The sequence below is a fragment of the Urocampus carinirostris genome, chromosome 1 (assembly GCF_059441175.1).
Source record: "Urocampus carinirostris isolate Australia breed hairy pipefish chromosome 1, RoL_Ucar_1.0, whole genome shotgun sequence".
In the NCBI taxonomy this organism is placed as follows: Eukaryota; Metazoa; Chordata; class Actinopteri; order Syngnathiformes; family Syngnathidae; genus Urocampus; species Urocampus carinirostris.
Genome location: NC_142349.1, coordinates 34,026,996 through 34,171,174, shown reverse-complemented (window position 1 = coordinate 34,171,174; position 144,179 = coordinate 34,026,996). Strand labels below are relative to the sequence as shown.

Below are 144,179 nucleotides of genomic sequence, written 5' to 3'. Positions count from 1 at the left end.
AATAAAAAAAATTCAAGCATTTTTGAAGGGGCGTCGCTACTTCGTGGTTCCACGTTCGCGGGTTCAGAGCTTCGCAGGTCTAAAAATTAATGATAATAGAATAAAATCATTTAAAAAAATAAATAAATATATATATATATATATATATATATATATATAAGTATTTTTGAAGGGGCGGCGCTACTTCATAGATTTTCACTTTTCGCGGGTGGTTTTGGTCCCCATTAACCGCGATAACCGAGGTCCCACTGTACTGCAGTAGGAGAAGGATTCGTCAGCTAGAGCAATGTGGCCCGTTTGGCTGTCCGGATCTTTCTGACCACTTTCGGTTCAGTAGCGCGTATTGTTTGAAAAGTCACGCTTGCGCATTACATACAATGGAGAAATACTGAAATGTGTGTATCTTTGAGTGAGTCTATATTTGTGTGTGTGTGTGTGTGAAGAAAACAAGTATTTGAAAACCCTGCTATTTTGCCATTTTCCCCACTTAGACATCATGGAAGATTCTAAAATTTTCATTGTAGGTGCATGTCCACTGTAAGAGAGATAAACTAAAAAAAGAATCCAGAAATCATAATGCATGATTTTTTTACGATTTTTAACGAGTTTGTTAAAAACTCCTTGTGTATTATCTTTGAAAAGTCTGTACAAGTACCATATTTTTCAGATGTTACCAATACATTTCAACACATGTCAAACGTAAACTAAATACACAATTCAGGATCTTCTCCGAATGAGTAATATATGTTTCTTGTAAAAATATGAAGTGCACTTTAAGTCATGAATTTAGGTGGCATCCTATGCTTTGTGACACACAATTGTACATATTCATTTTTGATCACAATATCAGAGGTGGAACAGTGACAATTAAGAGACAATTCTTCAGAGCCTGAATGGAAATCAAGGAGACAAATCTAGTTCCGTAGCTGCGTAGCACATCAAGAACAATGTGCCACCGTGACCTTGTCAAGGTTGTGTCACTCACCATCTCTTCTGTTCAGCTTGGCAAACATGGGAGCGTGACTAGCTGACAGCTGCGAGGAGCTTCGGAAGGCCGATGGCCGCAAGCCGGAAACCAGAGCGCTGTCACATGCATCTGTGGATAAAAAACAGTCACATTTGCAATCATTCAAACAGTAGTGACAGGGTTCAGATGAAGCTTCATCTTGGGGAATGTCAGACAACAGCGATAGGGCCTACCAGGGGTGTCCAAGTCAAAAAATTTGCTAATGTTGAATGTTAAGAATGTCTCAAATGGTGCATGTAGTCTAGTGCAACGTAGTGCCCGCTAAGGACAGCTGAGCAGCCCTCGAACCGGTTCTGGAAATAGCTCACACGTGGTTTTCTAGTAAAACGATTATTTTAGGGCGGGACGACGGGTAAGTGGTTAGTTCTTAAACCCCACAGTAAGGACGTCAAGAGTTCAATTCCAGCTACCCGCCTCCCCGCGAGGAGTTTGCGGGTTCTCCCCATGCCTGTGTGGGGTACCTCCTGGGCACTCCGGTTTCGTCCCATATTACAGAAAACATGCATGCCAGGTTGCTATGCGAGTCCAAATTGTCCCTAGGTATGAGTGAGAGAGCAGTTGGCTGTCTGTCTGTGTGTTAACCATACTATTACTGTGTCAACCAGTTAAGAGTGTCCCCTTGCCCATCGCCCGAAAACAACAGGGATGGGGCTACAGCATCCCTGTGACCCTGGTGAGATTAAGTGCTGCAGAGAGTGAACGAAAGTGGTTATTTTAGAAATTGATAAGTTTAACATCGTTTTTAATGTTGAACACCTGAAAAGGAGATACATTGGATGTCAGTTCCTTATTGTGACTATGATTGCACACTGTTGTTCTTTGTTTTGACCATTACATCATTGTTGCTATATGCCAATCATGTTGCTGCTCTTGATTTCCACACCCTTTAGGGCTGATCTGTATTTGTAACCTTGAAGATTGAATAAAAAGAGGGGGATCTGTGGAGAATGGGAAGGGATTCTCTTATCTGAAGGCCCCTCTCCCGATCCTCCTTGCTAGTTCAAAATCCATTGAGGTCATTGTGAGTGTCTACTGAAGTTTAAACTTAGCTTTTGGTCGTACAAGTTGACATCCAACTATCTCCTTAGCCAGGGCAATGGTTTTCCCTGGGCTTCTGCCCTGTGTCTGGGTGACGAAGGCTTTGCAATACCAGACTTAATCTTCATGTTATGTGATTGATGGTGCATGGCACTTAGAACCATGAGTATGCTAATGTCTGTCAGGTGGTAGCAGAGGTGGTGGCGGAGGTGGGAGCGGAGGTGGTAGCGGAGGTGGCTTCTGCGGCGTTATTTTACGCTGTCGAGTTTTTATTCTTAAATAGAAATTCATATCAAACTGCCAGGCCTTTGCACTAATTAGTAACAAAAAAATATCTCTAAGATTGAAGACCCCTGGCAGAGGTGGGTAGTAACGGAGTACATCTACTCCGTTACATTTACCTGAGTACGTTTTGGGAAATTTTGTACTTCTAGGCGTATTTTTAAATCCCTATACTTTTACTTTTACTCGAGTAAATTTGTGAAGAAAAATACAGTACTTTAGGCAACACTGAGGTCGCTTAATAAATTACACAGTGTCCCTTTACTGAGAAATTACTTGTGAATAAGAGGAAGAAAAGAGGTTTTGGAGAGCTTTTTTCATTGTGTGTTTGAGTGTAGGGTTTGTTTGGTACTTCTAAAACTCTCTGAAGAGTTTCCATGGAAGTGTGAAAAAAATGAGATCTACACTCTCGCCAGAATGTTCAGACAGCCAACACAGACATGACCCTGATTACTACTCGTGCAAAGTTAAGCAAGTCCAACCTGCTCCCGTCACAGCATATTTTTTTGCCACACTTGTACAAGAAGCTGAAGAAACTCATCTCTTTTCCTCATGTTTAAAATTCAGGACATGTACACAACAACACTGACAGGAATGACAACTTTCCTTTCTTTGGGACTTGGTCAGGGATAAAATTTGGATGCATTGAAGGTGTCGAACTTGGGTGAGAAGCATCATAAGGGGCAGGGGTGGGCAAACTTTTTGAGTCGTGGACTGCATTGCTTTGAAAAACTTTGCCTAGGGGCCGCTGTTTGATGTAATTGATTTGTTAGTATATGCCAATAGTCTTAAATCCAATACCTTGGCTTTACATGAGAAAAATCTATTTTTTCTTTCTTGCCTTTACCTGCACAAATTGTGTTTCATTATGCATTTGTCTATGAAGGGAGTATTTCATCCAATTAGGTTTGAAACAAACAAAATTTGCAAACACATACATGAATTTACAGATAAAAACTTAAATTAAAACTACTATCAGAGTAATATCTCCCTTTTTTAGCACCAAATTGTTCATTGGCATTGAAAACCTCAATGCAATAGGGCTACTGAAGAAGTGTTTTTGCATTACATTTAATATCTTTATAAATAAAATAGATTTTGAGAATAAAAGCAGGTACAGAAAAATGTGGCCAGCTACTTGAATATTGGCCATGAGCGCAAAGAAAAATATAGGTTTTACGGGGTACACTGAAGGGCACAGGTTAGGAAATCCAGGGGAGTGGAGCCGTATTGACTTAAACAAAAACTTATATTTTGAATAAAGTAAAATTAGGTTGGGCGTTTCCACAAATGTTCTCTGTAAGTTAAATGGTAGTCAGCATATACAGCTGGTGGTCCAATATGGCTCCTTCAACATTTCGGGTTGCCAACCGGGACTAGGTGAAGCCTACACTGTGGGACTCTCTTATCTGTTATCAAGACCAGGAATAACTAAAGCTCACCACTAACACAGTCATGACATTTAAAAACTATATTCCAAAGATGGAGACTTCATTCCTTTAATAGTAATAATCATAATACATATATTTTGCAAAGGTCAACCATTTTAATTGTGTGCAATTCAAATGAATGATTATAAAATAAATCTTGAATTTGCTGCAAGTGCTCCAGTAAAATACATCATCCCTAGTAAAGGCCAAAGAGATACAACTCATTTACTGGAATTCATGGTTCACAGATCCCTTAACCGCATGGTGTGTCGGGGCACCAATGAGGACGTAACTCTAGACAGCCTTCCCCACTGTTGACGGTCCCTGGCCGGTTGTTGGGTCGTGGCGAAGTTGGCACCAGTCCATTCCTTAATGTTGATGGCCCATTTCTTTTTCTGTCTTGCTCTCTTCCTGCCACGCTGGACTGTGCCCTGGAGAATTATCTTGATCAGTCCTGATGGATCTTGTGACGTGACCATACTAATGGAGTTTCCGTCTGCGCACAGTTGACCACAGTTCTTCGTAGGGTCCAATGTGCCCTCTCATGGTGTTGCGCACCGTTTAGTTTGTCACAGTAGCTGATACCTAGAAGTTTCCTGTAGCATCGCATCTCCATGGACGAGATTTGCTTTTCCTGTGAGAGTCCATGTCTCGCAAGCATAGAAGAAGATGGAAGCAGCCAGTGCTTGCATGAGCCTGATCTTTGATTTCACTAATATGTTCTTGTCCCTCTAGATGACTTTAAGTCGGGCAAATGCAGCTTTGGTTGGAGCTTTCCTGGCCATAATTTCTGGTTCTGACCCCTCTTCTGATACGACAGCTCCAAGATATTTAAATTTTGTGACAGGTTTTTGCTCCTTGTGGTTGATGGTGATGTTTGTGGTGATACCGTGAGGATTGTTGGTCATTACTGGAATTACGGTATCAATTTTGTATAAGTAAAGTCCAATAAGTACCGTAAATTCCGGACTATAGAGCGCACCTGATTATAAGCCGCACCCTCCACATTTTAAGAGGAAAATCGATTTTGTACTTACACAAGCCGCACCTGTATATAAGACGCATGCGCCCACATTAAAAAATGTAACACAAACACAAAATTAACCCAGACCCGACTTTAAGTCCCGCGATTGTAACTGAATATCCTTTATTAAAGTACACAGTCCAAAAATCACAGCCGGCAAAATGAACGGAAAATGATACCGGTACTTAAGGTTTGATGCAGACCGGCAGAGTCCGGGTCCCGTTGAAAGTAATCCAAAGAAAAAAGTGTATATTTCCAAAGGTAAAGGTGGGAAAAATATATATCCAATATTGTCCGCCGTGTCCACAAACACTCACCTTTACCGGTCCCCACTTCCCGTCAGCCCGCGTTTGTTACGCCCCTTCTTTTTAATTCGCCCGTCCAAAACATATCAGAATAAGTGTCTGAAATAAATACATTACAAAAATTTACAGTTGCAAATACATATTATTCATGGTTACACATATTTACAAAGAAAGACGATACACCGAGAGTGTCATGGAACAGAACAAGGACTCGGATCCAATAGCGTCAGTTAAAGGCTTTATTGTGACAAGATTCGGTGGAGCAGGCTTGGGACGTCGAGCCTTGGCAGTGGAAAGCCTCTTGGGACGATATGGCAACTCCGTGGTGATAACGCGTGGCGAAACGTAGCAGGTAAGTCGGTGGCCGGGACGGAAGAGTAGATCGTAAACTTTTAACAGACAGGGGTCAGGCAACGAGAATCAGACTTGGAATATACATGGACTTGTGGTACCTTGAATGTTGGAGGTTAACTCAGGAAATGAGGAAGACACTCGAACGTCCATCTCTGGACGCTGACAGCTTATGTAGTAGACTTCCACCAATCAAGAGATCGCGTTCCAGCACACCAGCTGATTACCTCAGGTGACTCCGGTTAGGTAATCACGACAGAACCCCCCCCTCAAGGGACGGCTCCAGAAGTCCCCCAGGGAAAAAATAAAAATAAATCCAAACACGTCACATGGCAACACCGGTAATCCAAGGGAAAAAAAATCACAGGCCAGTTACAAATAATTCCCCAAAACCCAAAATACATCACCAATAATCCAAAAATCGAGGGCCCAGAGGTCGTCCGATGAACCCTCAGAATTCTTCCGAGTGGATAGAGGCCCCTTCGTCCGCATCTGAAGGGGTGGTAGCGGGTGGGTCTGCCGGTGGAAGAGCAGCAGCGTCGGACCTACGACGACGACCACGGCGTGGTGCTGGTTGGTCAGGATGCAGTTGATGGAATTCTGCCACAAGAGATCGGTCCAGGATCTGCCTGCTGGGAATCCATGATCTCTCCTCCGGACCATATCCCTCCCAATCGACCAAGTACTGGAAGCCCCGACCCCTGCGTCGGGAGCGGAGCAGGCGGCGCACTGTATAGATAGGCTCCCCGTCCAAGGAGCGTGGAGCTGGGGGAGGAGGTGGAATGGGTGCCAACGGACTCTGGCTGACGGGCTTGATTCGGGAAACATGAAACGTGGGGTGCACTCTCATAGATCTTGGTAGACGGAGACGGACTGCTGAGGAGTTGATAATTTTTACTATAGGAAATGGGCCAAGATACCGAGGAGCCAGTTTCCTCGACTCAACCTTCAGTGGAAGATCAGCTGATGCGAGCCACACCTTCTGGCCCACCTGGTACTTCGGAGCAGGACTCCTCCGTCGGTTAGCCCCAACGGCATGAGTCTTGCTTGCCCGAAGGAGTGTGGCCCGAGCACGAGCCCAAGTTCGCCGACAGCGACGTGCATTCGCCGTAGCTGACGGGCAGTTTACTTCCTCTTCTTGACTAGGGAACATAGGGGGTTGGTACCCATACACACACTGGAAGGGGGACATTCCAGTGGATGAGCTAACCAAGGAATTGTGAGCATATTCCACCCATGCCAATTGCCGAGCCCAGGACAACGGTTCACTAGAGACCATGCAGCGAAGTGCCGTTTCCAAATCTTGGTTCACTCGTTCAGACTGACCATTGGATTGAGGGTGGAACCCTGATGAGAGGCTGACAGAGGCACCCAACAGACGACAGAACTCCTTCCAAAACGCGGATGAGAACTGGGGACCACGGTCAGAAACAATGTCCAGAGGGATGCCATGGAGGCGGAACACATGCTGCTGGACTATCAATGCAGTTTCCTTGGCGGAGGGGAGCTTCGGTAGTGCCACGAAATGGACCATCTTACTGAACCGGTCCACGATAGTTAGTACAGTCGTCATCCCCTCGGATACTGGTAACCCCGTCACAAAGTCCAAGGAGATGTGGGACCATGGGCGGCGGGGAACCGGAAGTGGATGTAACAGACCGGCCGGACGTTGGTGGGATGTTTTGTTCTGGGCGCACACTTGACAGGCGGAGACGTATTCCCTAACGTCCTTGGCCATGGTAGGCCACCAGAAGCGTCGGGACAAGAAACTGTGAGTCCGAGCCGACCCCGGATGGCAAGAAAAGTGAGAATTGTGCCCCCATTGGAGGACCTCGGACCGTAAGGGTTCGGAGACGAATAGTCGACCCTCGGGACAGGAGCTGGGACCCGCCTGATCGGGTATCGCCTCTCTGACTCGGGACTCGATATCCCAGGAGACTGCTGCCACCATACAGGAAGCTGGAAGGACCGTTGCGGGACCCTGAGGTGTGTCATTGGAACTCTGGAATTGTCGGGACAGCGCGTCGGGTTTCACATTCCGAGATCCGGGTCTGTAGGACAGAGTGAAGTTAAAGCGGGTGAAAAACAGGGCCCAACGTGACTGGCGAGGATTGAGCCGCTTGGCCGATCTAATATATTCTAAGTTCTTGTGGTCAGTCCAAACTATGAACGGCACCGTTACCCCCTCCAACCAATGCCGCCATTCCTCCAGGGCTAGCTTGACGGCCAACAACTCACGATCCCCCACGTCGTAGTTGCGTTCGGCCGGGGACAACCGCCGGGAAAAGAAGGCGCACGGGTGCATTTTCTGGTCCTTGTCCGACCGCTGGGACAGGACAGCACCCACTCCCACATCTGAGGCGTCCACCTCCACTACCAGTTGGCGTGCAGGGTCCGGTACCTGGAGTATGGGGGCCGTAGAGAAATGGGTTTTTAGACGGTTGAAAGCTGCATTAGCCTCGGAAGACCACCGAAATGGCTCTCTAGGACTGGTAAGAAGCGTGAGGGGAGCTGCCACCGAACTGTAGTTCCTGATGAACCTCCGGTAGAAATTGGCAAAACCAAGGAATTGTTGGAGTTTTTTCCGAGACTCAGGGACAGGCCAAGAGGTGACTGCTGATACCTTGGCAGGATCCATCTGAAGGGTCCCCTCCGCCACGATGTAGCCCAGGAACGAGACTGTCTTGGCGTGAAACTCGCACTTCTCTGCCTTAACAAATAAAGAGTTCTCTAGGAGACGACGGAGAACCAGCTGGACATGTTTTCGGTGTTCATCGAGGGACTTTGAGAAAATCAAGATATCGTCCAGATACACAAAAACAAAACGATTAAGCACATCTCGTAAAATGTCATTTACCAAAGATTGGAAAACAGCTGGAGCATTGGTTAATCCGAACGGCATTACCAGATACTCGTAGTGACCGTTGGGTGTGTTGAATGCCGTCTTCCATTCATCACCCTCCCGGATTCGGACTAAGTGGTAGGCGTTGCGCAGATCAAGTTTAGTGAAGACCGTGGCCCCCTGTAGAAGCTCAAATGCAGAGGCAAGCAGAGGCAAGGGATAGCGATTTTTAACCGTGATTTCATTAAGGCCCCGATAATCTATACAGGGCCGGAGTGACCCGTCCTTTTTTCCCACAAAGAAGAACCCCGCCCCAGCAGGAGAAGAGGAGGGTCGAATGATACCAGCCGCCAAGGCATCGGAAATGTACTCCTCCATGGCCTTCCTCTCGGGAATGGACAAGGAGTAGAGGCGGCCCCGAGGAGGAGCAGACCCCGGCAGGAGATCAATTGCGCAGTCATAAGGTCTATGAGGGGGCAAGGAAGAGGCCTTAGCTTTACTGAAGACCTCCCGTAGGTGGTGGTAACAGGCTGGGACCTTGGACAGATTGGGTGGAGCCCTCGTGGAAACAGGATGATTTGGGTAAGGAGCGGCTTGCAGACAGGTTTGGTGACAGTCCATGCCCCATTCAAGTATCGACCCAGTGCGCCAGTCGAAATGGGGGTTGTGTTGCACCAACCAAGGATGACCCAGGACAAGGGGTTGGTTAGGGGAGTGAAGTAAGTGAAATCGGATCTTCTCTCTGTGATTTCCAGACAACTGTAGTTCAATGGGTTCCGTTATTTGAGATACGGTGCCTAATAGGTGGCCATCCAAAGCCCGAGCTGATACCGGGTTAGGAAGGGTTTCAACAGGTATCCCCATCTTGTGTGCGAGTGACAAATCCAGGATATTTGTTTCGGCGCCAGAATCGATGAGGGCATGGAAGGGTTGAGATGTACCGGAAATAATGAGATTTGCCCGGAGAACAGGTCTATCAGTCTTGGGGGACGATAATAAAGCTGAGCTCAATCGGATGTCCCCTATATCCGACGAGCGTTGGCTTTTAACGGGCAATTGACCACCCTATGTCCCTGGCCGCCGCAGTAATAACATAGCCGTTCGGTACGCCTTCGCTGGCGTTCTTCGACGGAGAGAAAGGTGCGGTCCACCTCCATCATCTCATGAGGTGCGGTAGAATTGGTTGGGGGGTTCGGTATCTTACTAATGTCTTGACTTTGCCGGGTGATGGGTTGTCTGGGATCTTCTCTCTCTCTGCGTCTTGCCTGAACCCTACGGTCGATCCGGGCGGTCAGTTCGATAGCATTGTCAAGAGTTACCGGAGGAGCGTGGGAAACCAATTCGTCTTTGATATAACCGGACAAGCTATGGAGGTAGGCGTCGACCAGCGCCTCTTCGTTCCAGTGACTCTGGGCTGCTAGTGTGCGAAAGTCAATGGCATAGTCGGCAATGGAGCGTCTCCCCTGGCGAATGTTCAAGATTGAACGAGCAGCATCGACTGATGAGGCTCCAGAATCAAAAACTTTAATCATTTCCTGGCTAAGCAAATTAAAAGAGGTGCATGCTGTCGCCCCTCGTTCGTATTCTGCCGTTCCCCAAAGGCGGGCTCTGCCAGTCAGATGATTTATCACAAAAGCCACCTTCGCCTTTTCGTTCACAAAGGCTCGCGGTTGTAGATCAAAAATTAGTCGGCAATTTATAAGAAAGGGGCGGATCTGGGCGGGCTCTCCACTGAATCTCTCTGGCGAACCTACTCGTGGTTCAACACTGCCGACCTGATCAGAAAGGGGCGGAACTGGATCTCGTGCTCGTGTTGCCGGGGAAGCTTCGTACTGTTCAAAAAAATCTTGGTGACGTTGTACTTGCCGGACTAGTGTGGATACGTCGTGGACGATTTGTTGTATTGCGCCTTCGGTGTGTTGTAGGCGCTGTAGCGCGGATTCCTGTTCGGCATTTCCGCATCTCTCAGAGGTGGGACGAACTGTCGCTGGATCCATGCTTTGGTTCGAGTGTTCTGTCATGGAACAGAACAAGGACTCGGATCCAATAGCGTCAGTTAAAGGCTTTATTGTGACAAGATTCGGTGGAGCAGGCTTGGGACGTCGAGCCTTGGCAGTGGAAAGCCTCTTGGGACGATATGGCAACTCCGTGGTGATAACGCGTGGCGAAACGTAGCAGGTAAGTCGGTGGCCGGGACGGAAGAGTAGATCGTAAACTTTTAACAGACAGGGGTCAGGCAACGAGAATCAGACTTGGAATATACATGGACTTGTGGTACCTTGAATGTTGGAGGTTAACTCAGGAAATGAGGAAGACACTCGAACGTCCATCTCTGGACGCTGACAGCTTATGTAGTAGACTTCCACCAATCAAGAGATCGCGTTCCAGCACACCAGCTGATTACCTCAGGTGACTCCGGTTAGGTAATCACGACAGAGAGAGTTTTCAAAGCTTTAATAATAATAATAATAATATAACTTTCATCCCAAACGGTGCCTAACAGGGCAGTTAATGGTAGCAACACGCTAGCAATACGCTCGCAACACAGTAAACGGGTCTGTTAAAAAAACATACCGTACTTGTAAAAATCACGGTAAACCGTCCTCATCTTCCTCCTTACAACTGAAGCCATCAAAGTCGTCTTCCTCAGTGTCGGGAAGAAACAGTGTCATATAGACGTCGTCCCACGCTCCCGCAGCCTCACTCGCGCTGTCACTGTCACTGGTGTGCCCTCCTCTCCGTCACGCAGCTGACCGGCTTTTCGGAACCCGTTGGTGATGGTGGATTTTTTAATGCTGCCCCACGCTGTCAGGATCCACTGGCAGGCTTGCGAAAAAGTTGCCTTTCGCATGCGGCCAGTTTTAGTGAAGTTGCAGTCTTCCTCTGCGCATATATTCCAGCGGTCTAAATCTTACTTTTTGTACTCGAGTGCCGCTGGCGGCCGTTAGAAAAATTACATAAATTGGCCGCATCACTGAATAAGCCGCTGGGTTGAAAGTTTGGGGAAAAAGTAGCGGCTTATAGTCCGGAATATACGGTAAACGTTTATTTTGCTTAGATGTACTTGTCCTTAGCTATCTGTATATTAGCTACATGCATCCAAACAAGTCACTCATCCATATCCAGATGCAGTGGTGGGCCATGCATTTCAGACCTAGGCCTTCAGTGATGGCCTTTAATGATGTGTTGTTTGTGAACAAACGGGCTCTTGGTAGTGAATGACAGGAGTCGGCTCTCTTCCGAACAAGTGCCGGTTCCATTTTAGAAGCCCTTTTTCATTGTGAGTGGTCAATATGCGTGCTTTCTCTTCCAGGGATTCTCTGTTGTTGATTTAATTTTTTCGGAGTGTGAAAAGGTTAAAGTTGTTCTGTATGTTAACTTTTTTTGTAAATCTGTAAATATTTGAATTTACGTTCCCTGTGTTTTCAGGGATAATGTATTTTATGTAATAAATTTAAAGTTTATTTTATGTTTCATAGTACATTTGTTATTGCACTGAAAATTCAACGTTTCTAGTCAATATTTTCTTGTGTGTTTTTTTTTCAGAGATTTTGAGTTGCTAGACATTAAAGTGGCATGGCATAAAAAAGTTCAAAGTGTTAATGACTCAAGAATTCATTGTCGTGTGAAAATAGAAATGCTATTATAATTTAGTAGAATAATAGCTTTTAGACTTTGGTTTTTACCGGACCCTAGCTGAAGTTTCCTTACGTCTGCAAGAAGGCCATGATATCTTTTAGGCCAGCAGAGAAGCATTGGAGGCCATGATGACCCACCATCATCCAGAATGCTACATTTTTGTTCAGTTCCATTTACTTCAAAGTTGGTAAAAGTCACGAAGCAGTTGAGGTAAATTTGAGTAATGAATAAAATAAATACGCATTCAAGCTAAATGAATCTGCCTAGAACCTGAGACTTCTACAGGCACAATTAAACTACCCCAACACACACAATTTAGGCAAGCGAGAGGGAGGGAGAGCTCAACTCATTGTCCACTTTACAATTTTTGAATAACAAAGAGCCCGGAGAGTCCAGGACGGAGGCGGGGACCCTGAATACAGATGAGCTCCATCCATCTCACCAACAAACACACACTCACAAGTTCTTGCACTTTAGCGCTCTTTAGCGCCTAAAAGAAAAGTCCCACAGTGCTTTGCTCCTCTTTTGGGTTCATTCCAATCACGTCGGAATGTTGTTGTGGTGATCGCACTCAGGCAGAAAACATCAATGCACAGCTTCTAACATAAATACAGAACACACTTTAATCTTTGCGTGAAAAAAAATAAAAAGTATATAGTTTTATACAAGAATAACGCTAGGAAAAAAAACTGGGTGATGTGCATCATTTGAGGCTTCCTTAAAAACTTGTTGAATATTTTCTCTATTAAGTATGTGTTAACGATGCCTAACCGAATTATTTTTCACGGTGTTAATCTGCTTTTATCTTACTTATATCAGAGTGGTCCGGGGTGGAACACATGACTTTTGAGGAATGGGGGCGCCCTAGAGAGTGAAGTCATGATCGTCCCTGCAGCTTTCTTTTTCATGTTTGTCAGTTAAGCATGAAAATGGCAAAAGTAAGAAAAGGCCTGCTCTCGTAGAAGCCAAACGCCAAACCAAACCCCAGACCCCCAAACGATGAAAGAAGATTTTATCAGAGCATGTGTAAGAAAAACACGTACTTGCACGAATAACATGAATGAACACATTTCTATTCTATAGCACATGAATAACCTATATTTTATGTTGACAATATCTGTGTATCATTTGCCCTCATGTAGGTTTTAGATCAGGGGATGATGACTTTACTTGACCAACCGAACCTGCAATGACGACACAAGCCAGGAGATGGCGGCAGAGAGTAACAAAGTTCCAAATTCCATACAGCTCTTAATGTGATTAGAGGTCAAGCTTCTCTCGCGTTTTTCTTTTTTTTTTTTAATTCGTGGTGAATCTACACAACATTCACTTACTTTTACTTCAGTAATTGTTTAAATAAAGATAATACTTGCTAAACAATTTAACTCAAAATCACTAAATCTGAAGAAATCTTCCTTCTCGATGTTAGGGCAAAAGACACTCGGCTTCCTCCTCCCTCACATCAAACTTCCTTTCTGCATCTTGCCAATAGCTTACAAGCTTTTTAAACTTTTTGTTTTTTTTTGCTTTTTGCCCAAATCTTTGACTATTTGCAGCTTTTGATATGAAAAAAAATTTGCGCCATTTTGTTCAGTTATGCATTCTATCGCTACATGTCGACGAAATGCGCACTTCAGCACCAAACCAGTGCACACTTGATTTGAGGGACTCGGCCATTAATAAACCTGCAAAGTTCAGCCAAAACACATAGTTTGGCACTGAAGTACGCACAGCCGGAGTAAAGCTTCCTGTTTACTTAAAGCTTCGGGTTTATTTCAGGCTTGTTTATCAAATCAAGTTAATCCATTGGGTTTGGGCGGATTCGGGTTTATATACCCGCGACTCAGGTCCGGTCGGGCTAAATTTTTTAGGCCCAATCTTACCTCCAATACAGATAAAGTGTCATGATGTCGAAGATGGATCCATATGTAGAGAAGCCAGAGACAGGTGTGCTCAACAAGGAATTATATTTATTGACAAAAACCAGGAACAGCAAACAGTAACAAGCACAACTAGAAAACTGTCAAAACCATAAACAAAAAAACAAACGTGACCAGATAGTCTGCTGTTTCCATGTCAGGTTTTCTTTTTCAGGTAGTGTGAAATGGCAATGTCACCTGATCGTGACGTAAAGCTATTATTCTTAAATCTTCAATTTGCATGAATATAATTATTTTTGAAAAAAGGAAAATGGGCTCATCATTTATGTTTAAATGAATAATAAAGACTATTTTCCAAAGAGTAATCTGAAATGACGAAACCAAGAAAATGTCAACTACGTGGCCTTAGCATCTTCTTTTTTTTGCAGGGGCGGGTGAATTTGCAAATCTTTTCCATTGCTCGTGTTCCGGCTCCCAGTTTCCTTTGAGTGCGGTTAAGAAGGGTTAATACATCACCACGGCAACATGAAACAACCCCAATCGCCATTAGCGCCAAGAGCTAATCTAGCTCTTAGCTTCGGATTCTTCCTCACATCATTTACATTCCCTGAGTGTAGATGGAACAAGCTGATTAAGACTGTTGCATTATTCAACCGTAGCCTTGGTGTGTGCATGTCCATGTGTGTGTTTTTGTACGTTCATGTGTCTGTATGTGTATATGTGTGTGGCCGATGCGTTAATTGATTAATTAAAATTCAGAGGCGCTAACAAACAGCCCGAAGGTGAAGACACGGTGTGGGACTGCTCGCCTTCTCGTTTCATTAGCACCGCGTTAGCGCAAAATTAGCGAGCGGGGAGGCAGGGGCAAAAAAAAGAGAGTGGGAGGAAAAAAATATGCAATTACTGCCACAAGCTACTCACTCCAAACGCTCACATAGTAGTTCAACAAGCTTTTCACCTCAACAAAGGTCTTTCATTTATTATTTTTCTTTGGCAACCTTGGTTTGGCTGAACCCTTTCCCAGAATGCTCCGTTACAACATGACGTGAGTAAAAATAGTGTGATGATGAGTTAAAATGTAATGCCTTTACCTTTATTGTATACAATTGTAATGGCATACTTGTTAAGATCTGGCGCTCTCATAGCTGCAGTCTCTGTTCTATTCCCGTTGCATCCATTCATCCATTATCTGCACCGATTTTCCTCAGTCGGCTCGCGGGAGTGCTAAAGCCCATCCCAGCTATCGTCGGACAGTGGGCAGGGGACCTCCTGGACTGGCTGGCAACCAGTTCAGAGACATACAACTCACTCGCTCATTTTCACCTAGGGAAACTTTAACCTGACAAGCATGGTTTTTTTGGAACGTGGGAGGGAACCAGAGCGCTCAGAAGAAAACCCACGCAAGTACGGGGAGGACATGCAAACTCCACACAGGAAGGCTGGCAGCTGACCTCAGAACTCTGCTAACCACTTATCCACCGTGCCGCCCCCTTTTTATCTAATGCTGAGCTAATGATGTCAGCTTTATTTGTCGACCCATCAATCCTCGCTCACTTATAGTAATATATTACCGTAAAACCTTGGGTTTTTTGTGGTGAATAAAATGTGTGTGTAAGCAGAAAATAAGGCACCTTTTGTCTCTGTGCGGCCCACAGCCTGATGATTGCTGACCATCGCTATATACAATACTTATCTATCTATCTATCTACTGTGCTGTACATTCAATGCCAAGTATGTTATGTTGACAAGCTTATTTTACTGTTTAATACATTTGTTATTATCCACATACTGTGGACTGAGTAGTCTCCAATGAGAGTGTTATTACAGTAGGAACTACACCTAACATCTGAACTACAAAGTAGCTTATTTAAGGTTGGTTGCTTCTAGTGATACTTCGACATCATTTGTCTTTTGAAGAGCAATGTAAATAAACAATTAAATATGGCTTGAAAAGGCATTGAATTCTATTAAGATGTGTCATTATGCACTGGGTGCTATTTACTTTCTGTGTGTATGTTATTATAGTGAAAAGCAAGGAGTAATTATCTCACAAATGCCTTTAATGAACATCATTAGAAAAGAATGGTTGCTACAATGGTTCTCAGTTATCCATTTGTTTTCCTATTAGCATTCCACATGATGTGTTTCTTAAATGTAATTTATCTTTCACCATTTGCCAGCATGTTTAAAAACGAGCTTAACGAGAAAAACAACGCATTTGTATTTGTCTTACAATACCATCAGTGTGCGGAAGCACTGTCAACAATTGCACACTGTCTGAGAATAATGAGATTTGTCAAAATAGCAAATAACCCGCCAAAAAGCCCTACTGCTTTTCCTGGCAGAGAGGAAATTGTTTATAACACTGATGAAACAAGACAAACTGGTATGTGAAATTTTCCTATCATATTATATAATTTGTTTTTTATGGTTTTTGGTCTGCACTAAAGCTATAGGAAAACACTTCAGAGGGTCATCAACACAGCCCAGAGAATCGTTGGTTGCTTTCTACCCAGTCTGGAGGACATTGCCTGCTCTCGCTACCTCAGCAGAGCAAAAAAGATCATCAAGGACTTTTCTCACCCCGGCCACCACCTCTTTGACCTGCTGCCTTATTACACTTATTACACTGAAGAAATTACCAATTTTTTGTTGATTTGCACCTAATACCAACTGTTTTTTCAGAGGCATACTTCTCTTTCACTCGACAACCGCCACAACTCGTTTGCCGAGATTGGTGCGAGAGAGAGAGAGAGAGAGAGAGAGAGAGAGAGAGAGAGAGAGATCATACTTTTAAAAAAAGCAAGTGAAAAGACAAGTTAAGGTAAAACTGAGGAGAGAAAAAAGGAGATAGAGGTGAAGAGACAAACTAGTAAAAAAGTATAAGGAAAATAACATTCAGAGCTAGAGAACATAAAGAGAGGAATTCACAGATGGAGAAAGGGAGAGAAAGACAGAGAATGAGAGATAGCAAGAGAGAGAGAGAGAGAGAGAGAGAGAGAGAGAGAGAGTCACGAAACGGAACGGGAAGCAGGAAGTAGGAACTCATTTGCGTAGACGTCCTCACACTTTAATTGAGAAAGAAAAGTCCAAAACACAAACGGACTAGACCAAAAAACAAAATGGGTCAAACGCAGGCAAAACTACAAACTAGGCATTTCTAGAATTAAACAGAACTTGCAGGAATCTTTCAGAATGTTACACCGAAGTGAAACAAAGTCCAACAAGCACAACAAGTATAACCAAGCATAAACCATTTTTCAACAACGATCTGGGAAAGCGCAGTTCAAAAGGGAACGTTTAAGTAACCACAGGAGTAATCAGAAAATGCGAGTCAGCCGGTGTCAATGAGCGGTGCCAGCGGGGCGCCATGGCAACCGTGCAGAACCTGACATTTTGTATGTTTTAGAATCTGAGTAGCCCTTTAAGCCAGGTGAAATAACACATAGAAGTTAGTGGATTATACCATTATACCAAAATCTAAGTCATTATTTATGTGTTTCTTATTGTGTGGGGGATGATTCTATATTTATAAATTGGCAACAAGAAACCAATCATGCAAATGTCCATTTTTTATCACCACGAGTGTACAAAATTGTTTAAAGAATTAAACAGTCTCTTTCCAGTAGACTTGCACTTAGTACCAAATAGTACCCCCTGTTTTTATGCGCATTGAAAAGCTCTCAATTATTACATCGGAGCAACACTTCATTTTTGTGTCTTCTCTGTTGATTTAAATGATTGATTTGATACATTTTTGCTAGTTACCTGATATAATCATTTATCTCATTTCCTTGAGTAACGATGTGTACCGTACATGACTGGCTCATTATCGTCTTGTGTCATGCAGCAATCCGTTAATGCAATCACGTGGTAAGAAAATTGGCTTAGCATCGGGAAAGCCAACACACACAAAAGGGGGAAAATACTGTCAACATGTATTTGTGACACAAACTACGGCTATGAAATGGCTTAAAATCCATGTAATATAATTCTGCTGAAAAAAACAGATGGAAGCCCCCAATACAAGCCTCTGTGCCCCAACTTCCACACACATAAACACTCAAGCGCATTCAGTGGAGTGAGTCGGTGACTGAGGTAGAAGGAAAAATAATAGAAACTGTCACTAGGGCTATGAGGAACAACTGTGGGAATTCCATCGGGTCCCAAAAATGTGCGGGGAAAAATATTGGGGCAGTTGCAATTTCAGTAGTAAACAGACTCCCACCAAGGTCATATAAATAAAGTCGAATAGTAGGTAATGCATTTGATACGAGTAACTATTTCTGGAAAATAGTTGTCTTCTTTTAGGTAGGAGAATTTTCAGAACTAAAATGTGGTTGACACACAAGCCAATCTTGGCTACCTCGAGTTGACAGCAGTTAAAACAGAAACCTTGAAGGGTCGAATCTAGACAATATATTATTTTTGAAACAAATGTCAGCTCTCATAAAAACCTAAATCGGGGGTCTTAAACTCAATTGACTTGGGTGCTACATGAGCTTGGTGAGGTTGGGCAAAATCAGGTTTTCACAACTATTAAGAATTTGTCCTCAAATATCTTTTTGAAAAATGGTACACGGAAAAAAAATCCAAAACATTTTAAAAACACCAAGAATTAATATAATGATCAATCCATTCATAATAAATGAATCCGTAATTTGTGTGTGTTACGTTAAAGAGACAGTGTGCATTATTTGACCATCATACTGTAAGTCGCTGTATTGTGTCATGCAAGAACGGAAAAAAAAACTGCAACGTTTTCTCATTTTTTGCCCAGCCTATTGCAAAGACAGAAAAAATAGCGAAGGAAAAGGTAATGAAAAAAAAGTAAAAAACGAAATGTTTAAAAAAGTGGAAAAATAAAAAGAGAAAATGCATTAAAAAAAGAGGGAAAAGAGAAAAAGTCAAAGAAAACGAAGATTGGAAAAAATAGATAAAGAAAAGAAAAAGGAAACAATAGTGAGAAAATAAAAAATAGCAAGAAAAAAATAAAATAGAATTAAAAAGACTGAATTTCTTGTTTTGGGGAGGTGCCTGTAAAAGCAAGATGGCTGGCATTAATGTCAGCTCCCTTTAGGTTAGGCTGATATGTAAATAAATGCGAATTTTAAAACGATTCGAATTTAAAAACATGTGAGTTTAAATGGTAGTTAGTACATTTAAACATTGAATTCTAAAAAAGGACAATTCTTCTGAGCCAAAGAGAAAAAAAATTCTGAATGAATTATGCTGGCGTATGACAGCATTCAAATGGCCCGGCCACAATTACCCAATAGCCACATTTGCTGACTCATAACTACAAATGAATCGGCAACCGCCTTTAGAATCAAGAGGGGCTGTTGTTAAGTTCTCAAGCCCTTTGTGGGCCAATGAAAATGGCATTTCCAAGGGAAAAAGAGCATAAAATAGTTTGTGGTTTTTACCAATGAAGACATGATGAATAGCCGACGGCTGTCTTAGAGGTCGTTCTTCTTATCTGGATCATGTCCTGGTCCGGAGCAAACGTTTCCTTCGCCATCTCACCCTGACTGATAAAATAATCTAAGCCTTTGCTGACTTAATAAATCCACATTCATCCCTCTTGACCTTGACTCACGCTTTTCATGGCCGCACTTATTTCCATAAGTGAATCTGAAGAGAAAGTATGAGCACAAAGCAAACAGGCTCCAGTGCCTCTCTGTTGTTTTGTCCAACTGAAGGACGCTTGATGATGAGCTGCAAGGTTTAATGGAGGGAAGCTAATGTTCCCCTCAAGCTTCCTCGGTTTAAACAAGCGACTTTAAGAGGAGCTTGACTTTCTGCCTTGAGCGTGCTGGTAATTACTCTCAAGTGCAGGGGAGGAAAACATGGCTGGAGGATGCCGTCGTTCTTTGTCCCAAGAGACAGTCTAAGGCTTACATTGGTGGCACCTTCCGAGCTGATCCTTTAGATCTCCATCCTTCTACAAAACCGCAATCGGAAGCCTTCTGCCATACGGCGTTACACTATGGTGTGCTTGAGTGTAATCAACACAGCCCAGAAGATCATTGCCTGCTCTCTGCCTAGTCTGGAGGGCATTGCCAACTTGCAATAAAGCAGCAGAGCCACCAACATCATGAGGGATTCTTCCCACCCACGCCACCACTACTTTGACTGGCTTGGTAGGTGCTACAGGTTCCTTAAAACAAGGACAAACAGGCTCACAGAGAGTTTCTTGAATTTAAATGATCTGCATTTATATAGCGCTTTTCAAGTCAATGAAGACTTCCCAAGGCGCTTTACAATGTGCTTCACATTTACCCATTCACACACACTCACACACCAATAGCGGCCGTGCAGCCATGCAAGGCGCCAACCTGCTTATTGGGGGCATTAGGGGTTCAGTGTCTTACCCAAGGACACAGCGAACATGTAAGACGGAGGAGCCGGGATTCGAACCTGTGATCTCTTGATCCCAAGACGAGCGCTCTTCCTCCTGAGCTAATGCCGCCCCTAGTGCCGTGACCACCCTAAACAAGTGCGCAAAACTGTGAAAATATATTTCTTGCGACTTATTTGGGAAATGTTCTTACTGCTAATGTTATTGCACTACTTTTCCTTACACTATTGTTAGCATGCACTATTCTTTCCATGCACTTTAATCATAACTTGGGCCAATCTCTGAGCTTTAGTGTGAGGCTCCTGTGCACCGTGGCACTGTTGACTGATTGGGCACACTTGGATTTAATAGATTTCTAGTGAGTGTGTGTGTGTATTTAAGGAAAGCTTTGATTGACTTTCCTTATGGGTTTTTTGAATGACCATGCCGAACCGCACTGCTCACAAAAAGCCCTTCAGGTCTCTTTGCTTTAGTAAGACTTTATGTTTAATCCAGTCTTGCCTTTTTATGGACTGTGATTTTGTTAAAAGTTGTTCTATTCCCTTCCTCTTCTGAATGCTTTTTGTCACTTCCCCGATCCTTATTAAAGACTGCCACCTGACGCATGTGTCCGCACATGAATCTTTACAACTACCTTGTAAATATTTTTACCTATTTTTTTCTGACAGTCTTTTATCTTATTTTTTTAAGACTTTATTACATGTTTACTCTAGTGTGCTATGTCCAAACTCTCTCATTAATTGGCTCACACACCACTAAATGGGAAGCTAAATAACCTAAATGCCCAAACAATTCACCCTCCAAGTCCATTTTTACATCAAATTACAGTATTTTTTCCCAGAGTCAATCACAACATCCATCTGGCTATTGCCATGTCAAAGGGTTTATTGTTCACGGATCCCCTGACTGCCAGGGTCGCCGAAGCACCAATTCCTGTGGTGTGTACTGGTACAGCCTGGCAGTGCCCATTCCTCTCCAGGTCGTTTTTGACATAGTGGTTTGCTCCCCCACATGGTATACATGGTTACCAGCAACAGGAGAACCCTCTGATCTGACTCAGATACAGCACCTTCATCATTTGGTTGCTGTTTTTATTCCGTGTCAGATGAACCGGACCTCAGCATGGGCAGCAGCATGAGATTGAATACTGATACTAAAGAAAACGACAATACGCAATATTTGACCGATGGACTTTGCTGTATTGTGTGGTGCGACTGAAAATGAGTGCTACAAAGCACAAAGAAGAATACAAACTATGGAGACTGAAAGTGACCAAATTGCAGCACTTTTTTTTTTCAACAGCGTTTTTCAAGGTGTCTGGGTAACCGTAGCAGCAAGATGGTGGACAATCATGTCAGCTCCCTTTCTGTGAGGCCCATTTTATCTCAAATAATTGCTAATTTCTTGACCAACGGGTATTTTGTAAAATGCGTATTATTCAAATCAAAACTGTTCTTTTTTCAGTTGAAAAGGTTTTTTTTACTACTATGAGGCTCTAAAATAATACACACCGTCCCTTTAGGTTTACCATAGATTTGCAAAATTTGTGGATATATTTACTGTATTTTCACACCCATAAGACGGACATAAAAGCCTCAGATTTTCTTCAAGCTGTCTCTCATGCAGAGCGGCGGACGGAGATCAGCTCGGTGCCCCTAATGTTGGGCGCCCGCTCCTGAGATCGGGAGGTCACAGGACGTTTTCGGGTGAAATCCAATGTTTTTGTCAGATCGTTTACATTTCCAAGTAAATGCAACTTTCATGCGTTTCCTGTGACTTTTAATCGCCTTTTGTTTGATTGCCATCATATCCCGCTTGCGCGAAAGAGGATGCATGCTCAGTAGCCTAGATGGTAAGGCGCCCGCTTTGAGACTGGGAGGTTCGGGTTCGCGCCCCGGCCGAGTCATTCCTAAGACTTAAAAAGTGGTCGGCGGCGCCCTCTCTTGGCTGCGGCTGCATCGGGTCAGATGCAATCGACATTTCGTTCTGTGTACATTGTTACACAGAATGACAATACAAGGAAATTATTATTATTATTATTATTATTATGACGTCGCACACAATGCATTGTTAGCAAAAGTGCTCATGGATGCTCATGCCGTAGCCTATATAGCAATTTTAGTTATTTTTCTCCTGAAGGCTGAAGAGAGTTGTTCCCCCAAATATGAATTAAATCCAAAACCTTATTTTTCCTCCATTGAATGTTTTCTGTGTTTCCGTCCGCTGTGGTCTATCGATTTCTATGTTACGTGGAACAACATGGAAACCGAGCAGCGAGAGAATTTAAGATTAATGAATCGGAGGTTCGCAAGTTGAAGGAAGCTGAAAACCCAGACAAGTTTTTATCCGTGTGTTTTACTCTGTAATCATTACTTAAATAAACCACAAACTCAGTTTTGCTACCACTTTATGTTTAAATACGCACACTTGTATACTTGTCAGTGTTCTGCCGAAAAATGACCCAACTTCGTGACTAAAACGTCTTTATATCCAATTTTTACGGGAATGCAATAGAACAGTAAAGCACGTGGCATTTACACCTTGTATGCACGAGGGGAAACATTTCATGCAAACCCAGGATGTGCCTCTCGTAGTGTTAAATCCTGAAAATAGAAATAGAGCCAACTACAGAGACTTTTACACGATGCGCCCTACAATGGCTTAAGTCACACAAAAAAAAACACTACAAAATCCAAAAGAAGCTCTCCTCAATTAGCCCAGTATGGAAATCTCATCATAAAATTATAATAATAACTTAACGCTGGTGAAAATTTAGCTCTTGAAGGTAATTTCACTTGGCAACATGGTAGATGGTGATTATAATAGACCTACCAAAATATCCTCGAGAAGCCCTTTCTGAAAAAACAGGATGTGGTCCATTTCTGTGAGAAGTTAGACTCAAAGATAAAGAGTGGTGATTTTACAGCTTCTGCCTTTTAAACAGAATACAGTGGGCCAATATTTGAAAGCTATCGAATACATTTCTGTTGTCTGCTGTTTCATTACAATGAATTGTTGTGGGCATTTATGATTACCAATCATTTTCGTTTCAATTCTTTGAAAGACAATCAGGCAGACCTTGGCTCTCATTTGGTATTAGGAGAGTGTTCCTGTCCCCATCGTCGGCTTCACGCCTTCGCGTCGTAGGCGATTATTACTTTGACTTGTGCGCCGAGCAAACAGCTTTTAACCTCTACAGCAGGCGGCGGTCATTCTCTATCGTCTGTCACCTCGGGCGGCAGCTTTCTGCTATTAAAATCCCAGATGGAAATAAGAGGGGAACTCCGGAGGAAGGAGCGAGCGATATAGCGAGGCATGCTGGTGACCGTCGGCATGCAAATGAGTGCAGCGTGCGGCGCCATTATCTGTCATTAGGCTGGGATTAAAGTCGTTTGCTCTTGTCAGGCGGGATCTGTCAGTGGGATGGGGTTGAGATGAAATGCAGAGGGAAAAGGAAAATCATACATGATGATGATGACGCTAGGCACGCAAATAGTGTGTGTCTGTGTGTGTGCACAAAAGTGTGAATGGCTCAAGCCTTCAGTTGCAACCTCGCCAATTGATGCTTGATAATCACTCAGCTGTGAGATTGGATCTTCACGCTATCCCACACATAGTCTTTGAGCTTTGTCCAAAACTAGAACTTTGCAGTTTATCGGGTTTTATTGTTTTGTTTTGTTTTTACATTTTATGAATGGATATCAATATGACAATGTTTGCCTACAGAATGCTAAAATCAATTTTGGGTGAGAACTATGAATCATTTCAACAGTCTCTCAGTTCTGAATTTTCATCCCTTTTTGTACTCCCTCATTTGGATCCTGACACAGTTATTCAACTATTCCAGTGTATTTTTTTAAACACAAGTTTTCTGCATTGAGAGGAAGTACAAGTTGCGTCTGATTGGCAGAAAACTTTGCTCATTTGAGATATTATTTTTCTTAAAAGTGGGTGGTTGTAGGGCAGGAGGTGGTGAGTGACTTCATTTTAATCATGGCAGTTTTTTTGTTAGCTTTGCATGAAAATGGTGAAAGTAAGAAAAGGGCTGTGTTAACTGCAGTTCAACTACCAACCCAAAACCCCAAAAAGAAATGCTTATTCGAGCACCTTTAAGAAATGCACATACTTGCATGTGCAACATAAGAAACTTGACAGAGGTTGCAATGATGGCGCAAGCCAGACGACGGCGTCTGCAAATAAAAAAAAGTCCTAAATTCCATTCAGTCCTTTAAATTGACAATGTGTATTTTTTGACTACTATTTGTATTGCAACCGAAAACGAGTGTTCAAAAGCAACCGATAGAGTACAAAGTATGAAGACTCAAAATGACTAAGCAAAACCATTTTTCTTCTTTTTTTGCCAGCCTTTCTTGAGATTTCTTTTAGGGTACACATAGCAGCATGATGGCGGACGATTATGTCAGTTTCCTCAAGGTGATCTTCATGTTATAGAAAGTAAAAACAAATTTCTCAACCCACAAGTGTTTTAAACAACTGCTCCTTTATATGATAGTTCATGATTTTTGCTTACTATTTACATCATTATTGTTTATTTTGATGTTTTAAACCACTAAGAGGTGCTAAAAAATACACATCCTTTCAGTTCACGATATAATAGAAAAAATAATCAAAATTTATTATACAATACAATACATTATTATTCATGTTCTATCAGATTGTCCTCACTAGGGTTTTTCAGGTCCGCTCAAGCCCATCCCAGCTGTCTAGGGTGACCGTCTCAGCCAGTCCAGGGAACCTAGGGCTAACAATTAACACGTTCACTCATACCTAAGGACAATTTGGACCTGCCAATCAACCGGCGTGTTTTGGGGAAGTGGGCGCAAACCGGAGCACCAAGAAGAAGAAAAAAAGTGTTTCCCAACCATTTAAGACAAGGGACACTTTTTTTAATTACAAAATATTTTTAAATCAATTCCTGGCACCATTTTCATGATTTTTTTAAAGGTTAAATTATTATGTTGCCTAAAATGACAATATTAGGTTTTTGTGCTCACTGTGGATCAAAGGGTAATACTTAGGGTTATTCATTTTGGTCAGTCATTTGAGCTGTAATTTTGCATATAAATGTAATTTTACCATCCATCGACGGAAGCACAGGCAGAAGATGCAAACTCCACACAGGAGGTTCGATCTCATGACCTCAAAACTGTGCTGCAGAGGCGCTAACCACTGCGCCGCCGTGCTGCCCGGTAATTTTACGTGTTTTACTAAATTATTATTTTCTTTTTTTTTTAAATAAAAGATAAGATAACAAAAGGATACTGCAAATGGACAAAAAATATTCACTATTCAAACTTTTTGAGATAAAATAGAATAATTACCTTTTATAATAATTTGTAGGATTTTAACTTTATTTGAATTATTTTGCAGTACTTTACTTTCAGTGCAATGTTAAACAACTTCTTGAAACTAAATAAGTCATTAAATATTTTCCCTTGTTCTAACTCAAAATACAGGTAATTAGTGTATAAAAAGAAAAATAGTAATCTGCCGCCACCCACTGATATGGATGAGTTTTAGGTTACCTTGCTGATTACTGGAATAAAGTAGATATACTGAACAATGGCATAAATTTTTTGAAAGATCAAATTGGGCAATATACAGCGACACACTAGACAAGCTGTAACGCACACTTGTGTGCCCGGGTCGCTGGTTGAAGAACGTTGTTCTTGGGATATTTTGGATTAATTAATTAAAATAATTCAAGTCAACGCCATATCTTTTGATATTTAAACTTGAAATTTAGAGTAATTTTCTGTGTCATTTATATGTATTTAAATTGTATCATCAACATTTCCAGGCTGCTTCAGGTTTATTCGCCGTTGAGAGGCCGTAGGTCACAATTTTGTGCGTTTAATTTACGCCTCCGTGTGGTTTATTTTCGTAGTGCCACAATCGTATCCCCGTACATGAAACACGCAAACATATGGAGATGTGACAGGATTATCATCTTCTTCAACATCATCACCACCTAATCTAGTGTATCGGATATCCGTAATCCACATGTTCATACATGCATCAAAGTGTGTTATGATTATAGTCGAACCAAAAAGAGGGAACATCAAACGATGTGACGAATATGAAAAAAATGGTTGTAATCTTTCTTAATTTAGAACAATGTGTCAAACTCATGGCCCGTGGGCCAAATGTGGCCCGCCACATAATTTTATGTGACCCGCGAGACTGCTGAAAGAAGCAGAAACATGAGTGCCGCGTCATGACTTGCAGTTTTAAATATGTCCACTGGATCTTGCCAAACCCATGTGCCACTCGCAAAGCACCTTCTGTCGCTGAATTAGCTGACCACCCGCAAGAATGTCTTTTCTACTATGTGGGCCCCTTGAGCTAAAATCAGTGATGGCTTTGCCCAGTGGTACAACATTTAATCTACTCAACAAACAAAACTGACACCAGCTTCTCAAAAACGAAGATCTATTCTAAGCCCAGTTAAAATATGATTACCAAAATACAGACTTTCAGATTACAACAAATTGCAAGATATTGATACGTTAAAGTGTGTTCTGATAAATAATGTAATGGAGCTCTAAGATTTAAGACCTTTTTCCAAAAACAGACTGTTTAGCATGTCTGCCTCGCTGTTCTTGAGGTCCCGCGTTCAATTCCAGCTGCAGTAATCCCTTGCTATATTGCAGTTTACTTATCAAGGTTTTCCTACTTGACGGATATTCAGGGTGCATTGTGTTCTTCCTTCTGATCGGCTAAACTATCGCCCGCCCTTTTCTGCTTGTGTCTTTCTGTGCGTCAATGCCATCTGGATTGTACACATATGTAAAACACCTTGACAAACATAGATTTTGTTGCTTGTTCTTCTTAATGCGCAAATCTCTTTCAACTTCAAGTTTTTCTAAAAGTCATCATCTCAACAAAATTCCCAGGACCAACAAAAGCACTGGTGGCCGGGTCAAAAAGGCAGAGGAAGATGCTTTCTATCACTAACAAAGTTGAACTTCTCGACCTGCTTAACTTTCTCTGGGACCTTATGAGGCTCTTTAGCACTCCATAGTGACTCTGGAGCTTTTCCAAAAATGTTTGATATGGGAAAAATATATGGTGGCTGTAAAAGGGCAAACAGGACACATTCTTAACATTTTCCAAAGAATATAAATAGATACAGTATGTGTTTCCGTCCTTATAAAGCTTATATAAATTGTTTCCTTTTTTTGCGGCTCCAGACATATTAGGGACGTGGGGTTGTCCTGATATGTTTCTTTTAACATTTTGGGTTGCCGACACGAAAGTAAATGCAGTTTTCTATAAAATCCACATGATAGCGACAAAGTATTGTGTGGAGTAAACTAGATCGTTTCCTTAATGCAGTTGTGCATTAAAAATAGTATTTTTACAATTATAATTTGACTGTACAGAATTTGTTTGTAAAAAAAAAAGTTCATAAAATAGAGTACTTTTATTTGTTAAACAAATGCCCAGTAAATTGTGTTTGCTCTTCGGTTTCAATGCATAATATTTATTAAATAGTATTTCATAAATAAATAAAGGTTTCTACATTACGGGGACCTTTTTGGAATGTAACCCCGTGAAAAACAAGGGACTATGTAGCAGCCTACATGTGAGGAGTTTGCATCACCCCCGTACTACCCTGCCTAAGTAGGTTTTCTTCGGGCACTCGGGTTTTCTCCCACATTCCAAAAACATGCATGGTAGGTCAATTGTCCCCATGTATTGGTGTGCGTGTGAATGGTGGTGTGTCTCAGTGTGTATTGCAATTGGCTGGGATCGGCTCTGGAAGCCCTGCGACCCTGTAGAATAATCAGTGCAGAAAATGGATGGATTGATTTGTCAAAAAATATAGTTGTCCTTACTTGGTTGTTTTTATTTATGTACTTTTTAAAAATATTATATTTGTGTTTATTTGCTAGCTTGCAGGCAGAAGGTAAATCACATTTTTGGGGTCCATTTTCTCACGCGAAGCTTGCCATCTGTGACTAATTTTTTTGCTGTCTATGCTGCCCCTTAGCGGTCACCAAGGCAACACATGAACTCAAACAAAAACAGCCTTTATGTGTTTTGTCTTCCGACAGAGCTCACACACTTAGAAATGATGAACAAGAAGATGAAACAGATGGAGGAGCAAGAGAAGGAGGCTGACGACACATTTTCACACTCAGGAAAAGGAAGAGGAGATATCAAATAAATCCCTTGGGTGCAAAGAAGAAACAGAAGAAGAGAACAAATGACGTCCTAGATGCCTTCAACTTTTTTGTTCATTATTTCTGTTTTGACAAGCCACCTCTTGACCCTCTGGAGGATGACTCACTGCATGGGTGAAGATGACAAGCATTTTATAGCTGAATTAATTCGTCAAATCTTTCTTCAGTTAATTTGGGTACATGACAAACACCTAAAATAAGCAAGTCCAACATTTATAAGATAACTTTCCCCTCAATCAGTTTACACTTTGAAATCCCTTTCATGCTTAGTTGCGCATGCAAGACAGCAAACCGGACGCAAAAACAGGCATGCACAAGTTTGCGCCGCTGAGCAATCACTGTTAAGTGGACTGAGCCTCGAAATCTGCGCACGTTTCCAAGAGCGCTCCGCAGCCCCCAGCTCTCTCTGCAGCCGCAACACCGTTTTCCCCGGAGGGCAAAACAAAAAGAACGGGAATAAGTCAAGAAATCAAAGCATGAACGCTCACCCTGTGCTAGAGTCCTGGCACAAAACAGCAACCGGAGTGCAAACAAACAAATCCACAAGCTTCTGTGTCGAAGTGCAGCCATCCTGATGTCGGGACCACCAGGGTGGTGTGCAACCTTCTATCAGCGCCTTGCGCTCCACCTCTTCTCTTGGTGATGTGAGTGAGCGCTGAATCGCTGAAGAGAGAGATGTGAGGAATAGAGAAGGGAGGGGAGTTAAGAGAGAGAGAGAGAGAGAGAGAGAGAGAGAGAGAGAGAGAGAGAGAGAGCGAGAGAGAGAGAGAGAGAGAGAGAGAGAGAGACAGTGAGAAAGAGGGAGTGAGAGAGAATCAGAGAGAGAGATAGGTAGGGAGTGGGTGATAGATCATACTTTAAAAGGCCAAAGAAAAGACAAGTTAAGGTATGACAGGTGAGAGTAAGAAAAAAAGAGAGGTGAAGAATAGGACAATCGCTCCAGAGTAAAAGGAAACGCATATACAAAGCTAAACAGCCAGAAAAGGTGAGAAGCAGAGAGAGAAAGAGTGGGAAACTAACAGAGAGAGAGGGAGAGATCATACTTTTTAAAAGTAAGAGAAAAGACAAGTTAAGGTAAGATCAGTGAGAAGAAAAGAGGAGAGAGAGGTAAAGCATAGGAGAAACACCCCTGTGAAAACGTAGAATGAAACAGAGATGGACAGTATATAAAGAGAAAATAAGAGGGAAAGACAGACAGACAGCAAGAGACAGCAAGAGAGAGAGGGCAATAAATCACACTATAAAAAGGCCAGAGAAAAGATAAATATGAAGAAATATAAGAAGAGAGAAAGCGAGAGAGGGAGAGATCATACTCTAAAAAAGTAAGTGAAAAGACAAGTTAATGTAAAACTGGCGAGAGAAAGAAGGAGATAGAGTTGAACAATAGGAGTAACAGGAAAAAGTATAAGGAAAATGCACACACACACATACATATATATATATATATATATATATATATATATATATATATATATATATATATATACATCTCATCTCATCTGCTACACCGCTTATCCTCAGTAGGGTCGCGGGGGTGCTGGAGCCCATCCCAGGAATCATCGGGCAGTGGGCAGGGGACACCCTGAACTGGTTGCCAGGCAATCGCAGGGCACACGGGGACAGACAACTCACTCGCTCATTCACACCTAGGGACAATTTGGACCGGCCAATTCACCTGAAATGCATGTTTTTTTTGGGAATGTGGGAGGAAACCGGAGTGCCCGGAGGAAACCCACGCAAGCACGGGGAGAACATACAAACTCCGCACAGGAAGTCCGGAGCTGGATTTGAACCCACGCAGGAGGTTCCCAAGACATGAACTGTGCCGCACATGCGCTAACCACTGTGCTGCCTCTATACAGGGAGTGCAGAATTATTAGGCAAATGAGTATTTTGACCACATCATCCTCTTTATGCATGTTGTCTTACTCCAAGCTGTATAGGCTCGAAAGCCTACTACCAATTAAGCATATCAGGTGATGTGCATCTCTGTAATGAGAAGGGGTGTGGTCGAATGACATCAACACCCTATATCAGGTGTGCATAATTATTAGGCAACTTCCTTTCCTTTGGCAAAATGGGTCAGAAGAGGGACTTGACAGGCTCTGAAAAGTCAAAAATAGTGAGATATCTTGCAGAGGGATGCAGCACTCTTAAAATTGCCAAGCTTCTGAAGCGTGATCATCGAACAATCAAGCGTTACATTCAAAATCGTCAACAGGGTCGCAAGAAGCGTGTAGAAAAACCAAGGCGCAAAATAACTGCCCGTGAACTTAGAAAAGTCAAGCGTACAGCTGCCAAGATGCCACTTGCCACCAGTTTTGCCATATTTCAGAGCTGCAACATCACTGGAGTGCCCAAAAGCACAATGTGTGCAATACTCAGAGACATGGCCAAGGTAAGAAAGGCTGAAAAACGACCACCACTGAACAAGACACACAAGCTGAAACGTCAAGACTGGGCCAAGAAAAATCTCAAGACGGATTTTGCTAAGGTTTTATGGACTGATGAAATGAGAGTGAGTCTTGATGGGCCAGATGGATGGGCCCGTGGCTGGATCGGTAAAGGGCAGAGAGCTCCAGTCCGCCTCAGACGCCAGCAAGGTGGAGGTGGGGTACTGGTATGGGCTGGTATCATCAAAGATGAGCTTGTGGGGCCTTTTCGGGTTGAGGATGGACTCAAGCTCAACTCCCAGTCCTACTGCCAGTTTCTGGAAGACACCTTCTTCAAGCAGTGGTACAGGAAGAAGTCCGCATCCTTCAAGAAAAACATGATTTTCATGCAGGACAACGCTCCATCACACGCATCCAAGTACTCCACAGCGTGGCTGGCAAGAAAGGGTCTAAAAGAAGAAAAACTAATGACATGGCCTCCTTGTTCACCTGATCTGAACCCCATAGAGAACCTGTGGTCCCTCATCAAATGTGAGATTTACAAGGAGGGAAAACAGTACACCTCTCTGAACAGTGTCTGGGAGGCTGTGGTTGCTGCTGCACGCAATGTTGATCGTGAACAGATCAAAGCACTGACAGAATCCATGGATGGCAGGCTTTTGAGTGTCCTTGCAAAGAAAGGTGGCTATATTGGTCACTGATTTGTTTTTGTTTTGTTTTTGAATGTCAGAAATGTATATTTGTGAATGTTGAGCTGTTATATTGGTTTCCCTGATGAAAATAAATAATTGAAATGGGTATACATTTGTTTTTTGTTAAGTTGCCTAATAATTATGCACAGTAATAGTCACCTGCACACACAGATATCCTCCTAAAATAGCTAAAACTAAAAAAGCCCCACTCCAACTTCCAAAATATTCAGCTTTGATATTAATGAGAATTTTGGGTTCATTAAGAACATGGTTGTTGTTGGATAATAAAATTAATCCTCAAAAATACAACTTGTCTAATAATTCTGCACTCCCTGTATATATATATATATATAGAGAGAGAGAGAGAGAGAGAGAGAGAGAGAGAGAGATATCGGGAGTGATCATACTTTTTAAAAAAGCAAGTGAAAAGACACCCAGATCCTATCTCCAGCGCCCCCCCCCAACATTTTTATTTGAGGCCCTTGTAAACAAATTTGATCTATCCAGCCACTTTGAGGTGTCCATGTGTGCTTCAGTGTTTTATGAGCTTTTTTGTAGTTAATGCCCCAGTGTTTTATTTTTCTATTATTATGGTTCACGGATCCCTTAATTGCCTGGGTCGTCGGGGCATCACTGAGGACGTAACTGTGGACAGCTTTTTCTACAGCCTACGGTTCCTTGCCTGATTTCGGGTCACGGCAAAGTTGGCACCAGTCCCTTCCTTGGTGTTTTTCGACCCAGTTCTTTTTCGGTCTTCCTCAACTCCTGCCCGCTTGGACTGTGGCCTGGAGAAGGATTTTAGCCAGTCCTGATGATCTTGTGACGTTACCATACCACTGAAGTTTCTGTCAGCGCCTGGTAGACAACAGTTCTTCGTAGGGTCTAATGTCCCCTCTGATGGGGATGGGCACCGTTTCGTTAGTCATATGGGCTAATTGGCTGATGGCCTGGATATTCTTTTCAGTTTTGTTGTGATCAAAGCGGCGCTGCCACGAGCGGCTGCCTTTTCCAGCAGCTGCCCTATTGTTTTATTGTCTGCTCCTATCTTCGGTGTTTTTTCTTCCCGTTTTGACAACTACACTATAGATTACTTCTATCCTATGGACATGGGTTTTAACGCACAAGAAATGCGTGTATTCAAGGAATTTCAACTCCATGCCCTGAAGAATTCTCGTGCCGGCGTGATGAAGGAGCCTATTGTGGAGGAAAAGCCGGAGCTAGCGAAGCGGCTAGCGGCGTTATAAGTCGTCGGTACCATCCGTAATCATGGTAAATGCAAACTCACGACCAAATAAGATCATCAAGTGCTGGTGGAAAACATCGAAGCGCACAGGGAGCGCAGTTGCTGTGTTTTGCGAAAACGTGGCTCACGTTTAGCATTCCGGACGCTAACGTGTAGCCACCCGGAGCTACCCGGAGCAATCCGGCTTCAACGGGGGGAATCGGAGAGGAGGCGGACTTGCTAACACGAGGTGGTGTATCCCTGGATTTTCACAAAGAAAAGTTTTCCATCTGCCGCAGGGATGTCGAATTTTTGGACTGGCGTGACGTCATCCACTTCGCTACAAGCACCCCTAGGGCATCATGTTCATCTGTTAATAAACAACAGGGTAGACTGCTGGAAGTGTGAATTTCCCTACGGGGATGAATAAAGTATCTATCTATCTATCTATCTATCTATCTATCTATCTATCTATCTATCTATCTATCTATCTATCTATCTATCTATCTATCTATCTATCTATCTATCTATCTATCTATCTATCTATCTATCTATCTATCTATCTATCTATCTATCTATCTATCTATCTATCTATCTATCTATCTATCTATCTATCTATCTATCTATGTCTTGCAAGCGTAGACGAAGATGCAAGTAACCAACGCTTGCATGAGTCTGATCTTTGATACCACTGTCCTTTGTCCCTCTAGATGCATTTAAGTCTGGCAAGTGTTCCTGTGGTTTGAGCTATATGATTTCTTGTTCTGACCCTTCTTCTGATATGACAGCTCCAAGATATTTAATTTGGTGACAGGTACAAGCTCTTTTTTAATTTGTTTGGTTGGTTGATGTGTCATTTTCAAGGAGCTGTTTTCCAGGATTTCTTTCAAATGCTTTCTTCTTAAAATGTTCTTTGCCAGTGAGATGTGTCTCTCACTGTTCTCTTTAGACACCACTGCTGAATATCTTGAAAAGATTTGCGATAGCAAACTTCAAAGAAATCAACAGACAGCTGACGTGGATTTATTCATGATGCTCAGTTTCGCATGCTTCGTTCATTTTTCTTTATTGTCTGCTTGGTCAAATAAGGCACAAAAGTCATTTTTTTTGTCTGTACGGTGTCAAGAAGAGGTGTTCAGGTTGTTTGATTGCAAAAAACGAATTATTTGGCTCTTCCTAGTCAGTCCAAGTGCAAACGTGTCCAAGAAGCCGGATGAAGACGCTGTGCTTTATCGAAGCTGACACGTTAGCAGCCTCCAAAGTGGCTCGAGCGTCTGCGCCGCGATAATCTGTCCGTGTTTTATCCAGGCCGCACTCTTGGCATTTTATCGTGGATCAGACGCCGCTAATGCTGTTTTGGGCCATCCCAAAATCCCTCAAGTCTGCAGATTCTTCTATTTATGTGAGTGCTTTATATGAGTTGCTTTCTGTGTGTGATAATGAATCGGTTGATAAGGAGGTGAGGTTGTATATCCATCTATCTATCTATCTATCTATCTATAAATGTACAAATGAACATATTTATTTACGGATTAAAATTTTGATTAAAAGTAATAGCAAAGTAATATATTCCTATATATTGTTCGAGGCACCTTTCTTTGGCAACATCAAGTTGACATATTTCAACCTGCAGCTTGTTTTTCTCTTATGCTTCTCTGAGTGTTGTCTCGCGGGCCAGATTCAATCCCTATGCGGGCCTGATATGGCCCGCGGGCCGCCTGTTTGACACCTGTGCTTTAAACTGACTTTTTTAAAAATAAAAAAACACAGGAATGGGAATTTCCTAAAATGTTCTCTGTTTGATAAATGGTAGTCAGCATTAGGGCTTCAGTGGTCGGTTTGGAGTGGCCTGTGGCTTTGGCGATATCTTGGGCATAAATAAAACTCCAGGTCATAGCGCTCACATCTGGAGGTTTAACATTTAACATTACTTCCGGGGTGAGAGGACGCTGGCGTGTATGTCGCCGCTTCTCACTCCAAAACTTTTTCGAAGCTCAGATACTTTTTCTGATCTTTCTTTTGCTCTTCTGTTTTGGACTGTGGGTACTTTGGTTGATGTAACCTGAACCAACGTTTCATCTAATCAATCAAACCCTCGTAATTTAGCCCACGGGCTAACGCCGGTAGCTTAAACATACCAGCTGTCACTGCACCGGCCTCTCTCCCTCGTCATGGCGTGCCAAAAGCTCGCCGCCTTTGGATTATTTCTGATACTCCTGACGTTCTCAAGCCTTGTCACATCCCGCCTTGACTACTGCAATGCTCTCCTCTTCGGCCTTCCTCAAAAGTCCCTCCATAAAATTCAGCTGGTTCAAAACGCCTCTGCTCGCATCATCACAAAAACATCTTCCCAGCAGCACATCACCCCCGTTCTCCAACAGCTACACTGGCTTCCTGTTCAGCATCGCATCAGCTACAAACTGATCCTATATACATATATGGCCATTCACAACCTGGCTCCTCCTTACCTGTCCGACCTTCTCCAGGTGCACGTCCCCACTCGCTCCCTCAGATCCTCGTCCTCCCTCCGACTGTCAGTGCCCCCTGCCCATCTGAGCACCATGGGAGCCAGAGCCTTCAGTTGCGCTGCTCCCAAGCTTTGGAACAATCTACCTCCGGACCTCCAAAACTGCACACCTCTCTCCACTTTTAAGTCCCGTCTAAAAAAACACCTGTTCAGGACCGCCTACAACACATAGCTTCTCCATTTCCTATGTTTTTATGATTTTATGTCTTGTTTTTATTTATTATTTCGCTTACAACTTTTTAAATTGTACTTTTTTTTCATTGTCTGTACAGTGTCCTTGGGTGGCCTGAAAGGCGCTTTTAAATAAAATGCATTATTATTATTATTATTATTATAAGAAACAGCTGTTTTTTTTCTTATGCTTCTCTCAGCATTGTCTCAACAGCCGTTTTAAATCAGTGGTGGGCCTGATCTGTCCTGCTGGCTGTAGTTGGCCTACCCCTTCTGCAGATCATCAATACTCTTAAAATTCTTTTAGAAGTTATCATTTTTAAATTACTGTACCATTGTTTTATTTATTTGTAATCTAATTATCTCTTTTATTTTTAGAGCCAATCATGCTGCTGCGAAATAAAGTAAGTGGGCCGTATTAAGTCGTTGCTGAAGCCTCAGCATTTATGATGTTATACTCACTTGACAGCATTCCCAAATTGGTCGCCCTGGTAATGGATGTACTGGGTTAATTTTGTTTTATAACTTATATTCTACAACTGTACTAATAATTCAACTGCATTGTTTGGACTGCTGGGGGCCAATAAACCATTTGGTTGACATCCTTTTGGTTGACTTCCACTGTAACTTTTAACATTATGTGATTTGGTTTGGTCTGCATATAAACATTTTCGGTCCATCTCCCCTCAGCTGGCTTCTTTTGGTGTCCCTTTGCACTTGTCATTCTTCTCCCGGCTGGGTTACTTCCTGACACCGTTGACAAGCGCCTCATCCCCTTTGCAATCTTCAAACATCCATCAGAGAGGGAAAAGAGGAGGTAGCAGGCCGAGGAGTTGATGTTTTTGAGACGGCAATGACAAAACCCAATGCTCTGACCTCAATCTGGCACCATGCCTGCATCATTCTCCTTCCATTAGAAAGCAGCGGGTGAAAAAAAGGCATCACCATGAGGCAGAAAATGATTCCATTTATGTGCGGGCTTGCCTTTATTCTTCTTCATCTATGTTTTCAGGTATCGTTTCAGAATTGGGGATTACAGGATTTGGTCATGTTCTGATGTTAGTTGGAAAAATGTGGTCGGAACAGCTGAGGCCTATTTTCACAGACTCCCCAAAAATCAACAGCAAAAACTTTATCAGACTTCATATCTATGCATATCATGTTCATGTGCCTCAGGCCTCATGTGAGAATTTATTTTTTTGTTGTTATTTTGCAGGATTACGTCACGAATGCTTTCGCAAACACCTATTATTTTTTCTAAAGTTTACCAGGTTTTAAGAGGTTAAATCCTCCCATTGAATGCTGCAAATACAATTCATTATACTAGGATAAACATGGTTCTGACAACAAAGCATTTGAGGAAAACCGGAAAAACATACGTAGTTGTTTGAATTACATTTTTTGCTGTACCGGTTAATTCTGCCTTTTCAAAGCATGTGCCACAAAAACATGTCAAAGTAACAAGACATATTTCAAAATACTAAACACTAGACATTTGATCTGAGCTTAAACAATTTTGAGACACTAGAACAGGGGTGGCTAACCCGGTCTTGGAGAGCCGCACGTCCCTCATATTTTGGAGGTTTCTCTGCTCCAATACAGGTGATTCTAATCACCTGGATCGTTATCAAGCTCTCAAAAAGCCTGCTAACAAGCTGAAAATTGGCGTAACCTGTGTTGGAGAGGAAATGAAATGAAATGAAATAATCTGCATTTATATAGCGCTTTTCAAGTCAAGACTTCCCAAAGCGCTTTACAGTGTGCTTTACGTTTCCCAATAGCGGCCGTGCAGCCATGTAAGGCGCTAACCTGCTATTGGGGGTATTAGGGGTTCAGTGTCTTACCCAAGGACACTTCGACATGTAACACGAAGGAGCCGGGATTCGAACTGACATCTTTTGATCCCAAGACGAGCGCTCTACTTCCTGAGCCACTGCCGCCCCAGAAACCTCCAAAACATGCAGGACATGCGTCTCTCCAGGACCGGGTTAGCCACCCCTACACTAGAAGCTCTTGGATAGCCCAGCCATAACCATTTGGAAAACACTGATGATGTACACCCTTCTGACGATAAGCAGTGCAGATAAGGGATGTATGGATGGATGATGATGCACACTGGGGTAGTGAAAAAAATGTAAGGGAAATTGAACCGTTTAAATGTGATTAACGAGCAAAGGGATGACTCTAATACAGGGGTGGCTAATCCGGTCCTGGAGAGCCGCACGTCCTGCATGTTTTGGAGGTTTCTCTGCTCCAACACAGGTGACGCTAATCACCTGGATCATTATCAAGCTCTCACAAAGCCTGCTAACAAGCTGAAACTTGGCATCATGCAGGACGTGCGGCTCTCCAGGACTGGGTTAGCCACCCCTGCTCCAGTAACTTATTTTATAAACTGTAGCGCATTGCACCACACTCCTAGTTAAGTATAACGGTTTTCCTCTTTTTCCACATAATGCCGAACTGCTCTTTTGTCTGTCTGTCTCCAAATTTTAGGGAACAATTCTCATCTCATCTCATCTCATTAGCCGTACCGCTTATCCTCATTAGGGTCGCGGGGGGGCTGGAGCCCATCCCAGCCATCTCCGGGCAGTGGGCAGGGGACACCCTGAACTGGTTGCCAGCCAATCGCAGGGCACACAGGGACAGACAACTCATTCGCTCATTCACACCTATGGACAATTTGGACCGGCCAATTCACCTGAAATGCATGTTTTTGGAACGTGGGAGGAAACCGGAGTGCCCGGAGGAAACCCACGCAAGCACGGGGAGAACATACAAACTCCGCACAGGAAGTCTGGAGCTGGATTTGAACCCACGACAGGTTCCCATGACATGAACTGTGCCGCACAAGCGCTTCTATTTTCATTTATTTGTGGGGATACCATATTTCCAATTTCCTTGAATGCAGCAAAGGTGGCATGATAGTGCTAAAATGTGTGAATCCATATGGAGTCTTGAATGTACGAGTTGTCAATTGAAACATGTAACCCTCTTATTATTTCTGCAATTGATATCTCCTTAATTTAGTGTTAATGAATCCACCTAATGATTGCTCATATAGAGCTGGGGTCGGGAACCTAAGGCTCGCGAGCCTTATATAGCTCTATATTTTATGTTGATAATATGTGTCCTCATGTAGGTTTTAGATGAGGGGATGATGTCATAATAGTCTGCAGTTTGCAATAGTCTTTGATCTGTGCAGCCCTTTGAGACTCTTTGTGATTAAGGGCTATACAAATAAACATGACTTGACTTGACTCTTTTCATGAGTACATATGGCTCGGAGATATGAATGAATGAACGAAAACTTTATTTCGAACATTAAAATAAAAACAGGACAAAAACAATGAGTCAACAACAAAATAATGTTACATAACATGTTCGAAAAGGAGTAGTCAGAAGCAGATGCTTATTTTCCCTACCCCTTTATCTTCCCTATTAAATACATTTTCCCCTTCTCCTCTTGTCTCTAATATAGCAAAATTTCATGGATGTACTTATTACATAGGTCGGATATCAATAATTATAATAACTACAATAATCACATATTTTATAAACTAATCTTCGTAATACCCATCCCTCAACGTCATAATGCCACTAGTTACCAATTATCGCTGCGGCACCAATGATAATAACAAAAATAAAAATAATCAAAATATTTATAATAACAGTTATGATATAATAATAGCAACAATAACAAGTTAACCATAGTTTTAAACGCAGTATTTCCAATCTCATTCATATCCCATTTTCTTCATCCCTGTATTTTGCCTGTAATGTTTTTTTGAACACATGAATAGTTGAGTATAATAGAATAGTAGAGATAAAATAGAACATGCACAATAAGTTAGTGAAAAGTTACACACAAAGCTAATTGTCCCATGTGCGAAGCTGATACACTTCTAATTTCACCATTGGTTCGGTACCCTATATATAGGACACCATTTTCTCTACAGTTTACAGTCAAGGGTTCAAGCCAACAGAGCTTGATTTGAAGCACTGCCCGACTTAATGATTGACATTTTAAGCCCGGGCCCAAGATCTTATCACACAAATATTCTGGCATAATTTTTATCATAATTCTTGTCAATCCATCAAACATCACATTGTGAAATAAAATGCGCTGAAGCTTTTGTATGTAGAGCAGGTTTGGCAATTGTGTTGAATTCTGTCTTCGAATATATGGTGTAATAAAATAACATATTTAGATCAAAAAGGTTACAACTCCTGATACAGAGTGTAATTATTTTATTTCATGATACAATGACCAGACTCTTTGATATATACATTCATTCTGTTGTTATTCAGTCTCTACAGTGTTTCACTTGGTTATTTCAGTACACAGACATCATCAACATGAAACATAGGAAATAGCATAATGCCCAGAACAGTTTCCGATTCCAATTTCTTGACCAATGTAGCAGGTTTTAGATGATGCTATATACAGTATTAGGTCCAAGTGGCTGTACGATGGTTCAAAATGCATGCAACGTGCAGGAACCAGTCTCATACTTCTCCTCAAGGACAAGAAGACAAGAGTATGAGGTCGACATCACACTTAAGCTATTGAATACAAGTGTGTTTCAAGCAAAGATTCAAACACTTCCACTGATGTTGCAGATCAAATCTCATAGGACATTCTAAAGCATCGGGCCCGAATGGAGCGTGTTTTCGAACCTGCACATACTATCTTGGCTCACTGAACACTCACAAAAAAAAATTGCTGTTTTGGGAAGGTTAAGAACCAAAATGATGCAGGACACGTGGCTATCCATAACTCTGAAAGTTAACAAACGAATCCATGAATGAAATAACAGGGAGCCTGTTTTCAAAAGGAGCATTTTACAAAGCCCATCCCTTCTTATGATCTTACCTCAAAAGAAAGCGCTTGCAAGCCGCTTGTGTGGATGCCTTTGACACAACGTGAAATAGATGGGAGAAGGGGGCTTTTTTCCGAGCCGTGTGAAAGAGGCCAAAGACCAGAGTGCAGGTGAGTGCTGATGTGGAAAAGGCAGTCCCAACGGGACATTTCTTTTTGCCAGCTCTCCCACGTTTATCAGCTCACGTTCAAACTGGTGACCCCCCCTGAGATGTCGCCCTATTTTTCACCATGAAAGTCAGAAAAATTGTTAAGACAAAACCTCTTCTGTGACACTTTCAAAAGTGCAACATGTGTTTTCTGTGAGTGTTTGAAAAGCTGGACAAAGAGAAAATGAGTCTTTTTTTCTGCAGATTAGTAGGAAGGCTTAGTGTCACACTGCAAACAACCTCTGACATCCGAGTTAATTGCTTCTCGTTCTTGTTGAACGTCAGAAAAGCCTTTTGACACACCATGCTTTTTCAATAAAGACTTTAAAAATAGAATACGGCTTACTTTTTTTAACAAAGACTTTTGTAGAAATATAATTTTTAAAAATGATTTTCCCTTGAAACGGTCAATGTCATTCTTCTTGCAATAAGCCCCAAAATCCAACCCCCTGAGACCAAATTGCTTTTAAAATGTAACACCAATTTGATGTGCACATTAGGGGGAGTTTGACTCACTGTCTTGGGAGTCACTAAATCAATTTTAAAAAAACAAATCTTTTTCCAAAATAAACATTTTGATCATTTGAAAATGAATATTCTGAGATATAATAATAATAATAATGATAGTAATAATAATAATTATTATATTTATAGGGCAGCACGGCGGTGCAGTGGTTAGCGCGTGTGCAGGCACAGTTCTGAGGTCTTGGTAAACCTCCTGTGTGGGTTCAAATCCAGCTACCGGACTTCCTGTGCGGAGTTTGTATGTTCTCCCCGTGCTTGCGTGGGTTTCCTACAGGCACTCCGGTTTCCTCCCACATTCCCAAGACATGCATTTCAGGTGGATTTGCCGGTCCAAATTGTCCCTAGGTGTGAACCAGTTCAGGGTGTCCCCTGCCCACGGCCCAATGATTGCTGGGATGGGCTCCAACAACTCGGCGACTCCACTGAAGATAAGCAGTGCAGCTCATGAATGAGATGATTATAATTATAACAGTATTATTAATAATAATTATAACAATAATACCCGTTGTCTGTAATTTTAATTTTCTATATCCATTTTTCCACCATCCAGATCTCTGTAAACTTTGGTTTTGGTTTTTGTTTTCTGGTTCAGGTTGTTTTGTTGATGCTTTTGACCATTTGTTTGTAACTTTGTTAAGTCAAGTCAAATCAAGTCATGTTTATTTGTGACGCCCCTAAGAGTCTCAAAGGGCTGCACAGACCACCACAGATTATTGAAAACTACAGAATATTATTACACCATCCCCTGATCTAAAACCTACATGAGGACAAGGAAAAACTCAAAAACCTCAAAATGAGGAAAATGAAGAAACCTTGAGAAGGGACTATTGTCGACTATTTTGTGATTCTGTCACAATCACCTGGATTGGGAACACCTGTGCTCAGGTTTTGGCGCCAACAGCAATTACAGAAACGGGTCGGCAACAGAGATCAATCAGAAGAACACAGGGAGCAGGCTAAGAGTCAGAGGTACGGGCTTACTGAGCTGAAGGCAACAGGTAGCGTGAGTACAATCAGACAAAGTGTTACCGGAAGCTGGGGATTTAAATGTACAGGGTGCGCCAATCAGCTGTCCTGGCTGTTGGCGCCAAAGCCTGAGCACAGGTGTTCCCAATCCAGGTGATTGTGACAGATTCAATACCCTCATTTTTAAGAAGCTTGCCATGCTTCCTGCGTTCGAGTCCACTGCAAAATCACCCAAAAATCGCTTCTAAAACAATATGTATTGATTTTTTTTTAAATAGGCTTTGATTCTGTTTACTTTCGATTTTTTTCTTATGAAAAGAAACACTCTGCCAGTGTGTTGCAGACCTGCTCTGGAGGTAGAGCACTCGTCTGGGGATCAAGAGATCACTGGATCATCCTCCGTGTTATATGTCGAAGTGTCCTTGGGCAGGACACTGAATCCCTAATACCCCCAATAAGCAGGTTGGCGCCTTGCATGGCTGCACGACTGCTATTGGTGTGTGAGTGTGTGTGTGAGTGTGTGTTAATGGGTAAGTGTGAAGCACATTGTAAAGCGCTTAGGGAAGTCTTCATTGACTTGAAAAGCGCTATATAAATGCAGATCATTTCATTTCTCCCTTTCTCAATTAGAGTGCAAGTCTTGTACTACACCCCACGCACAAAGAGTATAATCTATTATTGGAAGATAACTAAAACATTGTAAATTTGATACACATAGCTATTAAGTGTAATCAAAGATAAAAGACCAAGTGGAGATATCAAAAAAATAGTTTTTTGATTCACAAGAGTGTTATTAAATACAATGTTCATTGATTGATTCATTGACTCATTGATTGATTGATTGATTCATTCATTCATTCATTCATGCATGCATTCATTGATTCATTCATGCATGTATTCATTCATTCATTCATTCATTCATTCATTCATTTAAATTTCCATCCATTCATTATCTTCACCCCTTTTTCCTCAGTAGGGCCGCGGGGTAGCTGGAGCTCATCCCAGCTATCTTCGAGCAGTGGGCAGAGGACACCCTGAACTAGTTGCGAATCAGTCGCAGGGCACACAGAGACAGACAATTTACCCGCCCATTCACACTTGGGGTCAATTTGGACAGGCCAATTAACCTGACATGCATGTCTTTGGAATGTGGGGGAAAAGCGGAGTGCCCGGAGAAACTCCACGCAAGCATGGGGAGAACATGCAAACTCCACACAAGAAAGTTCGATCTCATGACCTCAGAACTGTGCCTCACACGTGCTAACCACTGTGCCGCTGTGCTGCCCCTCATTTAAATTTGAATCAGATAATTATTATCTTTACTAAAATATGAGAGTGCAAAATGAATAATATTGATCTAACTTCAAATGACTAATATGTATAAAAGGGTCAATGGAGAGCAAAATTGTATTGTGAAATTTAAACTTCACTTTAATATTCATTTAAATCAGTGCTTCTCAATTATTTTCTGTCACAGCAACCAAATCAGCGTTTATTCTAGGAAAGTTAAAAAAAAAGGTTCTCTGAGTCAAACCCCCCCCCGCCCGTGCCTCCCTTGAAGGATCCTCGCCCCCCTTTCACCCCAAAGGGGGGCCGACCCCACTAAATTGAGAACCACTGTAATGAATAAACATCTGGTGACAAAAAAGTCATGGTGTTATACCTTTCCCAACTTTGCCGGTTGAATCGAGTCAAGCTGACTCAAAACTCCACAGAGTGAAACTGAGTGAAAATATTTTACTTTCAAATCAAACTACCTTTGTTTCATTTTATGTTTTAAGTACCCAAACCAAATCCTCTCATATGGAGATGAAAACTTTGAATATTTATTGTGCATCACAGACTAAAACTCAACTTTCCTGTATGTTTCACAAAAAATTGCTGACTTTCAGTGAGGTGACAGTTGACTTTCAGATGTTTAAGTCATGAGAGCATGCGCATCACAACGAGGTTGCAAAATGAAGGGTTGAGGGTTTATGGGTCGGGGGTCTGCTTACTGCTGAATTGTAGTTCTATGTAAACACCCTTCACCCTTATAAGTGAGTGGGATATGTTCCAAAGGTTGGATGTCGTACATGATAATATTTGTAGCAGTTGAATAACTAGCAAGGGCAAATGGTACAAGTATGTACTGTGCCCGTCTTCCTTTCACATACATTTGTGCTTGGTCATTTGCAGTGCACACAAGGCTAAATGCTAAAAAATGCTGGTCCGTGTTATGTCGAAGTGTCCTTGGACAAGACACTGAATCCCCAATGCCCCCAATAAGCAGGTAGGCGCCTTGCATGGCTGACTTCCTATTGGTGTGTGAGTGTGTGTGTGAATGGTTAAGTGTGAAGCAAATTGTAAAGCGCTTTGGGAGGTCTTCATTGACTTGAAAAGTGCTATATGAATGCAGACCATTTACTATTTTGCCATTTATTTGTGACTCCAAAAGCCAAGAAGAAATCTGCAGGCTTGAGAGTGTTCTCCATGCAGGCCCCAGTGCTGCCGAATGCTCCACCCCTGAGATAAGATCAGTTGAAATGTTTAAATCTAAACTTAAGACTCACTTCTATTCTATAAATAATTATTGATATCACCTCATACTTTCCTTTTCCTGTCATTTCCTATTGCCTGTCTGGGCAAGCCGGGATGAATCAGCGGACCAGCACCCCAGCCTGAAGCATGTCAACTGCAGCCTAGTCATCTTGGAAGGGGGATTACCTCTTGTGAAATTAGGCCTCGTTTCCGAGGTTTCCTATTTTCCTTATGTTGAGGTTTTTGAATTTTTCCTTGCTTAGACGCCGGGTTTAGATCAGGGGATAGCGTAATTGTGGCTTGTATAGTCCTTTGAGACATTTTGTGATGAAGGGCTAAACAAATAAAAGGGACTTGACTTGACAAGAGACAAAATTATGAGATCAGAACACACCAAAAACGCTTTGGGCAATTATGTAACATGGCAAACAAAATTTAATAATTTCTTTAAAAGGAATAAGTATTTTCTAGGGGAAAAGAATCTGTTTTATTTTGCATGTCAATAATAGGCTGCCAATCAAAGGCAGCAAAATTGGGCAGCGAGATAATTGCTGTTAGTGAGTGGCAGCTTCAGAACATTGATGGACAGTTAGACATTGTCATCATGTCGTCCATCACATGCTGGGTGGGTTTTACCATGAGTATAAATGTTTGAAAGAATGAAGCTAACTAGATCCAAAATGCAAGACATGATATAGTGCAAAGTGCTGTAGTACATAATTCACCGGGGTGTAAAGATAACAACCTATAACATAATTCTTTCATGTCAACGTTGCGGGTGCAGTCATTGTGAATTCAATCATTACACTTGAATATTTATCCGCCTTTTAATCATTATGTATTGCAAGGCACATTTGGAGTCTTGACTTGTTCATTCTGATATATAAAACTAAATTAAGATGTATAATGTTTTGGCCAACAGAGCTGTACAATATTTAATCCAATTGTAATCCAACTCATTCAAAGTAAAACAAATTGTTCATTTTATGCAATTGAAGATTCCTTAAATCCTTTACCACCTATCACATTGAAAAACATAATGAAACATCTTTTGTGGAGAGATTTACACGCCTTACTCAATTAAAATAAATTATATGATACAGTGTCTGAAATTCATGACAAAAAGTTACCGGACACCAGGGCAGACAACTCTGCCCAGCCATAAAGTTCCCTGCCCCATTTTTCACAACTTGAAATACAATAAGACGACTAATCGCAAAAAAAAAAAAAAAAAAAACGCGTTGTTGCAAAGTATTAAGGATTGATAATCAGAATATTTTTTTGGGGTTTGAACAAATTTATTGACACTAATAACAGAAAAACAATCTTGACAATCTCAACAGTAATCAAGCACATTCACAATATTATATTTCAATATGACGTTTAACAGCAAACACATGGCTGGGATGGGCTCCAGTCCCCCCGCGACCCTAATGAGGATAAGCGGTACGGCTGATGAGATGAGATGAGATGACAATGTGAGGTTTGAACAACCCCCCTCGAAAATCTTAATAGCAATCAAGTGTCATGTTCGCCGTGGCGACCGGTCTGCCCCGCCCCCTGGTCACCAGCTGAAGCAGATTAGCTAATTGCATGGCTGCTATTTAATGTTGGGCTGTGGGTTTTGCGGGTGTTGGCTCATTATACCTTTTCTGTTCTGTTATGCCTTGTCCTGTTTAGTTTAAGTCGGAGGAAACCTGTACCTGACCATTCTGAGTGTAAGAATGTTTTTGTTCTGTTTTGTCCCTGAGTTTTTGGACAACTTTTATTTTGGTAAATAAAAGTTTCGATCGTCTCGCACTTGAGTTCTCCCTTCCTGCCTCCGTTCTGGTCCGGTCACCCCTTCCACCTCGTGACATCAAGAATATTCACAATTTCGTTATATAACATCTTTGTTCGTGTCAATAAATCCGTCCAGGCCAAAGTTGATTGTTCTTGGTCTGAACAAATCCACCGACACCAACAGCAGCAAAACAAACACGACAATCTCAACAGCCATCAAGCATATTCACAATCTGACAATATGACGTGACGATATGACGTTTTAACATTTTTTCCTGACATTTTCAACATAAATTAAACAATTTCAGAGTTATTATCTTTTAACAGTTGTTAACCAACGTGTAAAGGGCAATACTATTGTGCAAGGGCTTAGCTCTGCCATCCCACCCTCCCAAGCAGCATCCTCCAGTCCTCTTTGTGGGTCCTCTCCCTTCTTACTTCTACTTTCCACAACCCAGGCCGTTGCTGCCGGGACCCCCACGGTGTAGCCCCGGTTCCCCCCTCCGAACATTAAAATTAAGTTTATTATAAATCTACTTATAACATTTATTGCATATATATATATATATATATATATATATATATATATATATATATATATATATATATATATATATATATATATGACATCGCTGTTTTCCATCTGACATCAGTATGTACCTGTATTTACTCATCTTCATTCATGCAACGTTTGCGTTACGTCGTCTGCTACATGTCACATGAACTCCTCTTTACAGGATGCTTTTAAAGTACGTATACGTTTTGTAGCGTCATCAATTTTGTTAGCTTCTTTTCAATATTTCTTCTGGGGCTGAGGTTTTGGGTTGATTCCTAACCACTTCTCTATTTTCCTTGTGTTCTCTGTGCGTCTACTTTGGAAAATTATATGCAAATGCGCGTCCTTTTAGGGGTTTGGGTTGGCGTTTGGACTGTATTTGAAAAAAGCCTTTTTTTTACTTTTACCTTTTTCAGGAAACACTAACAAAAAACTGCGATTACAAACGTACAGTCTTTCCCCACAATGACCCCCGCATCCAAATGTGTTGCACGTCTCAGTACAGTCAGCCTAAAAGTAAGAAAAAGCAGATAGGCGTAGTGGGACAAAATATACAAATGCTCTTGAAACTCATGAGGGTATTATTAACACATAATTAACAGAAAAAAATAATCTACTTTAACCAAGTCATGTCACGGTTATTTGCACAGCCCTTAATCACAAGAAGTCTCAAAGGGCTGTACAGAAAATCAAACTACTATTATGTACTATTTATAAAACTAAGATTTATAATTTACATATTAAAGGAAGACTACATTGTAGGGCTGCACGATAAACCAAAATCTGATCAATATTGCGATGTGACGTAGTTGTGTAATCGCAACATGCTGCTGTTTGAGCAGACAAAAACCATTATATAGGATTCAAGCATTGTCCCTAAGTGCCAAAACGTAAAAATATGTTTTTGGGGGTTTTATCTAAAACAATAATGCTAGAAAGGCTTTGACACTACTAATGAGTATCAAGCCTCTGGGAATTATTTTATTATAATAAATCATCACAAGATGGCAGCAACAGCTTTGATGAGGATTTCGTCAACACACCTACTGCCTATTTGGACGCCAAATGACAGTGTGTAGGCAGCCGTAATGGCGAGAACGCGCAGTGTGGTGGGGAAAGCGGATATATAGGAACAGACAGTTAACTTTTCAAAGCTTTATTCATATTAAAAATATGGCAAACTCCTGTCGTCATTGTTGGCGAAGAGAGGGATGTAATATCGTGCACTCACTCAATCACTCACTCACTCACTCACTCACCCTTATTTATCAAACCCCAATTTGTTTTTGAATCTGATTAATATGGCATGAGCGTAACAAGTACGTTTTTGAGGGTGCTCAAGCACTCCCAAATTCGACCCGAGCACCCTCAAAATTGATTTCATTTTTAAAACTCTCGTTTCCTTGATAAAAGACAAGGATATGCTTAAATATTATAAAAAACACTAGATAAAACAATCAAAATGGTAAATACACCACTGCCTTGAAATGCTTGACTACATTTGATCCCTCGCACCGCTTCTCAGTTGCCTTGTCACTTGCAGAATAGCAGCAGAGTCTGTGGAGGCTCCTGTGTATTACGTTGGGAGTATGTCATACAGAGGTTGTGTTAAACAACTATTTTACCACCCAATACCATGACTTTGTTGTCATCAACAGATATTAGTCCTCATTTTAGCTGCATTGAATCTGTTGCAACAATGATCACCCAAGCTAGTGTGTGTGTGTACTCTATTACAAATACTGTAAATGAATAAAAACTGGATATTGCGTGGTAATAGTGCTTCTGCTAACCACAAAAGTGTATTTTGATGTTCAAAAATGGGAAGTGATACTCAACAGTGTTAAATGAACCTAAATCACTTGAAGTAAAATGAAAATAAATAAATAAACGAGTCGTTTACTCTGGGTTCTCAGCACCCCCAACGCTCTGAACCTAAAATTATTCCTAAAAAAATACACAATCGATCTACCTCTCTCAGGACCATCTTTAAATTGAAGTTTGGCTACCGCCCATGTGTCAGCCTGACATCATTCAGCGCTTGCAACAGAAAAATGGACACCTCGACGCCTCGTTCCATAATATTTGTTGTCTGACAGAAAAGCAAACCTGACCACAAATCGGCGGCAGCCCCCGTGAAGCTGAAAATTGTGCCAAATGTTGTGGATTTGCACCTCGCACTCCGTCATTATGCCTGTGGCCCCGGCGCATGCCTGCCTGCATTTAAAAGTGTGTTTTAATGATGCAGAAGAGGCTGCTCATCGACACGCAGCAAAACGCGTGTGAAAGCGAGCGTGCGGAAGGCCGGCGTGAAGCCACTTTGGTTTGAAAACCCAGGCTGTTAGCAGCGAGATGGCGTCAACCGCCACTCAAACAAAGAGGACATTGTTTTCTGCCGGCCTTCTCACTTCTCCTTCAATTTGCATTTGCAGAAAAATGAACAAGTTTTGTGTGAATCTCGGGTTTTTGCCAATCATTTTTTGAAAGTCACAGATGGAATGGACTGGAAGCTTCACTGTTTGCTTCACTGAAAGCAATTAATCTACCAAAATTAAATGTATACTTCTATTGTCATAACTTTTGCCTGGTCTTAAAAATGTGTCTAACTGATACTAATCAACATTTTCTCATTTACTCCTGGGTCGGCCTTTTCCAATTCTTTTAAGGAGAAGTCAGACCAAAAAGAATCTCAAGAAAACAGAGTTTTCTCTTCCCCAATCTCAGGCCGTGACCATTTTATAACATGTTGTTTGGATTTAGTAACAGGTAAGCCATAATTAGAGCCTTGAAAAGTTTTGATGTAGGGCTGAAAAAATGAATCGATGAAATCCATCAAAATCAATTTTTACAAGAGTTGGCAACGTATTTCATCATCGATTCGTCGTGTCTACCGATTTATGCGCCACTCGTGCATAAATTTAACGTAAATAAGAGCGCAATGAGGGCAGCACGGCGGGGCAGTGGTTAGCGCGTGTGTGGCACAGTTTTAAGGTCTTGGGAACCTCCTGTGTCGGTTCAAATCCAGCTACCGGACTTACTGTGCGGAGTTTGTATGTTCTCCCTGTGATTGCGTGGGTTTCCTCCGGCCACTCCGGTTTCCTCCCACATTCCAAAGACATGCATTTCAGGTGGATTGGCCGGTCCAAATTGTCCTTAGGTGTAAATGAGCGAGTGAGTTGTCTGTCCCTGTGTGCCCTGCGATTGGCTGGCAACCAGTTCAGGGTGTCCCCTGCCCACTGCCCGATGATTGCTGGGGTGGGCTCCAGCATCCCCGTGACCCTACTGAGGATAAGCCATGCAGCTAATGAGATGAGATGAGATGAGAAGAGCCCAATGAATTTTGCTGTGATGTTGAGGGGGAAGGCTTGGAGTACCACTTTGATCCAGCAGGGGGCAAGTCAAGACCACATTTTGTTGTGTTATGTAATAATAATAATAATAATTTCCTTGTATTGTCATTCTGTGTAACAATGTACACAGAACGAAATGTCGATTGCATCTGACCCGATGCAGCCGCAGCCAAGAGAGGGCGCCGCCGACCACTTTTTAAGTCTTAGGAATGACTCGGCCGGGGCGCGAACCCGAACCTCCCAGTCTCAAAGCGGGCGCCTTACCATCTAGGCTACTGAGCTGGTCCTCTTGATCCAGCAACAAATTTGTAGAAGCACTTTGGCCCGGCAGATGGAACCTCAAGACAAAATCTATGTCCAAAGCACAAATGCGGCTTGTCAGACTTTTTCATCCATCCCGGCCCAAAAAATCGCAAAATTATAACGAAAATGTGAAAAAAAAGTACTACTAATAAAAATCAGTTCATTTGGTGACACTCTAGTCCCCAGTTTACTTACCATTCAAAAAGCTGGCTACTTTAATAATCAAGTTACTTATCAATTTTAATGAAAAATAAGTATATTCACAGATCCCTTAACCACGAGGGTTGTCAGGGATACCACTTCTTGCGGTGTACTAATTAGCGCAACATCTTACCAGTTTGATATACGATTTGCACCAATTGGCGGTGGACCCAACCTCCGAGAAGCAGGAAACACGGCAAGGTGTTCAGAAACTATGTTTAAGGTATTGAATCTAAATCATCAACTAATTAACAAAACAAACTGTAAAAAAACAATAAAACTGTCAAAACAAGAAGAAAAAAAACTCAAAATCAAGTGACTCTAGGAAAGGGTGATGGTGAATCTGGAATGTGGAAAATGAAAATGACAACATGTGCAGATCAAAATGTTCTTTTAAAGGGTGCAGAATAATTGGGCACAGGTGTGTGGTGACACCTGTTCCCATTTCATACCCCGGTGATAGGAAACTCTAACAATAACAACTGAGCATTTTATTACTATGTTGTTACTATGTTTTTAGCAGGTCAATTGTTGGAAGTAGGGTCAAATAGACTCAGTCAACCATCAGAGAAATCATTTTACTAGAAAACCACAATGACCCGGCACTGGTAAGCTATTTTCCAAACCGGTTCACGAAATACTCGGGTGTTTTAGGGGGCTACCTGGTGCCCATGGGCAGCACATTGGCGACCCCTGATCTTTTTGTGAAGTACTTTGTGAAAATAAGGAAATTCTGCCCGAGTGAACTGTGTGATTTTGTATATGTTGAGGTTCAACGTGGCCTTGTGGACATTTTGTGTAAACTGCATTGAAGATATAATTAGTCTGTTAGATTTGAAGGTGAAGCCTTTATTTTCACATGAAATTCTTTGGGTATGATTCATTCCTACAGGAAAGATGTTAGAAAATATATTCTGTTCAACCCCAAAAGTTTAACTCTTATGTTTTTTTATTTGTATAGAGAGCTGTAAAAGGTTTATTTCTTTCTCTAGTAATTGTAAATCTATGCTTTTCCATCAGACAGTCATACATCCTGATTGCCTATAACGATTAAACTTTTCCTTGATGGATTATTTTATGAGAAATGTGTTGGAGTTTGGCAGTAAAAAGCTCGTGTTTAGCAATTGCATTATGCAGCACATTTAAATGCAGCTGTCAACATTTACAATCTCACTGCCTGCAACGATAACACGTTTGTCAGCGCCGAACAGGTATCTGCCTCCCAGACAGATGGAATGAAAACGTTAAATGCGGTTCACTCCACCAGCTATCAACGCCGCACATATTTCCCCTGCACTCTGCTGTTGAAATACTTCAAATCAGCATCCTGATGAGTTTTAGGATTCAAGCTCTTCAAACATATACCAAAGACGAAACATCCTTCCTTAAATCCATATTCCACATGGAAATTCAACACAAGTGAGGTTGGAAGGGTACAGCCGAGGCCAGTTTACAATACATGAATAAAATCATCAATGCTCAGTATGACCAGGTAGATGCTAAAGCTATGCTGGACTAAATCAAAACTTCTCGGAAAATTAAGTGAATTTCACGGCAGAAGTAACATGGAAAACTTTAAAAATGTATTATTAAACATGCATCTATTATTTTGAACGTCTTTTTTGAACAATTTCCTGAAATGCATCTTTGTTAACCTACATTTGTTTGTCAAAGTTTTCTCGAAATCCATGGTACAATGTGCATGACTGCTTTTAGAAATCAACCATACACCTGAGCTTTTACACTCAAAAACAATTCCCAATCCCTACAAATCGTGTTGACAGTGGTTGGATTACAATCATGAATGTAGTACAATATTTGTGTAGTGCTTAAGTGATGATAACAGGTTACTTTATTCAAAAAAGAGACAGAACAAACCTATTTAACCTGTTCTGACTCTAAAAAATTAAATATAAAATTCACAGATTAACAACACTGAGCTGCTTTCAAAAATACATTAAGAATTTAACTACTTGCTATAGTTTTCTTGATATTTAAGAATATATTGATTTTCAAGAATAAGATCAATAATGCTTTATTCAAGCAAAAGGAGGAATTCAGTTTATGGGCTTGGTTTGCAGCGCAGCAGGACAAAAACACCATAAACAGACAGAAAGAAAAACAAAATCATCCACAAAAACGTCACGTCAAGTGATGTTTATTTGTATAGCCCTTGATCACAAGGAGTCTCAGAGGGCGGCACAGATCACAGATTATTGCAAACTACAGATTATTAGTACACCATCCCCTGATTTAAAACCTACATGAGGGCAAGGAAAAACTCAAAACCACAACATGAGGTAAATGAAGAAACCTTGAGAAGGGACCGCACATGTGGTATCCCCCTTCCAGGATTACCAGACAGCAAAGGATGTTGCAATCCCAAATAATACAGAGATATTTTCCACGAAAAGTATAGGTTATTCATTTGCTAAAGAGAAGAAGTGTCTTTTAAACCTAGATATAAACAGTTCCATTGAGGTTGCAGATCGAATCTCAGGGGAAAGAGCATTCGACGACACCATGGCGAATAGAGAACGCTCTCAAACCTGCGGTTCCCTTCTTGGCTCTTGGGATCACTAGTAGACCAGCCTGTTTTAAAGCGAAGGCTCCGGACCGGAACATAGGGCGAAATTAAATATACTGTCGTATGCAAAAGTTTGGGCACCCCTGATCATTTTACAGATTTTCCTTTATAAATCATTGGTTGTTCGGATCAGCAATTTCAGTGAAATATATCATATAGCAGGCAAACACAGTGATATCTGAGAAGTAAAATCAAGTTTATAGGATTTACAGAAAGTGTGCAATAATTACTTAAACAAAAGTAGGCAGGTGCATAAATTTGGGCACACTTGTTGTTTTCTTGATCTGAATACCTTTAGGACTAATTATTGGAACATAAAATTTGTTTGGTAGGCTCATTGACCCTTGACCTACATACATAGGTGAAGCCAATCATGGGAAAGGGTATCTAGTTGCAAGTTGTTCTCCTCTTTGCATCTTCGAAGAGTGGCAACTTGGGAGCCTCAGAGCAACTGTCAAACAACCTGAAAACAAATATTGTTCAACATCATGGTTTAGTTGAAGGATACAAAAAGCTAGCTCAGAGATTTCAGTTGTTTCAGTTTCCACTGTGAGGAACGTAGTGAGGAAATGGAAGCTCACAGGCACATTTCTAGTTAAGGCCCGGAGTGGCAGGCCAGGAAAAATTTCAGATAAGCAGAGGCGAAGGATGGTGAGAACAGTCAAACTAAACGCACAGACCAGCTCCAAAGACCTACAACATGATCTTGCTGCATATGGTGTCACTGTGCATCATTTAACAATACAGCGCACTTGGCACAAGGAGATCCTGTATGGGAGAGTAATGCGGCAGAAGCCTTTTCTGTGCACATGCCACAAACAGAGTCACTTGAGGTATGCTAAAGAACATTTGGACAAGCGAGCTTCATTTTGAAATAAGGAGCTGTGGACTGGTGAAACTAAAATTGAGTTATTTGGCGGTATGCATGGTGGAAGAAGAACACAGCATTTCAAGACAAACACTTGGTACCCACAGTAAAAATTTGTGGTGGTTCCATCATGCTGTGGGGCTGTGTGGCCAGCGCAGGTACTGACAATCTTGTTAAAGACGAGGGTCGCATGGATTCCAGTCAGTATCTGGAGATTCTTGCGAACAACGTTCTGAAATCAGTGACAAAGCTGAAGTTGCGCTGGGGCTGGATACTTCAACAAGATAACGACCCCAAAACACTGTTGAAATTCTGCTACGGCATTCATGCAGAAACAAGTACAATGTTCTGGAATGGCCATCTCAGTCCGCAGACCTGAATATTATTGAAAATCCGTGGTGTGATTTAAAACGGGCTGTCCATACTCGGAAACAATCAAACCTGACTGAAGTTAAGATGTTTTTTAAAGAAGAATGGTCAAAAATGCCTTCAACCAGAATTCAGACCCTCATTGGAAGCTATAGGAAGCGTTTAGAGGCTGTTATTTCAGCAAAAAGAGGATCTACTAAATATTGTTGTAATTTTTCTGTTGGGGTTCCAAAATGTATGCACCTGTTGAGGCAATTACTGTACTTTTTCGGTAAATACTATAAACTTCATTTCACTTCTCAGATGTCGCTGTGTTTGCCATTTGATATATTCAAATATATATATATATATATATATATATATATATATATATATATATATATATATATATATATATATATATATATATATATATATATATATGTATATATATATATATATTATATGCCCACTGCCCGACAATGGTTGGGTTGGGCTCCTAGACCCCCGCGACCTTAGTGTCATGTCCTGCACGGTTGTCATGGCATCCAGCTAGCCCCGCCCCTTGACACCGGCTGAGACGCATTGAACTGATTGCTTGATTGCTTGTGGAGTACTTAAACGCTCCTTTTGGGACTGCCCGTTGCTAGACCATTTCTTTACGATGTTGAAGACCTGTTCGTGCCTGTTTGATCGGTGTAAATGCCTAGTTTGTAATTTCGATTACCTGTGAAACTTTTTTGTTTTGTCTTTGGTCCGTTTGTGGGTTGGACAACTTTTATTCCTCAATTAAAGTGAAAGATCGGCTACGCAAATGAGTTCCGACTTCCTGCTTCCCAGCCCGCTTCCTGACACTTAGTGAGGATAAGTTGTGCAGAAAATGAATGGAAGGATGATCCAATGTGGTCATGGTCCTCATGGTTGCTTCTCTGTCTTGGTTGCTTCTCTGATTATTTTTCTCCTTGTTTGGACCGAAAAATTTGGAGGTATGGCCAGCTCTTGGTAGGTTTATAGTGATTTTATGCTCCCTCCATTTTGATAAAATTGCTCGCATGGTGCTCCAGGAGATGTGTAAAGGTTACGAAATCTTCTATCCCAATTCTGCTTTAAGATTAATGCTGTCTGATCTCCAGTGTTTGCTTTTACAGAGCTTTGAGCCCATTACGGAGCAGGTGCATTTAAACTGAGACTCTGTTTGTCATTGTTTGTCATTTAGGCCGGCATTTGTTCATTCTGAAGTCATTCGGGAAATTCTGGAGTCAGTTGGATTAAGTGAGAAAACAGGGTAGCAATTGTTTTTTAACACATACTCAGTGTTTGTTGTTGTTAATATGATATAACATTTTGAAAGAGTTTGGTTACACTTCATGATTGTGTCTCACGTGTTGTTTATTCTTTTATCCTTTTTAGCTATAAGTTTGAAGCGAGAAATGTGGCAAAATGACAAAAGGTTCCTAGGGCGGGCACTATAAGCAATGTATTATCAGTTATTTTTCATATGGATAAAAATTACATTTTACATGTAACAATATACGGTGAGTTTTGTCAAAACTTCGACAAACAATTCATGTGACCTCCACCTGGAACAAAATGAGGAAATAATTCCTTAACTCCAATGGAACAAATATTCTGTTCTTGTTCTTTCAATCCCCCTCCCATCCCTCCTTTTTAAAGAGGTCGTAAGTGTAATTGTTTGTATAGTTGTTGTAGGTTATTACGAAGCCCCTGCTATTGATTTGTTGGTGCCCCAGAGAGCTGAGTGAGTGGAGGTTGTGTTATTACTGAGGCCACAAATGACACCAAAAAGCTGTTGTGAGGCCTGATGTCCGCTTTGGAGCGATCGATGACGTCGCCCTTGATTGGCTGCAAGTTAAAGTTCATTTCACTGTGAAAAGAACAGCGAGTAATGGAGCCCTTGGAGACGGCTGGACCATTTTTCCGAACCACGGATTAAATGAATGGGGACGGTTGACCTACTGCATTTCAGAGATGTCTTTTGACGTTTCTGGTTAAAGACACGTCCCCAAGTCCCACGCTGTCCAATCACAACACCAAACAGAAGTAGGCCGCCTATGCAGTGGCTCTGATAAAAGTCGGCTTGGAATAGTGCTCTAAGGTCATCGTCATGTGTATGTTTGACCCGCTACAATACAGGATAGGCAATATTGGAAAGTTTTAGTTTTTACTTTCTCTTTCATGTTCCAGTGTTCCTCAAGTGGTGGGTTCCTGACCCAAAAGCGGGTTGCAGATCAGTTTTCTGTAGGTTGAGAGCCTTTGCAAAAAAAATCTTAGAAGACAAAAAAAAACAACTTAGGGTCATTTAAACCCCTTAATGGTACATTATGCAATATTTGACAAATAGGTGACACTCTAACGTATAGTGCAACAAGAAACGAGTCCTACAAAGCAGAAGGAAGAAGAACTAACTACGGAGTGTCCGGTGACCAAACAGTAACTTTCACCCTTAATTTACCAAACTGGCCTTATTAGCCTAGCCTTGTTGGGATGTTTTCCACCACACGAGTCTTATGTCATCGCACACGACTTACAGTATTACCTCAAGTATTGAAGTAAGTTTGTCATATCTGTTCCACATTCATTCAGTACTCACTTTTACCTAGAGAAAGTGAGTGATATACGTTTAGACCAGTTTGATTTTTTTTTTAAGAAAAATACTATTGTTTTTAGCGACCACTCCAGAAAAATGGGTTTTTGGCTACTAATACATTAGAAAGCCTATACTCTGATGCAGATTTTTAAAATGATTTGAAATCATATTGAGCAATTTGGCTTTCAGTTAAAACACCAAGTTTACAACGTTGTCAAATTTGTAAGCAAACATACGTTTGGGTTGAAAATGCAAAAAGGTCATCCAAGATTTATTTGATAGTTTTTACATATGGCGATTAAATGTTTTTTTTTCCCCCTCATTAATAGCTTAGGTTTGTTTGCTATATATTTGTACAATTACATTCACACTCACTGTGGAAATTATATCAATTGAAAACAAGAGCAGCTTATCAGGGAACCTGCATGAGAAATAGACAGATAGACAGATAGATAGATAGATAGATAGATAGATAGATAGATAGATAGATAGATAGATAGATAGATAGATAGATAGATAGATAGATAGATAGATAGATAGATAGATAGATAGATAGATAGATAGATAGATAGATAGATAGATAGATAGATAGATAGATAGATAGATAGATAGATAGATAGATAGATAGATAGATAGATAGATAGATACTTTGTTCATCCCGCAGGGAAATTCACATATAAACACTTATCTAGTTTTCATGGGATCCAATTACCAGGCAACAAGTAAATATATATTATATTAATAGTTGTATGTATTCTGAATAACCTGTCACGGTTGCCATGGTGCCCAATTGGCCCCCGCCTATGGACACCAGCTGAAACTCGTTGACAGATTGCTCCCTGCCACTACTTAAACGCTGTCTGTGAGTCGCCGTTTGACGGAGCAACTGCGAAACTCTGTTTTGACATGTCAAGCCCTGTGTTTTTTGCTCTTGTTTTGCCAAGCCCTGTGAATCTTCACTTTTGCCTGTGTTTTTGCTCCTGTTTTGTTCTTGCCCTGATCTGTTTGATTTTGACCACTCCCGCATTCCGAGCAATCTACTGCCCGCGACCAACAATTTCCGGATCGAGTGTGCACTCTTTTCTCCTCTCCCCAATAAACTATGAGTAACGTTACGCGAGTGGGTTCTGCTTCCTGTTTCCTGTCCTGGTTCCTGACAGAACGCTCCGACCACAAAATGAACCCAGCGAACGCTCACACAAGCGCGGATTGGGGGGAGCTGGAAATGCTCTGTGGACAGAGGGCGCGATCTGGCGATTGTCCAGTGATGTCACCGCCCTTCAACTGCTGTTCCAGCAAAATCTACAAAGCATGCAGCGCCAGCAGGAGCAATTAGTTCAGCTGACTGAGCTACTGTCGTGTCGGCTGTCGGCAACGGCCCCGCCTCCTGGGGGCTCGCATCCTGCCGTGCTGTCGCGTTTCCCGCCCATTCGGCCCACGGATTCGCCTGCCATGGGGATTGCTGTGCCTCGTATGGGGTTTCCGGGAAAATTTGGCGCTGATCTGTCCGAAGTCCCTGTCGGCCTCTCCGCTGCACAGGTCGGCCGCTCTGCCGCGCACGTCGCCCGGCCTACCACACTCGTTTGCTTGCCTGATTCGCCTGTCTGCTTGCCTGATTCACCTGTCTGCTAGCCCGACTCTTCCGTCTGCCAGTCTGACTCTTCCGTCTGCCAGTTCGACTTGTCCGATTCTTCCGTCTGCCAGCTCGACTCGTCCGTCTGCCGGCCCAGCCTCTCCCTGTTCCTGCTTTTGCCACGCCTTTGGAGGCCACCCTCCTCGATGGCATCAGCCCATTTTGGAGAGCAATGTATTTTGTTTTTGTTGGGACTTCTGGAGCCGTCCCTTGAGGGGGGGTTCTGTCACCATGGTTCTGTTGCCATGGCGCCTAATTGGCCCCCGCCGTGTGGCGCCAGCTTCTGTCACGCTTGCCAGGGTGCCCAATTGGCCCCGCCCATGGACACCAGCTGAAATTCGCTGACAGATTGCTCCCTGTCACTACTTAAACGCTGTCTGTGAGTCACCATTCGTCGAAGCGTCTACTCCCCGCGACCAACGATCTCCGGATCGAGTGTGCGCTCCTTTCTCTTCTCCCCAGATTAACTGTGAGTAACGTTACGCAAGTGGGTTCTGCTTCCTGTTTCCTGTCCTGGTTCCAGACATAAACACTATTTATGAGTCAACAAACAAGTGTGTCATTCAATGCCCTCACACTAAGTTACTTGACCAGAAACGTTTGTTAATCTCAACAGACCGTCATAACAAACAAAATTAATGGATGAATGATTAAATGAATGTCCTTTATTGTTATTATACAAGAACAACGAAATTGGAGGGCTTCTCTTTTTAGTTCAAATAAACGAAATTAAAAAACTTAACTTTGACTTAAGTCGCTTCTTAATTAGTAATTTTGAGCCCTCATTTTTGTGCGCTGGCAAGGTTTTCTTGTGCGCTGAGAATGTGCGAGCAGTGCGCAATTGCGCACGCGAGCAGTGCGCAATTGCGCACGCGCGCAGCTTAGAGGGAACACTGCTACTGAGTCACCCTCACTAAAAGATCAATTCAAAATGTATTTCCTTCTAAAGAAACTGTTTTTAGTTGACCTACAGTTGAATGTTTTCTACATAATAGTAACTTGAGACTGGATCAAACTGGGCTGCTATGTCAACTCAACAAATCTCATTTGAGGTAGAATACGGCGACGGCGACAATTTTTCAGCAAAAAAAGTGGAATTCATGATGAAACATGCCCAGGCGGTTTATTTAATTGCGACCCTTTCAATATGGTCATTCATAACTGTTGATAATCTTTACTTTGGGGATTTTCTGGACTTTATTACCTTCATACCAGCATCTCATTTCCTGTCCCTACGCAGTCTAAAAAAATCTCATCATCTTTCTTTGGTGCCATTTTCCCCTTCGCCTCCAATAATACTGTTGAAAAAGCGCGGCGGCGATTCAGAGTGAATAAGTCATGAACGTTAACAAGCGGCCGTGGAAATTGCAATAAAAATACACCCCAAGTCTTCCTTCTCGTCTTTTTTCTCCAAAGGAATCATTTCAAGGTTCACCCGCCTTGTTAATTTGCCGCCGTTGTGTTTTTTTTTGCTCGGCAGACTGCTGTGTTGCGGAAGTAATTGCTGGCGTATGCACTTTACAACAATGTGGAATGAAATTAGCTATTTTCAAAGCCTCTATTAAATAAAAAAGGGGAAATTGTCTCACAGTTATTTTGCTGTAAAACGATGGTGGAATTCACAAGTTTTGTGACAAATTGCCTTTTTCATTGTAGGTGGGGTACATTAAAAGGTGGTGGATTCCATCCCTGAAAGATTAGAAAGTACTGTAGGACTCAACGCTAAAGTACCGGGACCCAAGTTCTTAAATGTACTACGCCTAGTACGGTCCTATTTGGCCACCAAAATTACCCAGGACATACATTACCAATATAGCGGTCTTCTTTTACAGCCCATACAACCGAGGGAAATAATTTTGTTGATATTAGTGTGATCCAGAGACGAACTTCACTACGTTATCTTCAGCCCAGCAACGACTCACTTCCTCAGGGTTCTCAGGAAGAACACCCTGGAACAGAAGTTGCTAGTGTCCTTCTACAAAGCTAGAGTGGAGAGCCTTCTGCATATGGCATCACAGTGTAATATGTTGGTAACACGGCAGGGTACAGGCAAAAGATACAGAAGGTAATCAACACCATAACATACAAACATGAGACACACTGTAAATATTATAATATTGTAATGAAGTTAAACTTGATCAGATATCCTACAAGTAGTAACATGGGACATCATTCTACACAGGGTGCACTGCCATACCCTTTATTCATTTTGATAGCAGGCAAATATAGCTAATATAGATACATAAAGCATGTTTTGCATTCATAATAAGGTTTATATAGATCTTTTACTTTTTCTGCTGCTCCAAACTAATTTGATTTTTTTGAGTAATCAACACAGCCCAAAATATCAATGGCTGCTCTCTGCCCAGTCTGGAGGACATTGCCGGCTTGCGATATTGTAGCAGAGCCATCAACAAAAGACTATTCCCACCTTTTGGACCTGTTGTCCTATGGTGGGCGGTGCAGGTCCCTTTAAACAATGATGAACACGCTCTAAGTCAGCTTCTTCCCGAGGGCCATCACCACGCTAAGCGAGCACGCAAAACTGAAACCATAATTTGTGACCTTTTTTTTTCTTTTTTTGCTGCTTAGTGTTATTGTACAAAACTGCAAAACTCAAATATAACCAGTGACTTATTTAGTGTTGTTGCTGATAATGTTACTGCACTTCTTTTCATTGCACTATTATTACAATGTACTATTCTTTTTCATTCACGAACATTGCACAATAATCATAACTTAAGCCAGTCTCTAAGCCCATGGATCCCTTAACCTCCCAGGTCGTAGGGGCACCACTTCCTGTGGTGTGTCCTGGGCAAGTACATCCTGGTTGCGCAAATCCCTTTCCAGGCTGCTTTTCAGAAAGGGGTTTTCCTGATCGTTAACAAGCGTTTTGGCTTCCATAGTTAACATTAGCGGGAAAAGCCTCCTGATCTGACCCCGATACAGCACCTTCATCATCTGGTCGCTATTGTTGTAGGGTTAAAGGATCCTCTGCTTTGAAAGGCAGCCGTGTGTGACAATAGTGATACTATCTCATCTCATCTCATCTCATTAGCCGTACCGCTTATCCTCATTAGGGTCGCGGGGGGGCTGGAGCCCATCCCAGTCATCTTCGGGCAGTGGGCAGGGGACACCCTGAACTGGTTGCCAGCCAATCGCAGGGCACACAGGGACAGACAACTCATTCGCTCATTCACACCTAGGGACAATTTGGACCGGCCAATTCACCTGAAATGCATGTTTTTGGAACGTGGGAGGAAGCCGGAGTGCCCGGAGGAAACCCACGCAAGCACGGGGAGAACATACAAACTCCGCACAGAAAGTCTGGAGCTGGATTTGAACCCACGACAGGTTCCCATGACATGAACTGTGCCGCACAAGCGCTAACCACTGCGCCGCCGTGCTGCCATAGTGATACTATGTTGTAAATATTTTTTTTTCTTTAAAGTCTTCATTACATGTTGACCCTGGAGTGCCATGTCTCATCTCATTGCATACATTATTTCGTAAGGTTGATATCAATAAATCAATAAAGACATTTCATTGAATTCATCCGAAATTGTACACTAACAGAAATGCTTTAACTCAGGTACTCAACTCAAGGAAAGAGTTGGGAACCTTAAAGTTTCTGGACTTATTGAAGGTAAGAAACAGGAGAAATGCCAGTTACTGATTTTTTTTAATGTTTTTAATTTAAGTAATGGTATTGTATTTGATTACTTGTTAATGGAACTGACACATGCAGAAAATGATAAACAAGCAAAGTAGATCTTGTAAATAATATTAGGAGCTGCTCGGTGAGCTTTTATATATCGGGGAGACAATGAGAATTTATCATGTTTTTTTTACGAGCCGGGTCATTACAATCATTTGCTGTGTGGACAATTTCAGCAAATTAAGTTGTGCTGAAGATGCATTGTTAGATGTCTTGTAAAAGTTTTTATTGTAAGAAAATACATTCATCAATGGAGACTGGTTAGAGAGAGTCCACTTCTTCAAACTCCTGGGCGTGCACATCTTCAACGACTACTCCTGGTCTGCTGACACCGGGGAAGTGGTAGGGATGCCATTGCAGGGAATCATTTTTCTGTAGCGCAATAATCCTACAAAACCACAGTGAAGAGCATCACGGTGTGCTATGCTGAGTGCATGCCAGCAGTCATCAACACAGCCCACAAAATTATTGGCTACACTCTGAAGGACCTTTCTGGCTTACCGCAGAAGAGCCAACCATGTTATAAGGACTCCTCTAGAACTGTTTGACCTGCTGCTCTCTGGTAGGCGCTACAGGTCCCTCAAAACAAGGACTAAGAGAGACAACACACTATACTATGCGTGCTTCAAATCACACTGTTAAAACGTGTTGATACATTGTATTTGTTCACTACTAAATTTTACACAGTACCCTTATAAACTATTTTAGGATTAACATTATTGTTTAGATTTTGCATATTTTATTTCAAAGGTTGGTTTTAATGTTTAATGTACTTTTTATTTCTTGCTTCTAGTATTTTGCCATTTTCGATTTATAAGAACGAGTGTGTAACAACAAAGATAACGAATATGCTACATTTAATGCTAATAAATGTAAAAAGTCAACATAAAAAGCATAAGTACAGAAGAAAAAAAGCATTTCACTATCCAAGTTACCAGTAACGCACAGGGCATTTGCTCATTGCATACAAATGACTTTTGAGCGTGTTAAAAATACTTACTTTCGTGAGATTATGTTTTATCCTCTGAACATTCGTTTCCCGTTTTATCCGTTGATAGTTTGACAGTTCGTTTCGGCGTAGTAAGGTTCATGGTGACACACATAACTGTTTTTAATACATGTGATATTCGGAGGATTACTGTTTTGAATGTCTAGTTATTCTCAATTAAAGAAGCATATTTGCATAGTAAGAAATGGCAACAGTAAAACAGTAACATAGCTAGTTTGCACAAGCTAACTCGTTATATTGAGTGTATTTGACATGACTCTTACCTACTAAACATAAAATTGCTCAAAAATAAATCAAACGTACAGTGTTGTTCAAAATAATAGCTGTGGCAATGTAACTAACTAGAATATCCCTGTTTTTTTGTATATTTTTAATTGTTAAAAGCCAGACAAGTTACAAATTACCAGTAGTTGCAAAAAAAAAAAAACAAGCCCCAGCATTCATAATAGGCATTCTCCGAAAGCTGTGCAATTGGGCAAATAGTTCAAAGCGGTGTGTTAAAAAAATAGAGGTGTGGCATCCAATCTCTGATTTCATCAATTTTGGGGAAGAAAAAAAAGTATGAATCAGGAATGAATCTGTAAGGATGATGAAGCCAGCACTGTTTGAACATGCATTTGAGAAACTGCTGCGAATAACGGCATTCATTGATTAAAAAGTTGATTAGAGAGAGAAGTAATTATGAAGAGGTGCAAATTGTTGTCTGTTCAGCTAACATGATCTCGAATGCCTTGAAATGAGTAGAAAAACCAGAAGGAAACGAAAGACTATTAAAATGGACCCTAGAATAACCAGTATGGCAAAGGCTCAGCCAATGAGGACAATCAAACACAGTCTGCAGTTACCTGTAAGTGCTATGACAGTTAGAAGAAGTGTCTGTGAGGCAAAAAAATGTTTTTTCAAAAATCCCAAGCAAAGTCCCTATGTTAAAAAAAGGGATGTGCAGAAGAGGTTACAGTTTGCCAAAGAACACATCAACTGACTTAAAGAAAAATGGAGGAACATTTTGTGGACATTCACTGCATACGTCAGGCTGTGAAAAGGATAATCAGTTCGATAGAGAATCAATTAATCTTAATTGGAAATGTATTGCTCTTTGTATGACGGCACGGCGGATGGGTGGTTAGCGCGCAGCCCCCCGGTGTTTCGGTTCAGGGTTCAAGTCCAGCTACTGCAGCCTCCCCCTTTGGAGTTTGAATGTTCTCCCCGTGCCTGCATGGTTTTCCTCCGGGCAATCCAGTTTCCTCCCACATTCCCCAAAACATGCATGTCAGGTTAATTGGCCGGTCCAAATTATCCCTAGGTGTGAATGAGCGAGTGAGTTGTCTCTGTGTACCCTGCGACTGGCAGGAAGACGGGTGGGATGGGCCCCAGCACCCCCGCGACCTTAATGAGGATAAGCGGTGCTGATAATGGATGGATGGATGGATGGATGGATGGATGGATGGATGGATGGATGCTCTTAATATTTTAATTACTGTAGTGGAACGTTACCCTGCATTTTGGGGGAAAAAAATTTAGTTGTGGTTGGAAGGGGCACTTTCATCTGGCTAGTCTACTAATGTACAGGTGACAACATCGCTCATGTGGGGTAGTTGTTTGGTGAGGCCATGAGGGCATTGACCTAATAAATAGTCGATATAGAAATTATTATCCTTGGCCCCAAAAAGTTTTTTTTCCAGTTTTTATATTTTTTGTGATAACAAAATCCAGAAAAATGACGAAAAAAATTAACCTGCATGAAGACCGGTTTTGAAATGAGCACGTTGTGATTTATTTTCAACATCTATTGCCTTAACGGGGACATTGACCCGACCAATGTGACCGCTCCGAGAGCACGCCAATTAGCGGGCTGCTAGAGCGCTGACCTATCTCGTGGTCCGTACATGTCTGAGTGCGCGGAAGTTGAAAGAGCGCATGAGTGTCCACGTGACGTTCTTGCAGGAAGTAAATAAAAAAATCTTCCGGCGCCGTCGCGCGTTTTTAAATCAAGTCTTTGCTGTTAATATTTTGCAGAATGGACGAGCTTTATCTCGATAACATCGACGAGTACGTCAATGACCACGACAAAATTGTAAGAATTTTTTTGTGTGCTTTAAAGTCACGTTCCTTTTTAACATTCTTTCTACGTTCAACCAATTACTATCAGCGTGTGTATGTGAATGTTTACAAAACGGAAAAAGTAATACCATTTCGTTTGATTTACAAGCAATGTAGATTTATACTGTATTTTATCCGTGACCGACAACTGGCCTTGTTCGATAGTTTAAGCTTTAAATGTAAAACATGTGTTTTTAAAATGTTCCCATCACATCAACAACACCTTCCTCGTTTGGGATTTTTACATGGTTGTGCCTTTGCTTAATTGTTAACAGGTTACATATAAATGGCTGAGTCTAACACTTGGAGTCCATGTCAACACAGCTAAACAGTGAGTCGTTTTTAAAATCCATCCACAGTATCTAAATACTAATAACCAAAAACGCTATTTTGTTTTGCTTTTTTTTTTTTTTTACATAGAATGCTTTACCATTACCTGGACCACAAGAGGAAAGAGAGCTCAGCCCAGCTCCATGCGACGTACTTGGTGTCTGGAAAGTGTGTTGACAACGGTCTCACGGTGCGTTATAAGTACTATTCTCATTTTTGTATTACTTCTGATTACTTAATAAAGAATGTCTTTATCAACAGAGTCACAAAGTCTCAGTGGTGCGTGAGGAACAGCTTCAAGGTGGGTAATTTAACCTACATTCCATGAATCTGATCCATGAAAAGTAATTGATTGTTATTTTCGTATTGCAGATTTCAAGTCCAAGATGAGTTTGATTGTAAGCGAGCACGTTTACAGCGTCCAGAAAGCCATGCTAAGGGACAGTGGGCCGCTTTACGCAGTCGACTATGATGCCGTCAAAGACAACCTGCTGAGCTGTTGCAAGTAGGTTCAATCCCTACTGATGGAATTTACTAGACTAAAATAGCTAGATTTTCTTCAATGGAGACCAATTTACTTTCCTGTTAATAAACACTTAATCTGATAAAAATAAGAAGTAATTTGTACCAAAATCATTATTGAATCATTATTCAATATGGGGCCAGCACAGAGGCTGGAAGTTAGAGCTTCTGCCTCTACAGTTCAGAGGTCCTGGGTTCAATTCCAACTACCCCACAGTGCAAAGTTTGCTTATTCTCCACGTGCCTCCAATTTCTTCCTGCATTCCAAAAACATGTATGGGATAGATGCTATTGGTGACTCCAAATTGTCCCTAGGTATGAGTGGGTGTGCAAATGGTTGTCTGTCACTGTGTGCCTTGCCACTGGCTGGGAACTACTTCAGGGGGTTCCCTCGCTACTGGACAGAGATGGCCAGGATGGTTTCCAGCGCCTCCGCAACCCTAGATAGATAGATAGATAGATAGATACTTTGTTCATCCCCCAAGGGAAATTCACAGTGAAGATAAGCGGGTCAATAAATGGATGGATGTCTGAATTGATTCATTGGGTCTGCCATTTGTCAGCTTTTGGTCACCTAACTGTTCCTACAAGTTTATTACTTATCAGCTGCTACTTTGGGTCTTAGATATATTTGGGCTTTCTGTTTTTTTGTCCATTCTCCCCCATAAGTCCACTTTGGTTATTCTGTCATTGGTAAAATAATGACAGTCAATTTTAGATTGCTGATTGTGGCAGATTAGAGGACAGTCCGTCAGTACTGAAGAAGCCTTCACTGCAGACGTTAAGCTATTAGAAGGATAATAAGTTTGATAAAGAATGAATTCATTCTAACTAGAACTGTATTTCTCTTTTTATTTTGATAACTGGAATTTTACCCTGGGTTTTTTAGGAGGGAAACAATTTAGTTGTGGTTGGAAGGGGACTCTCATTTGGCTCTAGTCTCGGATTGTACAGGTGATAAAAACAGACAGTAGTTGTTTGGTGAAGTCTAAGGGCATGGAAGTACTTAACAGTTGATTGAAATAATTTTGAAATTATAATCCTTGACTAGAAAAGAATTTCCCCTTACAAAATAATCTGACTCTACAAAAATGTGTTCTTTCAATGTGAAATGCTGCCAATATGACATTTTAATGTAGATAAACCTGATAGAAAATGAACTTTACCTCAAAATATATTTAAGATGAATACGTTTTTGAAGAAGAAAAAAAAATCTTAAATCCAACAGCTAATTTTTGGGCCTGGGAAAGTAGAAATGTGTATATAATGTGTTTAAAATAACTCACAGATGTTTGATTACAAACAGGCAACAACCCTGATAGTTCTTAATTGGTGAATATTACCTGTATGTGTAATGAAATACACTTGGCATTTTGATTGTTTGCAGGTATAGCGCTATCCGATGTCCTGTTGCCGTCCCCATGTCCTTTGTTGAAGGCAACGTAGATCAAGCTACTTCTCCTTTGGTTCCAGAGCCGCCACAGAACAATAGGCCTTCAGCTAATGACAACTCTTTGTCCAAAGTCAAGCCAGCCAAAGGGATTTTAGGAATGTTTGCTGGTAAAGCTGCAGCAGCTAAGAGCCAAGATGATGGCAAAAAGATAAAGTCGGAGCTTCAAGAGGCAGAGGTTCATGCTTGTCCCCTAATGCCCTTATTAAACACTAATATTGAATCTGCACTATTTCCTTTTTTCATAGCTGACCTGTTCATTTTTCATTGAAGGAGGAATATCTTTTTTTAAAAATTCTTACTCAATATAAATACATTTGGTCAAAAAATATTTATAAAGATGCTTTTCTGTTGGAAACGCACCTAAAAAGATATCAACACAATACATAGAACCATATACTGTGTGCTTGCAGAGTAAAATCACATTATCTCTGTTCAATAAATAGGTATGTCTTTCAAATTATGGTCACAAGATTTACAACTGAGTAGGCTTAGCTGCAACTAAGTGCACAGCACTTTCGTTTAACATTCGAAAGTTTCCTAGTTCAAGACCGGGTGGAAACATACGTTTGCCTGGAGAAGGCTGTACTTGCCTAAGATGCACCACAGGAAATGTCGCCCCTACGACCCTAGTGGTGTTCAGTTAAAAAATAATGTTCTATTCAAACTTAGTTGTAGATTTGTAACTAAATTCAAACAAAATAATTATTTTCCTATTTAAATTTTTTTCAGCTGTGAGCAGTGAAATGTTGTTTATTATACTTTTTAGGTGGATGGCCCCAAAAGTAAAGCATCTGTAAGGTCCAATCACATGTTGAACTTCTTTGGCAATCAGAGCACAAGTAAGTGAATGGGGAAATTCTGTTTGGATGATATTTATATAATATATATTAATATAAATGTGTTTTGGATAAAATTAAAATGGGAGTGGAAATTGTGTTTGCTTAGAAAGCCAAGACAAAAAAGTGAAGGAAGAAGTGACAGCAGACTCGACAGCGGAACTGCAACAGCCAGAAAAACAGCATGAAGAAAATGTCGAAACACAACCACAGAAGCATAGCAAGAAAGATTCTAGAAGGTTTGTGACTATGTACGATAATTTGATAATTCATTACATACACTCTTTACATAGAATTCAATAACATTGTATTGCCCGCTTTGAGACTGGGAGGTCGCTGGTTCGCGCCTCGGCCGAGACATACCTAATTGGTATAATGGCGGCGCCCTCTGTTGGCTGCGGCTGCATCGACTCGCTACAACGGGTCAGGTGTATCGACATTTCGTTCTGTGTACATTGTTACAAAGAATGACAATACAAAGGAAATTATTATTATTATTATTATTGTTATTTTGAGTTATTGTTTCGCCTTTAGAGTTTATTGGTATCGCAAATCAGTCATGTCCAAAGTGTGGCCCTGGGGCCAATCATGGCTCGTGATCACATTTTTACTGGCCCACGGCCTCTGTCATAAAATTAATAATATGTGACCCGCCAGTAATGTTGATTGCATTATAAAATGAATTTAACAAAAAACAATAATTCACTATTTCATCAGATGATGGCAGCAACCACCTTGCTCATGGCTTTCCGTGAGAATTTTAGCCCACCCTATTTCCGAGACTGTAAATAAAAAAAGGAAAGTCGACCGTGAAGGCCGCCAGGACAAGTGGAAATTGGATTATGTCTGCCTAATTTTCCAATAGACTGAGGGTGTTTTCAAACAATGTCATATCAAGAGCCACTGTAGGCCGAAACATCCTGATAGCAAAAAGCTAACTAAACAAACCTTGTGAAAAAGTAAAGCAATTGTAATCTGTTTTAACAGCACAGCAGCGCTTTTTCACGAGACCCTGCAAGTCAAATGAAAATGCTGCAAAGGCAAGCTATGAGGTCACGACGTTGATCACCAAGCACTGCAAACCTTTCTCAGAGTGTGAATTCATTAAAGGCTGTTCAAAGAATACCAGCCTGAATAGTCGTCCCTCACACATTTTCAGCTTAGCAAATCTGGCCCATCATCATCATCATCAGCTGCACCGCTTATCCTCAGTAGGGTCGCGGGGGTGCTGGAGCCCATCCCAGCAATCGTCTGGCAGTGGGCAGGGGACACCCTGAATTGGTTGCCAGCCAATCGCAGGCCCACTTTCTGAAAACTTTGGACACCTCTGTTGTAATTACTTGTATTATTAATTTGCTACAAAGTTAAACATTGAACATTCCAGGAACTTTACAATTGTGTCAAGAATTGTTCTTGCTTCAGATGGCTTTATCACCACGAGGGGAAGTGCTCTATTTTGGCCTGCTAACCTTTTCCTTAGAGACTACCTGCACTTCCATTTATGTGGTGCTAGTGTCTCTTGTTGTCTTTGCGTGTACAGTCATTTCTGAATGTGTTCCCATGAATTCTTCGATACCCCTCTCTAGTCTCTTCTTGACAATTTAGAGGGAGGTGTCTAGTGTTTCCCTTGCAATTTTGAGAGACCCCGGTGGGTGGACAGTCTAAACAAGAACGGGGGCGTGTCCAGTTATAGACAATGCCCAAAGTTTTGCTGCGATTAATATAATTTAGATTAGTACAGATTATATCATGTTCTTGCTTTGACCCGTTTTTGTTAGAATTTCATTTTCGTCCCCCGTATTCTAAGCTCTCTTGAACCGTTCCTGTGCTCAATGTGCTGTTGCAGCAGTTAGCCCCTCCACCCCAACCCCTCCTTCATCTGCTCAGCAAACAAAAGCACTAATTTTAATCAAAAATGAGTGAGAGGAAACCTTTTCATTTTCTTTAATACAAATTTAAGACAATCGCAGAGACCAATTAAAACCTGGCTAGCCCACAATGATTTTTATATAGTGTGGGGAACACTGGTGTCAAAAGGCTGGCCAGATGGGGTTCAGAACTTAAGCAGATCACATCTTGTGGATGTAGCCTGTGTGTTTTTTTATTTCAAGAAGTTTGGTGTTGGGATTGAAATGTATCAAGTCTAATGTTAAATCACTGACCAGATCGAGATTATGAAATGTCAGTTTAAGCTAGTCAATACAGTAACCAAGCTTGTTGTCTGCTCATGAACTGCAATCTTACGTTTGGTAAAGTTTCAGAGTTAGTTTCTAGAATTGCAACAGAGCATGGTGCTTGATGTAGACTCCTTGGCTGACATGTTCTCTGCATGAGCTACATACATGTGCACACAAAAATCACTTAATAGTTTTGATATTGTTCATGATTGATTAATTTGAGGTTTTCTTAAAGCAAAGCAAAACGACTGCAGTGTTCTGACAGTGAGGATGAGAAGATGGAGAAGAAGAAGCGGCGAAGGATCAAAAAACCTGTTCCCGATAGCAGTGAAGATGAAGACGGTAGGGATAACATACCCAGGTTTGAATAGCCCCTTATGTCTAGTTTGGCCAAGCTGTCATCCGCGTAATGCGAAATGGATGCCAAATGCATAGAAGAGCCAGTTTTCTGATGGAATGGATTTGTGGCTGCCCCCACTTTTCCCCACAATTGGACCGTGACAGCTGGAAGAAAATAAAACTTGATTGGTGCTTTTTATCTGCAACCATCCTGAAACTTAATTGCCACCGCTTTTATGGTTTTCAAACATATTTAATTTTAAAATGTTTGTTTTTGGAATTGTTTTTCCATTTTCCTTTTGGATCCAATAATTTATCTAATCTCAGCCCTAAGTCCCCTCAATATAAACACCCATTATAGCTGCCATAGCGGGAAATGACAAACTTAAATTTATAAATAGTTTTAAATATTTTTCTTAGTTTTTTTTTAACCAACAGTAAAGAGAAAAAAAGATTTACTCACTGATATAGAGCATGTATGTTAATACAGTGACACCTCAGTGTTCGACAATAATCAGTTAAGGATCGGTTTGGACCACCTAACACATTTTTTCCCATACAAAGTATTTATTTTTATTCGTTCCTTACACATTCTAAATACCCAAAATGGTAATAAAATGTGTGCCCATGAAAAACATATTATTTAAACTGTGTATTAAAGACTGAACATAATAAAGATAAAAAAATACCATGTTTTAAAACATTTAGTCTACCTTTGCGCAGCGGTTCGACGGCAGCCACTTATACACCATTCTCGTATGATAATTTTCCTATTTTGCTTCACTTTATCACCATTGCTTCACTTTATCACCAACCTTCTTGGGACTCATTATTATCATCCAAAAATGGCTGTAAAATGCACTAACTCACACATTTTTAACATATGTTGTTGGACTGACTAGCTCTTTCAAAATAATGCTACCCAACCGGGCAAGATTTACCAAGATGGCAGCTCATCTTATTGGCCACGCATTCAACAGTGTTAAAGTTTTGATTTGTCCTCTGAAAACTGCGGAAAAAAGAACTCCAATTTTTAGGTCAAACATAGATTTGCTCATATATACAGTTGTCCTTAATACCCAGGTATTGATGTACAGATGTACTGCAATTATCCATTGAATATAATGGCCATCTAGTTACATTACATTTTCTAGCACCACCAAAATGATATACGTTTTCTGTGTTATCCCATAACCACAAATATTTAAATGAAACTAACAATTGTCTGCAGTTATTCCAGATTCCCCGCCTGCGATGACCGAGAAAGAAGTGTCTCTGGCAACCATTAAGGATCCTGCTTCAAATGTAATCAAGGCAAAGACTTTCAAGGGTTTCTCGGAATAGTCATAAAAATACTAAAACAATTATTTCATTACAGTCTGGACTCTCTCAGGCTACTCAAATACGGAAGCGCAGACGGGTCCTAAAATCACGAACCTTTGTGGACGATGAAGGTTGCATTGGTAAGTAAATGAGGAATGTCAACTTTCTCCCGCGGATGGTGTTGATCCTGTTCTGTGGTTTCAGTGACAGAGAAAGGCTATGAGAGTGAGTCGTACTCCGAGGATGAAAGCACCACCTCTGCAGCCAAGCAAGCAGCAAAAAAAGTCCTATCCAACGAAAATACGTCAACAAGGAATGAAAAGAAAAGTCAGAACAAATTGATAGAGAGCAAAGGGACAAAGCAACCTTCCATTATGGGATTTTTCCAAAAGAAGTGATGATGGACCAACATACTAGCACAAACACACATATAGTCTTGGAATTTTCAAATACCTTAGTACAAAAGTGATCAAACCGTCAATAAATTGCCCATGAAAACATTGTTTTTGTTCTTGGCATTCTGGGTTTCAATTTTTTTTATGTATTACATAAAAGTATTTTACATCCTTTCAACTGTTGCATTATTTATGTTAAAACAAAATCCTTCATAATATCCATTCACTAACTAGCTATTTCCTGAAGCCCGGTCATTTCACAAGGAGGCTTAGAATTTCCTTTCCCCTGTCACTTATCTTCCCTCTGCTGAAAGGATATCAATGTACTGGTACTCTACATTACCACTACTCTAATTGTGACATGATTTTTTGATTAATACCAAAAGTATAACCATTTAATATTTGGGGGAAGAAGAAAAACAAATTTCACACATTTAAAGGAGTTCCTGGCTTAGAAATGAGCGCAGCCTCAGTATGCTCATTTACGATGCGCGTGAAAGTATTTTCATTTCTTAGACGCACGCAAAAAAAACATTTTTTTTCATCTTTTATGGGGCTTGGGTTGGCGTTTGGACTCTGCTAGAAGTAGGCTGTTTCTTATTCTCACCGTTTTTGCGCTACAACGATGAATAGAATTTTTTTTTTTAAAGGGTCAAGCATGACGTCACACTCTAGCACGCTCCCCAACCCCTTTACTCAAACCTAAGTTTCTCCATCCTGACCAGTCCTGCTAGAAGTAATATTAAAGTAGATAGGCACAGTGGAAAATAAAGCATAAGTCGTCTTTAAACTCAGTTGGGCATTGTTAACATGTACCCAACTGAGAAAATATTTACCTTTCAACTTTTAAGGACACGTCAAACAACGCACCCTATCTATAAGCTGATCTATTTATGTTCACTACCATTTTGAAGTTGCTGTTTATAAAGAAGGCTCATGTGGAGAGTATCCTAAATCAACCTTGTTGGATGTTGGTACCTTAGCAACAACAACACAAAATGAGCTTTCTTTTCACTATTTTTACTTAGTATGTCTCAGAGTGACTAAGAACTGAACGTAATTCATTGCCACCACCGTATGAGAGCATGAATAATGTATCAATTGTAAAGTGAGTATCCAGAAAACATGCTATAAATGTGTATTATTAAATGTGTGTGCAGGGCAAGATGAGGTGGACCATTTTTGTGACATTTTGTTAGATCTGTATTGTGTGCGTCATGGAATCATTTTAGCATTGATTTATTTTTGGAGCGTATGTGTGGATTAAGGCGGTGGCTCATCTATGAGGTTATGGGGCTGAAAAAGGGTGTGTGGGTGGATAATGCTTGGAAAGTGTGGGAATTCTCGATAAAAAAAAGCCTGTGTGAATGTGTCTCACATTACAAGCAAAAGTTTTTTTTTTCCCTTCGTGCTTTTATCGACAACAATGGTTGCATTAGCCGGAAAGCAACTGACACAAATAGTGTAGCAGCTTTCGACACACCCTTGAGCCAAACGCACAAACAAGCCTGGTAGAACTGGTCTTTCCCAATAGGAAAATGAGCTCTCTGGGAGTGGTTTAAGAAAAAACATGACAGGCCTCCCCTTGCTGTCATATGCTGGGTTTTTTGGGGGGGGGTCATGGCTCCCAAAGACAGCTGTGTCACAGCACAGGGAAAAGATCCTGAACTCTTACCCGTAACAATAGCACCAGGATCCATCATCGTATGTCACTATGCTTCCTATATTGGGTGTTTTAAAGTACACTAATACCATGTATTGTTATAGTTTGTGACACCAGTCTTTTTTTAGGGATAGTACGTTTATTTAGTGCCTTCTAATGGTAAAACGTAACATATTTAAAAAATATATTGGTTTAAACAACAAGCAAAAATAAATAAACTATCATTTTAATGTGCCTTTTTATCAAATATTCTTTGGTAAGTTTGAATGTATTTTACATATCATGAAGCTCACCGAGACGGAGCTGATATCATTGTCCGCCGTCTTGTTGCAGGTACCTGAAAACCAAAACCGTTTAAAGGAACAGTGTGTATTATTTGACTACTAGATGTCGCTGCATGGTACTGTGCAACCAAACATGAGTCATAAAAAACACAAGGAAGAATACAAACCACAGTGAATCAAAGTGACCCAATCGCACAAATGTATTTCTCATTTTTTATTAGGCCTTTTTGTGGTTTTTGAGTACCTGTAGCAGCAAAATGGCCTGACAATTATGTCAATTCATTTGAGGTGATTCTCATGCTATTAAAAAAAAATATGAATTTCTGCACCTTTGAGTATTTAGAAAAGCATACTTATATGTATGCAAGTTTATGTATTTTTTTCTTATTACTCTATTTGAATTCAATTTTTTTTATTTCCCTTAGCCACTAGGGTAGTGGGGGCACCAGTTCCTGTGGTGTTTCTTGGGCAAGTACAGCCTGGTGGTGCCCATCCCTCTCTAGGCCAACAAATGTTTCCAGCCAGTCTCGAACTGGGGACCTTTCGTGTCCTTATTTAAATTATTGTATAAAGATTTGAGGAATACATAAAGAGCAATATCGAATTGCTTATTTAATTACTGTACAGAAAAAAGCAATTAGGATTGTACATAAAAAAACTTTTTATAAAGTCCATGATGTTAACATTTTATATTTGAAGATATAGCGAAACTTACATCGCTATTAGTAAGCAAGTAAGCACCAACTTCCCAAAAATATTAAACAGTTGTTTCTCTACAAAGCAGAACCTCATCCTCTGAAGGGGAATCCATAACAATATTGACAATATTCTCGCACATCATTCCAAAGCCTTGGTAAAATCATGACCACAAAATTGTCCCTAATATACATCAATTAAAAAAAATCATATACAATACGTATTTTGGAATAAATTTGTTTTTATTGTAATCGATATTAACGTGGTGAAAAATTGTATGCAACGGGTTTAGATATAGAATTCCAGGGTAAACATGTAAAAAAGAATTTGAAGAGGAAAAAAAAATAGATTAAAAAAACGCCAATAGACATAAAAATATATTGTGCTTGTAGGCTGGCCCAAGTTATAATAATACTGCAATAAAGGAATGGGGCATCGTAACAAAAATGCTCTCTCAACTGTCTCTGAATGAACCTGTTTGTCTATGTTTTTAAGGAGCTACGAAATTTGGAGCTTTGTTATTCTCTGCTGCCATCTCCTGGCTTTAAATAATGATGCCAGCCTTTGTCAACTAATTCATGATGCACGTGCAAGTACGTGTATTTCTTAGACCACCTCAAATAAACTTTAAAAAAATATTTTGGGGGCTTTGGGTTAGCATTTGGACACCATTTTCAAGGTACATTGACGTATACAAACCAAAAAAAAACCTCCGAGGGAAGAGCATGACGACACTCTTAAGCACTCCCTCAACCCAGTGTGTCCCGCCTCAAACGGTTATGATAAAAGTAAGATATAAGCAGATAGGCACAGTAGAAAATAAAGCAGTGCTGTTTGAACTTGGGCATTGTTGACACCTACGTAATGGGTAAAATATTTAATTTACAACTTCTTAATGAGGGCAGCACGGCGGCGCAGTGGTTAGCGCTTGTGCGGCACAGTTCATGTAATGGGAACCTGTCGTGGGTTCAAATCCAGCTCCAGACATCCTGTGCGGAGTTTGTATGTTCTCCCCGTGCTTGCGTGGGTTTCCTCCGGGCACTCCGGTTTCCTCCCATGTTCCAAAAACATGCATTTCAGGTGAATTGGCCGGTCCAGATTGTCCCTAGGTGTGAATGAGCGAATGAGTTGTCTGTCTCTGTGTGCCCTGCGATTGGCTGGCAACCAGTTCAGGGTGTCCCCTGCCCACTGCCTGGAGATGGCTGGGATGGGCTCCAGCCCCCCCGCGACCCCAATGAGGATAAGTGGTACGGCTAATGAGATGAGATGAGAACTTCTTAATGACACCACTTTTGATTTTGTATATGTCTTCACTGCAGAAGAAAAACATGGGATGGGGTAAACACTTAAATGAAATGCCTCGGCTTCAACTTACTCCCTTTGGCCACATATTATTCTATTCTATTCTATATTAATGTATTTCACTTATGTATTGTCCTGCTGTGCTTTTTTTCTCGCAAATCGTTTATTGTTTCCTTTTGTTATTAATCTTTTGTTGGTGGTGTCCCTAGATTTAAAAACACAAACAGACCTTTCCATGATTTGAATTACCATCCGTACTTAGTTTTAAACTAAGACAAAGCATTTCTCCAATGTAATTTCTTTTTATTCTTCAAAACATCGATACAGCTACCATAACCCCGCCGCCGCCGCCACCACCACAATACTGTGCAAGTATTGCCAGGAGGGAGTGACGTCATTTGGATCCACACGGGTGGGGCGGGAGGGAGACGAGGTGGTGGCCAGGCAGCAGCAGTCAGCAGCCAGGACTCATCCACCGGTGTCATGGCTTCCTAACAGTCGGGGGGGACTGAATGATAGCGAAAACAAGACAGCTTGTCTCTCCGGCCCCGACGCCTTATCAACCTAATCCGACCGAAGCGAGGATTGCGGGCTCCCTTGGCCTTGCACAGGATACCATTTTATACTTATTTTTGTTGAATTCCAGCTTTCAATTCCCCCGACGTATAAAGGCAATCGCCGCGGTGGTGGAAGATGGCCGACCCGGCAGAGTGCACCATCAAAGTAATGTGCCGTTTTAGGCCTCTCAACAGCTCCGAGGTGACTAGGGGGGACCGGTACATTCCCAAGTTCCAAGGGGAAGATACCGTTATCATCTCGGTGAGTTAAATGTCATTCAAGGCGTCGCCAGGTTCTTTTATTAATCGGGGCCCCGGGCTGAAGTCAGCGATACGCCATTTTAATTGTCTTGTAGCTTGACGGCAAGTTAGCGCCTTTAGCTTGTTAGCACGAAGGCTTGACCCTCGCCTCCGCCCAATGGAGACGGCTTGTGCCCTCTGCTCCGTCACAGTGATTCATCAGTTAAAGAAGGATACTTATTCCATATTTTGGACTTAGTGTCACGCTAAATGTCAGCTAATTGTACAAAGTTAGCTGCAGCTACTGCTAACCAGCTGTCAGTCAACAAAGCCTCCGAACACTGTGAGTTAGCTACATTAGCCATTTTAGCATACAACATATCTATAATACATGTATTTACGTATTGTAAATATTGCAAGACGGGGGTAACGTTAACCCATTATGAACGGTCAGGGGCTTAGCTTTGATGGTGCTTTACAGATACTGATCTCAATGACCGGTTATAGCCTTAGCTTGATCGGTCTTAGCTGCTATTTGATAATAAAAAAAACATATGTGACACTGAACTGCGCTAATCAAATTCATTTTGGCTTGAACAATTTTATTGACACTTTTAACAGCAATTAAACACATTCACACTTTCATTATATCATATTCTAACAATATGAGGTTTGAACAATTTTTATCGACACTTTTAATAGCAATTAAACACATTCACAATTTCACCATATCATATTCTAACAAATTAATTTAATGCTCGGTGAAATATTAAAACACTTTGCTCGAGGCCAAACATTTAAAGCATATAATGCCCTAAGACTGATCATTACTACCCGATGACGTCTTTGCAATTATTTCGTTTTTGTCGTGTGTCCCATGTCATGTGACGCTGTATCACCTGTACATTGAACGCACCTTTGGGATTTGTTGCGAGTTGCCTCATTGCGTTTTTTCCAAAGTTACAATAACTGCAAATACATTTTTTGATAAACAATATGTCCATTACATTATCAAATAATGGTCACATAAGAAAACAAAATATTGAATCAGTTTGATGAAACAATGGACATGATTTGGTTCCAAAATGGCCATGACCCATTCTTCCATTGTTTCGTTAACAGGCAGCTTCAAGCTCCTGGGTGTGCACAACTCTGGTGACCACCTCTTTGACCTGCTACCCTGCAGAAAACGCTACAGATCTCTTTAACAAGAACTAACAGGCTCAGAGACCGCATCTTCCCCAATGCCATCACCACCCTAAAAAAATCACTTAAAATTGTGCATATCAGGCACCCGTGAATCGGGCCAGAATCGATGTAAATTACGAATTAGTGTTGTTGTTGTCATTGATAAAGCGGTGAACATTGTTAACAAGATTAGACATGGAATTTTATGATAAACCTGTAATAAAATACTTTAAAGAATTTAAAAAAAAAAAAAGATTATTATGAGATAAGCCAGTCTACAAGCATTGCTTTGTAAATACTGCCCAATTGTAAGTGCATAAGAAAATACTGCAATGAACCTCTGCAGCAACTTTTTGGTAAAAAAAAGGGTAAAAAAATGAATATACAGTTTCTTATACATTGGCAAGATATGTACAGTCTCAAGTGATTTAGGGTGGTGATGGCACTGGGGAAGATACTGTCTCTGAGCCTGTTAGTTCTTGTTTTAGGGATCCGTACCATCTTCCGCAGGGTAGCAGGTCTAATTAGGTGGTCACCGGAGATGTGCATACCCAGGAGTTTGAAGGAGTAGACTATACACATTCTCTATTTATAATGAGTGGAGCTGGGTCCATTCTAGTGCTCTTAAAGATGAGTATGCCTTATTGAGATTTTACTGTGTTTAGTTCACAGAGCCCTTAAATGCCTGGATCATCAGGGCATCACTCACTGTTGTGAGTCCTGTGCTGCCAACAAATCACTTTTCTAGAAAATCACCATGACCGAGAACTGGTAAACAGAACAGGTCGAAGAGCACCACAGCTGTCTTTAGGGGGCACCCTGGTGCCTGCGGGCACCACGTTGGAGGCCCTGATAATGGATAATTAATAAAGAAAATAGAACAATAACCCTTAAAAAATCCCTCCCCCCCCATGCTTTACAGTCTGACCAAAAAATTAAAAAGCAAGCGGCAACGTGTAGTACGAATCCTGCTGACATGTGTCAACCAAGACTGGCAACACGACAGACTTATTCCTCCATTTAAAACTGTATCGCCAGCTAGATAATGTGACAAGTAAAGCACTAACTGCTTGACAGTCACAACTAAAACGTTTATTTAAATCCTGACAGAGTAAGAAAATTGGTCTGCATACTGTATTTTCAGTCAATGGAGTTCAAAAGTGCTTTATATGATTTTTGAGTAGGCTTCTTGGAAAAATGCGACACCATCCTTTTTCTGGAAGTCAAGTCAGTGTCTACATTTGACTTGGTATTAAGGTTTTTTTTGGTCATGTTCCCAAATTAGATATCCAAATGTCACTTTGTTTGGGTCATTTTACTTGTTCTACTATTTTTTTATGTAAACAAATGTAATGTATTCAATACCTTGATAAACCACTAAAGAAAAGTAGGTTCCAGGTGTGACTAGTGCATAGAGGTGAGCTATTTTCTCATAGTTATCAACAAATGCCGAGATTTATTCTTATTGTGTAACATAAAAAGAAGGGCCAAAAAAAAACATTGCGCCCTTCCATTCAAGTGTCCACCCCTTCGGTACCATCAATCCATTATCTGCACCGCTTATCCTCAGTAGGGTCACGGGGGGTGCTGGAGCCCATCCCAGCTATCCCCGGGCAGTGGGCAGGGGACACCCTGAACTGGTTGCCAGCCAATCACTGGACACACGGACAGACAATACACTCACTTATTCTCACTTAGGGACAATCTGGACCGGCCAATTAACCTGACATGCATGTTTTTGGAATGTGGGAGGAAACCGGAGTGTCCGGAGCAAACCCACGCAAGCACGGGGAGAACATGGAAACTCCACACAGGAAGGTTCGATCTCATGACCTCAGAACTGTGTCGCACACGCACTAACCACTGATCCACCGCGTTGCCCCCCTTCGGTACCATTAGATAAAATTGTGGGTAATAAGGCAATTGGCCACATTAAAAACACATTGCCGTGCTATTGTTTCCTTCTGTCTGCCCCGAGCGATAGCGGTGCAACGTGTCATCAGCCGGCAGGTGATCCACCTATTAAAAAGATGAGTGGTGCTTGACATGTGTGAACCTGTTCCTAGGAGATTACCGTATTTTCCGCACTACAAGGCGCACCTAAAAGCCTTTATTTTTTTCAAAAGCTCACCATGCGCCTTATAATACAGTGCGTCTTATTTATGGATCAATATTAATTCGCAAAGTCTTGCAACTAACTTGCAGCCGCCGACTAGATTTTCCCCCGAACGCCAAGTAGTCCGCGGTGTATGCTGGGATTTATTTACCGGCGTTTCATTGGCTAACCAATGTGTCAATCATCATTTGAATGGATCACTATTGGCTAAAGTTATTCTGAGGTCAAGGGGAGGATCCTTTTTATCATTTACAAGCTAGCATTGGCTTGAACGGCAAAACAAAGCCTGCAATTGGCCTAAAAAGACGTGTCAATCATCATTTGAATGGATCACTATTGGCTAAAGTTATTCTGAGGTCAAGAGGCGGATCCTTTTTATCATTTACAGGCTGGCATTGGCTTAAACGGCAAAACAAAGCCTGCAATTCGCCGAAAAAGATTAATGCGTATAGTACGTGGCTGACGGCATACAGAAAGCATTTTTTTACTATTTTGTATTTGTAAATATTTTATTCTCCTGGATTTACTAAACTCACGGATATGAGGACCACGGCTGCACATTATTATGAACACAACGACTTTGGTGAGCTACTCCGGCTTTCTATATTATCCCTGTATCTTGTTTCAGACTGAACTCGATGTTTCTGTGATAAGCGGTGCAGATAATGGATGGAATGGAGTGTGTATTTTTAAATTAAACTCAATTCCAAGTGTTTATTGTCATATATACAGTAAAGTTGCGAGCGAAAAAGAAAATAGAAACTAAGGAATGGTTGGCATTTCTTGAATACCAAGACTTTAACCTTCCGAATGATGGAACGATGCATTTGAGTGACATCGTACGGACACCGCATCCGCACGTGTACTCGACACGTATTTGCGTCTTTGCAAGCTTTGGGAATGTTAAGGGGGTAATAAGTTTGACTGAACTATCTGACTGTTTTGTCGACATTCCCATTGTAGCGCCTTGTAATCCGGTGCGTCTTATGTATGTCAAAAATAGGACCAAAAACTATTTTTTCGGGGTGCGCCCTATAACCCAGTGCGCCTTTTAGTGCGGAAAATACGGTACATAAGGCGTTGTGCTAATCAAAGACAATGTAGCTAATAGTATTTTTGGACACAGAACAATTCGTATTTATACAACAAGCCCAGGGATACTTACATTTCTTATCTTATTTCTATACCTCCCTATTGATGAACAGTTCAATTACATTTTATATTAACTAAAATATTTTAACAGGCGAGTTAATATATGATGAGATCAATATTTGACTCTCATGGGCTTCCTTGGCTTGTCTCTTGTTGTTGTGACTTTTCTCTTGTTTACTCTGGCTACTGCATGTTCGTAGAAAGGTGTGGATTAGATTATGCAAATGTATGACACGCCTATATTTAGGATTATATTTTAATTCTTGATACTTCTGTCCCTATTACTCCAGTATTAGAGTGGACTCATGCTAGGACCGTTTCTTCCATACCGGGCTAAAGTCTGGCTTTTCCCCTGTCCCATGTCCCCTTCGTCTGCACTTGCATTACTATACCAAACCGTTCCTTGGCCCTGGTCCTCCAAAATATTACGTCATCACGTTTATGAAACATTTAAAAAAGTCATCAAAGTATGGAGAGCGAACTCAACACTGTAGCAATTTTTATTTTTCAGTTCATGTTTCTCCTTATATACATATCAGTGTTTGTATTTGATGTCATAGTTACGTTTCATGTGGAAACTATCCATCCATCCATCCATCCATCCATTGTCTTCCGCTTATCCGAGGTCGGGTCGCGGGCGCAGCAGCGTTAAAAGGGAAGCCCAGACGTCCCTATCCCCAGCCACCTCCTTCAGCTCATCCGACGGGACCCCGAGGCGTTCCCAAGCCAGCCGAAAGACATAGTCTCTCCAACGTGTCCTGGGCCGCCCCCGGGGCCTCCTGCCAGTGGGACATGCCCGGAACACCTCCAGAGGGAGGCGTCCAGGAGGCATCCTTATTAGATGCCCGAGCCACCTCAACTGGCTCCTCTCAACGCGGAGGAGCAGTGGCTCTACACAGAGTCCCTCCCGGATGACTGAGCTTCTCACCTTATCTCTAAGGGAGAACCCAGCCACCCTGCGGAGGAAACTCATTTCGGCCACTTGTATCCGGGATCGTGTGGAAACTAATCCCGTAATAATGTGCATGTGCCCACCTCTCCCAAGCATCCCCAACTGGGGATCCATGCCACGTCGATTGTACTCGCACTACCTCTGAAATCTGGAATTTAGCAGCAAGCGTGTTTGGGCATGGTAGGATGACTAGTGTGAGTGCGCCCTTAAAAATAATTTCTGCAAAATATTTGGCATAAAAGAAATGCACGAGGCTATTATCAAAGCAACATATTGATGTTTCATTTCAAAACAAACAATTCAAAGCCTTTTGACCAATCTAGCCTCCTTTTGACCAGAGCGTATCAGTCCTGATTTTTGAATTGTGACCTTCCTCTTATAGATAATTAATTTAGTTGAAGAAATTGAGTCTAAATTACAGCAACTGAACTATTAATCTTGCTTGGACTAATACCTTTGTTGCTGAAAATGGATGCAGTAACACCGTTTGGAAACTTGATATGATGTCCCAATAATTAGCCATTGTTTCACTGTTGCTGACACCATATGATGTTACTGGCTCATTTGGTTCTTTAGTTAACACATTATTTTTTTGATCAATGATGCTTGTATTTTATGTGACAATTTTAGTTAATATTTTATTTGACGTGATTTTCTATCCTGTACAGCACCTAGTGCATGTGCGGTATGTTTGTTGTCTTCGGGTTTGAGCTAAATTATTTTCTATTGTTAATGTATTTGAATTAGTATTGGTTATTTCACCCGAAAACTGCCATCTGTGAACCCACCAAATTGGCTTATGGCCCCCTTCCATTACTTTGAAGAAAAGACGGCAGTGCAGTGACGGTATAATCTTAACAAATTTATATGGAAATAAATTAGTGTAGAAAATAAATGGCCAGAAGAAATGCGAAACATGGGATGATGGGGGTCCTCTCTGATTTTGGATTGTAATATTTAGTATCACCGCTTTTTTCAAGCAGAATGTATGTAATGATAGCAATTAATGGCTTTAATGATTGAATTTATCCGAACATTCTTGCATATTGGCAGCACGGCGTCACAGTGGTTAGCGTGTGTGTGGCACAGTTCTAAGGTCTTGGGAACCTCCTGTGTGGGTTCAAATCCAGCTACCGGACTTCCTGTGCGGAGTTTGTATGTTCTCCCCGTGCTTGCGTGGGTTTCCTCCGGGCACTCCGGTTTCCTCCCACATTCCAAAGACATGCATTTCAGGTGGATCGGCAGGTCCAAATTGTCCCTAGGTGTGAATGAGCGAGCGAATTGTCTGTCCCTGTGTGCCCTGCAACCAGTTCAGGATGTCCCCTGCCCACTGCCCGATGATTGCTGGGTTGGGCTCCAGCACCCCCGTGACCCTACTGAGGATAAGCGGTGCAGCTAATGAGATGAGATTCTTGCATATTCTTATAAACCATAATTTTACCTTTTAAATATTTCACTCAAAATCCTAAGCAGTTTGTCAGAAACAAAATATTCTTTATTTATTCCACGTAATGATTGTGACCCGATTGTTGTTCCTTGACAACTTTTTTTTATTTTCGATCTTAGTGTTTGAAACCTGAAGTGTGACATTAAAGGTTGAGAGGTTTTGGGGTCACTAATACTTTCGCAAGACTATGTGTGCGCGTGTGTTTGTATGTGTGAATATGTTTTATTCTTTTTCATTAATTAAGCAAACTGTTCCCACAAATTAGTACATTTTTTTGTCCTCCCCTGCAAATTGCATGGAGTATGGACAAAGTTGATCATAAAAAGATTTTTGCATTCTTTTTCTGAGCCCCCCCATGCTTCCCTTCTTTTTACAAAGAATGCGATTGCATATCAACAACCTCCCCAGCTATAATTTTTGTATTTTTTTTTGAATCAACATTCAAAAGAGGTCATTTGCCATTACTTTGTCTCTTTGTCTATATAGTGTCTCTGTTCTTGCTTATAAATTCAGTCCCTGCATGGTTTTCACAGTCTCCCCACTTTGCCTTACAGAGCAAACCCTATATGTTCGACCGAGTCTTTCAGTCCAACACGTCACAGGAGCAGGTGTACAATGCTTGCGCCCAAAAAATTGTCAAAGGTAAGCCACCAATAAAAGTCTCACGAATGTATGTACAAAATTGTTTAATTGGTGTTGTAGATGTTCTTGAGGGATACAATGGAACAATTTTTGCATACGGCCAAACGTCCTCTGGGAAAACGCACACCATGGAGGTGAGTGTGGAAGAAAATTGCAAAATTATTTCTTCCATTATTATTATTACGATTCTAAATTCTTGTGCATCCTTAGGGGAATCTTCATGACACAGACTGCATGGGCATCATCCCCAGAATAGTACAGGACATATTTAATTACATTTACTCCATGGATGAAAACCTAGAGTTTCATATCAAAGTAAGTCAACAGACAAGCCCTTTAGATGTTCATTGAAATCTAGTCTGTATTCATCATTATCTTGTCTTTGCAGGTTTCCTATTTTGAAATCTACTTGGATAAGATTCGGGACCTCTTAGATGGTAAGTTGGACCAGACTTTCCAGAACATTCCTCTTGAGATTATCATTTTTAATTTGGTAGCTAGGGACTATACACACAATCATTTTAACTGCTAATTTTCTAAATTGTTAATAAACTGCAAAGACCAGAATAATGGTAATCTCCCACAGCCATTAGGGCCGCTAATCAATAGGCACTACCAGCGTTAATATTATAATTAAACATTTACGATAATGTCAAAATGGTGCATAATGTAAAGAAGATACTTTTTTATTGCATGCTCACACACTATCAAGAGGACAAAGAGTAAAACCCCACACAATTTTTGTGACATTTTCGACATTTTGCCTCAATCGTTTTTAATAGTGTCTCGTTATTTGAATTATTTTCACAGCACTTTCGTAAACAACCCTCATTTCTACAAAAAGAGAATGTGATTTTTACATAGATTTTTTTTTAAACGATTTTTCTCCCTTTTTCCCAGTGTCAAAAACCAATCTGTCAGTGCACGAAGACAAAAACAGAGTACCCTATGTGAAAGTAAGGCATACCAAAAAATGTCTTTGCCAAAAGTATGAAACTAAACACATTCGGTTTTGTGCCCACAGGGTTGCACTGAGCGCTTTGTCTGCAGTCCAGATGAAGTCATGGACACAATTGATGAGGGCAAATCCAACAGACATGTTGCAGTCACAAGTAAAAGCATACAGTAAAAAAATAAATCACATGTGGAAGCGTGAAAGTGATGATCCTTCGTCTCTTACGCAGATATGAATGAGCACAGCTCCAGGAGTCACAGCATCTTCCTGATCAATGTCAAGCAGGAAAATACCCAAACGGAGCAGAAGCTTAGTGGTAAACTTTACCTAGTGGATCTGGCTGGAAGCGAAAAGGTGCAGAGGAACATATGAATGTTAGACGTAAATGGCTTTCTATGCTAGCATGTTTCACTAATATTAATAATGTTTATCTTCAGGTTAGCAAAACGGGAGCAGAAGGAGCTGTGCTAGATGAAGCAAAGAACATCAATAAATCCCTGTCTTCTCTCGGGAATGTCATCTCAGCTCTAGCCGAAGGAACGGTAAATAATTTGACTTCATCTCTGTTAAGGACCTAAAAATGATAATTATCATGTTTCTATTAAGGAACATTTAAATCAACACTGACACTTTTCCCACCACAAATTAGCTCTAAGTTTAGCTATTCAGCGGATTTACATTGAAAGTGGGCCCAACTGCAAGTTGCATGAATGAGCAAATATTTAATTAAAGTTAAAAAATAAATCCACTCTAGAAATGTAACGTTAAATGAAAAAGTATGGGTATCCAAGCTCATTTAAGGTTTGCCTTTATAGATAATTGGTTGCTCAGATCTGCAACTTCAGTTAAATGTATCATACAGAAGACAAACGCAAGTGATATTTGAGAAGTGAGAGAGACGTTAGTAGTAATTGGCTAGTGTGTTTCAAACCCCCGATACCTGCTGGAAAAACGTATAAGATGCATAATAAAAATTAGTAAGAAACTAGTATATTATTAGTGCTACCTAAGTGTATATGATTACATAACATAAATCCATATGCATGCAAAAGAAAAATGTCTGTCTTTTGTTTGTGGCATTTGTTGTACACATCTCAGAGCACAAATCCACATAATTTACTGATTGGAGAAGATAGAAGCTTCAACCACCTCATCCTATGACAAGTGAATTCAAAATGAGATTCCTCATTTTATTTTGGGATATGTCTGGAGCATGTAGTCTTCTCTGCCCTTCATCTCTTAGACACTGCAGCTGTTCTTCTGCATAAGCAAATCTGATTTGGAAAAATAGATCAGCCTCCTGACACACGTTAGTTTTAAAACATTTAAGAAAGCGATGTGCTATTCTTAAATTGTGTGGTTTATAGACACAGTATGGCTCTATCGAAAGAATACTGCAAATGGTCAAGAAAAGGCTGCTCGGAGCTCCGATTACTTACTTCTGAAAACACAATGCTCTGATGTTATTTTTCTGTGGATGCGGATACATTTATGGATGCATTTGGTTCATTGTGCAGAAAGACCGTAGATCAATTACCATGTAATGTTAATTATTACATTCTAAAGTCAAATTTCAGCATTTGGACTTGCAGTAGGAAAGCACCCTTAAAACTTTTTAATCAGTTATTATTAATGTGTGTTTTTTTATCAAGGCATACATCCCATACCGAGACAGCAAGATGACACGTATCCTGCAGGACTCGCTAGGCGGCAACTGCCGCACCACCATTGTCATCTGCTGCTCTCCCTCCTCCTACAATGAGGCTGAAACAAAATCAACCCTTATGTTCGGACAAAGGTAAACAGGTGGGGGGGGGGTGTCACAATGAGAATGTTCTTTTTCATCCTGTTTGTTCTGAACAGAGCAAAGACCATCAAAAACACAGTGACAGTGAACATTGAGTTGACTGCAGAGCAGTGGAAGCAGAAATATGAGCGGGAGAAGGAGAAGAATAAGACCCTGAGGAACACAGTCACCTGGCTAGAGAATGAGCTCAATCGCTGGAGGAGTGGTAAGATGATTGAATTTCTCCCAAAAAATCTCAAAATGTTTTGATAATTTCCCAGAGTGGTGTACTACTGATCAAATGGATTTCAGTACTTCTGACCTTTGCTTCAAGGTGACACCAAATGATCTGAAATGCTTGGATTGTTACTTTACCTGCTAATTGATTGAAAGCATCTAAAAGAAACCATTTGCAGTTCTGCAAAAGTTGAATGTCATTTTACTCCTGTAAAATAAAGGGTTTTTAGGCTGGCATAGGCTGTTAGTGTATCGCTAATGTATGATTACATTAGTTATTGCTATGTCATGGAGTTGAAGAAAAAATTTTAACAATCATTTTAGTTTCTTCTTTAATAAGAAGCGTTATGGAGAGTGCCATGCAAGTAGTATTTGACCCCCTTGAACTTTTTAACCTTTTGCCACATTTCAGGCTTCAAACTTTAAAATAAAAAAGTTTTTTTTTTCCAAGAATCAACAATTGGTAACCAATATTGATATGGAACAGAATTTATTGGACATATTATACTTTTTTTACCAGTAAAAACTGAAAAGTGAAGTGTGCAATATTATTCCAACCCCCTTGCATAAATACTTTGTGGTGCCACCTTTTGCTCCATAATGCTGTTATTAGCTACGGGTATGTCTATCAGTTTGTAAACCGCTCAAGCTATTTGAGAATACACGGAGTGCTTTTGTGCTGTCTTCAGCTCTACTCACAGATTCTCAATTGGATTCAAGTCTGGACCTCTGACTTAGCTTATCTACCTATATTAAACCTGTAAATGTTTATCTGTTAAGTATTCCATTGTAGATTTGGCTTTATATTTTGGATAATTTTCCTGTTGGAAGATACATTTATGTCCCAGTTTTTATGTTGCTTTTATGGCAAATATATAAGTTTGAAGTTTGGCGAGAAAGTACATTTTGTTTACTTTCGTCATAGTAGTCAAACCTTACCTCAGTTGCCATGTACACAAAACCTTCCCTGCTCCTTCGGCACAGAGCGGGCGGGGCCTTAAAGTCACTGCCGTCGCGACTGGGTGGTGTCAGGCTCCAACACTATTCAGCGCCTACCTCCCGTGTTTGTATTTCAGAATAGGTGTGAGATGGGTCTAATTTCATTGGATATGTTCTTGAAAATGTCTTAAAAAGTCTTACTTTTTTATTGGATTAATCTTGTGGGAACTTTGTGTACCAGACAGACCTTTTAAGCCTTTGATGGTTCACAAAAGCAAACGTCATCACCACAATGTTTTTTTTTTTTTTTTTTAACAAAAATATGAAGGAGACAAGTAATGAGGTAGTGATGAGTATTATACGATGTGAAACTCAGAATTCCGCAAAAAAGTAGTTTTTCCACAGTCATTTAGGATGTTATATCAGTATTGTCACTCGCCACTGCCAATCAATTCCAAGGTCACTGAAAAAGCGGGATGACGCTTTACCCCAAAAAACCAAGAGTGACATGCTGTATTTGAGTTACCTCAGGAGCCTCGTCCTGCTCTTGGTAACAATGGAAACCATTACTTTCTGTTTCATGTGGGTGATCACCCCTTCCCAAAAATGGCTCGGAGAAGGATGGGGGGGCACATAGTTGTAGTTACCCAAGACAAACTACAAGAAGTGGTAGAGCGATCGTTTTAGGATTAAGGGATCCCAGTTCGAATCCCGGCTTGTCCGTGTTACATGCCGAAGTGTCCTTGGGTAAGACACTGAATCCCCAATACCCCCAATAAGCAGGTTAGCGCCTTACATGGCTGCACAGATCACGGCCGCTATTGGGAAATGTGAAGCACAATGTAAAGCGCTTTGGGAAGTCATTGACTTGAAGAGCGCTATATAAATGCAGATCATTTCATTTCATTTCATTCATGATGCTCTTTTGGCAGAACCCTAAGACGATCACAGAGCAGGTGGATTTGTATGGAGACTTGATTACACACAGGTTGAGTCTATTATCATTAGCCATTTAAGGACAGAATTGGATCCTTTAATAATCTTCACTGGACTTCAGGGTTAAGTTTTCTGTACTTTTAGATAGATAGATAGATAGATGGATACTTTATTCATCCCCGTAGGGAAATTCACACTTCCAGCAGTCTCGCTTGTTGTTTATTAACAGATTAACAGGATGCCCTTGGGGTACTTTGTTGTAGTTTAGCCACAGCGCAGTGGATGACGTCACACACTAGTCCAAAAGTTGGACGTCCCCGCGGCAGATGTAAATCTTTGTGCAAAGGGATACACCACCTCATGTTAGCGAGTCCACCTCCTTTCCGCTTCCCGCAGGCTTTCTTGTCTCTGTCTAACAGCGCTGAAGCCGGTTAGCTCCGGATAGCTCCGGTCCGGGTAGCTCCAGGTGGCTCCACGTTAGCGTCCGGGATGCTAGATGTGAGCCACGTTTCCGTAAAACACGGCAAACTGCACTCCCTGTGCGCTTTGATGTTTTTCACCAGCACAGCCAGTTCGTCCGTCTTATTTGGTAGAGAGTTAACATTTACCATGATTACGGACAGTACCGAAGACTTATAACGCCGCTTAGCTAGGTCCAGTTCTCCATCCACGATAGGGTCAAGCCAGCACGAGAACTCTTCAGGGCAAGGATTTGATTCCTCGAATAAACACATTTTTTGTGCGTTAAAACCCATGTCCTTAGGATAGAAAGTAATCCAAAGTGTAGTTGTCAATCGGGACGAAAAACTCAGAAGATAGAAGCAGACAATAAAAACAATAAATCACAAAAAGTGCGAGATAACAGGGAGCTGCTGGAAAGGCTGCCGCTCACGGCGGCGCCACTTTAATCTCAGTAAAGCGGCAAAATATCTTACACCCCAATTGAGTTTTCCATTTTTTAAGTATAAAATATCCAATAAATTTCTTTCCATTTCATGATTGTGCACCACTTGTACTTTGATACCTGAAGGTTTTCCTTGTCACAGGTGAAAGTGTGCCGGTGGAGGAGCAGTTTGACAAAGAGAAGGCCAATGCTGAGGTGTTGGCTCTCGACAACATTCTTAATGACAAGCCAGCATCCACGCCCAACGTTCCCGGTGTACGCCTCACAGATGTGGAAAAAGACAAATGTGAGGCAGAGCTCTCCAAACTCTACAAGCAACTGGATGACAAGGTAGGGAACGCAAGGTTCAATTTAACATGTTGTTGCAATTCTTCAAAGATTTCTTTCCAGTATTTTGCCAGAACGGAACATATACAATGGCTAGTATGCCCTAAAATATAGATGCGTCGGAAATGGCAGTAAAAGACTTATTTTGGAATATGATTTTATTACCCGTTCATCACCCTGGACTTTTACCATTTTGCAATGCTTATGTGCTTACATGAATTGTAATCGCACTGCCTGTTTGCGTCTATGCAGGATGAAGAGATCAACCAGCAGAGCCAGCTGGCAGAGAAGCTGAAGCAGCAGATGCTAGACCAGGAGGAGGTGAAACCTGTAGTTTTCTTTCTTTCTTTTTTTTTGAACTTCTATTATTTTCTAACTTTTATTTTGAACAGCTGCTGGTATCTTCACGCCGCGACCACGAGAACCTTCAGGCTGAGCTAAACCGCCTGCAGGCTGAAAATGAGGCTTCCAAGGAGGAGGTTAAGGAAGTTCTGCAGGCGTTGGAGGAGCTGGCTGTGAACTACGATCAGAAGAGCCAAGAAGTCGAGGACAAGACTAAAGAGTTCGAGGTTATCAGTGAAGAGCTTAGCCAAAAATCGGTGAGTGGGAGTGGGGCGTAATTTTTAAAAGCATAATTTAAAAAAAGACAACATTTGTTGTAATAAAATGTATACACATGTTTTGATCAAGACATATTCAGATCTGATTTTATTTCAAGCAAACAATTGAATTCTTAAATCATTCCAGCTTCTTCACCCTTTTCCCAGTAGTATCATGGCTGAGGGAAGTTCAATATGTACAGAAACACTTCAAAGCATTCTCGGGTGTTATATATTTTTACAAGATGAGTTTCCGCAGGATTAAATTATACCAAACATAAAATAAAATCATATTTGCAAGCACGGCAAGCGGTTAAGTCAAATAATGGCTAATGTACAAAAAATATGGAACTCACAATTTCAGCCTCATAATTGTCCAATATTATTTCATAATTCATCATCAATGATCATATTACCATATTCCAGTAAAAGTATTACAGTGATATAGTTAGTCTAAAAAAACCTGACATCCCAAAATGTTTCGAATCTGGATGGTGGATAGTCTTAACTTTCATTAGAGACTAAGATATTTTTTGTATGTTGAAGGATTCCAGGATAGCAGCCCTTTTCCAAGGGGTCACCCAAATGAATTTTTGGCTCACTTGGACTTCTCCTTAGGAAACCCTGTGTAAAATGCTAATTTCTTGTAATACAGTGGGACTTCGCTACTTCCCGGTTCCACGTTCGCGGGTTCAGAGCTTCGCGGGTAAATAATAATAATAAAATAATTAATTTGTTTAATTTATTTATTTTTTTTAAAGCATTTTGAAGGGGCGTCACTACTTGGCGGATTTTCACTTTTCGCGGGTGGTTTCGGTCCCCATTAACCGCGATAACCGAGGGATTACTGTATTGTTGTCAAATTTAAGGTGGAGCTCATGGGCTGTACCGTAAATTCCAGACTATAGAGCGCACCTGATTATAAGCCGCACCCACCACATTTTCAGAAGAAAACTGATTTTGTACTTACACAAGCCACACCTGTGTATTAGCCGCATACGCCCACATTAAAAAATGTAACACAAACACAAAATTAACCCTAACCCGACTTTAAGTACAGAGTCCAAAAATCACAGCCGGCAAAATTAACGGAAAATAATACCGGTACTTAAGGTTTGATGCAGACCGGCAGAGACCGGGTCCCGTTGAAAGTAATCCAAAGAAAAAAGTGTATATTTCCAAAGGTAAGGGTGGGAAAAATATATCTACTATTGTCCGCCGTGTCCACAAACACACTCACCTTTACCCATTACGCCCCTTCTTTTTAATTCGCCCGTCCAAAACATATCAGAATAAGTGTCCAAAATAAATACAAATAAATACATCACATAAATCACAGTTGAAAATACATATTATACATGGTTACACATATTTACAAAGAAAGACGCTACACCGAGAGAGTTTTCAAAGCTTAAATAATAATAATATAACTTTCATCCGGGCAGTTAATGGTAGCAACACGCTCGCAACACAGTAAACGGGTCTGTTAAAAAAAATATACCGTACTTGTAAAAATCACGGTAAACCGTCCTCATCTTCCTCTTAGAACTGAAGCCATCAAATTAGTCTTCCTCAGTGTCGGAAAGAAACTTTTTCGTATAGACGTCGTCCCACGCTCCCGCAGCCGGTGTTATGACGAGAAATGCATCCCTGCCGAGAATTGCTTCCCCTGTCGCGGGAGCGCGCACACGTCACTCCCGCTACTACAACCACTTTTACGTACCTCGTTTTATCTCACTTTTATATCTGTTGATGATTTGACAGTTCGTTTCAGCATAATAAACTTTATGGTAGAGTGCATAACAGTTTAAATACGAGCGATTTGAGTCGAAAAAGGCAAAATAAACACGTTACCTGCTCAAAAGTGGTTTATATACGGTGTGCATTACCGTTCGATTACATTCACAACAAATACATGACCGAATGGTTTAAGTTGTATTACATTTCCAACAAATGCAAGACGAAGTGGTCTTGGATATATGTTCGCCATTACATTCCCGAAAAGTGATATAAAAGTGAGATAAAATGAGGTAAAAGTGGTTGTAGTAGCGGGAGTGACGTGTGCGCGCTCCAGCGACAGGGGATGCAATTCTCGGCAGGGATGCATTTCTCGGCATAACACTGGCTTTTCGGAACCCGTTGGTGATAGTGGATTTTTTGATGCTGCCCCACGCTGTCAGGATCCACTGGCAGACTTGCGAAAAAGTTGCCTTTCGCATGCAGCCAGTTTTAGTGAAGTTGCAGTCTTCCTCGGCGCATATATTCCACCGGTCTAAATCTTACCTTTTGTACTCGAGCGCCGCTGGCGGCCGTTAGAAAAATTACATAAATTGGCCGCATCACTGAATAAGCCGCAGGGTTGAAAGTTTGGGGAAAAAGTAGCGGCTCATAGTCCGGAATTTACGGTAATTCTAGTGTGTTATTCAGTCCTATCACCTTGCTACATTAATTCACCTGGCAGATTGTTGGAGAGAAAAAACGTTTTAACAGGCTTCAGCTTCCTTTTATGTGATGTAGCTAAAGATGATAATCTCAAATTCTGAAACAGAAACGGAAATAAAATACAACATAACATGTCGTATTATTCAGGCAGCAAAGTAGTTGTTTTTTCTTTGTTGTGTGCTATTTTGTGAGATTGCAGTTTGTTTTAAGTGTAGTGGAAATTAATTCACATCTTGTTTTGCTTTGTTGTAAATACACAGCTATTAAAAACAAGTGTTCAAATCTTCGTGAGGGTAAAAATACTACAAAAAATGCTTAATCGATTAAGTCATAATCTGTATCGTACCCCCTGAATTGTATTGGAATTGTGAGGTGCCTAAAGATTCTTCACCTCTATTATCCACACATCTCTATCTGAACATTGAACAATCAATTTATCACAATAATACTGTATCTCTTTCAACCAAGGATCCCAGGAATTGTTAGTCTTTGTCATCTTCTCTGCAGTCCATCCTGTCATCTTTGGACTCTGAGCTCCAGAAGCTGAAGGAGATGTCCAACCACCAGAAGAAGAGGGTGACAGAAATGATGTCATCACTTCTAAAAGACTTGGCTGAGATTGGCATAGCCGTGGGCAGTAATGACATCAAGGTGAGGAATAGCTTGAAGTAAGAATGTCCATTTTTTTGGGTTGTAACTGGGTGCCCTCCACATCACTTTTTGTCTGTCTTCAGCAGCACGAGGGAGGCAGCGGACTTATCGATGAAGAATTCACTGTTGCCCGACTATATATTAGCAAGATGAAGTCTGAGGTGAAGACTATGGTAAAGCGCTGCAAGCAATTGGAGGGCACTCAGTCGGAAAGCAACAAGAAGATTGATGAGAACGAGAAAGAGCTGGCTGCTTGTCAGTTACGCATCTCACAGGTGCATATCCATACCCTATCTAATCATCACAAACAAGGTCAAGTACTCAAATAAAATGTTTTCTCTTAACCCAGCATGAAGCAAAGATCAAGTCTCTCACTGAGTACCTACAGAACATCGAGCACAAAAAGAGGCAGCTGGAGGAGAATGTGGACTCGCTCAATGAAGAGCTAGTCAAACTTAGTGCTCAGGGTATGTTATACCAATAAGCGTGGTTTAATGATAAGGCCTTTTGTTCAGTTCGATGCTGAAACTTGATTATATTTCCCCCTTCCCCTTAGGCCAACAATTTCATTAATGTACCAAAACATGCCCGGGCCCAATTGCTTCCTACAAATACATCATTTCGTTGATTCACATAGAAATAAGAAGTTATTATAGTGTGCCCAACTGAGGATCCAGGCTATGATCAGGCCTGAAGTGATTGCGCTCACACTTCTTACACTTCATCAGCAAGTGAGCTCGGGCACGGTACAATTGCCCTAGTGTGCGTCCCCCTAAAAGCTGTTTGGTTTATCTGTTTCTGTTAGGTACTTGTCCATTAATGAAGAGACAAATGTATTTTTGGGGGGTATGTCCTTATCATTTAAAAACAAAAATACATATATAAAATTTAATGCATGACAATACAAAAAAAACTGTTTTTGAGTAAACCTAAAAACCTGCCATTTTCACCCACGGATTTTGTAGTTGGCCTAGTTCCCTACAGGGGAGAAGTATTAGATTGAAAGACGCCAAACAATAACACTATTCGAAGACGCACTTGTAATTTTTTTCCAAAAAGTGCATACATTTCTATTGACACCATCGATCAAAGAATGTTATGGTAATATTCATTTATTGTACTGGCATTCATTCAGCTTTCTTCATGAATGTCCCCTAAAAAGGCAAACAATAGATGGAATTTCAATTCTCATGCAACAACATTTATTTAAAAATGATTGCCAATATCACTAGTGTCTAGTAGGTTCTAATTCAGCAAATTTTGTATTGGTCCCTTTGGATTTGCAGAAAAAGTCCATGCTATGGAAAAAGAGAACGAAATCCAAACCGCCAACGAAGTCAAGGTGAGTGACTCAGTCCTTGTCAATCACCTCCATCCTTCCCAATTATAAACCCTAAAGAGTAACATTTTTTGGGTAATAGGAAGCTGTTGAGAAGCAGATCCACTCTCACCGGGAGGCTCATCAGAAACAAATCAGTAGTCTGAGAGATGAGCTGGACAGCAAGGAAAAGCTCATCACAGAACTGCAAGAGTAAGACCGTCTGACACTGCTATTATTGGCTTTTGTAATATACAGTACTTATTAATAATATCATATTTCCCAGCCTGAACCAGAAGATCATGCTAGAGCAGGAGAGGCTACGGGTGGAACATGAAAAACTCAAGTCCACCGACCAGGACAAGAGCCGCAAACTCCATGAACTCACGTATGTCTCTAGCGAAAGTTTCTGTATTTCCTATATTAGCTGTTGAAAGCATTCTGGATGATGTTTAAAGTAGGGTTGTTCCAAACACTCTGTTTTGCAATGGCGACGATACCCTCTTGTATCTAGGAGGCGTGCGTGCGTGCGTGAAAACCTTGAGCTTGAGACACCTGGTATAAAGTATGTTGTTACATATACATGCTATATTTTCATAGCTATGTGACGCTTTAAATATGTTCCCTAATCAACTCCTCCCGGTACCGATTACTGTAGTTGAAAGTCACATGATCTGACACAATTTGCGGGACAGCCCTAATTAAAAGAAATAATACTGTTTTCAAAAGCACTCTCCTGGAAAAAAGCAGCAAAGTGCAGAAATGTTATGACATGCTTGCTGGTATTTCAAATCCTTATAGTTAACTGGAAAAGCTGAAATTCACACGCTAATTGTAAAGATTTTATATTATTTGTTTCAAGTGTTGAGCTAGATAAAGCCTCTGTTGCCTTCCTATCTAAACATATCTCTTGTAGCTATTTTTTTTTTAAATTATTATAATCTTTTTTGTAGTTAATTGGTAACAGATACACATTTACTCAAATGCAATGTCCTTTTTCAAACCAGGGTGATGCAGGACAGGCGGGAGCAGGCCCGGCAGGACCTGAAGGGTCTAGAGGAGACGGTGGTAAGTTTTTAACTAGTATGCAGTCTTTGTTTCTTTCTTTCACCCAAAGGTATCTTGTCTAACTAATTTCCCTGTTCTCTTGTTATATAAGGCAAAGGAGCTTCAGACTTTGCACAACCTGAGAAAGCTCTTTGTCCAGGACTTGGCCACACGTGTGAAAAAGGTGAAGAAAAAAAATATCAAATAGATGCAATTCGGATATCGACGAGCATATTGTCATTTGAGCCAAAATGTACAAAACTTTGGAAGAGTATGTGTTTTTATACCATCTTGTAGCATGTGATAAAATAAATCTGTTATAATTGGTAAGAAAATCCAACAACAAATGATAAATCTGATGCACAGATTTCTATATTTCACATTTTATCTTTGTTAACATACTAACTGCAAAGAGGTCAAAACATTAATATTATGACTTTTTTTCCAATTTAATCACAGACTATGATCAGATTATGGTCTTAGTCCCACTGTCCGTAAATGCAACTGAAAATGTTGGTTTAGTAGTCTTTTCATTTTCGGATTACTCAAGTATTTATAACATTTTAGTGATCATTTCAACTTTGTCACAGTCCTTTATTTCACTTAGGTTGCAATTTCACTACATGGAATGCTCGTGTTGTGCTACAGACACACCTAACGTGATAAAGGCGTTTGGGGTGACTTGTTTGAATTTCAGTCATTGTAGTTTGGGAAAATGGCATTCCTTCATTTCTGTCAGGCGCTGTCGGAGCAAAAGCCTGTTATTCAACCTGTACAATATTTGCGGGGAGATGCGAGATTTCACCTTACGTGTTTCCATTGCATAATATTGTGCATGCAACATGTGTTAGCATTTTATCCCTTTAATATAATTTATTACTGCAGGGCTTATAGAATCTTCATGACCACAGTGAGACCAAGATAGCTGAAACCCAATATCCCATCCACTTGCATATGATTGTTATTGCTGACCAGTGTTCCCTCTAAGCTTCGCGCGTGCGCAGTCGCACACTGCCTGCACATTCTCAGCGCACAAGAATATCTATCCAGCGCAATGTTCCCTCTAAACTGCGTGTGTAAGTTTTTTGAGTTTCTCGAAAACCGGCTTTTTCGGCTCGGCCCACTAAAAGGAACCGGCTCTGTTGGGTCCTTAACGGCTCTTCAGGTTGTTTTTGCTTCTTTCATCCCTATATGACCAAATATTATGTCAAATTATGCACAAAATGACTTAAAGGAAGGGAGAATAGAACAAAAAGAAAAAAATACCGAAATGAAAAAGTAGTGAAAAGCTGAGAAAAAAAGAAACAAAAGGAAGAGACAAAAAGAAGGAAAAATTCAGAAAAAAATCAGAAAAAAAGAAAAGAAATAAACAAAGGAAAAAAAAGTAAATAGAGAACAAAAAGAAAAAAGTAACAGCTAGGAAAAATACACAATGAGATTTTTTTCAAAGGGATTAAAAAAAAATAGAAAAAAACAGGGAGAAAGAAGAAAAGGTTCGTGTTGCATTCAAATAATTTCCAATTATACCAAGTCAATCTTGTTGCCAACATTGTACATCCACTAAAAAATGTGATTAAATACAGTTGTGTATCGTGCAACCGAGTAAATGAGCCCCCAAAAATATTAGTATTATGCGACAAAAGATACCAGGAAAAATAAGAAATGGAAATCTTGTGAAAGAATTGTTGTAAAAACAAATGACGTTTGTAGGCCGTACAACCTTTGCAATAATACATTAGTCAATTAATTCAAAAGTGAAAAAAATGTTTGCATTGCTGGAAACTCAGCAAAATGTAACGTGATGTCAAGTTTTGGACATGTTTGATAATGACTTAGTTGCCACACTTGGGATTGCTGTTGCTCACTGTTGTTTCAAGCGTTGCTCACCGACTTAGTGTGAACGCTCAGACCCGTGGACAATTATAGGGAACATTGTTGCTGACACCGTTTTGTCTGTGTGCAGAGTGCTGAAATGGACTCTGACGACACGGGGGGCAGTGCAGCCCAGAAGCAGAAAATATCCTTTCTTGAGAACAATCTTGAGCAACTCACCAAGGTTCACAAACAGGTCAGAGACTCGATGATATCACATTCCCTCTACTCTCACCTCAAAACAACTTAAAATAAGTTTTTTCCCTGTCAGCTGGTGCGTGACAATGCAGATCTTAGGTGTGAGCTTCCTAAATTGGAGAAGCGCCTTCGTGCTACGGCTGAGCGAGTTAAGGCACTGGAGTCTGCACTGAAAGAAGCCAAGGAAAACGCAGCTCGGGACCGCAAGCGCTACCAACAGGAGGTTGATCGCATTAAAGAGGCAGTCAGGGCCAAAAACATGGCCAGGCGGGGACATTCGGCACAGATCGGTCAGTTGAATAAACCAATCTTTTATTTTACCACTTATGCGCACACACATATTCCCATAAATACAAAATTTAAAAAGGAAAAAATACACTGAAAAAATGAACTTGATTTCAAAAGTGGAAAAATAAATGTTTAAATGTTACCTAGAACTAAATCCATGAAAATAAAATATTCTCTTGTCTTCCTTGCACTGCCACAGCTAAGCCCATCCGGCCTGGACAGCAGCCAGTGGCATCCCCTACCCATCCCAACATCAACCGCGCTGGTGGAGGTTTCTACCAAAACAGCCAGACGGTTTCCATCAGGGGTGGCAGCTTTCCCTCCACCAAAACGGACAAGAGGTACGTGGTCCCCGATTCCGAAGTTGTATATCAGTCATTATAATACAGGTTTCTTTTCATCAAACGTGGGCTCAGTTATTTCAGTAATGTTAGTCTGTTGAACAGGAAGCCAATTTTCTTGATATCATAGTTATAGGCATCCATTGACATAGTATTTGTAATTTTTTGTGGGAAAGGTACCCCGTGTGTAGAGACTGAACTTTGACATGATGACTTTGGGATCTACGGCGTATGAGTATTTTGTAGGTTTTTACGGGGATGTTGATTTTTTTTTTTCTTTTTCTTTTTTTTTTTTAAATTGCACTTTTTCACCTAACAACGATCTTAAGGCCTTTAGTGTTTTAATGCAAACAGAGGACCCTTTTTTAATATTTTTGTAACGTAACTGTTTTTAGATGAATTGTACTGATCTTCATTTTCTTACTTCCTACGCGCAGCTAAAGCAATCAAGAAATTCAGAGGAGACCACAGAAGAAACCAATGTCATCCAACTGCTCCCCTCCCCTCCATGATCCCTAGCACACACTATTGGCCCCCTCATTCCAATGCAGCTCCCAGCCACTCATGGAGTGAGTGTGCAGTTTATAAATATATATAAATATTTCTGGCTGTACAGCTCTCATCCATTTTAAATACTTGCCATCACAAAAGAAAAAAAGACGACAGATGGAGTTTACAATGTGAGCTACTAAAACATGATAAATAATGATATCTAAACAACCAAACAGTCTTGAACAGCCACAGCAGCCTTGGCCAGCAAAAAAACTGCACGCGACTTGAATGTGTAGCTTTCCTTTTTTTTTTTTTGGTTCACTTTTTTGCACACGTCTGTCATCGTGGTCGTCATGCAAATAGTTGTGCACTGCTGCCCCCCAAGCTGAATGTAATGCTAATAATATATGAAATATTAAAAGGTGGGAAAAAATGAATAAGACTCCACAGCCAGACATAGGTTTGTAGGAAAAATACAACAATGTACATTTACACATTAGCATCACACAGTTTCTGAACGTAGAGATTAAATGATGCCATCAAGATATATATAAATATAGACACTGTACATACTTATACAAGGTGGGCAAAATGAGACGTAGACACTAGTTATTTCATGTTTTTGCGTTTGCTACATGTTTCCCTTTCGGACCTTTCCTATATATATAATAGAGAGAGAGAGAGAGAGAGAGACCTACTTTATTTCATTTATTTCCTTATAATTTGTTAAATACCTATCTCACTTTATCCTCTTATCTTGCATCTTTTACCTTAGTCCTAATTCCTGGCTCTCTATCTTCCTTTCGCACTGTTATTCTTTCTCTCCCTCCGTACAACACTTATCCCCTTGATATTTCCCCCCCACTCCCTCTTTCCTGGCCTCTTTCTCCTCACCCATTGTGTCCATCTTTATTAGTGTATAATTTCCTTCCATCTACTTGAAAGCCTCTCTTCCTCTACTAAATGAAGAGTATCTACTTCCTTTTGTCCCGCCTTGTATCTAAAATTAATGAGCGTTTGGAGCCAGAATTCGACCTCCTTTTATGTCGTGCGTCTTTTTTCTTGTACAAAACAAAATTTGTCAGTGCGCCGCTTCTTGCCGACCCAGGCGTGGCGGAAAGAGGGAGGGAATAATAGCCAAGACGTGAAGTTTGTACTGTAGATGTATTTAACTGGACACCTGTGGAGGCCAATTGTTTTAATGGTAACTTAAAGTTATATACTTGTTGTGTCACAAAGGAAAGGAAAAGGAATGGATGCCAATGATCCAGCCCACACTTATTAAGGCCTGCTGGGCTGACTCTGTAAACCTATGTTTGTGTTTTTACCAATCATCATGACTATTTATAGCCACCGTGGCCGTTTTGTGTTATATGCTACTTTGACCCCTTTGGATGTATCCGTCTGTCCTCATGCTTATGTGAAGGGACAGTTGCAGATGCAATGCTCAGTCAAAGGACGATACAAATAAAAGTTATCACAAGGGTTTATTTAATTATGTTGAAAGGTGTAGGATTTTCTTTTTATTAGTATTGTGAATAATAATGAATTGGGGGTTTGTTGTCCCTGTTTCTTGACCCAGAGAAGCCCTAGTGCGTTGTTACAAAGGACTATTGAGCTTACTCCAAAAGGAAAACAATAAATGCATATGATTGAAGGTGTAGTCGTGTAAGAATATAGATTTATTTAAAATCCATCTTTAGGGATTTTTTTTTTTTGTGGCCAAAAAATGCAAACCCAATTTTATTTTTTTATTTTTTTTATTTTTAGTTATTAGGAATCTTGGTGATAGCGTCTTAACTTGGAGAACAGAATTGCCATCCTTTACAGAAAAGTCTTTGAAAAAGATAAGACATTCATTTAGAGCTTTACCGATTATAATAAAGGAAAATGTACCAATTTAGCAAAATAACAATAAAAACGATCCTTAGGAATATAAGATTTGTCTTTGAGATGGGATGTCAGATCTACTTTTTCGAGAATTTCATCTCTTAACATTTTTCCTGGTTTGAGCAAATTGTCATTTTTCAATCATTTTTGTGTGTGTTTTGTTTTTATCTATTTTTTTTTTGTTAACCTTTGGCCTCTCTAAAAAAACATTTTCAAAAGATCCCTTAAATTATTTTATGCTATTATTGAGGAAAAAATGCTTTCTCAAAAGAATACATTATTTTTTTTTAACTTAAAAAAATATTTACATAAAATTCTACAATTCAAAGAACGATACCTTTTCTCACATTCCTGGTGTTTACTTATTTTTCTTTTGGGTGTGAACCGATACTCCTTTGATGCATTGTAATCTCAGCATGAGGACACTAGCATCACGTACAAGTGCAATATATACTGTAAGATACACTGAACAACATTTAACGTTTATCATACAAGAAGGAAACATGCATTTATTTAAAGATGAAAATATTTCAACATGGACTATACATGTATGTACAGCTTCTAGTATCCAACTTTGAACACACTCCTCATTTTTGGACTTAAGTCACTTTTAGGGCTGGATGTTAGCTCATCTTTGACATGGATTGCGGCGCTTTCCCCACTTGTAATCTAAACCAACATAAATTAACTACTATGGACTTTTATGAAATGGGAAAAGTTCACAAGTTACTAAATTACGATCAATAAAAAAATATGTGGATACCATTGGAGTTCAAAATTTAGGGTAAAGAAATGTTGCAGTTTGTTTTTTTGTTTTTTAATGTTTTTTTTTATTACTGTGTAATAGTTATTTAATTTTTATTTTTGAGGCAGGGGTCAGAAATATGTAAGTGGACAAAAGGGTACTGGATCATTCCTGGCAAACTGGGGCACAAAGTTCTGACACAGACGAGATCACCTTTTTTTTTTTTGTTGATCGACTGCATGATGTAAATGTATGTGTGATTAAATAATTATCAGTAAACACATTCAACTCTTGTCCCTGCATTTCTTTAAAAATTGTTGAAATTTTTCTTTAAGAAATTGTTTTCTTTGTTATATTTAATGCTTTATTTTATTTTTTTTAATCCCTTATTTTGCGGTGATTTTGAAGCCTCTATGGACATCACTAGTTACGATTTATTCATTATCTGCACCGCTTATCCTCAGAAGGGGCACTTGATTCCTATATTGTGTTAAAGCCTAAACTTAATTTTAATATAAAGTCATGTTTATTTTTGTTTCACAGTATGTCCATTTTAGACAGATGTTTTTATGCACCTTTTTTGACTAAAGTCAAAATTTCAAAAGCCATTTTTTAAAAAAAAAGCTGTACGGAACTTAGGACTCTGTTACCCCATACCCCCATCTCCTGGCTCATGTCATTGCAGCTTCAGTCAATTCCTTAGTGATTGATGTGCATGCAAATGCATGCAATTCTTAGATGCTGTCCAATGGACTTTTTTTTTATCTTCTCTTTCTTGGGGTATTTTAGTTTGGCTGGACTCTCCCATAAGTGCCCTTTTTCATTTACCATGTCCATGCTAAACTGTCAAATAGAAATTTAAAAAAGAACCTGCAAGGATGAGCATCCCACTCTCCGGCAATCCCCCAGCTCCCATTCCTCGAAACTAATGTGTTCCGGCTGAACAGGTCAGCTAAAAATAAGCTAAAAGTAGATGGGCACAGTGGAAAATAAATAAAGGTCAATGGGTCGTTGAACTCAGTTGGGCATTGGTAACACATAAAATAGAGAAAATATTTCACTCAATTTGTTTTAAAGACATCTCAAATGATGCACTCCACCTTTAAATGTTCAAACATGGCCGTTGGGAATTCTTCAGATATATTTTATATCTGATATTGTCGTGATTTTAAATATTGTGCTTTAATATTTTGTGTGTCCTAGTGCCACAAAAGAACATTGATTTCAACATTAGGCAACAATACATGATTTGTGATACCAATGCTATTTTTACATAAAAAAATCAAGTCGAGAAATTTGTATTTCTTTTAAATAGTTAAATCCATACCGAAAGGTCGCCATGTTTGTCTGATGTCTTGCGATTAAAAAAACTGTTGCCGCAGAGCACCAGACAACAGTACCATGGGGGTGAAATATACACTGAGGATTATCTATAGTGTTTGGCTTGACTTTCTTTGCATTTATTTGTTCATTATTAGTGGCGGTTTTTTTAAATTCCCGTGACTCATATATGTGTGAATTCATTTGATACTTCTTTTCGTTGGACGGATTTTTAATAACATTTTGCGGGATACTCCCATTCACTTAGAACAAATGCTTTTGGTTACGTTCACAACGTATATTTTTGTAGTTCTAGGTCTTATTACCAAGGGGGCGCTATCATTCTGGTTGCGCCATAAACACCCGAGTCTATCGAATAAGATAACATCCATTATTGAATTAAAATATTCAGCAAAATACACGAATCAGTTATTAGTCGCTTATTCCACTAGGCTAATTAAATATTTAATCAAAAAGTAATGGGATAACTGAATTCTATTTTTAACGTTGGCAGGATGGGTTTTGCGTGTGTACCCCTGACGTCAGAGGGAGCCAGTGCAACACTCCAGTCATTCTTGGGTTGTGACGGTAAAGTAGTTAAGCAACTTTTATCGGGATAGGAAGTGAGCCCGTTTCGCCGTCAAACCTGGACCAAAAGACCTTATACGTATTCAAACGGAGACCTGGATGAAATTAACCGGGATTTAAGAAAAGAAAATACCAAACAAGCACGACCGGAATGTGTTTCCCCTAAGGTGAGTGACATTAACCGGGCAGTCGCCCTCCTGTGCTCTGGGACGTCCAGTTAGCCGACATGCTAATTAATTAGCGCGACCCGAAATCGCTCCAAGACATTTCGTCGACTTGTTCAATGTCATTTTGACGTGTCTATTTAAAATTGGACCTGTGTTGTTTCAAGAGCCGTGCGTCTTTCTAACATATATAAAGGTGGTGGAAAGTGTTGGTTGGATCTTTAATTGAGGAAGTGCAAACAGTCCCATTGGGAATACGGCAATAAGTATATTATACGGCAGGGCTGGGATTATTTGACAAATTAAGGTAAATTGTTGTATTCTAATGTATAACCCCCCCAAACGCCACAGAGTCGTCAATTTAAGCATGTACTCCCACGACCGGATTCTGAATCAGTAGGAATGGGCGATACTAGGATGTTTGCAATCGATCCACATCATTACAGTGTAGTATCAATCGATTCGGATCCGATACCAGCATTTTTTTTTTTTTGCTTGGAAATTTCATGATCATTGAATAATCGAGCACCTGCACCCTCAACCGGAGTGCCCTAAGCAAACCCACGCAAGCCCGGGGAGAACATGCAAACTCCGGACAGGAGGTTCGATCTCATGACCTCAGAACTGTGCCGCACATGCGCTAGCCACTGCGCCTCTGTGCTGCCCTATATATATATATATATATATATATATATATAAAATCTCAACTGTTTCAGAACAATAATCGTGAGTCAAACGGAAAAGAGCAGCAATGTAGCGAAAATACAAATATAACAAAGTCAACGTGACAAATATAACACCTTCTGTTGCACAGTATACTGAAAATGAATTCAAAATGCAAATAGTGTTATTAATATCATGTAACAGTATAAATATTATGTACTTTAGCGACAATAATAGTTCCAGAACAAAGGTCTAGAGAGTCAAAGCCAAAAATCAGCAATGTAACACAAATTTAAATACGGTATTACAATGTGAACAAGACAACTAAAAATATGTATTTTCCAGACTACAAGGCGCACTTAAAACTCAAATTTGCAGTGCGCCCTTTTAGAGACAGAAATATGGTAAATATATTTGGACATGCATGACTACAAGGAAATGTTTCTACAGACATTAATCATTCATGAAAGAATGAATCAATTTCAGTTGATAAACCAGATTATCTAATATTTATGTTCTAGGAAATAATTTTGTTTCTTCTGTTTTAGTCATATGTGCCTTATAGTTCAATGCGTCTTATTTAGGAAAAAATATTTCCCAAGGTGGCATTTTTAAAGTGCATCTTGTAATCCGGTGTCCCTTTTATAGTCAGAAAAGTTCTCAAAAATTCCGTAAATAGAGTTTTTTTAGATGCATTGCATGGCATGAAATGTTTGTAGTTCAACAATAAAATCAATAGTGCAAATTAAAGTGTGACCATGCTTAGTTTGAAGTTGAAGTTATAATGTATAATCTCATGACTCTCTAACAACATTATTATAGTGATAAATAAAAAAAGACCATACCGATATGAAGACAATAGTATTGATCCGATCCAAGTACTTGTTCAGTATCATTAATATCAATATTCAGATTAATCTGTTAGCCCTTAGCATTCATACATCGTACGTGTTTGTGTGTTTTTAATTGCCAGAATAACTCTGTCAGTAGTCATGGTTAAAGACATGACTTAAATAAAAGTTCTTTCTCCTTTAACATTTCAATTAAGAGATTTCAAAATTTTACGTTATGTTATGATTATTATTAAAATAATTGGTATGTAACTACTACTCTACTAAGAATCTGCAGATGCCAAGCGAGGCACGCAATTACAGTGATAAAAATTATTCTACTGTGGTGCACCCCTATGTTGCACAACCCAAGTTATAGAATAAGTGATAGTACTAGCAAGCCAGGCACATGTAAATGGTCTGCAAATATATAGCGCCCTTCAAATCAATGAAGACTTTTCAAAGCACTTTACAATGTGCTTCATATTTACCCATTCACACACCGATAGCAACGTCAGCCATGCAAGGCTGATACATTAGGGATTCAGTGTGGGATTCAGTGTCATATAACACAAAGGAGCCGGGAATCGAACCTGCGCTTTACCTCCTGAGCTACTGCCGCCCCAAGCCATCCAATAATTTTTTTCTTGTTGCACGGACTCTATTGATGTTTTTTTTTAAATTTTATTTTTCATTTATAAGTTAAGGTAAGACAACACATTTTTCGAAGCATAGTTTTTATATTTTACTCTCTTGCTCTGTCAATCAAATGATGAATAAGATGTAGGTTTTTTTATTTGTAAATCTGACTGTACCTCACCGTATGTCACTGATGCACATTGCTTCTGATCCGGATGCAGTCCGTTTCGGATCCCTTGCAACAGTCTGCCAGCGTTCCATAAGCGTTCTATTTCTTTCGGCCGCCGCAGGCGGACATTTATGAACCTAAAGAAATTACACGAGGCAGGCAGCTAAACAGATGTCAAATGGCGAGTAATATCCATTATATAACAAAACGGTTTGTGAAACAAGCCAACTGCATGGCTTGACATCAAAAAGACAAAAAAAAGCAAAAAAAAAACCTGCTACAATAAATTAACCTTAAAACAACAGCACTATTTCAAACCATAACACACTTACCGATGGTAAATGACCTAAATTCCTGTACAAGTAACTACAGAGTGTACTCGTTCTCTAATACAAAGTTATTGTTTACAGGTATTGTGCCTGTTTTTAGGAAGGGCAAACATTCAAGCAGTGGGAAATATATTTACTGGGGGAAATCTTTCACTCAAAAATGCATAAAAAATCTCTCACCGAGTTCTGCTTATACTTCCCAGTATAGATGATGTCCATTTTCTTAAACCCTTTTGGGTGGACGATCTACAGTGAAGAAAATAAGTATTTGAACACCATGCTCTTTTATATTTCTCCCACTTAGAAATAATGGAGGTGTCAGAAATTTTCATCATAGATGCATGTCTATTGTGAGGTGGATAAACTAAAAAGAAAAATCCAGAAATCATAATGTATGATTTTTTTAAACAATTTATTTGTGTGATACAGCTGCAAATAAGTGTTTGAACACCTGTGTATCAGCTAGAATTCTGACCATGAAAGACCTGTTAGTCCGCCCATTAGTAGTACACCTTCACTCCATGTATCTTTCTGAATCAGAATTTCTGTTTAAGGTTGTTAGCTGCATAAAGACACCTGTCCACCCCATACAATCAGTAAGACTTTTACATGGCGCAGACCAAAGAGCTGTCCAAAGACACCGGAGCATAAACTGTACACCTCCACAAGGCTAGAAAGTGCTACGGAGCAATTTCCAAGCAGCTGGCTGAAAAAGGTCCACTGTTGGAGTGATTAGAAAATGGAAGAAGCTAAACATGACGGTCAATCTCAATCGGCGTGAAGCGCCATGCAAGACATCACCTCGTGGGGTCTCAATGATTCTAAGAAAGGTGAGGAATCAGCCCGTAACTACACGACAGGAGTTGATCAATGACCTGAAAAGAGCTGGGACCACCGTTTCCAAGGTTACTGTAGGTAATACAATCAGACGTCATGATTTGAAATTATGCATGGCACGAAAGGTTCCCATGCTTAAACCAGCACATGCCGTCTTAAGTTTGCATATGAACATTTGGATGCTACAGAGGAGTGATGAGAGAAAGTTTTGTGGTCATATGAGACTAAAATGTAAGTTTTTGGTCAAAATTCCGCTAAGTGTGTTTAGAGGAAGAAGAATGAATAGTACAATCCAAAGAACACCATTCCTACTGTGAAGCATAGGGGTAGAAGCATAATGCTTTGGGGTGCACTGCATTAAAGAGAGGATGACTGGGACCGTGTATTGTGAGATATTGGGGAACAACCTTCTTCCCTCAGTCAGAGCATTGAAGATGGGTCGTGGCTGGGTCTTCCAACACTACAACGACCCGAAGCACACAGCCAAGAAAAAAATGAGTGGCTCCGTAAGAGGCACATCAAGGTTCTAGCATGGCCCAGACAGTCTCCAGACCTGAACCAAATCCAAAATCTTTGGAGGGAGCTCAAACTCCATGTTCTCAGCGACAGCCCAGAAACCTGACTGATCTAGAAAAGATCCCTCCTGCAGTGTGTGTAAACCTGGTGGAAGACTACAGGAAACGTTTGACCTTTGTAATAGCAAACAAAGGCTACTGTACCAATTAGTAACATTTATTTTCTCAGGTGAACTTTCTATGGTATTGTAAATGCCCTAGCTTTCTCTGTATATTTTGTAATACAACAAATTATTTAAAAAGTAGATGTGACAATAGTATCATGTATTTGTATTAACTAAGACCATTTGGGGGAAAAATAACGATGTGTCAAATGCCATCGAGCCATCAGACTGTTCTGTAAAAGTCAAAGGCCTCATATGTGGTTAAAAAAATCAGATTTTGGTCACATTTGCCTGAAGTGTGAACGCAGTCTTGGACACCCTTGAAATCAAATGTGGCCTTTAAATTCCTGTGGATATGTTTGCATAAGTTCATACATAATGTTCTCACGTGCACTTGCTTCACCTTAACATCCACGTGTGAGTGTTCAAATTGAGCAAGAAACTATGCAGGCAATCGGACAAATGAGCCGCGACTTGTCTGACTCATGAGCACAGTGCAAGTCAGGTTGTTAGCAATTGTGTTAACGACTAATCTCTTTCCTGGCGAGTTTTACACCTTTCAAACGGATTTACGAATCTGCTTATTCACTTTCCCTTATCAGGTGTGACCATATTGGGAAAACTAAGACACACTGGCTTTTTCGGTCTGCTGTGTTGTTTTTGTTGTTAAATACAGACACAAGAGTGGCTCTGACCTAATGACACAGACACGATTACTGCGTACATACATCAGCGATTTGAAGAAAAGCGAGCTTGTTGAAATTATGAGGTTAATCAGGAAGCTATAATCTTGCTCTTTCCTTTTTTAAACACATAGTTTGGTATATTTTATTTTTTAATGAAGAGGATAGTGAACGGTGAAAACAACGGTAGGGCGTAACTGATGACGAACAACGATGATGTGGTATTCAGCACAGCCTAATTCAGTGAGTCACACTGAACTACTTGACAGTGTTTCGCATGCCATAGCAATATTCTGGCGGTCCGTAGGATTTAATTGGTCCCGCAAGAGTCTCATAAACTCATAATATAAAATATATGTGTGTGTGTGTATATATATATATATATATATATATATATATATATATAATCTTTAATTAATCGTAATCAGTGTGTATTTTTGCTACGTATCTCTTTCTTGACTCCAGACATTGCAGAATGAAATGAAGCCGCTAATAATATTGAGATTTTAAAAATTCCATGAGCCCTTCTAGTAAAAGTGTGTTTTACTTGTTTTAGGGAAGGTCATTCATGTGAAAACTGATATATTAACATTAGCTGGTCAACGAAGCGTGTGTGTTTTTGATAGAGAGTGAGCATACACAGGGTTCCCGCGAATCCTTGTAGTCTTAAAAGATTTTTTATTTGTATTTTTTTTAAATAAGGCCTTAGTTGGCATTTAAATATCTTGAATCCAATTTTTAAGTCTTATAAATGTGACCACATTGATTTGTAAGATTTACACTTTTTAACGAAATTATTTCATAACATTTATCATTTGTTTTTGTTGATAAATCACCTATTCACTTTCGTGGCACCAGGGCGTGACCACAATAAAGGGATGTGGTATTAGTCGGGCCTTTTAGAGCAGACACATGTCTTCTGTCTACTCACAATACACATAGCAACTTCGGACAATGGGAAATTGTAAATTTAATGAAGTGAATGTCCGACAAACATTTTTTTTTTCCATAACTAAAGGCTGTGCCAGGAAATGTGTACAAGGCACGATTTATTGTGTGCAAGAAATATTTGTGTTTTTTTGTTTAGTTTGTTTCAATTGTGTTTATTTTGTCAACTTGATCTTAAATCTGATTCATAAAAAGGGTCTTAAAAAGTCTTGAATTTAACTTGCCTTAAGCTTTAGGGACCCTAATCCAAAAGCACGCTAAATTGGATGGGGTTATTAGCTGCTAACACTAGTTCGTCAATTTGGCTTTAAAATAAGAGTGCCCACCCTTTTCAATTTACCAGCTTTGTTGAAATTTTCATGCGGTTATCTCTTGATTAAATTCAAGTGATGTTAGTTGTGTTGAAATTCTAATTTACTGTAAAACATTTTATGCAGCTATTTAAGTTTTTTTATAGCCTTTATACGAGTGCTTGCTAAGCCTAATTGTATTTCCTGTACTGTTTTTGTTGAAGTGAAAGATTAGTCAAATTGGTTTTGTTGAAATTCTAATTTATTTACTGTAAGTTTCAGACAACTATTCAAGTTTTATTTGAACTTACAACAAATACTCGTTGTTTTCTTTTCTCGAAAATTTCTTACGGCAATTATTGAACTCTGACAGCAAATGAATCTCGACTCCAAATATCGGTATCCGGCATTCTCTTAATACTAATAATTGGCTTGGCCCTGAATACCCCATATCGGCCGATCCCTAGTATCAATCGATACTACCATGGATTGACTTGGATCGAATTGATCGTAAAATTCCCAGTGTCGCCCACCCTTACTGTAAACCATCAAAAGAACCGGTATGTTGTCAGCAATCACAAAAACAGCGGGAAATTACATTTAATATTGGGATTTAACAAAACACTGTTATGAGTATTCCATTTAATTAAATTTAAAACAAATTTTGGTAATCTGCTCCGTTTACTCGCCGATACAATACCTTAAAATCGTACATCAGAATCGGAACAACACTAATTATTTTTGGCTGATTTGATTTATGGCTAAGCTGCTGTGGACGACCACACAGCTTTATCCAAAGAAGACACTTGGCTCGATTTAAATATGTCTTTGGAAAGAGTAGAAAATACACACCATCATTAAGGTTCTCAGGATTGATTCTGATTTGCATGTACCCTATGCACACCATTCGACCATTTTGAAGTTTAAAAAGTAAGAAAAAAACAGATTTGGTTTACTACGCGCACGGTGATTGGCTTATCGTGTTTGAGGGACTTCGCCATAGGTCAATCAAATGACAAGGAGATTTTTTTATGCTTTAAATTCCTGCTTATCATGATTTATAGGTGTAACTTGTTTACTGAGTCAGTGCTTTTTAATAGCTAGTGTATTTATGATTTATTAATTTACCAGGGCACGCATTCATAGAGCTAGCCCATTGATTTTGCTAAAAATTGCACCTGATCGATTGCTTTAAATTTCAAATGTACACAAATGTCTTGCTTCTTTTTTGCTTTCTTGGGATCCCCTTCCCCCCTCCCTGACCCCTCTATACTGTTCATCCACCAGGGTCTCACAAAATTCTATGGAAGCACTGTTAACACAAATAATTGGTCAATGTACTGTATTCAATATCCACTCCTTTCATGTTTCCACCAGCTCGAGTGGAAGACATGTCAGCCGTGTGAAAAGCGAAAAGGAAGAAGTACCATGGCAGAGCTCCCCATTGCGCCTGGTCAGGTCTATATTGAGGTGGACTATGACTATGAATATAAGTCCAAAGACCGACTGATCACCATACAACAGGGTGAATGCTACTTGCTGGTTCAGAAGACCAATGAAGACTGGTGGAAGGTGCGCAGGGAGGAGGGCAGCAAAGCCTTTTATGTGCCTGCCCAGTATGTAAGGGAGGTTCGCAAAGCCCTCATGCCACCCCCCAAGCCTTTACCACACCACCCTGTTTCCTCTGGGAACACACCACCTCATCTACCAAATTCCACTGGGAGCACCCCACCTCATCACACTGTTTCAGCAGGGAATACCCCACCTCAGAACACTGGTGTGATCTGGGTAAAACCAACCAATCTGGATTTAGGACAGCAAGACTCCATTTCTAACTTAGACAGACCAGAGTCCAACCCTGCACGTTCACCCTCCGTTCATTCTACTTCATCTATACATCTGACGCCGCCCATCCAGCGGCGGGACAGTAACCACCACCAGCATGATCCTGGGAGCCCCACGGGGCCTGAGCGATCCTTAGCCGAAATTCTAGCCCAAAGCACTGTAGTGGCGCCTCACCAGCGAAGCAGCACATTGCCCCGGACCCGGGCCCGATCTCCAGAGTTGATCCGAGCCCCGCTGGATGTAGACAGCCCTGCACACTCGGCAGGCGAGGAACGACAAACCAACGATTCCGAGTCTGGAGACGAGTTGAGCAGCAGCTCTACTGAACAACTCCAGGTAAAAAAATATTTGTTCCTAAATGTTAGCATAACGTAGCTTGCTAGCAAATCACTTGTCGCTACTGCCCTTCTGGTGCAGATGAAAAAATGTCATTTAGTTTTAATTACCTTTTAGGACTGCATTTGTCTTAAGTTGGTTTGTTATAGTTCAATCTCAAGCATTCAGGTTAGCGTCAGGATTTACTGTCTTATTATGGTGAGTAAAGTTTTTAGTTCGGTCTTTACTCTTTTTTTTCTCTACTTGAGTGTCTCAAGGTCACATCAGATGGGAAAAACATTGATATTGTGTTTACAAACATACTAAAAGGAAGTCAAAACGTCCAAATGATTCTGAAGAAAAACGTAATCATGAGTACCAGTTCAAAAACTCACCAGTTGTACCCATTTCTGATATCGTTATTGCTGGACTACAGCCATAAATGGAAATACAAACAAACTATCTGACACAGAAAACCATTGAATCTAAAAACGTTCCGTTTAACCTCCCCAGCTTTTTTCCTGTTTTGGGGTTCCCATTGATTGAAATGCCATCCAAAGGCAAACATGTTTACATTTATGTAACCTGACATTTATGTGAACGCAACAATGAATTTCCTTCCTTCCTAAGCAATGAACTGACCTGCATCAGCCACAGTTTAAAGGCCATATAACTTGTAACCCTGTGCCATTGAAGCGCACTGTTATTTGTGTCCATATTCAGTTAAAGTTGTGGTACAAACTGAGGTGTTGAATGTTTTGGTTAAGTTTGCCATGCGTTTTAAAGTTTTATGATAGCGCTATAATGCTTCACTTTGGGCAAATAGCCCGTTTTTTATGTTATGAAGAAATCCTTATGGCTCTTGAAGCCTTTCTGAATCTCAACTTAGAACAGACACACACACACTCACACACACAAGGCAAGGCTTGTGGCAGGTGGTTCACTCTTTTTGCTGTCCCTGGGGATTTTTCTTGATAAAAATGTAATAGGTTCTCTCCAGCCTCAGCTCCTGTCAGCCCCAAGTCAACTCATCAATTGTTAGTAACAAAACATTGCAAAATACAGCTTTCCATTTAACGAGTGCCTGATATCGAAATATTTAGTAAAAACACAATCTCAATTTTTTATTTTCTGTCTTAAAGCAGCATTTACGAAATTTTTATATATTACATAACATGTTCACCTAATATCATCAGTTGTAGGTAGTGGAGTCAAATTTTAAACAGATGTTTTAAAAATTAAATTGTTTTGCACAAAATGCTGAGTCACAAAATCAGTAGAGTAAATGGTCATGATTTGTATTGTTATCAAATAAAATGTGGAATAAATCCAGACTGGTCACGCTATATTGCTTTGTTTCATCAAGCTATGAGCACCAAAGCAAAATATATAGTCGTGTTATTGAGATTTGTCGTGCCTTTTAGCCACATTTGTTTAAAACAAAGGGTTAACAAATAACTTCAAGAACCAGGTAAACCTCAATTTCTCAATTCAAAATATATAAAAGCAAATCGATTATTAAACAGAACAATATGTCTACTAAACATGGCTTTTACTTTTCATAATGCAGGGTTCTCTTTAAAACAAGTCTCAGAATAAAATACTTTATTCTGTGTAGTGATTAAAAGGGTATCATCTGCTGTGTTTTTGATTAGAAGCATCCAAGTGTGTGCATGTTTGTGCATAGGAGTCACAGTTCTTCACTTTGCTGAGCTTTTTTCTTAATCCCTACAAGTACTTCAATTGAATATGTGTGTGCGCTTGTTGTTATGTCAGCAGAGTACTGCTGTCTCTCTTGAATTCCATGTGTATGCAATTATGTAATAGTAGTGTTTGTGCATGTGTGTGTATCGTTTTAACCCATCTTAGACGCACAGAGTTGCAAAGGAAAACAACTCAATCAGTAAACATTATTATGTACCCAGATGACAACTGCAAGGTAAGTAGAATGGATATAAATTTTTATTTCAGTTGATGTTTTTTTTGTCTGTGTCAGTGGTAATGATCTACTCAAAAAAAGTACTGGCTGATATTGTTGGTAAAGGAAAATAAAGAGGTGAAGATTAAGTCTTAAAGGTGTAACCAAATTCTAAAACATGCAAAATGTCATTATTGGCATTTAGGAACACAAAGTGCTAAGCTTTGAGGGACTGGTTTAGATTGTTCTGTCAGTGATAGGCAATGCATAAGGTTTGGAATCATTAATATCATTAAAATAAGTCTAAATGAGGATCATTGGCCTGCTCAATTTTTCTTTCATTCTTTTAGTCCTTGGTATTGCAATATCTCTCTTCTACTGGGCTGCACCCTTGCCCCCTTAACATTGGCGGCGAAGTGTGCAGCATGCACGCTACCCTGACCCCTTTTTGCCGTCTCCGACAAAAAACAGCCCATCGCTGAGTTGCGCATTTTGGCTCTTAAATGCACAGCATGCACGTTACGCTGACTACCTTGGCCTGGTGATTTTTGCTGTCCTCGACAACGGACAGTCCGGCGCCAAAGTGCACACTTTGGCTCCGAAGTGCGCAGCATGCACGTTACCGTGACTACTTAGAAAACTTGATATTTGCCGCTAGTAACGGCTTGTTGGAGATGGCAAAAATCACTCTTACGGAGTCGTCAGGGTAGCGTATATGCTGTGCAGTAAGTACATCCATGAGGAAAAAGAAACATAGAACACATGATGAGTGTAAAATTAATCAAAAATTTTAAAAAATCAGAGGGAGAGGGAGACAGACACATGCACATACACACGCCTGGCCAGACTTCATGATTGACTTTTTATGCCCAAATATTTGACAGAGGTTCGGATCCGGGCCCAAGAGCTTACCTCTATCGTGTGTACATTGTAAATATTGTATTAAATAGTGTCAGACCCCCTAGTTGCTCCTGTTAAAAATGATATAGATAACATTGGGAAAATCACCCTATTCATTCACCCATAGGGCATCTGACGAGTTTGGTATAGGAATGCATGCTTAGTGGAAAAGAGCAGCTTGCTATTTTTTTTACCTGCGCCCCACACATGTGAGGATATTGGGGACCGAGCTCCAAAATGATCAAACATGTATGATTCTCAATGCCATTTTCCTCCGATAAGTGCCCCTAGCACTTATTTTGCTGAAGTTCACACAGGGCTATACGACTTACTCTCGAAGGCCAGAGTCATTCGACTAATGGTTTGAATTTTAGATACAAGGTAATACATGCATTAAACTCGCAGATCTTTCGGTGACGTGGCCCTGTCACAGCTGAGAAAGTAATATGAAGTTTGAATAAACCATACCTCACATTTACCACTTAAAAGATTTTTTTTGCCCGCTCCTTTTTAGATATTTTCACAAAGCAGGGTTGTGTATTATGCACTTCTAATTAAATGTAGGTCCAATGAATGGTGTTCCACTTATTGTACTTACAGAAAAAAACGTAATGCATTGGAATGACAAAAGCTAAGCATAAGCAGATCTCATTTCTCTTCTCTTGAACTAACCTCCACAATAATTACCCTCGAGAAATCCCTATTTTATTTAATATCTCAAGTTGAATATAGCTGTGACAGAGCCTCCTTATGACACACACACAGTGCAAGCACACGTAAATTATTTTCACTCATTATGTAATTCTACCACAATTAAGTCAACACAGAGGGCACCAAAGCATTATCAAACTTTCCCTAGTTACAGTTGAGCGACTGAGTGTCCGATTCTAATGATTTGAATTTTGTGAAGATCCCAAAGCTTGCAAAACTACAGCCCTCAAACAATATGTCCAAATGTGGGCATGGTATACCGACCACTAAATGTCTCTATGCAAGTATCAGGAGTTTGGTAGCTGCAACTTTGGGGTTTTGTGAAAAACACGACTTCTCAAATTATTATTTGACGAATGAAAAACCATATAGTGTAAACAGTATGTTAAAAAAAATGATTGAAGGCATACAAGATGAATATATTATGTATTTATATCATAATCATTATCTTATTTTGTTGATGTTTTATTTGGTACGAGAGATTTCTGGTAGAAGTGCACAACAGGTATTTATCTTTACCCTAAAAGATGACTTATATTTTGGCTCTAACAAATGAGGCCTAATCCATAGGTTTTCTTTAAAAAAACAAAAACAAAATTTGTCTTTTTAAAATTATTATTATTATTGTTTTTTTATAGCACTTTGGGTTATTTTTGTATTGTGTGAAAAATTCTTAAAAATAAATTAGATTTAAATATGATGGTAGGGTTGATATCATGAATTCCGTCATGAAATATTGGCAGGTAAGGGTTTAGCATATACAGTAAAAGGAGCCCTCAAAGTAGATTGCAGGTTATGTGTGCTAAAGAACAGAGTGTGTGTTTTCATTCAGTTTGGGTTTTTTTTATAAACTTGAGACTAATTTGCATGTTTGCATTATTAAAACTAAATTTAAATTACACAAATTACTATGATGTACACAAAGTGAAATAGAAGCTTTGAAACATTGAAAAGTCAAGTCACAAGGAGTCTCAAAGGGCTGCACAGACCACAGACGATGGCAACCTACATACGATTATTATTACACCATCTCCTGATTTAAAACCTACATGAGGGCAAGGAAGAAACCTTGAGAAGGGACCGCACATGAGGTAATCCCCCTTCCAGGAGGACCAGGCTGCAGAGGATGTTGCGTTAACAAACAATATTAAAAATAAATAATAAGATAATTGAAATATACAAACAACCACAATTCATTCAGTCAATAAACGTAATTTAAATACCAATAATACATCAACTAATATAGTGCTGTGTGTATTTTTGGTGTCAACCCACTATGATTAATCATGCTGCATTACTATTGACAGAGTCTCCATCTGCGAACAACTTTAAACCGTTTTCAGGTGACATGGACAGTAAACCAGTTATAATGATTTTTGAACACAATTACATTCTAACATATTTGCAGGCGACAGTGATTTTTTTTTCTATTCAAATTTGCTTCATTTAGCATACTAATCAGAAGGTTATTGTTGCCATTGGAGGGACCCATGTGGCAAGCACACAGAAGTCATTAGGGGCCTGTCTGTGTCCTGTAATTTTGGATAAGCACTAGCCACGCTATATTACATAAGACCTGGCTCCATAGTAAAATTTCTATGCACAGCCTCCTGCTCTGTCTAGCTGTCCCTATTAAGTCAAATTATGTTTATTTCTACAGTATAGGCCTTAATCACAACAAGTCTCAAATGGCTGCACAGACCAATGACTAGTAACAACTACAGACTATTAATCAACGATCCCCTAATCTAAGACCGGTCACGTTTAGCAGATTGTATACAACATACATTTACCTGTTAATCAGTTTGTTAATGGGAAAGTAGATGGACCTGTTTGTTTTTTGGCAAATTTACATTTTCACGTTTGTTGTTGCTTGTAATGGTGATCTAATTTGCTATACTGTAAGTGGGCTTTTTTTTGGGGTAATGTGGAACTCTAGCTTTTTTTCAGCCTGCATCATCCAAGCGTAATCAATACTGAAAAATCCCTGAATGTTGACATGTTGAGACTGGGAGGTCGCTGGTTCGCGCCTCGGCCGAAACATACCTAATTGGTATAATGGCGGCGCCCTCTGGCTGCGGCTGCATCGACTCGCTACAACGGGTCAGGTGTATCGACATTTCGTTCTGTGTACATTGTTACAAAGAATGACAATACAAAGGAAATTATTATTATTATTATTATGTTGAGCAGCTGTGGCTGCACTCCGCGGCTCTTGTCAGAATTTTTCTGTTTTAAAGATCTATGTACTGCACTGCAAAAAAACAATTAATTGAACTTAATTGTTACCTGATTGCTTTAGATCGCATTACAATAATGTCTTTCTAAAGCGAGATTCAAATATTTGGATAGCTTTTCTTGGCTCAGGTGCATTTTTTGTACTCTCATAAAAGTGAGCAATCTGATTCTTTGTATTCAACATGAAAGGCAAGTTTTTCTTTGAAGTTTGAAGCTTACCAAAAACAATAATGAACCTGTGTGACACATTACTCACTCATGTACCAATATTTATTCTCATTGCGTAAAAATACAAACTTACTACAATAGATACCTTTTCTTGTCAAAACAATTTTCAGTGCCCTGCAGCATATTCTAAAAATGATACGTGTTCCTTTAAAGCTTTTGAAAATTCCACCTGATGCAATTTGCTGATTACAAAATAACTTCTGATAACTTTTAGAAAAATCTAAACTGACCTTATAAAAAGATATATTGTTTCAAAACAAAGCTTAAAAATAAAAGTATGGTGCAAGGTACTGCCTTCCAAATTCCTTTTAGACTATTTATCTTGACAACATTTATCCTTTGTCGAGTATTGAATGCATTTAACAAAATTAAATGAGCTCTAAGGCCCTGCTGTATATTTTTGTACCTATCGCATTGTGTAAAATAGTACAAAATCTTATAGAGGTTCAATTTTATCATGCCATGTGTGTTGTATTGCCAGGTTCACAAAAATTTTCACACCAATTTACCACCAGGTTGCACCAGCATGGGGAACGTGGGACCTGACAGTTATGTGTCTTGTTGGGCAGGTTTTGTTCTTTATTGTCTGAGGAAACAAAAGCTTTAAGACTCAATAGACCAGTTAATCTTCAATGAGTAAAGTGATAGTATCCCAATAGAATAATCCACGTCCCCACCTCACTCTCATGTGCTTTGTTAAGATTTTAATGCAATTATTAAACGGTTTGAATAATTTGCATACAATATTCCATCCTTTATTGTATAATTTAGTTATTTGAGTTGTTCATATAATGCTTAAATTTGCTGTATTTCATGAATTAGTCCACTTATTGCAAGACATTGGATAAAAAAAAAGCCTTACAAAAATTGATGACCAGGTTGATATTTCATGGCAAATGGCAAAGTTCCAAGAATAGTTATGGCCCAAATGAGCGACTGTTGTGTATTTCAATGTTTTTTCAAGAAAAATAGCTCTAAAACTAGCCAAAACAGTGGCGGCATAATGTCTTTGGTTTTCAGGCTTGAACGCTTGAATTTCTACTTTGTGTTTTTGAAGATTGAAAAGTGCTTGAATTTTGGGCAAAGTGCTTGTAAATGCTTTAAAATGTCACCATGTTTCACTAGTCTGCTTCAAAACGACCCTGACACTGCTCTCTAGCGGCTTTGCTTTGCCCATTATGCAATGGGCAATATTTTTTCCCTCGTGATTAGCGGCAGCTGATATAGTTTGTATGGCATTGTCTTATGAAGAGTCATCACCCCCTATCTGTCGTGCCCAAGAGGACAAGTGTATGCTAAACCTTAACAAGAAACTATGAAATGTGTATTTGTGCAAAGATTATGTATAATTTATGGACATTTATTATGGGCCATGCAAAATATTAAACTAGCATTTCCAAATGGTGAATTATAATGAGAAGAACTTCCGGCAACTAAAAATGTAAGCTACATATTACTGTAATTTTAGCCAACACCTATATGAGGAGAGATTTGTCTCAAATATATTTACACACGTATTCTACAATCCACAAATGTATTCGCAATTTACTATATATATGCAGCTCAGTAGCCTAGATGGTAGGGCGCCCGCTTTGAGACTGGGAGGTCGCTGGTTCGCGCCTCGGCCGAGTCATACCTAAGACTTATAACATTGGTAAAATGGCGGCGCCCTCTGTTGGCTGCGGCTGCATCGGCTCGCTACAACGGGTCAGGTGTATCGACATTTCGTTCTTACAAAGAATGACAATACAAAGTAAATTATTATTATATATATATATATATATATATATATATATATATATATATATATATATATATATATATATTGGTAGATGCACACGCAAGATTAAAAATGTCAATCGGAGATATATTTGGGGATCTGCACAACACAAGATTCACTCTGGAGTTCTTTTAATGGTACCGGAAATGAAAAGGTTGGCTTTGGAAAAAGTCCTTGAAAACTGTGTTTGAACCCTTTAACCTTTTTTTGTGTGAATACCAGCCGGCAAATTGTAAGTTTGGGTGGTCATCCTGTGATGTGATTGCCAGGGAAATAATTGGTTATGAAGTTAAGCAGTTGCAAAATTAACTTTTCAATACTTTTGGCTATTGTTGTACGGCTAGTTCTATGATGTAAATGCTGTTTGAAATTCATCAGTGCATAGTGCAAGTTCAGAGCTCTATACAATAAAAGTTAAGTTTGGTGGCTGGCTGCACAAGCTAACATTTTGAATACAAATATATTGAGGTCATTGCACTCCAGACAAATATCATCTTTTTAAATGTGAATTTGAAATATCGTTAAGATTTAATTTTTAAATATGTCCTAATCACCCACATCCACCACTCCACTGCGCGGTTGGCCTTGCACCGACACAATTGTGTGCATTGTCAAGTGTAATTACACTATGAGCCATCCTAATCACCCAGCCATTGTCATCAGCATGATAACGATGAACTCGTCTCTGCGCTAATCTTTAATAAACTGCTGAGTATCCTTCTCTCACTGCTAAGCTCTTTGTCAGCTTTGTATATGAATTCCACTTTTTATTCTGTTTTCAATGCAAATCAGGTGGTGTTTTATGTTTTTTCTAATTACCTTTGTGTTGTGCCAGCCACATTAGGTGCATGCATGCATGAATATTTATTCCAGATGGAGGACATTCTATTTTGTTTGTTTAGTAAAGGGTATTAATCAGGGGTTTTTGTTCTGTCTGAGTTACTGTTGGTGGAGTGTTCGCTTAGTCGACTGTAAAACAGTCCGGTCACGGCATGGCATTGCACGGCTGCTGCTTGATGCCTTGCTGAAATCAGGAGTGAGTAGAGGAAGATAATAAACTAGTTGCTGTATGGTCATGTTTTTGTTTTTGACAACATAGCATTTTTCAGGTATATGATACAGTACTATGTACTGCAGTCAATAAAAGTGGATATGGCCTTAAAGCCCCAGTGTCTTAATACAGTGCCATGTAGTTGTCAAATATTATCTAATGCGAACCAAAAACAGTCCCAAGAGCACAGCGAATCAGCCAAACATGGCAGCAATGTAAAAGAAATACAAATTTCTCGACCTTTAATTTTTTAGTGTTTTTGCCTAGTATTAAAATCAATGTTTACTTTTTTTACCGAGTGAAAGTTTTGTATACCACTAGGAGTCGCTAAATAATACAAACTGTTTCTTTAACATGTGACAATATTCTTGAGAAATGTCTATTGAGCATTTTTCTAAAAATATACAGGAAATAATACAAAACATTGTATTTGCCGGTGCGCCTAAAATTGCAGCATTTTTAATACTATAATACTATACCACCATTTTCAAGTAAAATGCTCAAATAACAATTCAAACCTTACACAACTGTATAAGTGAAACAGACTGAGGCCATCAACTACTTTGTCTTCAATCAACTTGATCTGCCATTTTGTACTTCTCACAAATGTTCACCATATTGTCATGTTCAGGCCCTTTGTTTAATGTGGTGAAACTACGGTAACTTGTTGTATTTAAGTTTGTTTACGCCGAGAATGTTCCTGTTTGCTAACAATACTAATAAATAATACTAACATGGGTCCTTTTTGTACTTGTGCTACTTCATCTATACTGGCTTTTGTGAAATAGGCTCAATTTTGATCATATATCCACTTGTGCACCAAGTACAAACAGTTTAACCTATTTTAATGAATAAAGCCCATTGATTCGACTGGTACACCTGTAGATTGATGTACATTAATGTCATTGTCTTGGAAAGATCTTCCATTCTGCTGTTAATTTCAGAACTAAGGAAAAAACATTCGGACTGGATAAGATGTGGACAGACGTTCTGCATTTTTTAACTTCAAATGAGCTCGGGAATTTGGCCACCAGCTTTAATGCAAATTTGTAACTTTAAAACTTGAGTTGGTTGGTAGATGGATGTGGGCTTGTGGGTAAATACTCAAACAGGATGAATACTCAAAAAAAAACTTTCTTTGAATAGAAGTGATAAAGTAGTTATCCTCATCTCACAAAATTGACGGATCTATAAAATCCACTAGTTGACTTTAATACAAATTCCTTATAGTATTTCCCTTTTAAGGTAGTACCTGTCGTTTTGTACAAGTGTAAGCATGCAGCGACCAAGTCGAAAGTATGTGTTTGCTTGGTACTCTAATGTGGAATGCAACCCAGCAGGTTCATGTGTGAGACAAACCAGAGAGGAAATTGGAAAAAAAAGTTGTAGAGAGCCATGTTTAAGACATCATTATAGTTCAATTCTAACTCAGTTTGGGAATTGTGAAGAAATTCCACAGAAGCAGTTTCATTAGGAGTGAGTAATTTTGTCAACATTAGCATGAAGGTCCTTGCAGATGCAGCATTCTAAGTCATTTTCTGTGTTTTGTCTTTGAAGCATTTTTTTCCAAGCATTTCATGTTGAGCAATTTTTGCAATCTTCCAGTCAAGGAAAGACTAGAGGGAAAGGTGTGATCTTAATATAAAGCACCTCTAGAACAACAAGCAGAATTTGTCTTTTTGAAATAACAATGTAGCGGCTTCCACAATGCAATAGAAAAAAGTACAATTTAAACTTTCATTTGGAATATTTTCAAAATAATTTCAATGAAGAATAGGATTTTTTTGTGGCTACATTCACTTTGTAGATTAATGCAACAATGATCAGGGGTATTTTTGAGGAGACATTTTGATTTACACAACAGACACAAGTCTTCATTTGTATATAATGTGAACAAAAAAAACAAATATATGAATTCAAACAAAATAATGTGAATTGAAAGATAATACCTGAAACGGCGTGGTGCGTATGGTGACTTAAACTGCGTTTATGAGCATAGGACATTGTACTGCAAGAATAGGGAACCCTGGTCCCTTGTGTGCCATTATCCGGCCCTTTTTCGATGTATCCCTCTTTAAACACAGCAGAACCTTCACAGACAACTTCAGTAGTATGGTAACAATCCAGTTCTTCGAATTAGCTGCGTTGAAGAAGAGAGACATAAAACATCGTAAGAACTTTTATTCTCATGGTCCAGGGTTTACTACCCCTGTTCTACTATATATTTTTGAATAGTTTTATCAACTAAAGTCGTCAAACTAGGTGACAATGGCATATTAAGTTTATACCATTTATTTGCTTTGCCAATATAGTTTAAACAGCAGTTTGTGTACCTGTAACCAAAGGAAGGGCAGCCAATTAGAGATTTTGGGGGGCCGAGTTCTTTGAGATATTTTCTGTAAAGTTCTTACAAAATTGCTTTACAGTGGGACCTCGCTACTTCGCGGTTCCACGTTCGCAGGTTCAGAGCTTCACGGGTCTAAAATAAATAATAATAATAAAATAAAGTTATTTATTTATTTATTTATTTTTTAAACATTTTTGAAGGGGCGTCGCTACTTCGTGGTTCCACGTTCGCGGGTTCGGAGCGTCGCTGGTCTAAAAAATAATAATAATTTAAAAATAATAATCATAATAATAATGATGATTATGATTATCATTATTATAATATATTTTTTTGCATTTTTTAAGGGGCGTCGCTACTTCGTGGTTTCATGTTCGCGGGTTCAGAGCTTTGCAGGTCTAAATAATAAAAATAATAAAATAAAATCATAATTCATTTTTATTTTAATTTGATTTTTTAAGCATTTTTGAAGGGGCGTCGCTACTTCGCGGATTTTCACTTTTCGCGGGTGGTTTTTGTCCCCATTAACCGTGATAACCGAGGGATTACTGTAGTTTTAAATAACCCCTCAAAAATGATGCGATTCTGCATGCTTTATTGGTACATTTACTCTTTCTGACCTCCATTTTTATCAACAGGTAGCGGCAGATGTCTGCCAGTAGCACCTGCTGGTTAACGTACAAATGCCATCAGTGCCATTATGGTGGCCAGTGTTACAACTTTCATTGAGGCAGTAAATTACAAAACTCCTTTCTCTCTCTACTGATGTATGTAATCATCCGGGAACTGTAGCCAAATGTATCCTCTGTTCTTTAACTATTGGTTTTGAAATTTGGTTTTTGAGCGAGCCACCTCTGATGAGCTGTTAGAGTCGGAATTAGTACTGGTTCTATGATTTTAATCCCAAAAGTCCAAAATCCATTTATACATTCTTAGTTCTGAAGTTCTTTAGGGTAAACTTTATGTCTGCTCTTTTGTCCCCCCTATGTTTTGTCAGTAGTTCTGTCAAATTGGTGCTACTGTGTTTTTAAAATCCTTCTCTAGCCTCTCGCCTCAGATCAACAAGGAAAAACAAAAATGAGACGTTTAAAATATTTGAGTGGAAACCCTCGGTCTTTCTTTTGGGGAGTTTCCTTACAACCTCAAGAACAGGATGCGGTCTTGCGGTGGCGGTAAAACGGGATTTTATCGTCTATGCTGTGGCAACGGTTTGTCGACTGCTTGGACTTCCTCTTTGATGCGCGCCACTGCATTAAAACATGTGCTCAGTTGAGAGAAGATGGCGGTCATACGAATGCGAAGTAGTCGGCGTGCAATCTCCATGTATGAAGAGGTAAACAATTTCAAATCTTTACATTTCAAAAAAAGCCACAAGATGACACCGTTATTAATGACTGGGTGCCAATTTGTGGGTCCAAGAAACGATGATGACTTTTCAGCATCAACCGTGCTGTGGGGGATATGAATTGACTAGTTGTACGGTTGTTTTATAGGGTGTCAGGGACATTTTTGACGGCAAATGAAACAGTTGTTTGAAACATTATAAATAAACTGTCCATGCGTGCAAAAACTTACCGCTTTTATGCGGCAATACCAAAAAGAAGTGAAACCCTTTACCCTTTGAAGAGTCATTACATTTCAATACTGTTATATTGTGGTCAATTTTTTTGTATGACTCTTGTTATTGCCGCTTGAAAATTGAATAGATAGCTTCCTCATTTATAATTTCAGTAAGTGTAAGTCTCGGAAGATTTGCTAAATTCTGCCATTACCTTAATCTTGATGGTGTGAATGTTAAAAATTATGATTGAGCTCTAATGCTGACTATTTTTGCACTATGATGACTTTGCACCAAATGCAATATTGCACAACCGTTACGATACCAACGTTATCACGACAACCCTGTATGTAACATCCCACATGCCGACATTTCTTGTGTAAATACCATGTAAATTATAACTATAGCCTTATCCCCCTTGTCTTATAACATTATCTTCTCTGTTCCTTTATCTTCTTGCTCATACCTCACTATGAATGTGTAAAACTGGAGTGTCATGCCCAATTTCGTTGTCACAATATGTTAGCCCATTTGTAACAATGACAATAAAGGTATATTCTATTCTATTCTATTCTATTCTATTCTATTCTATAGAAGGAGGTTGTCTTGCATGATATAAAATTTTCATTTCTGTTCCTGTCTCAGGATGCTTGTCTGTCTTGCAGTTTCTCTTCCTTATTCTACCTGATGCTGCTTCTCGCTGACTTCCTTCCTCTGTTCTATGTCCTCTGCCCTCTTCTTGTCGCCTAATACAACATAATCTAGTCTATCATCTTGTTTATCGTCATGACTTCACAGCGCTATTTTTTTTTACACGTAGTGGATTACTTTTGGTGAATGACATGAGGATCCCATGGCTGGTCAAATAGGCAAAAGGTTTACTAACTTATTATAAACCTATTACTATTTTTTCAAAATCCAATTGTAGTTGTTGTCATTTTAAATCTTCGTTTTCCAAGTAAATTCTACTTGGAGGATCATAACAATACTGGAAACGCATTTCTTCAATTTAAGTTAGATTTCTTTTTTTAATGTTTTTTAATTTTTAACGGCCTTAATGCTTGCCCTCAGAATTCATACCGTACATCAGTGGTCCCCAAATTATGGTTTGTGGGCTGGACACAGCCCACCTCCACATTTGGTCCGGCTCCATGAACAACACTGTAAAGCATTTTGATATTTTTTTTTTTCATATACTGTAACGCACATTTTTTTTTTTTTACCTAAACAGAACACCAAGTTTGGGTAAACTTATTTGGTTGTAACAGGATTGAAATCGGGGTTGCGGTGGTGAGAGCCCAACTCAGCACTGAACTATAAGTGATACAGATGACATAAAAAAGTATTGTGTTTTATATCATTATCACACAATCTTTAGTCAAAGTATTAGAGGCAAATGTTGATTTACTTGTGCATTTCGCATATTAGAATGACAATAAATTTGTCTCTTAAAATGCTTAAAACGGCAGAAAAGAATATATATAATATTTATTTTCATTGAAACATGTTATGAATACAATGAGATTAATATTAGTTTGTCTGTGGTACTGTGAGCTAATATCTATCTACCCTGGTCATATCCCTTGACAGGGGTGACCGACAACAAGACAACACATACAAAAATTAAGAAAATAAAAAGGGAAAAAGTATCAAAAAACACACACAAAAATTTTTGGACCATGGCCAACCCAAATCCCCAAACACCCAAACTAGTTAAGCACCTCGGCACCCGAGTTGGTGACCCTTTCGTCCCTCCAGATGAATCGGGACACAAGAAGGGACGAAAGCGTCACCAACTCGGGTGCTGAGGTGCTTAACTTGTTTGGACATTTGGGTTGGCCATAGTCCAAAGATTTTTGTGAATTTTTTTTTTGCTACTTTTTCCCTTTTTTTTTATTTTGAGTTAATATAGTGATGAAATAAGATCAATTTCCTTTTCACAAGTCATCTATACTGTATACTGTCCAGTGCTCTTACAACTAAGCTGAACTTGGAACTGTTTAGAAAATCATCATGCTACATGAACTTTTTTGGTGAAGAACCCAGAGAGTTATTTGGTTATTTTTTACTTCATAAATTGTGTTATTATTTATTTTTCTGACTTGTTCTGTGAAGAATCAAGAAAGGTTATTTGATTATGGCTTTCTGGTGAACAATACATTTTTACATTTAGGAACTCATGTAATCTATTTATACTATTTTAATAATTCGACTAATGAGTATTGCAATTTAATTTTTTTAGGTACTTCATGTATTGTCTTGTGGTTTGAAAAAAAAAAAAAAAAGTTCCCTTTGTTTTGATTTCAGAGTTTGCCGTCGTCGGGCCGCAGCAGGCGGGATTCGCCTGTATACAGCAACCTGCAGGAGTTAAAGATCACTCAGTCTGCGGCTCCCCCTCACCCTGCTGGGCCCCCTGAACAGGTGCTGGGCGACTGGGAGTCGTACAAGGACCTGCATGGACGCCTCTTCTACTACAACCGCTGCAGCCAAGAGAGGACCTGGAAGCCTCCCCGAGCTCGGGATGCCAGAGGATCGCACGGAGATGACACTAGCACGGGGGAAAGCAACGAGGTAAGTGGGGGGTGGGGGTGGATTCTTGCAGAGACTGGTGGTCTGTGCATCTCTTTGAGATTTTTGTGATTAAGGAATAAATTCAAAAATGTCTTATGGATACTGGAGTAATGTGAGGGGTGATCTCACTAATATGTTGATTTTTAAAACAAAAGTGAGTTTTTGATGTTGAAATTACAATCCTGTGTGTGCATCTCAAAATGACTTTTACACCCTCATGGCTTCAATCCTATTGTATGACTCCCTACAAAGAATCATTTTCCCCTCATACCACATATTCAATACGGTAATGGTCTGTAATTGCTCTATTTGCGTCAGCAACATGTGTGCAGTTTTCATAGAGCAGCACATGGGATATGGGATGAATGCTTTCATAGTTAGCATGGAAGGTGTTAAAAGTTATACAGTATGCATTGGCACAAGTGTGACATATAAAACACTTACAGAACAAAGTCGGTACAAAGATGCTTTGAAATATTTTTGGTAATTGTTGGAAATGCTTGCAATAAATGGAAAAATACCAGCATCTTGAATTATTGTAGAAAATCAAATCAAATGAAAATCAAAGAAAATGTTTGATGTTCATCCAATCCTCAAATACCACTTGACCGACTTTGACTGTGCCACAGTGCCCCCTGCAGAACAAATCTGGCGTTGCAAACAACTTTCTGAGCTGAGATGTTGCATTTTGATTGTCATGTTTTTAATGTACGTTTTTAATATTCTTTTTCATCCCTACAGAATCCCAAATTTGTTATTATAAACGAATTTGTATGTGTTTTTGTGCAGTCATACCTACATAAGTTTAAATATTATAATGGCCACAATTTAATATTTAGTTGGAAAAAAATGAGTTCGTGTGTTTGAACCGTCAAAACAATTCTGCATTTTCTGAATGCCATTTTAATCACACATTGCATTTATTTTGTGAACAGAAATGTTTCCATATTTTCCCGACTATTCTTGTAAATTGGGTCTTTCATAAATTCCACAATGATATATGTGTGGCTCTGTACCTGTATCTGTTGTCTTCCTCCTCTATTGGTGAAAGGTGACTACTTTTTTTCCTCCTTTCTTTTTTTATCCTCTCCATCCCTAAAATAAGAGCACTCCCCTGTCACTCTCGCCTTCTTTTTTCCCCTTCCTGTCTTTGTCAGTGGGCCACCTGGGGCCCCTCTGCTCAGAGAAAGCGTGTTTCAGCGCCTACTCCAGCTTGTCCGACAGCCAGTATGGCTTGCTGCCTCGCGGGTGGTCAGAAGGGATGGATGAGTACGGCCACACATTGTATGTCAGTGACTATACTAACGAGAAGGTACCTTGGCTCTTTCTATTGCCTTTGGGGTTTGGCTTGGCGAGTGGTGGAAATTTGTTTTTTCTAATTTGACATCCCAAATTCAGCATCACTTTAATCAAATATCCTGTCCAATTTCTGCTTGTGCACCAACAGTGGTTAAAACATGTGGATGAGCAGGGCCGCCCGTATTACTACAGCGCAGATGGCTCTAGGTCTGAATGGGAGCTCCCAAAGGTAAATATTCAATTCATTTGGCAAATTTCAGCTAGTGAAGTCTGCATCCATTTACCAACCTAAATTTGAGTCTCGCTTTTAAAACCTACAGTAACATGAAGGCAGTGATTTGGGCATTTCTAGGCCTCATTTAAAAAGGCATTGCATCAATCCATCGATTAAGTTTTCATGCATAATCATATGTCAACCAAGTTCACGTGAGAGGTGGACAAAATATTTAACCCAAATTGTATATTTGTCATTGCATATAGGCTACGCACAGCATCAATTTTGATCACATACTATTAAAATAGGGGTCTCCAACATGGTGCCTGTAGGACACCTGAGAACACCTGAGTAGCCCACAGACGGGTTCTGAAAATAGCTTACCAATGATGGGTCATTGTGAGTTTCTACAAAATTTGATTTCTAACTGACATGTTTTAGTGGTTTAATTCTAATAGTTACAACCTTTTTAGTCTGGTTCAAAGCCAACATGTTGAGTGCATTATTGGTCAATCTTAGTCTTCAGTCAAACCACTGAAAAGACAATAATTTGCACAAAGGGTCTACTAAAACACATGCTCTGTGTCTTTAGTACAACCATATCCCGCCACAGCACCTCATAGATCACACCAAGACTCGAAGTCTAGACAGGAAGCTTGTGGAGCCCATCGTCCTGACCAAGATAAGGCACAGCGCTTTCGTCCAAGAACCCAATAACAAGGTTTGTCCCTTTTCATATATGAAAGTCCTCAAATGTGTGCCGATTAGTTTGTAGATGACTCCAAACTGAGCAATATGTTCCATTTGTTGCATTAATTGTGGGCGGTGTAGCTCAATCATTTTCTTATGCAAATGATTCTGTTGTATTTTAGTTGCTGTGTAGAACAAACAAAAAACTCAGCCTTCCGGGGACACACAACCCGCCTGCATCTGTACAAGCAATCCGTCATTTTATATCAGCATGCGCATGAGTTAACACGGCTGTGTCTCTTGTTTCCTGAATGACCAATAACCCTGCATGATGATAACCCCCTTGACTATGACTGCTTAAAATCAAATGGTGTATATTTGTGTTACATTAGTCATTCGAAGACACATGAAGAAAACACACTGAGAGCAAAGGCAACTACATAAGGCAGGATAGAAACGGTGATAAACCAGTAAATAAAATTAACCGGTCTTTTAAGCCCTGTCTATCACCGAGCCGTGCAGGTTTATAAAGTTGTGCTAATTCTACCCTATTTCTGAATTCAGTTTTCATTCAAGACTTTGAAATAATAGGCCGACCTTCACAATTTTTTAAGCTTGCAAAGAAGTTTTGCTTTAGTATTATTAATATTTATATATATATATATATATATATATATATATATATATATATATATATATATATATATATATATATATATATATATATATATATAAAATAATAAAACTTAGTCGGATGTTTAAACTCCTAACCCTGCGAACATTAACCCATTGCATCCTATTTGTGGCATGGTGGTTCTGGTTTTGATGGTTTTTACTAACCCATGTGACTACCCTGTCTTCCCCTCACTAGGACACATTTCTGAGCCCCGAGTCCCCCACACCCAACTCTGACTCCTGCCCCTCTTCTCCTAAACGCCCCGTTTCTGTTAGTATGAGCCCCCTTTCCCTTATTATAGCCACCGTGTTGTGCACTTCAAGCAGGTTTTCACATGGGTTGTGTAAGTCATGCAGTAATCATTTAGCATTGAAAAACCCTTGTGAAAACCTTGTTAGAAGGCCTTTTGTGTTGCTTGAGGAGTACTTTATTTCGGCTTAGAACCTTTTACTTTACGTATTTACTGTTTGTGCTTGATTGTGACATATGAAAGGACAACCAATAAGTCTATGTAATAAATCAAACTCTAGCTTTGGTAGAAAAATTGTATCTATCCTCTGGAGAAAATAGAAATTATTATTTAAGAAAACAAAACAAAGCTGTAATAACAGTGCGAGTGAGTTTAAATATATAGTAAACTTTACGAAATAATCTCTTCTTAATAAAATAGAATTATCTCAGTTTGACATTTCATTCTTTACGTCTACCAGAATAACAATCAGGGTATCTGAATCGGAATTGGATGTAGTATAGTCTATATTATACTGTGTGTGTGTGTATATATATATATATATATATATATATATATATAAATAAAATACTGTGAATCATTTATGATCCTAAATGCAACAAATTAAAGAATTCTGGAACAAAATATATCATAATCGTCGTAAAGAGACTGTATTGAGGAAATCAACTGGTTATTTACATTTTTATTTACAGATTATTTTATAATGATTAATTGTATATCCTAGTTAGAGTTAATTATATTGACAATTGGAGTAAATTGTATACAGTGACTCATACATATCTGTAATAAGATTTTGAGTAAATGTACTCATGCTCAATTGAATTTATTCTTATGTGGAAATAATTGAAACATATCTGGAGGGAATCAAATCAGATCGTACGTTGTTTTATGATTTGAGTAAATCGTTATGCAAATTGAATAAATCTGAAGTTGACTAGAATGATTCATGTCATAAATCAAGTAAAATAATAAAGAGTAGGTGTAAATTATTTCAAGGAGAGTCGGAGACGAGTAGAATTTACACACATTTTCTGAAGAGTTTGACTCTAATTAACTCAATTTGGGTTTATTCCAACCCCCTGAATTTGAAAAAAAAAAAAACGTATTGAATCTTAGTGGCGTGAATTAGAGTGACTCATAGTGCATTACAAGTAATGGTGAATTGTCGGTATAATTCTTAGCGCATTTTAGTTTTTAAGGACACAAGTTGAACATTTCTTTGATTAAGTGAGCTTGCTTTTTTAATTTGCCCGCTAGTGCATAAATGTGTGTTATGCTTTGGACCCTCTACTGAATAAAGGTTAAATAGCAAAGCTTTTATTTGCAGTGCTTTGTGTGGGTGCTGGTGATGCTGTTGTCGGCGTTGTTTTAATGCAGCCTTCATGCTGTGATGATCAATGTTTGTTTTTGTGAAGCATGTCTAAGTCACTTGGCAGTTGTGTTTCATACTTTTTTTATGTTGTTGTTCGCTTGAATTCAGCCATCAGAGAAATGTGGCGTGCTTAATGTGACAAAGATCACAGAAAATGGCAAGAAAGTTAGGTGAGTACAACTTTGGGGGAAAATATTTTCTTATTCTGTGGTTTTGAAGAGTGGCTTGTGGCCTATTCTTTGCAGGAAGAATTGGACTTCTTCTTGGTCAGTATTACAAGGCTCCACACTGCTCTTTGACAAAGGCCAAGGGGGTGGCACCAGCTGGGTACGTCAATCAAACCTTCAACTTGATCAATGACATATTTTTCCTGTCAGTGATTGCCTGCAATCTTGTTTTGCATGCATGCAGTTTGGCGGCAGTCAGTCAAAACCTGAGTTCACAGTGGACCTCAAGGGCGGTTCAGTGGACTGGGCTTCCAGAGACAAATCAAGCAAGAAACACGTTATAGAGGTGAATATTTTTACCTTTAAACTAGATATAAATATGACAATGCTTTTCTATTAAATTGAATTATCGGATTTTATATCTGCCCTTATTTGAAAATGTCTACAAGGAAAAAACATGTCAGTAAGGGAGACCTTTATAGTTTCTAATCCACTGTCACGTTTCAATGGAGGTACTGTACAATTCAGCCATTCCCACACGAGAATTTTTCTCATATTTTTGGTATTTGTCTTGGCCAAGAATGATCGAAAGGGCGGCAACAATTAGTCGACGATGTCGACAAAAATCATTTATAGAAATAGTCAACAACAGAATACATTGCCAGCAAATTCGTTTTTCCAACAAGCTGAGGCATCTTCTCTACATAAATATAATCTCTGCTGAGAGTCACATATGCACTGTCTCGAGCGGTAACATAAACGGACAAAAATGGTGGCGTCATCATCAAGTACGCATACCAAAACTTCTAAAATTTGGAAGCATTTTAGGCTAGATACGGGAAATAAAAAGACAGCTTGCAAAACACACCTTGTGTATCATGCTAGTAGCCGATCAGCCAACACCCCTTGACTTGAGAGTCCCCATGCAGATTTATATCATAGCGTCTTTCATACTTCATTGTGAGCGGACACCTGCTCTACAATCTCCCGCATCTCACTGAAAATGTGTCCTCTCTCTGTGTCTCTCTATGTCTCTATCTGTCTCTCTATGTGTCTGTCTCCCTGTCTCTCTTTCTCTCTCTCTTTTTCTCTCTCTCTCGGCCAGTCGGCAGGGCTTAGGCCTTGATTAAATACTTATGTCAGCAATGAATAAAAACTAAGTTCCAATTCTTGACGTATAGCATATTTCTAATGTCTCCTACTCAGCTGAAGACTCGACAGGGTACAGATTTCCTGATCCAGTCGGACAATGACACACTCATCAACGAGTGGTACCGGGCGCTAAGAGACACCATAAACAGTCCGGTAAGGGCCATACCACAAATGCATTTACTCAATCTTGTATACTCAACTTCAGATGTGTTGGGCATTCTTGGCATTTGAGAGGATTCAAACAGGGGAATATATTTAAAACCGTTGTAGAGAAACCTCCAAGTTGCAGAAAACTATGATAAACGGTAAGATAATTCAAAGCCGGTAGTAAAGGATAAAAAAAAACTACTAATCGCCAAAAGGTAAAATAAAATAAATCGGTCGGCTTTTATTTTAGTTGACAAAAGGGTATACAGAAATAACCGCTGCAGAACACTGCATTTTAGTCGTTTCATTTTATGTATTAAGTTTACCAAGATATACCATTCTCAGTAGCCTAGATGGTAGGGCGCCCGCTTTGAGACTGGGAGGTCGCTGGTTCGCGCCTCGGCCGAGTCATACCTAAGACTTATAACATTGGTAAAATGGCGGCGCCCTCTGTTGGCTGCGGCTGCATCGGCTCGCTACAACGGGTCAGGTGTATCGACATTTCGTTCTGTGTACATTGTTACAAAGAATGACAATACAAAGGAAATTATTATTATAAGACAAACGTAAGGAAAAACACATTAATTTTTAAACTCTACAATATAAGACTTATCAAATGAATGTTATCATAAATGAACACCTTGCCTTTCCATTCCATTAACATAAAAGTTAAAGCCCCTGGCTCTCAAAGGAGCAACATTGTCTAAGTGAAGCAACAAATTTCAAGATTGTTAGAGATGACTGCGTACTTTTGGGGGGCTTTTCAGGCATGTGAGTCTGATGACGCCATAGAAGATGACATGCCTGAGTCGCCCGGATCAGAGAAGCAAGACAAAGAGAAGGAACGCAGAGACTCCAAGAAAGGTAGGTTGACTTGGATTTGTAACGCTACTTTCATTCGGAAGGCCTAAAGAAATTGCTACGAATTGGATCCGTCTCCTTTTTGTCATTCATGAAGCCCATTCGTATTCACATTGTAATACTGCATCCCATCACCACATTGTTAGATGACATTGGCACCAAATGATCGTAGGAGACAAAATGTATTTGACTGTCTGACATTATCTTATCAGCATGTGGTCTTGCTGCATCATCGTGGTAACAGAGATCTTTTATTTGATTCCGGTCTCTGCTTCCGGTACAGCCGTCAAGACGGCAAGCAGTGTGGATGGTGCTGACAACAAGAAGACCAAACACAAGCTGAAAAAGTTTCTGACGCGGCGGCCCACCATGCAGGCAGTCCGGGACAAGGGATATATTAAAGGTACTGTCGCCTTTGTTGACCTTGCCAAAGCCAGACATTTTTCCAACTATACAGCGAGCAATTAAAGGACGTCGCGATCTTAGTTATGTGCTTCTTTTTACCAGCTCCTGTTACATAGTGATTGAAGACGGTACCATACAAAAAAAGTGTAGCAGTTTTAGCCATTGTTTCATATTGGGCTATCCGCGAGAGTGCCTCATTTTAACAAGTCCAACGTTCGTAAGACCATTGCGGCACTGGGCTGACAAAATGTCTGATAGGAGGATATTGATCAAATGATGAAAAACAACCGAGAACATCAACAAATGTTTTGCAACCCCGAAGAAAAGGTATCAAAACTTGCTTTAAATGTTATTTGTACGCGATTGCAAGAATGTAACCTTTGTCTTCATCCAATGGTATCCAGAATTTTGTGCCAATTAAAAACTTCTCGAGAAGCAGTTTATTTCCACCCTCTGATTCTACCAACATTCTAATTACCTGCAATTCAACAAACGTGCCAAAGACAAAGAAAATAAAAATCTACTGTCCTTCAACACATTTCAAAATACATTTTAATGAAAATTTTAATTTGGTTGGTTCGTCTACATTAAGTAGGAACACAAAAGTTGTATCAAGAAGCTCTGAACAACAAATCAGATTCAAATGATCATCTTTATAGCTAGCCATGCAGGCGCCCAACAGCCATTCAAAAGAGGTGTGTCAAAGGAAGAATATCACAAAACCATGTCACAATTTGGCCCTTCTCTACAAGAGTTTGAAACCAATTTTGTAAAACAAAGGAATCAGCCACTTGGCTGCAAGAAGCAGTAACGTTAACAGCAATTTAACAATCTACCTGGGTAGTGGCGGTGAAAATGCCAACACTTAACCACTAGTGATGCAGATACATATGAAAAGGCATTGGATTTTTTTCATTATTAAGATGTTTTTGCTTACTGTACCAGAAATGAATTAAATAGAAAGTCATCCTAAAGGGATTTAAAGTCCAATTAATCATCAGATAAACCAAAGAGTTGTTTCCCTTGTGGCTTATTTGCGTTTATATCTATATCAGGACCACTTTCTGTTTTGTCCATTCTCTAGCATTCGTTTCTGGCACCGTGATTAAAAGTAGTGTGATAATGAAATAAAATTGAATGCCTTTTTGTATGTCATCTTTATCAGTAGTGAACTAGTGGTTAAGTTTTGGTCCTCTCATTGCCGCAACCTGGGTTCATATCCCGTTGCATGCAAGGATTAGTGATTTTGGTTAGTGACATTTTTCGACTGATCAATATACTAATATATGCTATAGTGTATAAAATGTGAAACTATTATACACGGATACATATGGTAGCTCTTACCTTAGTTGTAATTCCATGTGCTTTATTTTCCAATGCACCTTTATATGAGAGAAGACTATTTTTCGAGGGTGCAATTTATAGTATTGTACTTACGTTATTTTGTCAATGGGTTTGGTTGGAGAATGGTGTCAGAGGTTGTTGATTTACATGACATAAACTAGGAAAGTTTTATAAGAGAATTTTTGACTAAACTTGAGTCAAACATTTCTTATCCAGACTGTGTTTGTGTGCACAGATCAGGTGTTTGGAAGCAGCCTGCTCAGCTTGTGCCAGAGGGAGAACAGCACGGTGCCCTCCTTTGTCAAGATGTGCATTAAGCACGTGGAAAGCAACGGTGCGTCCCACAGTGCCACCTGCCTGACGACACGCCCTGCAAGCCTTTTTCCTGTATTTTATCTCGCCTCTGCCTGTCGATTTCTGCCGTAGGTCTGCACATCGACGGCCTCTATAGAGTTAGTGGGAACTTGGCCCTCATCCAGAAGCTGCGCTTTGCTGTCAATCATGGTGAGTCCCCCGTGTTTTTGTGCGTCCTGCTATTTATTTATTTCTGTTTGTTGCCTTGGCGGCACGCAGATGAGAAGGTGAGCATGTCTGATGGCAAGTGGGAGGACATCCACGTGACCACTGGAGCCTTGAAGATGTTTTTCAGGGAGCTGCCTGAGCCACTTTTCACCTACACTCTTTTCCAAGACTTTGTCAGCGCCATAAGTGAGTGTTCTTCCCCAGACAGTATAGATTGTATGTCTACACACCATGAAATTATGGTATATACCAAGATGCGCTATCTTCTTATCTATTTATTTTTTTTGCTGGACTTTTTTTTTGTGTGTTTTACTTTTTTTTCTTGTAAAAATAAGTTTGTGTACATGTAAGCATCCCAGTAAATAGATAATAATAATAATAATAATAATAATAATTTCCTTGTATTGTCATTCTGTGTAACAATGTACACAGAACGAAATGTCGATCGCACCTGACCCGTTGTAGCGAGCCGTTCGCATAATTGCATAGTGATTTAAAATAAAATACAAAAAGATAAAATAAAACTCAACATAATTTATTTTCAGTTGTTCACGGTTCACTTGCATTATATTTTGAACCAGCTTTTTACAGTTTTACAGCATTGCAATTTTTTTCTAACGTCACCTTACGAGCCCCAGCACACTCAAACCAATCAGAAAACTCCCATCTGTTAACTGGGCACTGATTGGCAGATAGGAAGCAGCATCTCTCCTTGTTTGATTTTTCTAACTACATACAGTACGCCCGCACGTGCAGGAAATAGTCAGACTGGGATCAGAATTTGGATTTTGGAGCAATTTGAGCACTGTAAATTTTTAACATGACAAGTTACAAACGAACAGCCCCGTATACATTTTCCGAGCAACCCGATCAGAGAGGCATGCACGAGCGACATCTTTAACAAAACAAACATAAATTCCAGCTTTAATACTTTACTTTAAATAAAGGATGATTTTCATTCATGTCAATCGCCAAAATCAATCAAAGTGCCATGCTTGTTTGCTCTCACTCCAAAAGTGTGCTCTATTTTCCGTATTGTCTGTTTACAAGTTGTCCTCGTAGTTGTGTCCATCTATACACTGTACAGTATATAGATGGACACAACTGGCAAACACTATATAGGGATGTATACAACTGTAGCAGAAAATAAAATCAAAATATCCTGAAGAAAACCACCAGGAAATGTGAGACACATAGACCCAGAGTTTGCTTGTATGATTTGTCTCTGTACTAAGAGTTTACAGTGCATTGTGGAATCGAAATATCCCAGTTGATAGAAACTGCACATGCATAGTTATGTGCAAACATATAAGGATTAATTGTGTTACACGTCATACTAGTAAGTTGTCTTCGCTGTAGTGTGTATATAAGTATACACTATATTTACTTGTGTATAACGTGCTTTTTTTTTTTTACCGAAAGAACTACTTTGGTGTGTGTTACTCACTGAGTTTTACGGTAGTTTATTACTGTATTTCGGCAATGATCAATCAGTCGTAAATATTGCCGACCACAATCGTATAACATTGGATGCAACAGGAATGTTGCTGTTTTATTTATTTTTTTATGGAATAAACCACTTTGAGGCACTAAATATTACACACTGTCGCTTGAAAGAATACCTTTTCGCTACAATTAATATTTTCATCTGTATTTTTTGTATTATCAACTAATGCTTAGACCAAGGATCTTGAACGTGGTGCCCGCGGGCACCAGGGTGCCCCCTAAGGACAGCTGAGGTTCCCGCAGACCTGTTCTAAAAATAGCTCACCACTGCTCGGTCATTGTGATTTTCTTGTAAAATTATGCTTTAAGTAGTTGCCTGTGTCCATTTAACCCTATATTTTATAAATAAACCCAGTAATAACTGAGTAATAACATGATAAATTGTTATTTTAGAAAAGTTTATGGGCTTCACGGACAAAACAAAATCTTTTCAAATATTGATAAGTATTTTTAAGCAATTATTAAAGAGAATGGAATGAAAATCTATTCATGTATTGAACATAGGTTTTTAGTCATCTTTTTAAATGAAGACCGTTCACATTTACATATTGATTTATTTTACATGAAATCGGAAATGGGTTTTATAAAGCAAATGAGCAAAAAGTGGCTATCCTCCTACCCTTCTCGATATTTAGCAAGCTATCGAGCTAATTTTTCACACTTTTTGCATGTTGTCTTCCTGACATTTGACCTTTTTCAAGTTATCAAGCCTAACGTTGGCTTTCTTTCTCGCTAGCTTGCTTAGTTGGGTTTTGACTCCTTTAGCAAGCTATCTGGCTCCCTTTTATTTACTTTTTTAACATGTTGACCTTTCTAGGTATTTATCAAGCTACTTTTTTTAGGTATTTAGCAAGCCATCCAGCTACGTTGGTATTTTAGAAATGCTTGGATCTCTGCTTGAAAAAGGATTGAAACCCCTGGCTTGGAGAGTTTTCCCTGATTGTAATTGAGGCCTCTACGTGCCTTGAGAAATATGGGTTTGTTTTATTAAAAAAAATCCCTTGCATTGAAGTTAATTTCCTAAAAGCTTCACTTGAATTTATCATTTTATTCAGAGGCCAAAAAGATTCCATGCTATCGTATTTACAACATTTGGTTTTATTGTAAACCAGATGTAATGCTTTTGTTTTAAACCTGGCACTGAAGTCACTGATCTTGTTTAAACTATTTTCGGTGCCGGCGGCTTGCAGAGATGCCAGACTACAAGCAGAGGGTCCACGCCATTAAAGAACTTGTCCAACAGTTACCTGCGCCTAACCACGACACCATGCAGGCTCTCTTCAAACACCTCCGCAAGTATGAAAAGAGAAAGCAATTTGCTATGAATGAAAAAATGCAATTTGCTCTGTAATATTGATAGGCTCTTTTGTTTCTGAACCTGTGAAAAAAAAACAATCTGAATTCAGATTTTTTTTTTTTTTTTTAATTCTGAGCTATTTCCTCTGATCAGGGTTCATTTAGTCGCTGGATTCCTTGTAAATGCTTGACTTGAAATGTGTTTTCAGAGATTAGAATATGCTAGAAATTTTGGGTTACGTTCTTGTAAATGGTGGAAATCATTGCCATGTTTTACAATAAGTCTGCTCAAAGATGAACCCGACACTGCTCTCTAATGGCTACGCTTTGCAATTGCATTGCTTAACGGCAGCTGGCATTAGTTTGTATGGCATTGTCCTATGAAGCGGTATCAGCCCTACAGGTCCGCCTAAGAGGACAGGTTAAGGTTAAATTGTAATCGGAAGAATTTCCTGCAACTGAAAATCTAAATTACATATTGCCCAAAAAGAATAACACACATGTTGTTCTTATCCACAACGATATATACAATAAAATGAAAAAGTATATGTGTATGGATAAGTCTGATGCCATTGGATATTTGAAGTGGTTGGAAGTAAAAAAGATATTCATTTCTGGTTATCACACTTTTAGTTTCACGTTCAAATACTCTGATCTACACTGACATGCATCCTAAAAGAAAATGCATGAAACGAGTGTTAAAAAGTGCTTGAATTTGGCTATAGAAAAGGTGTAAAAGCCCTGTCTAAGAAAGTTTTAAATCCCACTCAACCTCATGCATTATCCTTGTTGCGTTTTCAGGGTGATTGAGCATGGTGACGAAAACCGCATGACCAACCAGAGTGTGGCCATCGTGTTTGGTCCCACCCTGCTGAGGCCCGAGATAGAAACGTGGAACATGGCAGTCCACATGGTCTACCAGAACCAGATCGTGGAGCTCATCTTACTGGAGTACGACAGCATATTTGGCAGGTAGAAGACGACAGGAAGATCAAAACCACTCTTTGCACTTTGTACTAGCTAGCGCTAACTCTTCCCAACACTGGAATTTAACGTAATAAAATTACGGACTTGCTTAGACCAAAAGAAAACCTCGTTGTGGAGGATCTAAGATGAACGTTCAAGGGGATCAAGGAGCACTGCTTATTTACGAAAACTCTGGAACCTAATGGAGTTGTTGCCAAATTAAATGCATATTTAGCAAGTTAAAGACGTGATGGAAATAGGTATACACCTTCATTTGTTAAGTGATATGGAAATGAAATATAAAGTCACTTGTATTTCCTTAAAAACTGTAATGACAATTCTTTTCCATTTTCTTGGGCATTTATATTCATTTTAATTTAAAGAGAACCAGTGATTTATCACAAATTCTTTAAAATGTCATGGAATAAAATCCTTCGATGCTTTTAAATTTCTTTCATAAGATAGCAAAAAATATACAAACCAATTTCAAATGTATTTATTTTTTACTGCACAGTGAACGGACAGTTGGCTTTTCAATAACTCCCTTCATCATGATGTATTTAATGGGCTTTGTATGTGTCTGATGTACCACTCTCCATCTATGGCCTGTTTATTTTATTCTCATACTTTTTTATCCTTTAGGAACAGATTTTTCTTTGTTGCCAATTTATGCGTCATGCATCCATTTCACCTTCCAAACACTTCAATTTCTCTGAATTCTTTGTATAGTATTGTGCGTGAGGGACTTGAAATGTACAGAGAATTTAAATGATTAAAAAGAATGCAAGACAATTGTGGTCGTTTAGCTCAGTTTTAGCTGTAAACTACGGATTGTGACATCATTAAGTCTGTTCATCATTATTGTGACATTATTGAATGTGTCATTGCAATAAAGTGCTGCTGGCTCCAGATAACTGTTTTCACTTTTTGGCTAAAGTCAAGTCAAGTCATTTTTATTTATATAGCCCTTAATCACAAAGAGTCTCAAAGGGCTGCACAGGTTATTGCACAGACTATTATTTCAGACTATTATTACACCATCCCCTGATCTGGAAACAACATGAGGGCAAGGAAAAACTCAAAAACCTTAACATGAGGAAAATGAAGAAACCTTGAGAAGGGACCGCACAACACAACTTTAATTATCTCAAATCTCTCTGGATTGAATAAAGTTGATTTTTCATTTATAATCAGTTGAGCTTTAAAGTCCAAACATAAAAGTGCCTAATTAGTTTTCCCTTCCACAATCATTTTTGGTCATCTTACTTAAAATGTTTCTTTAAAGGGACTGTGTTGTATTGAATGCTTCTTATTGGTCTAAAACTTTCATTAGGTAAAAAAAAAACACATTGATTTCAATACAAGGCAAAAATACCTAAACTATTATACCAATGGTTTGTTTTCATAAAAAACCATAGGTTGAGAAGCTTGTATTTCTTTTACATGTTGGCATCTCTATTTAGGTCACCGCTATGGTTGTCCGGCATCTTGCTGCTATGCTGTGATCATTTGGTACAGGTTTTCATTCACATCAGACAATACAGTGCCATCTAGTGGTCAAATATTACACACTGTTAGTCACTAGCAAATGCAGCCATAATGACCATGCTTGCGGGATAAAAACAAAACACTTGCGATTCCGAATTTGTCGGGATACCTGGGATGGGCGCCTCTATCCCTGCGACCCTACTCAGGATAAGCGGTGCAGATAATGGATGGATTGATTAGCTCGCATAAAGAGAGCTCTGCCTGTAGTGTGCTTTAAATTTAGTATTTGAGATTCAGTGTATATATTATTTGATAATAGTAGAATTTTTTTTATCTATTACAAAACATGATGTGGCCCCACTTCACCGGACCCTAACTCAAGGGGCCCTGAAATACATCGAGCTGTCTATGTTTTCAATTACTGAAAGCTAAACATTCTTCAACACTCACATGCTTGTGTATTCTGATGCAGACTCTCACCCTTAAAAAAAAAACATAATCTCTTACTCCAAGGTGTAACAATTCTAATCCCCAAGTCAAATATTTGCTTCAGTCTTATGAAGATAAAAAAAAAACGCCATACTTTTATACATTTTCATTATAATGTCACATGTATTAACATTTAACAAATATTTTGTAATTTTCTGAATCTGACAAGTAACTGCAAACAATGCTGCAGTGACTCGTCAAGAAGAACGGGTGATTTCCCGAATGGCCGGCCCGATGTCAAGGTGGAGTTTGGGCTGCCTGGATGAGAAAAATAATTTGAACACGTATTTGTCACTTGCACTATCTAACCTTTCTTGTGCATCTAGTCAGTTTTTTGGCCACATTCAACACAACATGGGGAGAACTTGCAAACTTCACAGGGAGGCTGTTGTAGCTGGACTTGAACCCTGAACCTCCGCACCGTGGGGCTGCGTGCTAACCGCCCTGCTGGCCGAAGGTGTTTTTAAGAAGACCAAAATTATATGTTGCTTATTTTAAGTGTGATTATTCTCATTTATAAATACACCAGTTTTGAACTGAATTGTACTTTAAAATTGGCACATTTTTCCGAGCAATCAATTAAAAACATGTTATGAGCGTAGGCGGGGAAATCCGTCTTTGGTCGTGAATGAGTAAATCTTAGTTTAGCCACTAATA

At 39.8% G+C, this 144,179-nt stretch overlaps 4 protein-coding genes across 9 annotated transcripts in view; 3 read left to right on the top strand and 1 right to left on the bottom strand.

Annotated features, from left to right (window-relative positions):
• cntnap3 (contactin associated protein family member 3) overlaps positions 1-29,045 on the bottom strand; it is a 128,902-nt gene extending 99,857 nt beyond the window's left edge. The window contains exons 1-2 of the mRNA XM_088336283.1: positions 28,878-29,045; positions 986-1,096 (exon numbers count right to left, since the gene is read on the bottom strand). Of these exons, the coding sequence (XP_088192409.1) occupies positions 986-1,096; positions 28,878-28,959 (193 nt within the window). The 5' untranslated portion in view covers positions 28,960-29,045. The remainder of the gene's footprint in view (positions 1-985; positions 1,097-28,877) is intronic.
• Positions 29,046-65,296: 36,251 nt separating this feature from the next.
• pold3 (polymerase (DNA-directed), delta 3, accessory subunit) lies at positions 65,297-72,981 on the top strand. Its single transcript, XM_088336270.1, has 12 exons — positions 65,297-65,473; positions 65,775-65,830; positions 65,920-66,019; positions 66,091-66,130; positions 66,202-66,334; positions 67,739-67,979; positions 68,571-68,643; positions 68,750-68,879; positions 71,053-71,159; positions 72,388-72,461; positions 72,535-72,619; positions 72,684-72,981. Exons 1-12 carry the CDS (start codon positions 65,417-65,419, stop codon positions 72,875-72,877), a joined length of 1,290 nt encoding a protein of 429 aa, XP_088192396.1. The 5' UTR covers positions 65,297-65,416; the 3' UTR covers positions 72,878-72,981.
• Positions 72,982-77,252: 4,271 nt separating this feature from the next.
• On the top strand, positions 77,253-103,368 carry LOC148374421 (kinesin-1 heavy chain). 2 transcript variants are annotated; one of them, XM_088336214.1, is made up of 26 exons: positions 77,253-77,638; positions 85,026-85,113; positions 85,174-85,247; positions 85,324-85,428; positions 85,502-85,550; positions 86,014-86,069; positions 86,138-86,225; positions 86,298-86,422; positions 86,506-86,610; positions 87,721-87,866; positions 87,932-88,080; positions 91,013-91,200; positions 91,450-91,518; positions 91,590-91,796; positions 94,746-94,889; positions 94,976-95,164; positions 95,239-95,356; positions 96,176-96,231; positions 96,311-96,420; positions 96,494-96,595; positions 97,215-97,275; positions 97,367-97,438; positions 99,218-99,322; positions 99,398-99,614; positions 99,812-99,953; positions 100,391-103,368. In XM_088336214.1, the coding sequence occupies exons 1-26, from the start codon at positions 77,513-77,515 to the stop codon at positions 100,392-100,394; spliced, it is 2,895 nt and encodes a 964-aa protein (XP_088192340.1). In that variant the 5' UTR covers positions 77,253-77,512; the 3' UTR covers positions 100,395-103,368. The 2 variants fall into 2 exon arrangements, with proteins under 2 accessions (XP_088192340.1, XP_088192331.1); XM_088336205.1 differs by having other exon boundaries at positions 94,973-95,164.
• Positions 103,369-104,940: 1,572 nt separating this feature from the next.
• Positions 104,941-142,459, top strand: LOC148374420 (rho GTPase-activating protein 12-like). 5 transcript variants are annotated; one of them, XM_088336234.1, is made up of 18 exons: positions 104,942-105,155; positions 112,597-113,400; positions 128,415-128,678; positions 129,784-129,990; positions 130,126-130,206; positions 130,784-130,912; positions 131,753-131,827; positions 133,288-133,349; positions 133,425-133,506; positions 133,591-133,692; positions 134,553-134,651; positions 135,413-135,509; positions 135,790-135,909; positions 137,491-137,589; positions 137,682-137,759; positions 137,829-137,963; positions 140,474-140,579; positions 141,381-142,459. In XM_088336234.1, the coding sequence occupies exons 2-18, from the start codon at positions 112,648-112,650 to the stop codon at positions 141,553-141,555; spliced, it is 2,664 nt and encodes an 887-aa protein (XP_088192360.1). In that variant the 5' UTR covers positions 104,942-105,155; positions 112,597-112,647; the 3' UTR covers positions 141,556-142,459. The 5 variants fall into 5 exon arrangements, with proteins under 5 accessions (XP_088192351.1, XP_088192360.1, XP_088192375.1 ...); XM_088336225.1 differs by having other exon boundaries at positions 104,941-105,155; positions 137,682-137,963; XM_088336258.1 differs by lacking the exon at positions 131,753-131,827 and having other exon boundaries at positions 104,943-105,155.
• The last annotated feature ends 1,720 nt before the right edge of the window (positions 142,460-144,179 follow it).

Bases quoted from the DNA above. Each gene is read 5' to 3' on its own strand.
- pold3 (XM_088336270.1), top strand. From the start codon at position 65,417: ATGGACGAGCTTTATCTCGATAACATCGACGAGTACGTCAATGACCAC. The intron at 68,880-71,052 runs GTTTGTGACTAT...GTTTTCTTAAAG, and splicing joins AGCAAGAAAGATTCTAGAAG to CAAAGCAAAACGACTGCAGT. The intron at 71,160-72,387 runs GTAGGGATAACA...AATTGTCTGCAG, and splicing joins TAGCAGTGAAGATGAAGACG to TTATTCCAGATTCCCCGCCT.
- LOC148374421 (XM_088336205.1), top strand. From the start codon at position 77,513: ATGGCCGACCCGGCAGAGTGCACCATCAAAGTAATGTGCCGTTTTAGG. The intron at 77,639-85,025 runs GTGAGTTAAATG...TTTGCCTTACAG, and splicing joins AAGATACCGTTATCATCTCG to AGCAAACCCTATATGTTCGA. The intron at 95,357-96,175 runs GTATGTTATACC...TTGGATTTGCAG, and splicing joins AGTCAAACTTAGTGCTCAGG to AAAAAGTCCATGCTATGGAA.
- LOC148374420 (XM_088336225.1), top strand. From the start codon at position 112,648: ATGGCAGAGCTCCCCATTGCGCCTGGTCAGGTCTATATTGAGGTGGAC. The intron at 131,828-133,287 runs GTTAGTATGAGC...GCTTGAATTCAG, and splicing joins CTCCTAAACGCCCCGTTTCT to CCATCAGAGAAATGTGGCGT. The intron at 140,580-141,380 runs GTATGAAAAGAG...TTGCGTTTTCAG, and splicing joins CTCTTCAAACACCTCCGCAA to GGTGATTGAGCATGGTGACG.